General features: G+C 37.3%; 2 protein-coding genes across 6 annotated transcripts; one reads left to right on the top strand and one right to left on the bottom strand.

Annotated features, from left to right (window-relative positions):
- Positions 1-4,629: 4,629 nt before the first annotated feature.
- LOC105444488 (NADH-quinone oxidoreductase chain 1-like) lies at positions 4,630-22,273 on the bottom strand. 5 transcript variants are annotated; one of them, XM_030998216.1, is made up of 11 exons: positions 21,852-22,017; positions 20,892-20,957; positions 20,590-20,613; positions 18,626-18,775; positions 7,404-7,637; positions 6,938-7,170; positions 6,472-6,704; positions 6,008-6,240; positions 5,543-5,776; positions 5,078-5,311; positions 4,630-4,778 (listed from the first exon to the last, which is right to left on the bottom strand). In XM_030998216.1, the coding sequence occupies exons 8-11, from the start codon at positions 6,019-6,021 to the stop codon at positions 4,754-4,756; spliced, it is 507 nt and encodes a 168-aa protein (XP_030854076.1). In that variant the 5' UTR covers positions 6,022-6,240; positions 6,472-6,704; positions 6,938-7,170; positions 7,404-7,637; positions 18,626-18,775; positions 20,590-20,613; positions 20,892-20,957; positions 21,852-22,017; the 3' UTR covers positions 4,630-4,753. The 5 variants fall into 5 exon arrangements, with proteins under 5 accessions (XP_030854076.1, XP_030854080.1, XP_030854079.1 ...); XM_030998220.1 differs by lacking the exons at positions 18,626-18,775; positions 20,590-20,613; positions 21,852-22,017 and adding an exon at positions 22,157-22,273; XM_030998219.1 differs by lacking the exons at positions 18,626-18,775; positions 20,590-20,613.
- Positions 22,274-73,601: 51,328 nt separating this feature from the next.
- LOC753340 (ras-specific guanine nucleotide-releasing factor RalGPS1) lies at positions 73,602-110,630 on the top strand. The gene is given in 20 exon segments (XM_030997473.1): positions 73,602-74,031; positions 79,922-80,032; positions 84,065-84,115; positions 86,333-86,416; positions 90,121-90,210; positions 90,787-90,883; positions 91,402-91,524; positions 94,573-94,655; positions 95,209-95,348; positions 95,765-95,826; positions 97,619-97,678; positions 103,252-103,369; positions 103,895-103,930; positions 105,268-105,389; positions 106,374-106,428; positions 107,035-107,108; positions 107,599-107,738; positions 108,861-108,963; positions 109,420-109,514; positions 110,522-110,630. Coding segments are annotated over 20 exon segments (1,893 nt in total). The 5' UTR covers positions 73,602-73,812; the 3' UTR covers positions 110,552-110,630.
- Positions 110,631-144,179: the final 33,549 nt, after the last annotated feature.

Here is a 144,179-nt window from a genome sequence, read left to right as displayed (position 1 = left end):
CACCTCTACCTTACCCCGTCTTTCTACTTCCCTCTCTGCCCTCTCCCTCTCTCTCTCTCTCTCTCTCCTTCTCTCTCCCTCCTTTACGTGATTACATTTCCCAGACATGTTTTGACAGTTCTTATCTAAGAAATATGACACGCCCCAGCCAGCTGAAACTGAAAGGGCTTGTATAGTCTGCCAATTCAGACGTCATACCATAAATGACAACTGAAAACAAGCAAATATTTGCTTTAAAAAATAAACTTGCAAATTATTATTTAGCCAATGAGAAGAGCTAACTTGTCATCTGAAAATCAGCATTTCGAGATAGAACGAGATTGTACGAATCGTTGTTGTAGTGGTTTTAAAATGGAATTCTTGTGTCCGAAACTAGACTTATAGCTTCTATACCATTGATGGTTCCAACGACGTGTGTAAGGGAATTAATCTTTCGGATAACTTTCATCTGATTTTCGGATTTATCGTTAAACATGGATATTCTAAAAGTGGGATCCCGTCATAGAATCAGGTAAGTATGCAATACTTTATCAATCTGTAGCTTAAAAATCTGCAGCTGCTTGTTTATTCTTAGTTGGGTCGTTTGTATTTTCAAACCAGAATGAGCAAAGCGGTATGGGAATATTTTGACAACTCATGTCCTATGTAATTATCAAACTTGCGTGCCTCGCGTATCGATGAATGAACTTGCTTGCTTTTGTTTTGTCTTCGGGTTACTAGGTTACACGCTGGGGTAGTTTAAGTTTATCAGACCATTATAATGTTCAATGTATTTGTGGCTGCTTTTACCTCTTGAAATAAAGGCTCTTCGTTATTCAAATATTCAACAATTATTCTGAAATAATGATGGTATTGTGAAATCCAACCCAAACTCGTTATTTCTCATTATCAAAGAACATTTTTTTCAGCTAATTACAAACAATGCCTGGTTGGCTAAGCATATGTAGATGTACGCGCTACCTTTCCCTTTCTAGTCTGGTGAACGACCATCATGTGCAGTACGTCCGAACTTGTGGAATCAAGTCAGTCAATCGGCAATGTCCATTCATACAGATCAAAAAATAGAAATCCCCATACATGACTCACTCACAATAACACACACATTTTTATTTATGTTTTGAGGAATCAAGAAAATAATAATTTTCGTATCAATGTCTAGCCAATGAAATCAACTAAGTAATCATTTTCGTATCATTCTGTCGCCAATGAAATCAACTAAGTAATCATTTTCGTATCATTCTGTCGGCAATGACATCAATTAAATAATCATTTTCGTATCATTCTGTCGGCATTGACATCATTTAATTAATCACTTTCGTATCATTCTGTCGGCAATGGAATCAAGTAAACATTCATTTTCGTATCAATGTCTAGCCAATGAAATCAACTAATTAATCATTTTGTCGTCAAGGAAATCAAGTAAATAATAATTTTTGTATCATTCTCTCGACAATGACATCAAGTAATTAATCATTTTTGATTCTGTCGGCAAAAAAATAACTAAGTAATTATTTTTGTATCATTCTGTCGGCAATGAAATCAAGTAAATAATCATTTTCGTATCATTGTCTTGGCAATGAAATCAACTTTATTGCAATGACGACCTTCGTCATTGCCTTGTTTTCGTTCACATTCTGCCCCATTAATATTCTCCTTTTCCTCCTTTTCCTTTTCCTTATCGTCAGGAAATCGCATTCGTTTTGCACGTAATGTTTGTTATTCCTAGTTAGGTGCTTTTCTCATGTCCTTTTCCTTTCACATTTCATAGGCATAGTCTCTAACATCCCTTCAAGGTCACTACATTCTTCGATTTTCGAAATCACTCATGCATAACCGTCCAGGCGCCATTTTGTCCGTTTCTGGTCCATTTTAAGGCCTTTCTTTCTTCCTTCCTATCTCCACTATCCTAGATCCTACACATTTCTAACAAATTCCTCTAGATAGTCCAAGAGATGTTCTTTTATCTGCGACGTATAACCTGCCCTTCAAAATGCCATCTTCATACTCAAAATTCAAATCTGAAACCGACTCCGTCAACTATCTCTCAAATTCTTGAAAAATTGACACCTAAATAATCTAAAACTGCCATAACTTTCTCATATAAATTCCGTTTTGTATTTAAGTCTCACAGTATCCTTATCTCATAATTGCACATAGCCATGCCAAATTTCACGCTCCGATGACTTTGCACAACATAAATAGCGCCCTCTAAAGTTCTGGGAATTGGCTTTCTCTCTGTGGCCGTATCTCCATAATGGCTTGGCAAACCCGTACCCTTTTTTGGATTTAGATACTTGAAGATATGCCCTTTCCAGCCATATACAAAATTATATACCCTATCACTGACCAAATTTGAGAAAATTGCCCTCCAAATTCGCCATTTTCAAGAAAATTCCAAAATAACTTCAACTTGCTCTAAAATTACGATCCTTTGACCTACGTCAATAAAACTTGGCACACACATGTATTTATATACGTGACAACTGTCCGCAAAGTTTGGTAAAATTTGATTATGTCAGCGCAAAGTTATCTCAAAAAATGATGTATTTACTATGCATTGCGTGATAGCGCGTTAAATGCGTGCAATACATTGCGCGAAGATAACAATGGTGTCAAACTGACCGCAATGAAGTGCCCTTTCGAATGATACCAAGTATAGTATATGTTCACACAGAAAATTGTGAATAAATCGCATTTGAACAAAGATCACTACACGAATTCCGCCGAGTTTCCGCCCGAATCTAACACGTATCGGCTATGACGTCATTTTTTCAGACTGCTTTTCGCCCCTTAAACGTCCTTTTTTTTCCTTGAAAATTTGCAGTGACATGCCGAGTTCCAATACGCAGGGCACCTCTTGGCCGGATTTTTAAAATTGGTCAAGGGGGCCATTTAAGACGCCATTTTGTCCTATAAATCTATTTTACATCATGTGTTTCGATAGGATTATCATAGAAAAAAAAAGAGTGGTTTGCAATAACAACCATGAAATTTTCTTTCTAATGATACCAAATACGGCCCATAAAGAGACATAAAGAGAGAGAGAAAAAACAATTTAACTCCGGTCATAATACAGATCCTGTACGTTTTCCGCCCATGCATTACACGCATTGTCTATGGGGCATATCGGGTTCAGGCTTTTGGCCCCCAGAACGATCTTGATTGCAATGACGAACATGCACCAAATCCCATTGGTTTTTGCACGCAGTGCTTGCGAGCCCTCTCTAGGTTCTTTCCCCTATCCCAATTTCTTTCAAACTCCGTAGGCATAGCCACTACCATCCCATCCAGGTCACTGTAATCTTCGTTCTCCGGAATCACTCATGCACACCCGTCCATCCAGGCGCCATTTTGTCCGTTTCGAGCCGTTGTGCATTGTGTATAAAGATGTGTGTTGTCGCGTATCAATAGTAACATAGGCCTACATGTAACAAAGATATCACTCACAGCTCCCATTCATTTTCCAATAAGAGCGTTGTATTGCCATCTTTCTTCATGTCATTATTTACTCAATCTGTTTAGTGTTTCAAGGTTTGTTTTCTCTTACTACCTTTCTAATGGTATTGTTTGGTTTAATCGATCAATTTATCTTGTTTATTTTAATATTTCATTATCATTAGGGCCTATGTTTTCCTATCATATCATTTCTTATTATTATATTTGCTCATACTATTTTTTGCTTTCATCCTTGCGATTTTGTCTTTCTATCTTTTTCTATATATATGTCTATGTTTCAGTATCTTTCAGGATGTTATTTTTGTTGTCATCATATAAACAAAAAAAGAGGGTTTTGATGCTCATAATTCAGCAAAGGGGTTTGTATATTATGAATAGTGACTAACGGTGACCCTTATGAATATTGTTTTTTAATCTAAACTATGAATAGTCATTGTTATGTCCCTTTCCCGAATAGTGACCCTTGTGGATAGTGGTCCTTATGTATATTCTAAATAGCAACCTATTTGTATGATATGAATAGCAGTTTGCTAGTATATGGTAGAAGTGCATTATGAATAATGACATTGATGAATAATGATCCTTATTGATAGCGAGGTTATCCCGTTTAAATTGCCATTGTCATCCCTTCCCCCTCCACATACACACTCTATCGCTCATTTACTCTCGTTATTTTCCCTCTCATTCCGTCATCTATCTTCTTTTCTATATAATTCCATTTAAATATTCTTTCTTTTTCATATTCACATCTTTCTTTCATAAATGTTTCTCTCATTTCCATGCCATTCTACTACTTCTATTCTTTTATAAATATTTTTCTCATTTCCATATCACAATTACTACAAAAATAGAAATAAACAATTACCACAATAATAATAATTTTAATAAAAGCAATAATAATGATATTTAGTCTCCAACAAATGAAAAAAATACTGCAATTACATCACAGTTGAATGGCTAATTTGCCAATTTGAGATTCCCATATGTCTTTTGACAAATTACTAGGATGTAACTTTTCATGTGCATAATTATGGTCCTAATCAAATATCTAAACCACAAAAGGGATAGTCAATATTGTATACCTTTTAGCGGTTTTTAAATCATGCAAATTTAACTTACTTATAACAAGTATTACAGAAAAGAATGCATACAAATAAATTAGTCACAGTGCCATTATCAGTTGTGTAAGGTTGTTTTATTCCAATCATGTCCATTGCTGGAGATAATATCAAATCACCGGTGCTTGATGGATGAAATACAGATAAGCTCATTGGTCAAAGTGCAAAGAGCCATCCATCTACCAAAGATGTAAAATGAGGAACCTGCAGTAGAAGAAAAGAAAAAAAGGTGTGTGCTATGAATTTTCACTTCATTATTTTTTTGCATTTCATTTTTGCTTTCATTTTCTACAACCATGTATGTGTATGATCTAAAAGTAAATTCAATTTGCAATAACAAGTTGTTCTGAAGAACAGCAAAATATTTGAAATACAATTTTCTCTCAACTTCCTTTAACTGCACCATGATAGATATTGGCACAAGATAACCACCTGTCAGTGACCACACTAATCCCTCTAATCCCTCCTCGCCCGATCTAGTGCAGAGGGGCATTAATACTCACTCTTTAGGGATCATAGAAGTAGATGAACCCCCTGGGTTGACAGTTAAGAAATCATTCCAACCCCCCTCTACACCACCAGCGTGCTTCTCAATGAAGAACTTGAGGGGAGTAGACTTGGACTCCTCCACGGTACAGGGAGTGTTCACATTGCCTGAGATGTTGAAGAGTTTGGTGGCCTGGTTGCGTTCACATCTGAAGCCAGCGAAACCACAGAGCTCCCCTTCTGCAGATGATCTAAAAGTTAGCATAATGGGGAAGAAACAGAGATTGAAAATTCTCAAAGTTCCTGCAAAGATGCTTGTTGACAGGATTATACATACCTAAGCGGTGCCCATTGGTCCCTCATGATCCTCTTTTTCTAATGTTAATAAAGAGCTGAGTTGATGAGATAACCACCTATCAGTGACCACATTAATCCCTCTAATCCCTCCTGGCCATCTAGTGCAGAGGGGCATTAATACTCACTCTTTAGGGATCATAGAAGTAGATGAACCCCCTGGGTTGACAGTTAAGAGGTCATTCCAACCCCCCTCTACACCACCAGCGTGCTTCTCAATGAAGAACTTGAGGGGAGTAGACTTGGACTCCTCCACGGTACAGGGAGTGTTCACATTGCCTGAGAAGTTGAAGAGTTTGGTGGCCTGGTTGCGTTCACATCTGAAGCCAGCGAAACCACAGAGCTCCCCTTCTGCAGATGATCTGAAAGTTAGCATAATGGGGAAGAAACAGAGATTGAAAATTCTCAAAGTTCCTGCAAAGATGCTTGTTGACAGGATTATGCATACCTAAGCGGTGCCCATTGGTCCCTCATGATCCTCTTTTTCTAATGTTAATAAAGAGCTGAGTTGATGAGATAACCACCTATCAGTGACCACATTAATCCCTCTAATCCCTCCTGGCCATCTAGTGCAGAGGGGCATTAATACTCACTCTTTAGGGATCATAGAAGTAGATGAACCCCCTGGGTTGACAGTTAAGAGGTCATTCCAACCCCCCTCTACACCACCAGCGTGCTTCTCAATGAAGAACTTGAGGGGAGTAGACTTGGACTCCTCCACGGTACAGGGAGTGTTCACATTGCCTGAGTTGTTGAAGAGTTTGGTGGCCTGGTTGCGTTCACATCTGAAGCCAGCGAACCACAGAGCTCCCCTTCTGCAGATGATCTGAAAGTTAGCATAATGGGGAAGAAACAGAGATTGAAAATTCTCAAAGTTCCTGCAAAGATGCTTGTTGACAGGATTATGCATACCTAAGCGGTGCCCATTGGTCCCTCATGATCCTCTTTTTCTAATGTTAATAAAGAGCTGAGTTGATGAGATAACCACCTATCAGTGACCACATTAATCCCTCTAATCCCTCCTGGCCATCTAGTGCAGAGGGGCATTAATACTCACTCTTTAGGGATCATAGAAGTAGATGAACCCCCTGGGTTGACAGTTAAGAGGTCATTCCAACCCCCCTCTACACCACCAGCGTGCTTCTCAATGAAGAACTTGAGGGGAGTAGACTTGGACTCCTCCACGGTACAGGGAGTGTTCACATTGCCTGAGAAGTTGAAGAGTTTGGTGGCCTGGTTGCGTTCACATCTGAAGCCAGCGAACCACAGAGCTCCCCTTCTGCAGATGATCTGAAAGTTAGCATAATGGGGAAGAAACAGAGATTGAAAATTCTCAAAGTTCCTGCAAAGATGCTTGTTGACAGGATTATGCATACCTAAGCGGTGCCCATTGGTCCCTCATGATCCTCTTTTTCTAATGTTAATAAAGAGCTGAGTTGATGAGATAACCACCTATCAGTGACCACACTAATCCCTCTAATCCCTCCTCGCCCGATCTAGTGCAGAGGGGCATTAATACTCACTCTTTAGGGATCATAGAAGTAGATGAACCCCCTGGGTTGACAGATAAGAGGTCATTCCAACCCCCCTCTACACCACCAGCGTGCTTCTCAATGAAGAACTTGAGGGGAGTAGACTTGGACTCCTCCACGGTACAGGGAGTGTTCACATTGCCTGAGTTGTTGAAGAGTTAGGTGGCCTGGTTGCGTTCACATCTGAAGCCAGCGAACCACAGAGCTCCCCTTCTGCAGATGATCTGAAAGTTACCATAATGGGGAAGAAACAGAGATTGAAAATTCTCAAAGTTCCTGCAAAGATGCTTGTTGACAGGATTATGCATACCTAAGCGGTGCCCATTGGTCCCTCATGATCCTCTTTTTGTTATGTTAATTAAGAGCTGAGTTGATGAGATAACCACCTGTCAGTGACCACACTAATCCCTCTAATCCCTCCTCGCCCGATCTAGTGCAGAGGGGCATTAATACTCACCCTTTAGGGATCATAGAAGTAGATGAACCCCCTGGGTTGACAGTTAAGAGGTCATTCCAACCCCCCTCTACACCACCAGCGTGCTTCTCAATGAAGAACTTGAGGGGAGTAGACTTGGATTCCTCCACGGTACAGGGAGTGTTCACATTGCCTGAGATGTTGAAGAGTTTGGTGGCCTGGTTGCGTTCACATCTGAAGCCAGCAAAACCACAGAGCTCCCCTTCTGCAGATGATCTGAAAGTTAGCATGGGGAAGATACAAAGATTGAAAATTCTCAAAGTTCCTGCAATGATGCTTGTTGACAGGATTACGCATACCTAAGCGGTGCCCATTGGTCTCTCATGATCCTCTTTTTCTTATGTTAATTAAGAGCTGAGTTGATGAGATAACCACCTGTCAGTGACCACACTAATCCCTCTAATCCCTCCTGGCCATCTAGTGCAGAGGGGCATTAATACTCACTCTTTAGGGATCATAGAAGTAGAAGAACCCCCTGAGTTGACAGTTAAGAGGTTATCCCAACCGCCCTCTACACCACCAGCGTGCTTCTCAATCAAGAACTTGAGGGGGGTAGACTTGGACTCCTCCACGGTACAGGGAGTGTTCACATTGCCTGATACAATTTAGCACTAAAAATAAAGCTTGTATTACTTTCCTTGTTGACAAATATGCAGTAATGCTAAACTAGGATCTTAATACATTCATGATAACTATAGTAAGTTGGTACAATACAAATATCTTGCAAATCAAACCCTCTTATGTAAACATGGTCTATTATAGTTCCTCTTTCTGTTGTTGAATTGGTTACAAATTGCTTATATCCATAACCAATGAAAAACTTTACTAAACAAGAACTTTGTGTATAATTTTCATTAAAATCTCCCATAATGATAACTTTTTGACTATGATTATGAGCTGTTTCTACCAAATTCTTCAAATGCATAAGAAACACAGACATTTTGTATGAGGCTGGTCTATATATTACAACAAGTAGGACTGAAAACTTTGAAACTATGTGAATAGCAATATTTTCAATGTTATTTGTTAAATGTAATCTAGAAAATGATTTGGTAATTTTGCCGTAACATGACACTCCACCATGTGATTGTTGCCCAAGTTTGGTAGTTATTTCACTTGAATTATTATAAGCCATGTATCTTGGTTGATGGTAACTTTTGTAATCTGATAATTCTACATCCAAAGGAAAATACTCATCTTTCAGCCAGGTTTCTGTGAGGCAAATAAAGTCTGCATTCATATTTTGAATCTGTTTACAAAGGTCTTCAAAGTGTAATCTTAAACCTTGAACATTATGTAATATTATCATGTGCTCATAAGATAAGCTTGGTGTACATTGTGTCTCCAAAAAGTGAGGCATTTGTGCAATGGACTCAGAAATACTCTCATTACAATATATGTATTTAATATCAAACTCTTTCAAAGTCAGTCCTTTTAAAGATGTTAAACGGCTCAATCCCACATAAGCTTGGCCAGCACAAAAGATACCTTTCATATTAAATAAACACTTTTCCAAACTTAAACCTTGAACTTTGTGAATTGTTGAAGCATAGGCTAGCTTTAATGGAAATTGCAAGCGTTTAAAATTATCATGAACCTCCTCTACTTTTGCAATACGAACAGAATTTTCATAATCTTTAAATATCTTATTAGTCTTTCTAAATTTGGCACCAACTTTATCATTATCAAACTGCACATATATATACTTTAGTGTAAATGGTTCAGTTCCTTCAATAAATGCCTTTACAGTTCCAATTTGGCCATTACTTAAACCATCTGATGTATCTATGTTTCGTGTAAGGATAACCCTCACCCCAACTGCAATGGATAATTTTTCAGGTAATGTTACTTTTTCTTTTTTGTTTTTCTTTATAGAATTAGATTTAGGGTTGGAATCGACTGCTTTAGTAACTTTGATTTCTTTGAAATTTTTAGACAGCATATGTATATTGTGTGCATCAACATCTTTATTTTTAGGATAGATATGTAAAACATCATCTGTATATTCATGAGCCTCACAACTTCTTAAAAGTGATAGATCATGTTCATCTACATCTTCATTTCTTTTTCTTATGCGTAGTTTGTTCAGTAAATTTGCAAACTCAGCATCATCTTTCTGACGCATTATCTCGTCTAGTTCTATTATCTTGAAATTGTCATGCCATAACCTTGAATTAACAGATTCATTATACAAAGGTGTGCCTCCCACTGGAGCCAATTGATAAAAGTCTCCCACAGCAATAACACTTACATGACCAAAGTCACTAGACTTTCCTTTTATTTGTTGAAGACGTCCATGAATATAACCAAAGATATTCTGATCCACCATAGAAATTTCATCAATTATAACAATTTGAACTTGAGATAAGGTGTTTCGCAATGAACTAAGTCTCTCTTCAGTCAGTGGCACATAAGGTAAACGCATTCTAAGGGGGAGTGAGAAAGCACTATGGATTGTTAGACCTTGAATGTTAAAGGCTGCAACCCCAGTTGGTGCAACTTTCAAAACTACAATGGAATCAGGGTTTTCAGAAGTTTTTGCTAATATCCGTGTTGCTTCTGTATATATACATCGTACAAGATGTGATTTTCCAACACCAGCTCCTCCAGTAAGGAACACAAAAAAAGGGTCAATATTAGAGTCTAAAGTCTTATTAATACACCATTCTCTCACTTTGTAAAAGACTTCACATTGTTTAGTGTTCATGGATCTAAATAACGACATTTTATCTTGCTCTGACAATTTAGGTTCACGTAATTCAATCCTATGGTGTGAATCACTACTATCCTTCGTACATAAGTCAGGTACCGCAAACTCGCTATCACTCTCATATGTAACAGAGTCTTTGTCATTCTCTTCCTCAAGCCTACTTTTCTCTGATTCTGGACACAAGGTTGACCAAGCATCAATATCTTCTGGCATATTCTCAAGAAATTCCTTTGCTTTATCAAATGATTCTGCATCTTTTTCATAGAAAGCTTTATTTCTGGTAACTATTGTCCGAACCTTTTTAACTTTCAAATTAAGTTGCACACTTCCAAGAAAAAAGAACTGTTGATAACACTTAAACTCTGATGGCTTTAGTTCATCATTTGTTCTATAAGGTAAAAAAAGTTGAAGCATACTTTGATAAAACCTTTCAGTATTTGTCTCAACGTTAAATCTTGGATATCTAATGATAGCATTTTTCTTTGTTCTTTTCTGCACAAAACCATGTCCATTCAACAATTTATGAATATTCTCCTGTTGTTTTACTTGCTTGCCATACAAAACCCTGTAATCAGAACAGAAAGTTGCTAAACACATGAATTCAAACACTTCATTATGAGGACGATTCTTGTACCTGTCTACCTTGTTCTTGGCCCAAATATTATCATCATCATCTGATTTTGACTTAATGACTGACAATGGTAAACTTAATCTTGTTGGATTTTCACCCACCGGTATGAATTCTACTTTTCGTGAAAATTCCTTTAAACTGAGACCACACACTCTATACACAGCTTCTTGAGCGGAAACTTCTCTATTTTTAATAAAAGCATGGCCAAGTTCCTTCATACATGTTTTAGTATCGTTACCACCAGTTGATATTTCATCATGAACAGCTTGCAAAACCTTGCCCAATTCACGTTCTGATTTAGAAATGTAGGCTACTATATACTGAACACAAGCATATACATCACATACAAACTGTATATCACAATTAGCATTCCAAGCTCGCAATACATGTTTATTATATTGATTTACCCATACAGATTTTAAATTTCGACTATGTACAATAGATACCCTTTCTGCAACCATACAATATGCCTTTTCAAATTCCTCCTGTGATGTATTAAGCTCTTCAAACAATTCTTCTATACTATTGTATTCACTTGTAGCATCCCTCAATTTGTCTTTCACTGATGATACTAGATCCCTAGCTTTAGCCATAACAAATGGGTCTTTATCAGGTTTGGGTCTAACCACAAATGTTCTTTGTGAAGGAGGTCTAGGAAAATTAAAGCGACATTCTTTGCGCCCCTTTTTACAAGATTTAGAATGTTTTTTGCTATGCATTTGCACATGTTCTAGTATATCCTTCAACTCTTCATCCTCTTCTATTGTTGGTAAATGGCATGTAATGTATTTATCAACAAATTCTTTAACTCTTTCATCACTATCTGTGTCTAGTTTAGGAGCATTATCAATCCACACAAGCCCATGAATATGAGGACTTCCACGTAATTGAAATTCCACTCTAAAAAAAGAGTCTACTACTTTACCTATTGGTTTTGCTTTAGATTTAATAACATTTGTAACAAACAGATGAAATCTTTTGTCAAACATTCGAGCAGCAGTGACAGGATTACTTCTTAATACAGCACATTTCTCATTCCAATCCATCGTTTCCGCAGTCCTTGTAGTATCACCTTGTTGTTTTAAAATTGTATTTACTACCTCTGGCCATCTTAAATCAGCGCTTGAAAAGCTGACAAAAAAAGTTGGTATTCCCAGCTGACGAATCATTGCTAGTAAGTCTTTTTGAACTCTTTGCCAATATGGAGGTGTTCCTCTTACAGATGATAGGAATCTATAACCTCTATCAGACTTCAAAATTTTACTCAGTTCTTTATCATTTTTTAGCATAGAGGCTGTCACTTCATTATCGTCACTGGTCTTTTGACCACCTGTTCGTAAAGCTATAGATATACTAGACATTACATTTTCAATTTCACTAATGTATTGTGCATAAAATATATAGTCTGTATTTTGTGCAAATCTGTTATCTACATTCATTAATCGATTATGGAAATACCTTTTTAGTGAAATTTTCTGTTCACGTTTTTCATGATATGTATTAAGTCCTTGTGGAAAAAGGGTAGGAAATGTTTGAGCTTCAGTCCATAGATTAAATAAAATGCGTAAAGGAGTTGATCCTTCACATGGAGCAATACATAAAATATCAGCAAATTCTTCATCCAGTAATTGTTGTCCAATATTCACAGGTTGGAAACAAGAGTCAAGTGGTAATCCTCGTAACTTATCATCATCATCATCATCATCATCATCAATGACTTCTTCTTCATTTGATTCATTTTGTGTTTTCAGTTCGTCTGTTCCCTTTTTTTCATGTTTTTCATTATCTAATTCGACATTACAATTATCTTTCATGTTATTCTCATGAATATAATCATGTGCAACATGTATAGTTTCTTCTTGGAGACAAGAGTCAAGTGGTAATCCTCTTAGCTTATCATTATCCTCATGAATGGCTTCTTTATTTGTTTCATTTTGTGCTGTTTTATTCAAGACAAGTTTTTCTTCTTTAGCAATATCTAATTCTTCACCACATTCATCATTTTTTACAGCTTCAGAATTATCATCATTTACAACAGTTTCGCTTTCTTCAATATGTTCAATAGTCCACATAGCATCAATATCTATTGTATGATACCATTTATTATATTTTTTCAAATACTGCAAAGCATCCATGACATTTTTGGTATTGACATTACGATATTCATAATACCCTTTATACGACAGCTTTCTTTTGAGCTTGACACGTACTAATTGATCATCGCAAGGTTGTCTTGGAAGTACACTAACTCCTTTTGACATATTTGATGGTACACTGACTACAGGACCTTTTACAGAAAACTGTCCTCCCTTTGGTAAACAAACAATTTTCATGAAAGAAATATTTTGTGAAATCAAATGACATTCAAGGCTATTCAATTTCAGTAAAGTGTCCGGTATGTCATTCAATTGTAGATTATTAGTCCACGCTTCTGATGACACTATATTTTGTTTCAATTTTCGATGACATGTGTAACAAATCCACAATTTGCCTCGGCACAGTTTAATCATACAGTCTTTAGAACAAGAACTTGTACAAATGTGAAGGTACTTTTCAGATATGCATCTACTTATTTTATATTTCAATTTATGACATTGCAAAACTTGAGTACGAAACAATAATTTCAAACATACTGAACAAACGTATTCTGGTCCATTACAATGAAAGTTTTGGAACTTACTTATAACATCACTGATACTTTTCTTCTTATGATAACTTATTTTCTGTTTTCGCCGCAGTGCTGCAGAATAAGTGTGATCTAATCGATACTTTAGTCTTAGTGCACACAATTTTTTTGCTCTGAACAATACATTCCTAAGGTATTTCTCTTTGCAACCTTGGTAAAATCTCAAATTCTTCTTTTGTCTAACCTGCAATTGTGATTTTTGTAGCATATAATTTCTATGCAAAGCATTGCATTTATACTTGATACGATGATACATATTATGACTTAGTCTAAAATTTGCATCAGTGTTATACTTCAAAAATATTGCTCTCTTCTTCCTTGATTGATATATATCATTAGTTTTATATTTGGTCTTTTTAGCAGATATTATTTTAGATCGATACAAGTCGTCTGTCTTATATTTGGTCTTTTCAGCCAATATTCTTTTAGATCGATACAAGTCGTCTGTCTTATATTTCGTCTTTTTAGCAGATATTATTTTAGATCGATGCAAGTCGTCTGTTTTATATTTCGTCTTTTTAGCAGATATTATTTTAGATCGATGCAAGTCGTCTGTCTTATATTTGGTCTTTTCAGCCAATACTCTTTTAGATCGATACAAGTCATCTGTCTTATATTTCGTCTTTTTAGCAGATATTATTTTAGATCGATGCAAGTCGTCTGTCTTATATTTGGTCTTTTCAGCCAATATTCTTTTAGATCGATACAAGTCGTCTTTCTTATATTTCGTCTTTTTAGCAGATATTATTTTAGATCGATACAAGTCGTCTGTCTTATATTTGATCTTTTCAGCAGATTTTATTTTAGATCGATACAAATCATCTGTCTTATATTTATTCTTTTTGGCGGCTTTTTGTTTTTTCTTGTACAATTCATCCGTCTTGTATTTACTTTCTTTAAGGATTGGTTTTACCCTAGATAACCTCATTTTCATTTTCTGTTCTTTAAGTTTCGTTTTGAATCCAGTTTTCCTTGTTTTACCCCTGAATCTTGGAGTCACTCTTCTAGGTTCAATAGATACATCCTTGCATGATTTATTACCTTCTTGATCAAAAGTGTATAAAGCACTATTTATTCTTACTTTTTTGCTGGGAGGCTCTTCAATTTTTTTGTCAATTTCAACCTCATTAATATACTCAACATCTTCATAACTTTTATGAAAATCTTCAGTTTCAGCAAGTTCAACAACATTCTCAATAACTCCATTATTTTGGACAGATAACACAACATCATAATGTATTCCACCTGTATGGTTTATATATATACCTCTGTTTGTTGTAACCTCTCCCATTTTGGCTTTATTTCCACAAAATATATGCCAACATTTCAATTCTTCATCATAAATGTAAATATCAGTTTCCAGCAAATTCGCAGTTACTAATATTTCTATCTCTAATGCCCATATACCATATTCCATTATTCTTTGGCTTTTTGCATATTGTAAAACAGAAGAAAAAGTTCTTCCCAAATAACCAACAAAAATATCAGAATTTGTTGTGAGAAAATCTACTACCGCAACTCTTATGTCCATATGATTATCTTCAAAATTACAGATTGCATAGGAAATACTACGATAAAAGCAATTACCATCACCAATGATTGTTTTCAGTTCAAGTGGACACCCTAAACATTGATTTGAAATAACAGCATTAGCAGAACGAAGTAGATGTTTATGTGAGATACTCAATTTTGTACATAGCTTTAACTTATCTTGTTGTACAATGGGTTGAAAAAAAAGATTTTTTCTTGTATAACACCTAATACAACAACATCATCATTTTCATGTTCAAGTGATGAATCTTTGCTAGCAACTTCACAACCAATTTTTTCATCTTTGTCATTAATCATAATATTGTTCTGGCAAAAATTTGTTTTTTTATCTTTACAAGTAGAATGTACTTCATTAGAAAATTGCTGAGATTTACTTTTAGTCATTTTACCAGTGAAAGTAGGTATTTTATGCAGCTCCAGTTTCATTTTTTTAATTTGCACAACCTCTCCTTCATAGATCAAATTGGTATTACATGTACCTTCTATTCCTTCAGAATTTTGCATACCAGTATTACTGCCAACTTTACTACTATTATTTTGTATACTGTTTTTTCCGTTCATCTTATTATTTACTATACAACAGGTTTCTTCATTGGTGGATTTGTCAAGCTTCAACATAGTGTTTTTCTGAGAAATTACTTTACTTTCAACATGTGACATCAAATTTTCAGTGCAAAACATATCATTATATTTTTGCTTAGGAGACTTTTCATAACCAATCGTATAACTATCTTTGGTTTCACATTTCTGGGTATTAAGTATCTCAGATGTACACTCAAAATTATTTTCTTCAATCACTTCAAATGCAATATTTCTTTGTTTACATTCATTATCAGGTTCTTTATTACCCTCAACATGTATTGTATTTATAGTGCTTTCAATGCTTGCAATTTGAGTTTCTGTTTCAGGTTCACTTGTTAATAACTTCGGCAATTTTTCATTTAATGTTTGAGAGTCGCCTGTACTTCTATGAAGATCTACACCAGTCAATTCGTAACATGCATTAAGAAGACCAACATTCATAGACCTAGCTAAGGTTGTAATATGCTTGTAAACACCTTGCCATGATGATGTAAACATAAGAATGCTCTTGCCATCTTGAACTTGGAGGCCAGTCTTGGATCTCGAATGTGAATCAAAAATGCAATAACCATCGAGTGTGGATATGACAATGAGTGTGCTTCCATTGAAAGTGAAAAAACAAGCATCATGTTGACAAAGTTCTTGGGCAAGGGCTCGTTTCAAAATAATCCATTTATATTCAGGCATTTCTTTTCCAATAATGTAACCTTTGACTGGTTCTTTGTAATTCATTGTAAATACATCATCAAAACCTTCTAGAACTTCAGGCAGATTTGATATCAACAAAAAGTCCTGACTATTTTTATTGATCTTTCGAATGAGGCCATACAACTCATTGCCATGAACTAGAATATTATCTAAATCCTTACTGCACCAGTATTGTATATTCTTGATTCTGCTAAACATCACAGCTGACAAACAATTGGCCACACATTGCTTTCCACTATTTTCACCAAATCTATAATTTCCTTGATTGAAGTTTCCATGAACTAGTAATGCGGTAGAACTATCAACATTGGTGTTAGTTATGCCACCTTTACATTTGTCTTTTGTTATGCCTAAACCAGTAGATGTAGAAGCCATACAAGTATCATCTTGTTGCAAGCTTAACTTAGAATTTTCATATCCACACTCCTTTAAAAGAGATGCACACATACTGCTAGTACTGTTACAAGCCTGAACAACTTCACTTCCATTTACTTTCTTGGTAGTTTTATCCTGGACAAATACCTTGCCTTTTGTTTGTGGCACAGATTGCATTTGTTGATGTAAGCTTCTTTCATGAATGTTAGCGCACTCTTCCTGTGTGTTTACAGCATTTAAAGATATGGGGAAAGTACATGTATTACGTTGCTGCATATCTGATGTGCAACTTTCAAATGTAAACTCCTTCACGTGGGATAAACATGTAGGCTGAATACCACCAATATCACTATTACACTCTTTTTGGCAAGATGTTTGCTTCATTCTAGTACTGCTACTCTCCAACATAAATGCTTGATCTCTGTTTACATTCTCAGGCTTTCCACTATGTACATGTAGATCTACATGTACATGTATGTCATCCATGTCTTGTGACACAAACTGCATAGGGTAATCTAAGCATTCATCCTTGTTCTCAACTTTCTCTTCAATTCTTTGATTATCTTTCAAAGATGTAGGAACAGTACTTGTACTATACTGCTGCATGTCTGATATGCAGTATTCAAGGTCATACGTCTTTGTGCGGGCTGTGTCTGTCAGCTTTATTACATCACTGTCACTTTGCACACAACTTTCCTTATCACAATTGACTACATCTGTATTTACACTATTCTTCTGAACTCTGTCTTCCTTGTGCGAAACACAAAGCATATCTTCAATTGAATACTTTGGATCATGCTGTTCATTTACTGGAGACACACAGTTCTCAGATTTTCCTGTCGCAGTTGCACCCATTACTTCAAAGACGCCATTACACTGATAATTCATCGACAATGCAAGTTGAATGATGTACTTATGAACACCTTGGTATGACTTCGCATGCATCAAAATACTTGTCCCATTTCCTACATCGATTCCTGAATGATTACGAGAATGCGGATCAAAAATGTAGTAACCATCACACAAAGACATGACTGATAATGTTTCGTTTCCAAAATTAACAAAAGTTACATCACTTTTGTCAAGAGTATCTTCTAAAGCAGCAGTAAGAGGTAAACACTTTGCATCCTTCTGTTCATCTTCATGTTCAGTTACATATCCATTCACAGTTTCAGCATAGTGCACAGTGTACTCGTGCTTACCATCTTCTATATTGCATGGCAAATCTGATGTTTGTAACAAGTCATGGTTGCAAGCAGAAATGTCTGTAATAGACTCATAAAGGCGATTTCCTCTCAGAAGTATACCATCAAGATCATCTCTATTCCATGTACTTGGACTTTTTGTTTTCGAATATATCATTGACATTAAACCATTACATTTACACTGTTTTCCACTACTTGATCCAAATTGTTTGTCACTCTGATGAAAGTGCCCAGAAGCAACAAGACTAGTATCAAACAGGTTGCATCTTGTTTCAATGTCAGAACTTTCACATTTAGTATTAATATCACTTTGACATTTTGTTTCACTAGTTCCAAACAAGCTATTGGTTTGTTTCATTCCTTTATCATTAACTCCTTTTCTAATCTGTCTTTTTCTTACATGGTCTTTCCTCAAAATAACTGTACCATCTTCAGACACTTCAACAGTTCCCATCTTTCTTTTTCGATTGACCTTTGGACGATCCATCAAGGCATCATCAGTGTGAACGAAATTAGCTGACCTTTGACTTTGAATTTGTCTGCCTTTTTGATTTCTTCTCCTGTTTTTGACTCTAACCCAATCACATCCTTCAACATCATTTTCTATGTCACTTTTCTTATTGCCCTCCTGAATTCCAATTTCACTGTCTTTATTTATGCTACTACATTGATCAATCTCTACATTTTTCTCAACATTTTTCCTTCTTTTATCACCAGAAAATGTAGAACCTTTCAACTTTGTCATATATGATTTACCTTTCTTGTGTGGTTTCTTTGATTTTCTTGATCCTCCTCCAGACATTTCTTTGAGACATGTTCCAGGCGTTCTTTCCTGTCCACTCTGCACTGTGTACTCATCATGGTCAATAATGCATTCATCAATCAAGGAATCATAGTATCCATCATCTGAAAAAATACCGAAATTGTCAATGATACTACATGAGTAATTTGAGTACCCACAAATGCATATCCATACCACATTCAAATAATCTGTTTTTCCTTTACATATACCAGAGTTTATGAAGCAATCATGGTACCATCTCTTACACTCTTCACATTGCGTTTGACCAAATGTTTTCCTGTCAAATGTACGGCTTTCACATTGGCTTTTACAAATACTGTCTGCTTGTTTTATTCTGCATTCAATTTCTCTAGCTTTTACAAAAATACACAATACCTCAATTTCATCTATCAATTCTTTACATTCCGATGTCAAAAAAGCCATGGCTAAAGTTCAGGTCATTTGTTTGATCTGGATTCCAATATGAACAAGATTAAAGGTACTAGATATCAACTTTCAGGTATTAAATATCAACTTTCAGGTAGTAATTATCAACTTTCAGGTAGTAGATATCAACTTTCAAGTATCAAATATGAACTTTCAGGTATTAAATAGCAACTTTCAGGTAGTAAATATCAACTTTTAGGGACTAAATATCATCTTTCAGGTATTAGATATCAACTTTCAGGTATTATATAATTTCAGATTCAGATATAAAATCAACTTTCAGGTACTACATTGTATATCAACTTTCAGGTAGTAGATATTAACTTTCAGGTATAGAAATCAACTTTCAAGTATTGGATGTCGACTTTAAACTAAAGAAGTTCATTGAAGCTTTTCCAAAAATGCTGTATATTAAATTCAAATTATCTGCAAATGCTCTCCTCTTCCTGCTTTCCTTTCTTTTTAATTGGTTTGACTTATTTTTAGATGTTTATTTGTCCTCTCACATACTACAACCTTGATTTTTCTTACTCTCTCCTCAGTTTATTTCTAAAGTTTCTCTTTGCTTCCTTTTCAGTTCTCTTAATTTCAAAATTCTCTTTGGGTGTTTCTTAGTTTGTTTCACTTTTTGAGACTTGTTTTTGTTTTCTGTTGCTATCTTTTTAGTTACTTTAAATTCCTCTATACTTTAATTAGCAATTACTCTCAGTCTGTCTTTGCTTTAGTTGAATTAACAACCTTTGTCATAGTTCCTCAACGTTTCTCTTTGGTTTTTTCTTGCTCTTTATTTACTTCTTTTAACTTCACTTTTTATTGCTTTCTATTCAATTTCTCTTAATTTCTGGAATACCTCTTTGATTCAAAAATTGATCTCTCTATGATTGCTTTTTCTATAATCTTTTGTTTCAGTGAATGTATGACAAAATTTCAGTTTAAAGAATACATTCAGCGTAGAGAAATTCAGTCAATGTAAAGAAGAACATTCAGCATAAAGAAATACCATCAGTGTCAAAAATTCAATCAGTGTAAAGAAATTCAATCAGTGTAAAGAATTTGTTCAGCGTAAAGAAATTCAGTCATTGCTTCAGGCAAGTACAAGGGTACAGGCCAAGTTACTAAGCTCAAACATGAAATGTCTTAAACATTAAACAATTGCTTTTGCCTATAGCAACCTGTACTTGGCACACCAACTGCGTAGCTCAAATCAGTGGATTACTGCCGATTGCCAGACAAGAAAAAAACAAGGATAGAAAGTTACGAACACATAACAAACACACGACACAAGACAATAAAAAAGACACAAGACAACTCAAAGAATAATAGTAAAGCTTCAACACAAAACAATTGCTTTTGTCTATAGCAACTTTCACTTGGCACACCAACTGCGTAGCTCAAATCAGTGGATTACTGCCAGTTGCCAGACATGAAAACACAAATGACACAAAAAATACAAACAAAACAAAAGACAAAACTCCACGTAGCTATTACACACCTCAGAGAAATGGTCAGATCCAACCTAAAGGGAAAAAAAAGATAAAAACAGATGTAAAAGATACACTATTTATTAAAAAAATGCTATTCATTTAACCAGCATTATGAATAGCAACCTTATAAAAAGTGGTCTTTATGAATAGGGGGGGTTAATTTGTCAATGGTTTACTCGCTATACTGTCGTTGAAATTTAACCTTTTTATTTTTTATTTTTTGGCCTGCATATAATGGGACATAGACTACTGACTAGTACCTTTAAAGTCAATACTAATACTATAGTCTTTCTACTCCAACCATACTTACAATTACGTGTTGATGTTCTACGAAAAGTGTGTACCGGTAAGCTCAAAATTGAGTGAATATCAGCAACTGAAAGATAAATTCAAAATAACAAACATTGTAATAAACAAAACGATAACATTTACTTTCATCAACATTACTGGCTGTAACTGCCAATTTTGATAAACAAAACATGCAACATAGACTCTAGACTAGACGTATAATAAATGTTTGTCAAAATATTGACAATTTAAAGGAAAAAAGTCTTATTTTAGTAGATGTTATGCGATGTAACCATGGTTTGGACTGGGCTGAGCGCACACATCCCTTAGCCGATCCAACAAATAGGGGGAAGGGTATTTTTAAATTTTAAACTGTTTGTTGGGGCGAGTGATCTCTTGCCCGTCTTGGGGCTAGCAAAAAAATAAGTGCATAGATATTTTGCTTACGTCTAGCCAGATATAAGCCCGGGGAGGAGCGCGGTTCAGGAAAGTGGCAAATTTTGGAGCTAGGACTCAGTAGGCCTAGGAGTGTATCTAGATCTAGTAGGAATAGATTCTAGATCTAGATTCTACTTCTAGTTCTACTCTAGGATGCAAACAACATTTCAATCGCTGTTTTGACCAAGAAATGTTTAGAATTTTGGGGGTAGCCCCCTAATATGGGGAATATGGAGAGTAACCTGCTCTTTCATATGACACCTCATCCATTGAGTTTCACCTTCAAGATCACGAGGAATAAAGCCAGGTTTCAAATTCAATTTATATAAAATCATCGACCAATTTTCATGGTCGCGCAATGCACGTAGACTGCATAGCGATAGGCTACGTGCGATCTCTACGGGACGGATTTTAGACACGGTACGGGTGCGCGATCAGACACCCTATATACCCCTATATATTGTACGGTACATAGAGTCTAAGTATATCTTAAATAAAAACATTAGTTAATTGTGTGTTTATTGTAAGTAAAGAGAAAACTTACCGCTAAGAAAATGAAGTAAACTAAGTAGAATCTAGGTCTAAGACACGTACGTCTGGGCTCAAGCTGACAGAACCTAATCGTGAAAATTAGCCCCCAAAATAGAATTGATCTTTTGCTCTTCTTCTTCTGTTTTGACTCAATTGCAATTTCAGTTGTGACTATTGTCGCCAAAATACTCGACGTCACATGATTATATGTCTCAATTTTTAATTTGTTAAAACATTTTATTCTAGATCTAGATCTATATTCATCTATCTTTTAGGATATATCGAAAAAAAAGTATCGTACAGTTTTGTGCAACTCACCAAATTGACCATACTCCCCCACTCAAATTTCAAGTAAGATTTCGTTGGCCCTGCAGCCACTGAATTGGGTAGATCAGTGCCTGCAGCGCGCCCTTGTCTAGACACTATGGTATCGCACAATGAACAAAATACATTTATAAATCGCCGGTAACCCAACATTTTTCTCTTTCTTTAAATAAAATATTCCACTTACTGTCTTTCCATATGTTATTCTTTGTTTCTTTCCTCTTTCATCTCCTCTTATGTTAGTCTTTGTTCTTCCTTCGTTCACTTCTGATGTTATTCTTTGTATTATATTTTTTCTTTTTTTTCTTTCTATCTTCCGTCATGTTAATTTTAACTTTCCTTCTATCGTTTTTCTTTCTGTTTTTGTTTATGTTATTCTTTGTTTTTCTATTTTTCATCTTCTTTTCTATCTGTCCATTATATATTCCTTATCATGTTCTCTTTCTTTCTCTAATTATGATGTTCTTTTTTCTCCTTCTATTATCCCTAATAGCGTTGTTATCATTCTATCACTTTTCTTTCTATCTAATTTCCCCATGTCAAATAGGGTATCTGCATATGATATAAATATTCCTTAGTCAAATTAGGTACAATTACCCTTTCAAATGATATTGGTCCTTTATTCAAACTATAAATAGCTAACAAAGATGTCAAAAAAACAAATAACCACAACAATATCATCTTGTCAAAAGCAAAACAAAATGTTCAATGTTCGTGCACAAATGTAAATATCTGCTATAGCTTTAACATTTCTATTCATTATAGATTTAACATTTCAAGATGCAAATAGCTTAAATATGCCCACATCTCTGCTAAAACTTTATCCCTAAAAAAACATGAGAGTCATTGCACGCACATCGTTCCGACACGATTGCATTTCTAGTATTCTCCTTTTCCTTTTCCTTATCCTTATCCTTATCGTCAGGAAATCGCATTCGTTTTGCACGTAGTGTTTGTGATTCCTAGTTAGGTGCTTTCCTCATGTCCTTTTCCTTTCAAATTTCATAGGCATAGTCTCTAACATCTCATCAAGGTCACTACATTCTTCGATTTTGGAAATCACTCATGCATGACCGTCCAGGCGCCATTTTGTCCGTTTCTGGTCCATTTTAAGGCCTTTATATCTTCCTTCCTATCTCCACTATCCTAGATCCTACAAACTTCTAACAAATTCCTCTAGATAGTCTGAGAGATGTTCTTTCATCTGCGACATATGACTTGACCTTCAAAATGCCATCTTCATACTCGAAATTCAAATCTAAAACCGACTCCGTCAAAAATCTCTCAAGTTCTTGAAAAATGGACCCCTAAATAATCTAAAACTGCCATAACTTTCTCATATAAATTCCGTTTTGTATTTAAATCTCACAGTATCTTTATCTCATAATTGCACATAGCCATGCTAAATTTCACGCTCCAATGGCTTTGCACAACATAAATAGCGCCCTCTAAAGTTCTGGGAATTGGCTTTCTCTCTGTGGCCGTATCTCCATAATGGCTTGGAAAACCCGTACCCTTTTTTGGATTTAGATACTTGAAGATATGCCCTTTCCAGCCATATACAAAATTATATACCCTATCACTGACCAAATTTGAGAAAATTGCCCTCTAAATTCGCCATTTTCAAGAAAATTCCGAAATAACTTCAACTTGCTCTAAAATGGCGATCTTTATACCTACATCAATGAAACTTATCAGACATATGTATCCATATACGTGACAACTTTTTGCCAAGTTTGGTAGAATTCAAATATGTCAGCGCAAAGTTATCGCCCAAAATGATGAATTTACTTGTCTATGGGGCATATCGGGTTCACGCTTTTGGCCCCCACAACGAACTTGATTGCAATGTCAAACATGCACCAAATCCCATTGGTTTGTGCACGCAGTGCTTGCGAGCCCTTTCTAGGTTCTTTCCCCTATCCCAATTTCTTTCAAACTTCGTAGGCATAGTACCATCCCATCAAGGTCACTGTTGATGCCTTTCTTTCGCCCTACCTATCTCCAATATCACAGAAGCTACAGACTTCATGCAAATTGCTCTGGATAGTCCGAGAGAAGCTCTTTCGTTTGACACGTAGACACACGGCGTCATTGCACGCACATCGTTCTGACACGATTGCATTTCTAGTAATCATTTTCGTATCATTCTGTCGGGAATGACATCAAGTAAATAATCATTTTCGTATCATTATGGAATGAAAAGAGTATTCTTTTACACTATTGTGATGTAATAATAAACTGATTGTGACGTCATGGCAAGCGCGCATCGGTATGATAAAATAAAACAAATAACTTGACTTTCCGCGTACGCGTGTGCAACTTTTGAGAGTTCTTTGGATACGCGCTCGCAGACTTAGCGCGCACATTTCTTTTTGTTATTAACCACAATTCCTCGGTTAGCAAACGGTGAGCGTACGGTGAGCAAACGGTGAGCAAACGGTGAGGAACCGAAGTTGGGCGTACGGTGAACGGATCCTCGCCGTTCACCGTACACAGTTCGGTGCGGTTTACGGAGCGGAACCGATGCCAAAACCTTTGAGCGGTAGTGTATATGAATTTTGAAGAGAAAAAAAGAAGATTTTTTGGAACCCTCTCTTCAAATTGTTTTTAATCACTTATGCAGGAAATATACATCATATGAGTTGCATCAAATGAAAGAGGAGGATCTAAGCTTTAATCGTGATTAAGTTATGATAAAACATCGATAATTCTCAGTTTCGTTTTTATGGGACGCACTGTATATTAAAGTTAACGCCCTTCTGGCTGTCAATAAATGATACATATAATTATTATCGATATCAATCTGTGAGTATTCAAGCCCAAAGTATTATATTTGTCATACAGGAATAAATAGCATCAATCGATATTACATACATTTACACTGTATCATATATTGAGAGTGTAGTATGTACATGTATATGTACATGTACATGTATGTGTGGTAGCCTATTCTTCAGTGACGTATTTTACCATCTGAGTAGAAGTCAAGGATAAATTTGCCTCGTTCTCCATGTATTGTAGCCTTTATTGATGCAGTGGGTTGGAAGCTAAATAAATGTAGCGCGTTAGAGAATAGAAGAATCATATTTTGTAGTGATGGGTGAAATCTGAAGGAAGTTGCAAAAACATATGAAATAAAGGAATGTATACCGTACATACCAATCAGAAAAAGTCTGTGTGTAAATAAATAAAATTGGTTTGCAGCAAATTGTTCACAAAATATTGGTGCTACCATGCTTTGTTTTACTTTTTTACTTACCTTACAGGCGCGTAGCAGGGGGGGGGGGGGGGGGATGGGGGTTGACCCCCCCCCCCTTTAACTTGTTTTAAAGTGTGTGTTTTTTATGAAAACCTCCCCCCCCCCCCCCTTGGTTTGGTGAAGCTGAATATGTAATGGCATCTGTATCATAGTTGTAATGCTTTTCTACTGCTTCAGTCTGAAATGGGAAGAACCGTACAAGTAAAAACTGTGATGGTATTCATGGATTAGAATCATTAGACTGAATTCTACAGAATACCCCTATATTGTATGGCTTCGCATCGTTAGTGGTTTATAATTATAGCGCTTTGGGATTATTTGTGGTACAGACACATTTTATATACATGTAGATGTACATTGTACATGTACATGCAGACATTTTGTTTGTACAGTAGGCGCACATCTAACTGTTCAATGTACATGTATGTATGTATACAAAAAAGGACAAAAATACACACATACACAAAAACATTCACTTCTTGATCATAGCCTGGAGTTACATCATATTCTGAAGAGAATTATTGTTTGATGCTACATGTAAAATTTCATATGTTTGGAATTAGAAGGGCATTAAATCTAAAGTGTTAGAGCCCTTATCGCTCTCAGCGGACGATTGATAAAGGTTGGTGTCTGATCAAATGAAATTTAGGCATATATACCGGTAGGCATCTCCCTTTTTGACAGTTGAGTCTGAAGTCAAGGAGAAATTTTAATCAGTACATCGAGATCAGAAATCATTTGAAAATAGGAAATATATGCAATGCTTACATGTGTTTTGGTCAAGAAAAGTATCTCATATGCCTACATGTACATGTACCTGCATATAGTGTACAGACGAAAAATTATCTCAAATGGAGTATTTTGATACATGTGTACATGTTGACCTACATGTATAGTACATGTGTGTTTTCATCTATTTTTTGTAGCTTGCTTCTCCTCCATCGCCATGCCTGTTTACATGTACATTATATCTCAATCGTCCATTGATCTTACGTATCGTATCGGCATGGCAGGCGTCGTGGTCATGTGATCGGCGTGACTGATTGATTGGCGTGATGAATCTCTCCTCGGGCGATGGCTTTCTCATATGGAGGCTTGCTCTCCTGAGGTGGCTGCCTAACTAATGAAAATCTGTTGGCCGCCATAAACAGCTGTGCGGCGTGTACATGTACCGGTATGTCCGTGGTGGCCACTTTAAAAACAGATAATTTGCATTTGTATGAGGACTATTTTATGGGTGGGATGCATATTGCCTGCAGTATGTAAAGTCTTTCTACATGTAAATGTGTTATTTACTGTACATTCCTAAAAAATAAAGAAATGCATGATCATATTTTTCTCGTTGCAAAAGTTCATGACCCCAATAATTGAAAATAGAGGTGCTACAGCAATGGTATGCGCTATTTAAGAGCACTGTAGTACTATTATTATTGTTGTTGTTGTTATTGATTATTATTGTTATTGCTAGTTATCATTATAATTGTTATTGTTTTTATTACTATTATTATTATTGTTATTATTATATTCATTAACCAATAATGTGCAAAGCCTCTTCATATGGAGGATGAACTTTGCAGGCACAAACCTTTGTCACTCGCTGTGTCTGCACTGCGAGACTAGTCAGACTACTGAGTAGTATTGTAAAACTGTATTGTTTTACTAAGTCTGAAGTAGGTAGACTAAATATGTCTTTTTGTTCTGCTTCTGATCACCATGTACCTCGAGATGTCAGGGGGAGATTGGTCTTTTACACGAATGCCAGACCTTGCACAAAATACATGTAGTTTCATTTATAAATTGGAGCAGCGAACACCCACTCTGCCTGGAACTCAGCCTAGAAAAATTAATGGTGCTGTGTAGTCAAAATTTTAGTCTAGACTCAGTTTTTTTTTGTACATTTTTTCTTCTTCAGTCATCTTTGTCCTCTCCCTTTGGTCTCAATGAATGTTTTTGGAAGTCCTGGGCCCCATTTACAGGCATCCCACACAGCGGGATGCCTCCACTGATCGTGCGATCCCCCAAAAATACAGCCGTCAAAAAAGAATGAAAGGACCGTCTCGGTTGCAGCTTTGAGGCTGTGTTATTTTCTCAGCTGATTGGGCACGCGACGACGCAGAAACAGACTGTATCAACATTTATGTTGTTGATTTGGCTACTGGTAGTTCATCAATCATTTCTGTACAATATATCATTCTTTACAACAGGTACATGTCGGACCAAAACATTGTTTCTCTATTTAAAACATATTTTCATACCCTGGAAGACATTCCCCAGTCTTTAAAGCCTATCTGCACTAGTTGAGCAAAGAGGGATTAGACCTCCCTGCAAGGTCACTGACAGGTGGTCATCTCATCAAATACGCTCTCAATTAACGTAAGAAAAAGGGGATCATCGGGGACCAACAGGTACAGCTTATAGGCATTGTTTGCTATATAGAGGGCGCAAGTAGAGCAGCGCAGTGGGACTTTAAGGGGAGATTTAATTCTACTACCGGTAAATTATTATGTAGCATGTAATGTATTTACTTGTTATAATGTGTGCCAATAACCCCCAAAATGATGTGACGTGACTTATGAAACCTTAATGACTTAACATGGATCTTGTGAGAATCCTAACAGGAAAATGAGGAAATACCAAAGTACATGTACATGTAGGTCTTCAGTTCAACTCTTGGTACATGTACAGGTGTATTAATCAATTTTGAAACCGAGACATTATTCTATCTTTATGATCTGCTTCCTCTCAAACAGACATTTATAGGAGCTATATTTCCACGGGACTGAGGCAATTTTAAATTCAAGTTTGCCAACCATTGAAGCCTTTATAAACAAGAAGCAATTATGCAGGTTCACATGGGAACCGAAAGTACAAGGGGTACTAAGTTTTAAACTACTGTATACACATACAAGCCGCGTAAAAGGCTTGTGAAACTTTTAAGTTGATCGCATCTGCAAGGCAAATATTACATGAACATGTAGTTTTTACTTTTGAGTGAGGACCTCTCCGTGGATTGTAGTTTTTATTTTTGAATTGAATGGTGTGTTAGAAATACTGAAAATAGCATCCCCTAGATCTGAATTACATTCGGTTTACAATAAAAGCCCATGAAATACATAGCAATGTTTTAAAAAAATTACATAAAACTTACGAGAAAAAATTCAAAGATAGAATTTTAGAAGCTGTGTTTCCACGGGACGGTGTAATTTTTAAATTTAAGTTTGCCCAACCTCGAAGCCTTAAACAACACAATGAAATTATTACAAAAACTAAACACAACTATTCTAAAAGTTAACACATGTACATGTACAGCTGTGTAATAACCATACTTATATGGCTTAAAACATCGACTTATTCCTGAAGTTAAAAAAACATGTACCGCAGCACTGTCTCTTACTTCAAGAAAACCTTCAAGTTTTAATAAAACCACAAGCTCAACTTTAATTTTACAGACTCTCATGCGAACCTGTCTACGGTTTCATGAACTCTCGAACGAGCTTTATCGGATTAGCGCCTGCCCTTTGAACTACCCGTCAGTGTTGTTTATGTGTCGGTCGTCAGCAGCAAGGGATGGAAAGAGATATGGCAATATCAATATTTGCAGTGTGTCCGTAATGGGAGGTATAAATGTCATTGGTAATAAGTTTGCTTCGATTTTGTCTATTGACATTCTGAAGAAGGCTATTGTCTGTCAATCTGGCATTGAAGACTGGATGATCAGGGCCGAATGAAGTCTATTGGCTTGTTCTACCCCTATACAAATTTAAGTTCGTCGCGAACTCGTATTATGCTCGTGGTAAGCTTAATAAGATCGTTTTTTAGGCTTTAAGCTCGTAACACGCTCCCAGGACGCTTGTAACGATCTTACAAAATCTTGGCGAGCTCGTGCACGAGTTCGCCACGAGCTCGTGGCGAACTCGCGGGTAAACTGGGGAGCTCGTGGCGAGCTCGTGGATAAAAGAGGGAGCTCGTGGCGAGCTCGTTGGTAAAAGGGGGAGCTCGTGGCGAGCTCGTGGGTAAAAGGGGGAGCTCGTGGCGAGCTCGGGCGTAAACTGGGGAGCTCGTGGGCGAGCTCGGGGGTAAACTGGGGAGCTCGTGGCGAGCTTGTGGGTAAAAGGGGGAGTTCGTGGCGAGCTCGGGGTTAAACTGGGGAGCTCGTGGCGAGCTCGGGGGTAAACTCGGGAGCTCGTGGGGAGCTCGTGGGTAAAAGGGGGAGCTCGTGGCGAGCTCGTGGGTAAAAGGGGGAGTTCGTGGCGAGCTCGGGGTTACACTGAGGAGCTCGTGGCGAGCTCCTCAGAGCTCCCCAGAGCTCGCCACGATCTCGCTGGTAAACAGGTGATCCAGCTCCCAGGAAAACAGTTAGGTATACAGTGTGAGTCCCAAAAAAATTTACACCTAGAAAATTGCTAATTATTTTAAAAATTATCTGTGAATAGTAAATTATTATACATTCTATGAAAGAGTGTTTTATCTTGAATCATTTAGTATCATTTTTGTGTGGTATGTTTGGATGAACAGGAGGCATTGTATGCTAGAGTGCAAAAATTGACTTGCGCCAAAGTTGCTAATGTGATGTTTGAATAAAACAATTGCGATATGGGTATTATTTCAGTCATTACAGATCAACATAACATCCCAAACAAAATTAATCATGCCACACATATCAAAAATTGAATATAAAATATCAACGAACATTGTTAGTGTGTTTGCTTGTGACTTTGCTTCTGCAAAAAACATATGCAATGCATTTCATTTGTAATCTATTTTAAAGTTCCCTTCAGGATGCCAATTTCTTTAATTTATTCTATTAATATATGTACATGTATTTTTAAAATGTCTTGGGCCAAGGAAAATGAGTTCCTACTTTCTAGTTTCTTGTCTCCACCAGCATCCTTTTTATGTAATTTTTTTTTAAATAAAAAAATATTGATCTGAAGATATCTCTCACCTGAAATAATTAAGGTAAACAAATGCATACTTTATTATTTTGATACATTTTTGAGCCTCTTTGTCAGAACATAAATTGTATATGCAATTACATTGAAAGTTCAGAAAATTTGTGTTGAAATTGAAACAATAGCTTTTTCATGCTGAAGTAACCTGTCAAATTACTTGTAAATTTAATTAAATTCTTTTGAAACTTTGAAACATTTATTTGCAGCATACCAGATTGGGAAGGGGGGGGTTGCCATTTATTCTGACTGTATCATATATTTAACACCTTGAAATGTCACTATCAGGTATTACATAAGAGCACACACCCAGACCTTGATTCGAGGTCAACTCCCTGTTTCTAACTTGCTCTCTCCTTATGTACATAGGATTCCCCAGTGCTAAGACACAAATCTCTATTCCTCTCTTCTCTCCACTCTCACTTTCTTGTTTACTCTCTCTTGTGGAATTACCACTGGTAGCATTCCTGATAAGAATGAATTGATGTGTTAGTTATAGGCCACTTTGGGCAAGTCTTTCTCCATCTTGCTTTTGTAGAGAGCAGACATGGGTTTTGAATGGTATTGCAGCTCCTTTGTTTTAGGTAAGAGAAAAACTAATTCCTCACACCTTATAACTAAATGTTCTACTTGTGTATTTATAGGCCAACAGTTAGGCCTACCTCTCTTATACATTTATGAAAGAGAAGTGTAGAGTAATGATTAATGAGATAAAGTATTTATTCTCTTTCTAGTGAGATATCTTTTCATATATTGGGAAGTTTGTTTCTCTATCTATATAGCACACAGTATATACACTTCATTAAAGTAACATTAGATATAATCTATGTGATAAGGTTATACTCATGTAAATATTCCTGTATCTTGACTGACAAACCCTATCATTTAGGCAACATGAGAGCACATTAATGCATTTTGTCTGAATACTGAAAACTAGTTTGCTAGCGGATATAAAGAAGGGATTGTTCTAGAGATCCTATAGTATATGTACATGTATCATTACTTGGTACCCTGGGTTGGTGAATACACTGACAAGAAGGGGGATGCTATATAGTTATTGTATGAATACCGCTTTATTAGTTTGGATCTTTGTAATATTATGAGTGATTAGAATGATGGAATAATTACCAAAATGGATAATAATATTTCTTCAAAGGCAGAGTATTATACAGTGTATTACTCACATATTTAATTTCATTATACAGTGTAATTATATAATTTGGAAATCATTTATTCATTCATATCGTTGTGTGAAGTTGTGAACCCTGCATACAGGTAACATGTATTTTACAGGGTTTGTATTGACTCTAATAAAAAGATACTTGTTTTAAGTTATATTTTATGTTATATCTTTTCTTTCTGTATACTTTGATATATTAGTGTTTTCATTGATTGATATCCCAGAAGTAATGAGCTTTTAACTTTCCCTTATTCTAAAGAGGATCACTGTATTCTTCACCAGCTTGCCAACTGAATTGTCCCTGCACAGCCAGCCTGCATATGTTAACAGGATATTGAAAGGTTGATAAGTTAGATAAATATATATGCATGCCAATAGCTCAACAGGATCATCAAGTTCACCTCTATATGTAGACACAAATTAGTTCTCAATAGGGACTTTTAGATTTGCACGAAGACAATGTGGATTGCTACGGTCGACGTCCTTTTTATGCACTGCCTTCAATGGACGTCACAGGTTTCAGTCCACGCAAATCTAAAAGTCCCTATTGCCAACATGCTGTTGAGCACGCCATTAAGCTCGCAGCCATTTTTTTTTCCACAAGATTGTCGACGAACTCGTTGACGAGCTTGTCGACGAACTCGTACGAACTCGTTGACGAATTCGTACGAACTCGTTGACGAGCTTGTCGACGAACTCGTACGAACTCGCCAACGAGCACGCCAACGAGCTCGCCAACAAGCTCGCCAACGAGCTTATCGGCCAGTGACGAGCTGCATATTTGGAGCACGCCAACGAGCTCGCCAACGAGCTCGTCAACGAGCTCGCGTGCATGCTCGTAGCTAATTTGCATATTTGGAACGAAACGAGTTCGTCTGCGAGTTCGTCTGCGAGTTCGTCGACGAACTCGTGGGCGAGCACGCTGACGAGCTCGCGTGTTAGCGTACTGAAATTTGTATAGGGGTAATGAAAGATATTTAAGGTGTAATTGATGAACCACTTGAACAGAGTTCTTGATTACAAAGAAGGGTGCAATTACTAAATTTAATCAAGTTTGATCTCAATAATTACATGAATGACACCTTAGACAGGTACGCTGAGTGTAGGTGAATTCCCTCAAATGTACCCAATCCATTGTACACTGTACATAACAGAGAACAAAGTGATTTAGGTTACTAATTTTTTATTTTATGTACATGTATTCATAATGCTTATGACTGCCTGAAACCTCAAAAAGAAATTAGAATTATTGAAATGCTCATATCTAATCCCATAGCAATTTCTTTTTCTAAAATCTCATCATATCATAGTGGATTTGTGTTGTGTACTGAGTCTCTAACACTCTCTACAGATCATATGAAAAAAATAACGGGGGCTCAGGGCGAATTTGCCCCCGAAATGCCCAAAAGAGCCCAAGTAAATTTGCATAGAGTTCAATGCAATTTTTTGTTTGGAGTATTATTTTTATGCAGGCAAGCTTGAAAAGTAGCCCCCCAAAAATAAATATAATTTTTTTCCCTGCTACAGATACATGCCTTTCACTTCAGCTTTTCAACCAATCCATTTGAATAGGTGCAGGGCTGTAAATGTACTTGTACAATACGGAAGTGGTACAATGCGCGACCCTAGGCATTTTTATTTGACAAGAAAAAGAGATAGGAAGGAGTTGATTGATGATTCGAGTACATCCCTTGGTGAATATATAACCCAGAGCCCTGAAGTAGTTCGTAGGTCGTCGGCATGCTCTGGCGTTTGTTAGGAGCATGGGGGAAAGTGCGTTGGTCAGGCTTTTTTAGTTTTGTGGTGTACAGTGTACAAAAGTAAAAAGCCCGAAAGGGAGAGAGAAGTGAAAGGGTTGTTAAATACGTCTACATGTACAGTATGTTGTATCTGTCTCTATCTCTCTTTCTCACTCAGCCATGCATGCATCCTCTATAATCTCTATTTCTCTCTGTATCAGTGTACAGTATTTCACTGCACATGTACATGTATGTCTCTCTGTTTCTCTATCTCTCTGTCGCTCTCTCTCTGTCTCTCTCTCTCTCTCTCTCTGTATCTCTGTGTCTCTGTATTTCTCTCTTCCCCCTTCTCTCTTTCTCTCTCAGCCTCTCTGTTAATTCTCTCTTTGTATCTTCTGTCTCTATCTCTGTATATCTCTCTCTCCCTTTCTCTCTCTGCCTCTCTCTCTGTCTTTCTCTCTTTGTATCTTCTCTCTCTCTCTCTCTCTCTCTCTCTCTCTCTTTCTCCATATATCTGTCTCTCTCTTTCTCTAGAAATATCCCATTAAGAGGGGTCACAAAAGGATATAGCATATCATGAAGCAGTCTATTTTTCATATAGGTATGTCCCTATCATTTAAAAAAAAAAAAACTTCCTAGGACTGTTTGACTTCTTGTTTTAGTATTCCTTTCCTGTTCGTCTCTTGTACCATGAGTCTGTGGAAATCAAACTTTTCAAATTTACTGTTATCATTATTTAGCAGGACTTTGTTTAAAAAACAATATCCTTACAATTTCCTGAAAGAAATATATGGCCCTCATGTAATTGATTGTCATCTTTCAAAAGAGGATGTACATACATGTAGTTGTTGAAATTGTTTGCATTATACAGTATGTCTCAGTACTAATCTCCTGTGGCCTACATGAACAGTATAGCACTGTAGAAGAGGATTTTTGTTTAAAACATAATATTTACGAGCTACAAGCAGGTGACTGCTTCATGCTTTTGTGTTTTCATCCAGGATTTTTAAACAAAATGGAAATTTGTTGTGAGCGCTTCTTTAATGGATGCAGCCAACCACCGCTTTGGCTTGGAGTATTGTGTTCATTCTTTGGTGGCTTTGTGCATTGCGCTTTGACAGAAATGTCTTTATTCCTTTTGTGGGGCTCTTTTCAGAGTTTTTAAGGCAAATGTAGCTCACCAGCCATCACTATTTATATATCCTTCTGCTTTACGTAAGGTTGGTATTCACTTGGTTCAAACCCGAATAGAACTACAGCTCTTGAACAATGTAGCAAAATATTTGGTACTAGGGCCCTCATTAGATGATGTAACTTTTGTAACCAAGTGCTCATATTTTGCCAAATACATTCTATACATTATGCACCAGAAAGGCAGGGCAATACACAACCTGTTATTTTGTAACTTGTGGGTCCAGATTGAAATTTTTAGGGTCTGTTTGAATGAGATTTACTGAGGATCATCCTTAAATTCCTTAACTTATTCCAGTACCAACCCCCCCCCCCCCCCCAGAATCAGATACTTGATATGAATTTCAATCCAACTACCAAGTGAACTTCCAACTATCAAGCCCACTTCTCTTTGTTGATATTCATAGAAGTACAAGTAATTTTCTTTCAAGTCACTGAGGGATGCACTCTTGACAATCAAGGTCAAGTTTAAAGAGTATTTTGAGGACTCATGCACCGTGAGATATCAAAGTACAATATCAGGCTCATTTACACTGTTTTTTAAAACTATCATTCACACTTCTAAAATAACCTGTGTTTGCTAATTCTGTATTTTGGGGGTGAATTATGTGCATTGTGCATGCTCTGCTAATCGCTACTTTAATAGTTCACTGTCTGAACTGTTTCCGTGTGGCGTGCCCAATCAGCTGAGAAAATAACACTCCCTCAACGCTAAAACCGGAGACGGTACTTGACTCTCATTTCGGGGCAGGGGCTCGCGCGATCTGTGTGGGATGCGTGTGAGAGAGGCCGAGGACTTTAACATGATTGAAGAATAAAAAATATATAAAAACGGACAGAATCTGGACTAGTTGCTGCTCCTGCATGCAATAGTGCAGAAGTGAGGAAAGTTAGCAACAACAACAATAAGAGAAAGCAAGCAATTTACACCTACGCTGTAAAATCAGCAGAATTAAAACAAACCCACAATTCCATTCAGGTATTTTTGTCATGTTTATGGGTGGTTGCCTAGCGACTCCTAGTGAAACTCTAGAATGTGAGAAAAACCTAGAGTTTTAGCTTGCAGTGTGAATGCCCTTATCCATGAAGTTGAGTTATTTGACCTTTCACCTTACTCCTGAGGTGTCCAAAAAGTTGCCGAATATACAGCGTGTCCACACACAAAACAATTTATCCTGAAACTCTACAGCGAAATGTTGTATAGGTGCGCAGTTTGCTACTGCGGTCATGAAATGGAAGCGGAAATGAGAGGTCAGGTCTCCTTTTGCACGAGGTCACGTTAAGCCCCGCCCAGTTAGTTACACTAGTTACACTGTCTAGTTACGTCCACACACAACACCTTCCGTGATTAGGCGTGATTCTTTATTTGAGTGTCAGTTCGAAACGATGCCCAAACCTGTGTTTCGTTAGACTAGTTTCGTTATATGACGTATCGTTAGTGAGCATCCACACACACAATTTCATCGTAAAACTATTGCGAAACGGTATCCCTATCGCGAAACGGTATAACTAATCGTGCCTAATCACAGAAAATGTTGTGTGTGGACAGGGGGATAGATGTACATACTGTACATGTACAGTATGTATGACACTTTATTTGCTCATGTTCACCTCTTCATTCTCTGTAGGAGGTCAGGTTCAACAATTTCATGATTTTAAAGAAATTAAATGCTTCTAAGAAGTATGCAGTCTAGTTATTAGTACCTTCTGGGTTACTGTCTTGTTATTAACTTGTTATCCAAAGTCTATGATTTCACTCACTTTTAGATACATGTAGATATAACATCTACATGTATATGTTCATGTACTTGTGAAGAATGAGATATTGTGTTGACTTATGCAGCCATGGCTCTGTCTTATAAAAAGACTTGCATTGATCCGAATCAATTGCAAGTCCTCTAATCAATCACAATTTTGCAGTCCCCTATCTCTTATGTATATAGTTGCGATTTAAAATATCAATCGCAAATAAGTTGCGATTAATCACAACTATTTATAAGACGGGGGCCCAGGTTGATAACCAAATGAGCAAAATACCTTCTAATTTACTTAAATATTCCTCAAATTTGCTTTAAAAAAAGAAAGAAAAAAAAAGTGCCTGGTCACCCTACAGTGTATGTATGATGTTTAAAGCAATAGATGCAGTTAATAGTTCATGCAGACGTATTTAGTGCAAGGTCCGACCTCAAAAAGTTTGCCCTTTTGACTTGCTCTTTAGAGGTTAAATATTTGTCCTTTTTTAAATCTATAGATTTTTATCTTTATTTTTTACTTAAAGGTTCCATTTCGTTTTCCAATGAAAACGGCATTGATTACCGGTATTTTCAATTTTCAAAATTGCATTCTCTATTTTTCACTGATACATTTTGAGAATTTAGTCCATTTGTGCAAAATTTGTGAAATCAATACCTTGATTTTTTTCCTTTTACGGATCAAAAAAAAAAAGTGAGATGCATATTGTGTCTCACTTTTTATTTTGCTTGTGAATTGAATAAATTCTGATACTTCAATACCTTAAAAAATAAGTTTTTTTCTATGGATACAAATAAAATATAGGGATGCGTATTGTAACTCACTTTTATTTTGTTGTGATATTGAATCAATTCTCTCAATCAATCATATTTGAGTGTAATTCTCATTTGATAGGCCCCGACGCCACTTTCATTTCTCTTCATTTATTTCTGCCCCCAGATGGAAATAGAAATGCTGTATACATGTACATGAAGCCTGTTTTTGATCTTGTCTGTGTATTTTGAAGTCTTCAAATAAATCTTGTCAAGATGGGGATTATATGTACAAGCATGTTGTTGCGTTTTTAGCTTTTGTCCAAATAAATACCAGTAGTCGGTATCAAAGCACTGTTCGTTTAATTTGCTTTAAAAAAAACACCTAGTAATATGAAGTACATTTCAGAGAGCAGAATATCTATAGGAGTGACTTTGTTATGTAATATCATAAGAAATTCAGATCGTATTATATACAGATCACATCCTTTATTATCAAATCATTTGCCCTTTTTGCGACAATCTTTCCACATTTTGATGTTTGGCTCAATAGCTTTTGATTCAGAGCCTTAAAAAATATGCCAGATGCATGAGTAGAACGGGCAAAGTTTTCCACATCAACTGCATCCATTTTTGTTCCATAAAAATCTTGCGATTGATGTCAGGAACTTCGAAAAAGAAAATTAGCTTTAAGGTCTTTAAATTGGCAACAGTTTCAGAAATTCAAAACCATTATTTTCCAACCAAAACTGCACATATATCAAATTTAGATGTAATAACTCACATCAGACAGGAAGAGGACTTTGTATTGTATATCGGCCCTTCCCAGAATGGCTCCTACATGTACGTGTATATTTAGCTTCTAAGAGTGCGTTTATGCTCAATTTTGAAGGCAGAATGAGCGATTTGAAACACTCATCGTAAACGCTCATCGTAATCGCAGTTCCACTGTGTAATGTTTATGCTCACTTCTCTGGCTCCTCCAGGCGTGATTCTGGCTCTGCACTCTGCAGCTGGGTTCGCTTCCCCAGAAGCTGTCTTTTTGCAGAATCGCCGATCCAAAATGCACCTTTTTGTGAGTTTACGATCAGCGATTACGGTTGCCGTGTTTCAATGATTCTACAAAAATGAGAAAGGACGCAACCGTGTTTTGAACTAAACGCGTAACAAATGCCTCATTCTGGCCAGAAAAAGTTGAGCATAAACGTACCCTTAGACTGCACAGTCATGTTGATAGAGCCGCTTGTCTGTGTGAGCACTCAGCAGAAACGTGCTGCTTACATGTACTTCGGCCCATTCTTGGGATGTTTCAGTATGTGAATCACAGGTTGAAGGTTCCCGCCGAAGTGAGATCGGTTTCTGGTCTAGATATTAAGAGCAAGCATTCTGAAAGAGGGATGAAGGAAGAAGGTTCGCGGATTGGGGGTGAATAGGAGGGGGGGGGGGGGGGAGTTGACATGAGGACAGAGTGGGATACAGTGAAACATAGGAGGATAGAGAGATACCCATAGATACAGCAAGAATGGGAGACAGTGGATATGTGGATGATTATTGAGAGTAAAATATTGCTCTCTAAAACTATTTAATCAGGATAAATAGTCTGTTTGGACTTGTATACTTTAACACAGAGTTAATGCCCTTTTGGCTCTGAAACAGACACAATTTTGCCCAAGAGAGTAGTGGTCCTAGCATCTCAAATGTAGGTTTTGTCTAGCAACATTCAGTTACTTCATCTATTTGGAGCCAGAAGGGTGTTAACTTGTCTACTTTAAAGGTAAAGACCAGTATTGGAAACGCCCCAATTTCAAAAAATTAAATGGAAGCTCTCATTACCAATCATGTGAAAGAATATGTTTTGACTAATACATAATTTGCCGGGAAACCGCCTACTAATTCATATATTTGGTAAATTTGTTTCTCTAATGGTCTGTGAGAGATATAGGGTAGTCCGATATACAATGTACATCTTTCTGTGTATAGTGCTTGTAACTTTACGAAGAATGGGCCAAATTTCTTATCATTTTGATGATTCCAGAACCTTGCAGATGCTAGGTGCTAGATGATCAACCTTTTCTGATCGATTCCACAACGTTTCTTTCACAATGCAATCGCATGACCATAACTGGTCTTTACCTTTAACACAAAGTTAACGCCCTTTCTGCTCTAAATTTACAAATTTTTCTCTATTCCCGAAATGATATTGATTATTCAAAGCCAGAAGGTTGTTGACTTGTAAACTTAGAGTTAAGGTCCTTCTGACCCTAAACAGATGATGTATTGACTATCAGGGTGCTCATTTTATGTGCACCCCCTCCCCCTCCCCCTTTGTCTCCTCTATACAAGATGCCTTCCTAGATGCCTGCCCGAATCTGTTAATCCCTTCCTTGGATGCAGGTTAGATCATGTCTCTGTCACGCAAGGTATCACATGATGAGCAGAGCCGATGTGCATGAATGGGTCGTGAGGGCGGAGGTTCGCCTAGCGAAACGATGTGGAATTCCTGGAAATCCAATGATAATGGATCGTACATGAAACAACAGTTCATGTACATTTATGACTCATTACATACATACATTACTTACCTAATAGTTGTACATGGACATTGTTCATGAAGGCTATCATCTTTTGCGACAATAATTCCACATTTTGTTGTTTGACTCGATACATTTTATTTTGGAGCCCTACAAAATATGCCAGATGCATGATTAGGAAGAGAAAAATACCTGCATGCACTTTATCTATTTTTTGTTTGATGCTAGGAATTTTTTTAAAGAAATTCAGCTTTAGAATTTCTAGATTGCCAACACAGTCAGAGATTCACAATTATTGTTTTTCTACCAAAATCTCACCCATGTACTGTATATTGTTTTCGGAGACAGCACATTATATTTTAACAATGTAGCAACAAATGATAAATATGACTATTTCCAATTTGACTAAAAATATGTGATCAATGTAGCCCTAAAAATAATTCATGTCTTGAAAGGGTTGATGCCTTTCTGAATGGCTCTAGTCTCAGCAGACTTTTTGCAGTGTCTGTTGTAATTAGATTGCTTTTAATTTTAGGAGGAAGTACATTTATTAATGAGCCTTTTCATGACTCGTTACTCATTATATGCATGATTTGATTACTGTTTGCTTTTACAACATACTGACAATCTGAAATGTTTTTAATGTCGGTTAATTATTGACTCCAATTGTGTAGTGCACCTTCGCATTGTTGTTTTATTAAGGAAGTCGTCTCTCTTTCTTATGAACATTACAATTTAAAGTGAAAACACCATTATAATTTTTTCTTTCTTTTTTTACTATTTTTGGAGTGTTACATGGTTGTTGGCCTATTATTCTTGTGAGCAATCATTATTAAGGTTTGTGAAGCAAAAATTATTTTAAAAACTCAGTGCAGATTCGTGAGCATAAAATAAGTTTCCCTTTTCCTTTCCCTTTCCCTTTCCCTTACACACGTTTTCCTCTTCTCTCTCTTCCTCATCTCTCTCTCTCTCTCTCTCACTCTCTCTCTGTCTGTCTCCTCTCTCTTTCTCTTTCTCTTTCTCTCAACATCTGTCGAGCTCTCCTTTTTCCTATTATCTTTCCTTTGTAGTAATTATTTCAATCTGAGATTACAATTAATCCAACTAATGAGGTACCTCTCAAACTTTCATTCAAATTTGAAAGAACGGGTCATTGCTCTCATGGGCGAAAGCGTGTTGTGAATTTTGCTGCTCTAAAACAGTAGCTAATAGCCAGCGCAGACGGTGTGACAGATGAAATTAGATTTATCCCGGGTTTGGTGTTTCAATCTAAACAAGGATTTGCAGCTCAGTCTTCGTGTAAAGGTTAAGATAGTAACACTCAACTACTAAGGTTTAGATAGGGAGTGTGGATATACACCAGAAGGCATCATTGGCTTCATGCTGTATCTTCTGCTTAACGCCAGAAGGGTGTTGTTTCATTTGGTTTAAAGGGAGTGGGTCGTCAGTATCCATGTGTAGAAGGCCATAATTCGCAGACACCAGACTTGGTGGAAATACCATTAATGGGTGTACAAGTCTGGTACAAGTCTGCCCACAGCGAACCCGTAGGCCAACCAAGAAATACCCCCCTCATCTCTAGGAGAGTATTCAGGGAGTCTTCGGGAGATGAAAATGTCAGATAATAAATACCGGTATACCATAGGGGGAAAGGTAGAGCATGTAATACATAAGGCCTGTTGGTCATAAATCTGAAGGCTAATCCAGGTGTTTGACAACACCTGCTATTGGGTAAACACCCAAACAGTGTCATGTTCCCCATGAGAGCCCACTTCTATGTGTCTTTAACACAGGGTTAACACCTTTCTGGCTTTCAACATTCAGTATATTGAATAGTGTTAAAGAGAAGGGGGTGTTCTGCTCTGACTGCTTGGACTTGAAGGAGTGTTAGTTTCTCTGTAAATGCATACAGGGACTTTTCCAATTTTCCTGAATGCAGGGAATCAAATAGGCTGTATATCCAGGCTTCTTTACTGATTCATGGGGGAAATGATCTGCGTTTCTGAGTGAACTGATTTTTCCTCATCAAATTGGCAACCTTTACATCTCATTTTACTCGTTCATCCATTGTTTTTTGTTTTGTTTTCATGGGAGATCTTTGAAAAATTGCCAAATTTTGTAAAGATGAAACTTCCTCTCACTGAGTTACCTATTTGTATACTTTTCTTCAGAAGTTTTTGGGGTTGTATGTTTTATTTTGTTATGTTTCTTGGAACTGTTAAAGAGATTGAGAAGTAAACTGTCTTTGATTTGTTCTTGTATCAGTTATCCACCGTGTTCATGTAAATCTGATCTTCTGATATTGTTTCCTTGACTGAAAATTTTGCAAGAAGAGTCTGAAACTGTAGACTGTTTCCAAGTGTCATCCACTGGGAAGAAGTGTAAGCCAAACAGTACTTTTATCCCGTCTTCAATTTTCTGAGTGGCACTAATACGCAGTGTACATTTACCTCGTCCTATCGCTCGCATCTGCGTAGAGTCTTCAGAACTCCTAATCCAAGTTTAATCTGCAGCTCAAACATTCAAGTGCAGGCATTGTCCATCTAGAGGAGGGCTGTTCATGTTTGGTTAAAACTTCCACATGTCCAAGGAATAGAAAATCGAAAAAAAAGTTGTATGGTTTCACATCTATAACCATAGTACGTTTATGAGAAAAATTGATCTATTTTAGTGAGGCTCTATTGGATATTATAGAAAATGAGGTTTCCTTGCTGGTCATTTTCATATTACGTGTCCAATTTGTAGCAGAGCATTTTCTGTATTATCCAGGGCTTCTTTGTTAGCTTTCTTATAAGGCTAAATCTCTGTCTAATTGATGAAACATTATTTACAATGTTATTTGAATCTAGATGTCTCCATGAACCATATACATGTAAAGCAATGGTTAAACCCGCTCATATTCAGAAATTTCACTGTTCCATAAAATATACATGTACACACCCACCATCTACAGCATACTAAGAGGCCTGCGACTTTGTTTCCCAATCTTGCCACCGGGGAAAAAAACATTGAATATGCGCATCCACATTCTTAATTTCAAAGTTATCCAGCTACAGATTAAGTACGGTAAGATACAAAGCTGCCTAGAAAAAAGATTCTGAAAGATTTGTGCATCTTAAAGCCTTGTTCTCACATCAAGTTTAGGATTGCCTCTAAAAAATAAACCTGGGAATATGCTGCATCAAAATTAAATGACGTAAACAAAGCATAATACATGGTTGAATAAGGACGCTGATGTGCCCTTGTTGTGCACATCAAGGTTTTTAACCTTTTTTTTCTTTAATTTGCGTTTGAAAATGCTTTTATTTTTGCTGCGGCGGTTGTTTTGACCCGGTTTACAGCATTGAGTATGAACAAGGTTCTATATTTTTTTGATTGGCCCTACACCACACATGCCAAGCAGTAATCCGATACCGTTGCAATCAAACGTGGCTTGTTTTCGATCAGAAGCTGCTGGGAGGCAAAAAGATAGCCATGAGCAATAGATACGCAGATAATGAAGATTGAAAACGCAGCTAAAAATGTACCTGTTTTTTAACAATCGTTTACATGCCTGGGTTCATTTCCCATGGTGCTGCCAGCCATGTTGAAAAGATAATATTTTCATGTGGCGTGTCAAGTAGTATCAGATAGTGTCTGCAGAGAGCCATAAAGGCATTAACTATGTAATAGAAAATCAGGATTATAGCCTTTTGGCTAGCAAAAGGTGATATCTAAAGTAGATATGGAGACATCGAGCTAGAAGTATTTTGAGCCATCAAAAACAAGAAATAACTGAGAAAAAAAAAATTAATGAAAATAAAAGTGAATGTCATTATTCTCTGAATACAGTAAGGGCATCAAAGCATCAAAGACATTTATTCTGATTGACTTGGGAATGGCATGTAGAGAAAAGGTAGATTTTTGCAGCTGCCTTGATAATTGGATGGATTTTTTTCTTCAAAATTCTGAATTTCTCCCTGTGCATCACCAGCCTTGGATAAAGGGAGGTATCATAACAAGGGGATAGACATTCTAGAATGCATTGTAAAGAGAGAAAAATTTAGGTGGAGGGGGAGTATGAAAGGTGAATAGCCTTAGCAGTAATCCATGGTATAGCTAGCTATGGTGAAGAAAACGTGTTGTTGTTTTTTTACAAGGGAGAGAGAGAAAAATAGAGATTTGGTAAATAGCTTAAGCAGTGATCTACTGAAGATCTAAATATAGGTAACAAATCTTAGTTATTATAGGGAGAGGATGGGAGGGAGAGAGAGAGATAGAAAGAAGAGAGGGAAAACAGAGAGCTATTTGGTAAATACCTTAAACAGTGATCTACTGAAGATCTGAATACAGGTAACAAATCTTAGTTATTGGGAGAGGGAGAGTATGAGAGAGAGAGAGAGAGAGAGAGGGAGAGAGAGAAAGAAAGCAGGACGAAGAAGAAAAACAGCTAAAGATTTGGTAAACAGCTTGAGTAGTGATCTTCTGAAGATCTGAACATGGGTAACAAATCCTAGTTATAGGGAAATGGAGAGAATGAGAGGGAGAGGGGGTGAATGAGAGAGATGTAGAGAGGGAGGGGATTCAGAGAGAGAGAGAGAGAGAGGGGGGGGGGGACAGATAGAGATTTGGTAAATAGCTTAAGCAGTGATCAACTGAAGATCTGAAAATAGGTAACAAATCTTAGTTGTAGGGAGAGGGGAGAGAGAAAGAAAGAAAACAGCTAAAGATTTGGTAAACAGCTTAAGCAGTGATCTACTGAAGATCTTAATGTACAATGTAGGTTAAAAAAAATCTTAGTTACAGGTATAGGGAGAGAATGAGAGGGATAGAGAGGAAGAGAATCAGTGGAGAAAATAAAATAGATGATGGAGAGAGATGTAGAGAGGGAGAGGGTGGAGTAGAGCTTTTCAGTTTATCTACTGAAGATATGAACATAGGGAATGGTTAGTAGTTAAATGGGAAAGAGGGAGAGAGTGAGGGAGTGAGATAGAGAGAGGGAGGGGGTTGAGAGGGAGGGAGAGAGAGAGAGGGGGAGGGGAAGAGATGGGGAAGAGGGGGAGAATGGGACAGAGGTCAACAGATTCGGTACCAATCTACCCAAGATGTGAATATATGGACATGCAACAGTGTATGAGCTTTTTATCTTATGTTAAGCCCCTTTACTAATGAATTATTGTTGGTATTATTATTATAAATGATACTGTTGTGAGAGATAGATGGGGAGATGGAAGAGGATCATGTGGGGCGGGGGGGGGGGGGGGGGGGGGGCAGGTAGCTCCTCTGGAAATCTACCTTAGATCTGAATGCAGAGAGAAGAAAATGACATAAAGTGATGGAAGAAATACAGTGTAAATTCTACATTTATATGTATATGAAGAGGAATAGTTAATAGCGTCTGTTTCAAGCCAGAAGGGCATTAACTCTGTGTGAAACAATATGACTTAGAGCCTCCTGGCCCCAAAACAGATGTTCCTGTTAGGAGCCAGAAGGGCGTTTAGTCATATTGTCCTTGTTTTCACGAAGTGACGGTAGTGAGGAAAATCGTAACGCAAAGTGAATGCAATTTTTTTTCACTACCGTCACTTCGTGAAAACAGCGACGATATGTTAATACAGAGTTAATTCCATTCTGGCTCCAAACATATGATATGATATAAACACGTAAGAATTCCAAACAGGCAGGAAAAAGAACAAAGAAGTATTATTGATTTTTAAAAAGTACATTTTTGTCTGTTAAGTGCCAGAAGGGCATTATTTCTGTCTTAAAGTATAACACGCTAATGTTCTCTGGCTTCAAGCAGACAATTTATAGAAAAACAAAGGAGGACACCAAGAGCAAACCATTGAGTTCCTGTTGTTGTTGTTAAGGATAGTGGAGAAAATTAGAAAGAGAGATATTTGTAAACAAAAACAGATTGTCAGTCAGCCCACTTGATAAGGAAGCACAGGGGAAGAATGTGGGAGGAAAAATGGGCCAGAAAATAGAAGCTGACGTGTGCTGTCTGGATTATCCATGGAAGCCCCTTATACCTCCGTCACACCGCCGAACCGATTCTGCACCGATCGTTTCTTGGCCGTATGGGGCTAATGTAACTGTCTGCTCGGTCTGGTGTTGGGTTCGTTGGTGTGACAGGAGTTTTAGATGGTTGGAATGGTTCAATCTGAGATTGTTGGGAAGATGGGAGGCACATGTGTCAGGTCAACAAACAAATACCTTGATCGTCTTAAGTCTTAACAAGGATGAAAGATGATCACTGCCTGGTCTGTCATAGGGCCATTTATCGTTTTTTGTCATATTTTGTTGATTCTAGACTTGCATTTTGTGTGAAGATGATAAAAGATACTAACTTGCTCCATTTTTTCTTTTCTTCTTTGGTATTGGTGTGATATTCTTTTCTCTTCCTTGTATTCTGCTCACATCTTTTGAATTGTGATGGGCTACAACATGCTTTATATAGGGAACACTTCAAATTTGTCTTTCTTTATTAAAGGAGGTCTTACACCACACTATACAGTAAGTAATATAACAGGCACCACCGCACCAGTGTTTCCTACCATATGTCCAGCATGACTCTACGTCATTTCTGTTAGATTCAGGCATAAAAGAAGTTACGTTAATTCATATATTTTTTGCTTTAACAAACTTTTCTAGCATCTCTCTAGAATATACATGTAAAGGTGTCGTAGTTGAGTGATGTAAGCACTTGAATTGGAAAGGTTATGGGTTTGATCCCTGACATGGAACTAATGTCCTTTGGCAAGGCATTAATCCTCATTTGCCACTCCATTCCCAGGAGTGAAATGGGGACCTGGTAGGACGACGAAAGCAAAATTTATTAGTAATTGTCATATGCCCTCACGGTGGCCGATAGGAATACTCCCCAGGGAGTGGAGATGGTGCACATTGTGCGTGAATGAATCTGATGATGAGGAATGATATCTGTAAAGCTCTTAGAGAAAGTATTTCATATCAAGCGCTATATAAATCCAGACTATTTTTATTATTCAATATTCTTGTGATATTCTTGTTTTCTTCCTTACTATTCCGTTCACATTTCCCCCAAACCCTTGAGGCATCTTGAAATCAGTTGAGTGGTTGTTATCTGAATGAGAGGGGAGATATCTACCCCATCTTCAGGGAGACTTCCATTTACACGCAATCAATAAGAGAGGCGAGAAGGGATACATTTCAATAACACCCTTCTCAGTCTCACACGCAAGCACTGGTCAACCAATGATAGCATTTTTATTTTGTTGACATCAGCAATTGGCTGGAAGATGTTAGGCATGCTAAGCGTGCTGTTTCCTCCTTTTTAAAGACACTTGTGAATATCTGTTTGGTTGAATGCTCAAGGCTTATACACTTCCAGGATTTAATCTAGGAGTAACGTGACTAACGTCATCACGCTTGGAAACAAAATATTAGATACATGTACGTAGTCTAGGAATAAATGCTGATTTTCTTTAAAAAAAAATTTTTGTAACGATGCCATGGGCCCTGTTTCATAAAACTTGTTATCAATAACAAGTTAGGATAATCGCGGTAGAGGTTTACGGTACACCATGTGTAAAGTCCTAGAAGGACTAAGGAAAGTAGATAGAAAATAGAAGTGAAATAGAAAGGCGAGAAAGTGGAGGTTGGAAGGAAGAGTATCTTTCGGAAGTGAGTATAGTCCTGAAAAGGACTGTAAACCAGAAAGTTGTAGATAGGATGAGAGGTTTGAGTAGAAGACTGGATTGAGTTGGAGAGTTGAGTAGAGTTGCAGAGCAGGAGCAGGAGAGTAGACTCGACGTTTCGGACAGGTTGACTGTCCGTCTATCTATCCACTTTCCTTAGTCCTTCTAGGACTTTACACATGGTGTACCGTAAACCTCTACCGCGATTATTCATACCACCATGCAAACCTTCAAACATCATCTGAAGTTAGGATAAATTTGATGAGCCACTGAAATCTGTTGCATTTGATTGGCTGCGAGCAGATTTGTATAGATCTTTGGCAGTTGTTTTATTGATAACAAGTTTAATGAAACAGGGTTCAGGAATAACTGTTGGGTTGAAATGTGACAAAGCAAGAAATCTAAATAATGAATGTGGTGAAGACGAACTTCTTGTTGTGAAATGAAATGTAATTGACTTTATTTACTTGGTTTTTGTACAATGTATGTGTGCCATTGGTAAAGTTGCCCGACAAGTCATCAAAATACAAGTTGTATTCCTTTACAAAAACACATGATTTAATGTTTTCTACATAATATAAAAATACAAAGTGTCGTACACAGATGAAACTGTTATATTTATACATGTACATACTCATGGTTTCATCTGTCAAAAATGATTACAATTTACATCTATGCAAAAATGTGAATGTTGCCAGTGAGAAAAAGACAAGTTTTTCATACAGTCCTGCCTAAAAATTACTGTCTGTGATGTGTCAGATTAACCGAAGAGATTATTTTTACACCCTCAAACAAATATTATGAGCACATTACAAGCAAGTAAAAGATACAGTTAACTGTGGATAAGTCAAATTCGCACTAGATATTTTCCTAAATTAAATCATTTAAAAAATATAAAAAACACTGTACAGTACATACTGTACATGTACAGGTAAGTAGGAGGGCTAATAACATAAATATAACATACATGTAAATCATCAGCTCATTAGTGTTTGTTGTGGCCATGACCTATTAATGATATATTGCCCCTGACAAATTGTCAGACCTCCAAATTTTCCCCCTTAATAGACCAGCTCCTTCCCCATGTACAACATTCCAATCAGTGCTTTACAACCATGCAGGCCTGCTTACAACTCCCAGTATATTAACAATTACACGACCCTCCCCTGCTGCTAGTCAATTTCCTACAGCCCCACATGATACGCAACGGTGTCGTGTGCGAGGTGATTTCAAAAATTGGAGTTGACACTGATATAGCCGTGCTAGGCTGCCAAGTCACTGTACTTTCACGATAAGATTGCGGCCCTCAAGTTTCTTGTATCGGTTACGCTTGGTATCGGATAGCAAGAATGTTAGAACGGGAAGGGTATAATGTGTCCCTGCCATGAATCTAAACATTGCAAGTATAACATTGTGGATGCTGTAGATGTTATTGTAACATACTGTGAAAGAGTTAACCTTGTAAAGGAGTATTCAAATGAAATATAACAATTTTGTCCCATATTTTTATTTCAAGATAGTCTTAGTACAAAATGGATCATTTTGAATTATTAAAAAAAAAACTGTACACACAGTGATGAGATTTAAATCTGTTCAGTCTAATTGAAGAACCATTTTCATTTAAGCTTAAAAGACATTCATTCTTTGAGTTTGTATAGATATTGTAAAAAGTACATCAGGGGCACTGCTCTGTTTCAAGTGTAATATTACATAAAAATAGGGGAAAAGACAATACCATTGTTATTAGCCCAACTTTTATTTTGTTATGAGTTATTGTTCTACATGTAGTTTAATAATATTGTCTTTTATTTTGTTATGACTTATTCTACAAAAGCCTTGTATGACTGTTTGGAGCCAGAATTGCATAAACTCACATATCATTCTTTGAGTTTGTATTGATATTTAAAAAGTACATCAGGGGCACTGCACTGTTTAAAGTGTGATATTACATAACAATAGGGGAAGGGACAATACCATTGTTTTTGGCCATAACTTTTATTTTGTTGTGAGTTATTCTACAAAAGCTTTGTATTGTTCTACCTGTAGTTTTATAATATTGTATGTTTGGAGCCAGAATTGCATAAACTCAATATCATTTTACACATGACACAATGACCTTGGGGCTACAAACAGATGTGTATTACATGTAGTTATGGTAATTGGGGCGTGAGATCATTTTAGCCCAGGTACCAACTTAAAATACAATATGGTTTATGGACCACCTTCTTGTGTGAGAATTCAGCTAAATAACAATGGATTTTATGTGTCAATCTTAGAATTAAATTTTACTTCCTTATCGATGTTTGTGTGGAAGAAAAATGCAATGCATGTCAGGTTTGGAACTCATGCTTTTTGTTTTGATTTGAGGCACACAATATTATGATATCTATGCTTTACCCCAGGTACTGTAGTTCAAAACCATTAAACAGATTGTGAAATTGAAACAAGGTTTCTTTTCCTTGTGATACGGGTCATGTGATATAGCATTTAGAAACAGGAAACATGAGTGAAATTGATCAGAACTTTGATCAGATTTTCTTTTTATTGCTGACCTATTAATCTATCAAGAACCACATACCGGTAAGTACTTTTGCTTGTGCAATGTACCTTTTTGTTTCTCTTTTATTTTTATTGATTTCCTTTTATTTTTATTGTTTTTATTTGCAAGTTAACTATATATTTTATATGCTAAAAATTATTATTTCAAATGTTAAACTAAAAATTAAAAATAAATTCTGTAAACTTTTTGTGGGTTCATGGATATGGAAAGCAAAGATAATAACTAAAGCATACATCATTTTCATTTATTTTTTAGTTGTCAAATTTGTAGATTTTTAAATTGTTTATATACAGACATGAAATACAGACAAATTATATAATGTAGGCATAATACACTTTTATCATAATTATTATTGAATTAATATATTTATGTTTTTTAAAGTACTTTTTAGTAATCATGAGTATTTCAAGGTGAATTTAAACACAAAGAATTTCTTTTCATTTGAAATTATTCAAGGGTGATAAGAAACTTGCCAGTCTGTCATACTCCCTTTTCTTTTAATATTATACAGAGACAGACCAAATCGATATTAACTTTTGATATTTCTACAAGTGTTGGGGCATGTACATGTAAGTGTGTTGCCATTCTACTAAAAAGGACGATGACAAACGCCCACGCAGGAGAAACCTTGAGTGCGAAGAAGCGTGTATTCCACGTTTTATATATGGGAGAATGCCATTATTTCACCCAGATAAGTTGGTGACACCTTAGCAACTGCACGTAAATCGATATGTAATTGTCTTCCTCAGCACATGGGCAGTTAAAGAGAAGGTTGAGTTCTGGGAAGAGGTGAAAAATACTTTGTGAGCGTTATCATTGCATTTTGCAAGTGTGGGAGAACATCAGATAAAAAATGTTCCCTAAAAAGCATGGCTCATTGAATGCCTTGATATTCTAAATATGGCATGTAACATCATACAAATTGGGACAGATTTTGCGCTACATGTTTGTGTAGTCCCATATACATCTTTCTGTGTACAGTGCTTGTAACTGAAAATACTAAGACTGGGCCAAATTCCTTATCATTTTGATGACTCCAGAACCTTGCAGAACACACCAATACTTATATGCTAGACGATCAGCCTTTTCTGATCGATTCCACACCATTTCTTTCACATGCAATCGCATTTAATACGATTTACCAGAACACAACTTTATCTTTAACTTGACGTTGAGTACAAGCCTTGAAGTATTGAGTTTATGACATGCATCTACTGCACATGTAAAAAGTGATAGTTCTGTGATGACATGTTTCAAATTAAACATTAAAGCAGGAGTACTCATAACCAAAGACTTTAGGAAGCACATAGAGCTGTCACATCATTAACAAGGACAGATTTGTGTTTGTAGTAGCAGCAATCGTGGTTGTACAGTATCAGAAACATTGATGATTTTGCAATTGAGTGGGTCTACAAGAGAGAGAGGGAGAGGGAGAGAGAGAGAGAGAGGTGAGTTGGAGAAGGAGTGGGATGTTATCAATTGTGAAACACTAAAACCTTGCCCTTTTTTCTTATTTCTGCATGTGTTTACAAAGAACCATTTTGTTCAAATGATTATTTATTAAAATTTTAAGTATATAAATGAAAGTGATGTTTTCTAGAGGTGATCCTCAAACATTTTAAAGGAGTTTTCCAGAGCTCATCTGTTTGATCCAGTCAAAGCTAAATTGACCTGTGCAAGAAACTGCTCTATTTCACACCTACCCGAGCTAGCTGACTTGCCCTTTAAAGAATTAAAACGTCTCAAATGACTGAGCAGTCAATGCCAATTTGCCAGCGGACTGCGCTCAAGTTCAACTCGTAAAGGTTCAGTTACTTTCAGAATTGGATTTGGTCATGGAGAAGCCTGTGGACCATATTATTATTATTATTATTATTGGTAGTAGTAGTTGTGGTGGTAGAAGTAGTAGTAGTAGTAGTGGTGGTAGTAGTAGTGGAAGTGGTAGTAGTAGTAGTGGTGGGGGTTGTAGAAGTGGTAGTAATAGTAGTAGCAGCAGCAAATCTGATTGTATAGGTAAAGGTTCAGTTACTTTCAGAATTGGATTTGGTCATGGAGAAGCCTGTGGACCATATCATTATTATTATTATTATTATTGGTAGTAGTAGTTGTGGTGGTAGAAGTAGTAGTGGTGGTAGTAGTAGTGGAAGTGGTAGAAATAGTAGTAGCGGTGGTAATAGAAGTAGTAGTAGTAGTGGTAGAAGTAGTAGTAGTAGTAGTAGTGGTGGTAGTAGTAGTGGAACTAGTAGAAATAGTAGTAGCGGTGGTAATATAAGTAGTAGTAGTAGTGCTAGTGGTAGAAGTAGTAGTAGTGGAAGTGGTGGTAGTAGTAGTGGAAGTGGTAGTGGTAGTAGTGGTGGTGGTTGTAGAAGTGGTAGTAGTAGTAGTAGCAGCAGCAAATCTGATTGTATAGGATAGCCCCATCAGTGACATGCACTCTTCACCCAGGGAGCCCTGGTTAAAAGAAGGATATCAGATACAATACTAACAAAAAAGAAACAAAGAGACAACATTTACAAATACACTAAGTTGTTGGTCCTGATATATTGTAAACTTGAAATTCATGGTCTATGCATTCACCAGAATGAAGAAATTTAGGACTGGGCTCTTGTTGAAGGAAGGAATTAGTATGTATGTCATTCCCATTGCCTGAGTGCATATTGAATTTTTCTTGCTAAGGTGACTCCAAGCTAAGTGCATTTCATAATAGAAAATTGAGAAAATTAAAAATGTATGTGCATTGAGTGATATTCAGGGGCACTGCAGCTTTCAAGTTTCATGAAAAATCAAATACACAAACTACCGTATTTGAGAAGAGCACTAAAACAGAGACTCATCAAAAATATTTCCCCCTTATAGCCAGTATATGACATAATTCATTTACCAAAGCTCTTTTCTTTTCATATCACTCATTGTAATAGTGATAGTCCCCTTGGTGTGATATGTACAATTTTATGCAAGTCATTTATTTTTAACCAGAATCCTTTTTCCAGAGCTAAGGCTCTTTCTCTGCTCTGGTGTGTTTTGGCAAAGATAGTAGTTGTAGTGACTGCCATTTTCAAACATCCATGAATTCTCATTATTCATCAAAGTTTTTTCAAAGTTATACCGAACCAACCCATGCCCTGTTTCATAAAACTTTTTAGCTGTTACAAGTGTCACATTTCTGCCAATCAAAGTCAACGATTTCAGTAGCTTATATTTTAACTTATACGATACTTGTGCATTAAGTAATGTGTACAAGTATGCTTGTAAGCTATATTTATTTGTGAATGTACTTTGTAATTCGATCCTTTTAGAATTAGAACTTGCCTGTAGGATTCTATACACGTGTATTTCTAAAATAATGAAAACTATTTCATTTATCATAGATTGTTGTAAAATACTGCTGATTACTCCCCCCCCCCCCCCCAAAGGTTTTAACTTGCCTTAGTCTGGTTTTCTTGAGACAAATCAGTGATTAATTTGCAGAAAAATCACAATGTAGTTGACTTGGGGGTTATTGGGGGGTAAGAAGCTATCACTTTACCAATACAGGAAATGTTTGATGGAGTATCACTTACCGATCAATCGCAGGAAATAATTGATTTTCAGCCCTTCTCACATGCCCATAGTATTGGTTTCAGTTACAAGGCAACTGTCACAGTGATCCCCAATCGCCTTCCAGACTTTATGCATTAATAATACGGTAGCCCTTTTCACACAAGAGCAGACCTTGTATACAATAACCTTGTACTGTATACTAAAGGGCCGACATTGATGGTATTGTAAAAGTGGCATATACATGAGATATACATGTACAGTGGAACATCAGTATAAAGTGCTCTTGAGTTATCTGTTATAACAAGGTGATTTTGCTGGTCCTAGCTCCTTATATGCTTATGTTTTTTTACCCCGATATGAAAAAGTAATTTCCTTGGTCCCAATGACCTTGTTATAACGAGTTTCCATTGTACACTGTGTTTTACAAGCTACTGTGGTATCAAAATATTTGTTGGGGTCTGGGGAGAGAGAAAGAGACAAAAAAGAGATTATTTAAAATTCCTTTACAAATGTGCCTATTATTAGTAGTAATATTATTACACATATCTCATGTAGATAAATTTGAAGAAATACAGTCAAGGCTGATGTAGGAATAGTGCTTGATAACAGTTCTTGACATGTAAATCCAGTAAAAAACAATATTTTCACTGTTTGTCTATAAACAGAATGAGCTTCTCCCACAAGCCACTGAGGCAAATAAATACATTCAAAACCGAAGTGAGACTGATGCTCGTTACTAGTTCTTGAAATTGCAATTAGTACTGATATTATTCTATTATTTTGACTTTTCACTGTCTGTCTAACAGAATAACCTTATCTCACAAGCCACTGAAGCAAAGTAATACATTCAAGACTGAAGTGAGACTAATGCTTGTTAATGTTCATATCAATATTCTTAAATGAATGATACACGCCATTAAACTAATACAACAACAACACATTCTTGAAATATAAATGCAATAATTATTATATTATTAATTTGTTTGTCTTTTCACTTTCTCCCTAACAGAATGAGCTTATCTCACAAGCCACTGAGGCAACTCTCGGTGTCCAACGAAGACTTGCACAATGGGGCCACCAACGGCAAGGCCAGTGGCCCGAGGGATAAGGCAGGTGGCCCCAACAACACAAACTCCAAAGGAAGAGGGTCGAGCCAATCAGAGTCGCATACCGGTACATTCACGGGGACAAGCTCAAGTTCTAGTGTAAGTAGTAAAACTATTTCTGAATCACAGATCTCGAAGTCATGAAAAGGCACTTAATATCAACAAACATGGTCTAGAACTTCAACAACTCCAAATGACAAAATAATCCCAGCTATGAATGTTTTTTTTAGCATTTGATAGCCCAAAACTTGCAAATTTTCAGCACTAAAAAATAAATAAAACAAATTTGCCTATACCGATCAAAGGTACAACGGTGTCGCTCCGATCTTCCGATTCGATCAGAGCCCCAACTTACAATGTTAGGCATAAGCATGTAGCTAAAGCCGAAGTAGGCTCACAGTTGGGGTCATACTCCAAAATCAGAGTTTGTTTTAACTGTTCACTGAGAGTGTATTTAAATTGCAATATCTCTTTGGTGAACTAATATTTGAAGCTCATATTTTGAAGTATAGCCCTTATGTCATTGCCTTACGTCAAGAGAAAAACATTTTTTTGTGATTACTGATTAGTACACTTTATTTCTTTGATTTAGGGTTGATAAAGCAAAATACTTGCATTTCTCTAAGTCTAAAAGCTGCAATGTTTACATGAAGTAATAAACAGATAAGGAAGGCAAATAATGTTGATGTACATGTCGATGTCATCTGGCTATGAGTATATGATATTCATGCAAGTTGGCTTTTATTAGACTTTTCTCAACCCCGGTGAAATCTTTACATATTCAAGTCACATTCTATAAGTTTTTTATGTAAAACATACAAGTTATCTCTTAGTATTTTCTCTTCAATGTAATGTTTGACGTTACTCTTTAGAATGTAATTGTATTTGACCTTTGGTATTTTAAGTAAAATATTTAAAAATTCAGCTTGGCCTTCTCCTTGGCTCTAGATGTGTATTTAGGAGGTGAGACATTTCTCTCGCAACGTGATGGACGGCTTTGCAACTGTCTCCGTTAGGGATTTATTACATGTTTAATAGTGTGCTCAGGATTAGAGCTTGGTCGTACGCATCATTGGCAGTTATTGCTTCTATCCATCACAGTTTACATCTGGGGGTTTGTGGGAGTTCAATATTTATTGGATGTGAGCTGGAGAGAGACCGGCGGCGAGGTGTGGGATGATGTATGATTACATCCTCTGGATTTGCTCTGCTTACTATGACTCTACTACCCCTCCCCCCAATTCTTCTATTTTACCTTCCCTCCCCCTCCCATGTTGTGCTTTATTCTGTAATGTTCTCTTCACTTCACTTCTCTTAAATTTATACGACCCCCTTCCATTCTCATCTCCACTTGTGATGATGTATTAAATACATCCTGTGAATTTGCTCAGTCTTCTGTGAGGAGCCACTCTGCCCCCCCCTTTCATTCCATCATTTACTATTCTCCTCCCCTTTTCGTGCTTATTTTTGTAATGTTCTCTTCTAGGCCTATTCTCTTCTCTACTTCTAACTCCCCATGTTATACAACCCCTTCCCTTTCCATCTCCATTTGTGATCAACAGATGATGTCCATGTGTCATAACATCCATTTTGTATGGTGGCCCTGAAGGGACATCGCGAATAGACTAAATCGTGAAAAATATGCGATAAAATTCACGATATCGTCAATTTTATCGCATATTTTTCACGAAGAAATTCACGAAATTGACGATATCGTGAACTTTATCGTGAACTTTTCACGATGAAATTGACGATATCGTGAATTTTATCGTGAAAAGTTCACGATATAAAGTTCACGATATCGTCAATTTTATCGTGTACTCTATCGTGTACTCTATCGTGTACTCTCCTGACGGGCGCTTCGTAAACAAAACCAGCCCTAGCTGGGGGAGACAGAGAGAAGGAAAAAAGGGAAAGGGAAAGAGAAGATAAAAGGAAAGAAAGAAGAGGAAGAAGAAAAAAAGAGGAAAACGGGGGAAGGGCGAAGGACTCTTGCCCCCCCCCCTCCCCCCCCCCCCCCCCGCCAAAAAATAAATCAGTAAGAAAGAGAGAGAAGGGAAAGGGAAAGGGAAAGAGAAGATAAAAGGAAAGAAAGAAGAGGAAGAAGAAGAAAAGAGGGAAACGGGGGCAAAGGGCTTTTGCCTCGTCCCCCCGCCCCCCGCCAAAAAATAAATAAGAGAGAGAGAGAGAGAAGGAAAGGGAAAGAGAAGAAAGAAAGAGAAAAACGAAAAAGAGGGAGAATAGGAAAGAAAGGAAAAGAAAGAAAAGAAAGGAGGCAAGAGCCCTTCGCCCCTGTTTCCCTCTTTTCTTTTTCTTTTTCCTCTTCTTTCTTTCCTTTTATATTTTCTTTTCCTCTCCCTTCTCTTTCCCTTTATGGCGGGAGGGGGGAGGGGGAGGTAAGAGCCTTTCGCCCTTCCCCCGTTTCCCTCTTTCCGTCTTCTTCTTCTTTCTTTCCTTTTATATTTTCTTTCCCTTTCCCTTTCCCTTCTCTCTATATCTCTCTCTCTCTCCTATTTATTTGTTGGCGCGGGAGGGGGGGAGGAGGCAAGAGCCCCTCTTTTCTTCTTATTCTTCCTTTCCTTTTTTATTCTCTTTCCCTTTCCCTTCTCTCTCTCTCTCTTATTTATTTTTTGGGTGGGGGGATGCAAGAGCCCTTCGCCCCCGTTTCCCTCTTTTCTTCTTCTTCTTCCTCTTCTTTCTTTCCTTTTATCTTCTCTTTCCCTTTCCCTCTCCCTTCTCTCTCTATCTCTTATTTATTTTTTTGGCGGGGGTGGGGAGGGAGGAGGCAAGAGCCCTTCGCCCTTCCCCCGTTTCCCTCTTTCCTTCTTATTCCTCTTCTTTCTTTCCTTTTATATTTTCTTTCCCTTTCCCTTCTCTCTCTTATTTATTTTTGGCGGGGGGGGGGGGGAGGAGGCAAGAGCCCTTCGCCCTTTCCCTGTTTCCCTCTTATTCCTCTTCTTTCTTTTCCTTTCCCTTCTCTCTCTCTCTCTCTCTTATTTATTTTTTTGGCGGGGGGGGGGGGGGGGAGGTAAGAGCCTTTCGCCCTTCCCCCGTTTCCCTCTTTCCTTCTTCCTCTTCTTTCTTTCCTTTTATATTTTCTTTCCCTTTCCCTTTCCCTTCTCTCTCTCCTTATTTATTTTTTGGCGGGGGGGGGGGGGGGAGTGAGGAGGAGGCAAGAGCCCTTCGCCCCCCCCTCGTTTCCCTCTTTTCTTCTTATTATTCTTTCTTTCCTTTTATCTTCTCTTTCCCTTTCCCTTTTTTCCTTCTCTCTGTCTCCCCCAGCTAGGGCTGGTTTTGTTTACGAAGCGCCCGTCAGGAGAGTACACGATAGAGTACACGATAGAGTACACGATAAAATTGACGATATCGTGAACTTTATATCGTGAACTTTTCACGATAAAATTCACGATATCGTCAATTTCATCGTGAAAAGTTCACGATAAAGTTCACGATATCGTCAATTTCGTGAATTTCTTCGTGAAAAATATGCGATAAAATTGACGATATCGTGAATTTTATCGCATATTTTTCACGATTTAGTCTATTCGCGATGTCCCTTCAGGGCCACCATAATTTTGTGGACTTAGTCTGTCTACTATGACTCTACCACCTTCTACCACATTTTATACATCCATCATGAAGCCCCCCCCCCCTCCCTTCCCTCTTCTCAAAATTGAAATTTGTAGGGCAAGATGAGTTACATGGTAATCCTGCCAATACCTCCTTGGTGCTATCGGTGAGTGGTGCTTTCAGCAAGTGGTACTATCAGCGCGTAGTGCTATTGCCTAATATAGTGCAACTACAAACAGATTCAGATTGTGATTGTTATCGTTTATGAATTTGATGAGTCATCTACATCCACAACCCCCCCCCCCCCCCCAAAAAAAAAAAAAAAAAAAAAATGAAATACACAAGACCCTAAATGTAACATTAGGTTCATGACTCACCAGTTTATGAACCGAATTTCCTTCCTCTCAATATAAGACTGTATTCTCAATCCAAATTCTGCATATGCTATTTATCCATGTTAACAAAGTCTTTGTTTCCAAGTCATTACCACCCCCACCCCCCCCCCCCTTCACCTCATCTATATTTTCTAGTTCAGTATCCTCATCCCTCTGCCATTACCACCACAGCTTTCTCTTTTGACAGACATAAATTATTGTCAAAAAATATATCTTTCTGGAGGCAAGGATGATGGGCAAAAGTAACACTTTGAGATGTGAGAAGGATGATCCCCTTGATTGGTCAAGTAGCCGAGAGCTGCATTCACACTGCAACCAAAAACCATAGATTTTTCTCACATTCCACAAACGCGACAAAAAATTGAAATAAAAAATCCACCTCTGGAGTGTGGTTTTGTTAAATGCCTTCCGAAGTTTCACCAATTTTTAGCAGTGTAAATGCAAACTTTGATATGATACCAGTTTTTGCTCACGTGACTCTCCTCGCTTCCCTGCTAATGCATGTAGGGCACCGACAAGTCGCGCATGCGGTATGAGTAAACTTTAACGATTTTTAATGGTTTTTCCAGTAATGGTAGACCAAAAATCAATGATTTTTCGAATTTGTGTTTGGGATGTGTAAATGGGCTTGTGGTGTATACCCCCCTGTGATCCCCAGGGGCTCGTTTCCTATTATCTCACCAGGGATCGTCTTTCTTTTCCGATGACAAGCCAGAGAGCAAAAAAATGTGGGTCAAAACAAATAGGGAGCTCTCTCCCAGATCCCCGTGGTGCCATGAGCGCCGCTTGGGTTACAGTGTGTGAAAAAGGAGTAAAAAGAAACGATGGAAGACCCATTTTTTATATGAAAAGTCGTGATGGTGCATTTTGCCTACTCAAGGTCGATACTAGCACGTTTGATTCTGATGCGATGGCTTTTTGTTTACCTGTGCTACAGTTTTGCATGCCAAAAATACCCTGAAGGATTTGTTTAGGATGAATTTAACACAACAGATAACATTTTACAACAAATACATATGGGGGCAGGATGTAGGCACGAAAAAATACTGTTTTAGCTCTTCACCCCCCCCCCCCCCCCCCCCTCCTAGTCCATAAATTCTCCTCTACAATATAATAGTATAAAATCAGAAGGGAAAAAACAAAATGACACAAGCTGTCAACATTGACCTTTTGGGTTCTCACACCAAGAAACTGTTAAATTTCAGTGTTGTATTATTAAATTACAATATATTTCAGGGCAACAAAACATTTGTGAGTCTACTCGTGGAATTGGCAAATGTTTCTTGTACACAAAAGTTTCTGGTTTGACAGTATGCAAGCATTTTATTTGAGATGCCACTCCACAACACGAACACGCACATGTGGGTTCTAATGCAGCGATTGTCTGGGTGATACAGTGAAAGGTATATTTTACGAGTTTGAGAAAAAAAAGATCCAGTATCAAAATCTACCACCAGCATATCTTAGGCCTCGTCACAAGCAATAGAATGAGGGTCGAAAGTGGTCAGGATAAGGTCAAGGATCTTTGTTTATCATAACAATACACTTTCCACTGTATAGGCTACATTTGCATTGTTGTTGCTTTATTCTCTGTATTGAGATATGCATATCATTTACATGCAGTCTATGGTTTGAGTGCTCTCCTACAATTGTTTTATTTTCAACATTTTTTTCCATCATCAGGACAAATATAAAAGATGGAATATCGTAACAGATTTATCAAAATTATATATAAATTGACAAAATAACAATCAAAATACCTTTGGTATAAAGAAAATTTGCAAGTCTAAACCATAGTACATAGTGTAATTTAAGCCAATAAGGCTTGACTATTGAATGCACATTTAAAACGCTGACTCAGCAAATCAAAGCTAAATCAGATGAGATTGCCCGCACTGTCTCTAGACAGGTCGACTTCACGACGAAAGAAGATATTTGTTGAGTGCGGAGTCGATAGACGTACACGTACATCTAAATTGACCTGAGTCATTCATGAACATGTATGCTGACTGTCCAATTTAAGTGCTAATAGGGGTTTGTTTGCGCTTTCATCAAGTTCCATTTGCGACCTGATGCTTTGATTTTCCAAACAGCGATGTTGGGATTTCAAAACAGTGACACTTTGAGTTGAAAACAGAGTACAGGGTACATGACCAAGTGTTAGAATGTTCTGTTATTTTCTTCTTCCAATTAATTTGTTATCCACCTGTAGGCCCACAAGGTTGGTTATTTCAATATAATAGTTTGATTTTATGGGAACAATCTTAAAAATCCCAATTAGTTATATTGGGAGGAGAGACCCAGTTTTTTTGCAGAAAATGAGATACTTGATACTCGTTGGTCATGCAATTTGGATCTTTTTTTCTTTAAAATTTTTTTTATTTGATACAGTTAAATTGTGAACTTAATTGGGTTCATTAATGTTTAACCGTGGACACAAAAATTTGGTTTCATTTTCAGACAATTTATACTCTCTTTTGATAGAGATGTGAGTCCCTACATCGTGTGGACCATCCGGTATGGTGAACCTTTTGAAATGAAAAATTATTATCTGTTCTGTACTTCCTTAAGTTGCTTTTGCCAGATGGTTTTCATGGATATTTTCTTAATCCTGATTTGCAACTTAAAAACAAATAGATGGGTCCTGCATTCTTGAATTTGACAAATGTATTCCTTGAATAGACAGAGCATCATACCTGCATAGCAAGTTCACTTATTTCATAGACCTATTACTTGGGATGTACATGTATTTGGTTCATGTATTTTCTACATATACATAGGAAATGCATACAGTGGTAAACAGGGACTGGATCCAGACATATCCAGTTTGTGGTCTGCCTCCCTCTATTGACTATAGTATGTCCAACCTTTGTTCATGCATGTAGATTTTGGCAGATTTCTCTTTTGAGAAGACATGTACAAGGAGGATATCACTGCATTGCATCCATTATGCAAAATTGATGTTATGAACAGTTTAATATGAAAAATAGATAAGATAATGACTCTTGCTATGTGTGCCTTTTATTTCATGAATGCACATATATTGCAGTATATAATGGGTTTTTTTGATAAAAAGCTTAGGCAGTTAAAGATCTCTTATCAAAACTTTGACCAGATGAATTTCAGTTTGGTATAAAATCAAATCAGTTTCAGCTGAAAAATGAATACATATAGAAGTAACAGGCCCATGATAGTGGTGTATTAAATATTATTACCCGTATCAGACATCTGAGCTGGTCATTTACAAAACCGTATTGCCCTAGTTTTCACTAGCAGTGGGAACGAAGGGGTATATTCTTTGTATTTTCCTTGGTCTCCCTGCTCGTATAGACTTTGCGTGTAGAGACGAGTGAAAATATACCTTTGTATTTTCCACGGTCTCGCATCCGCGCCATATTTTGTCATTTTCATTGCGCATCTATTATGCGTACGAGAACCTGCGCACTTTGCGCGCACTCTATTGTGACGTAATAATCACACCAAATGCACACTGTTTGCAGTGTATCGAAAATTTCGTCAAGCACTGGATGCACAGTGCTGGTTTGACAAAGCTTGTTCAGTTCTTTGAGATTGTCATGGTGGATTTCTGTATTTGCTCTAGATGTCTGATTTGGATAACAATAAAAATATTGACTGGCTTTACTTTCGGGGGATATCAGAAATATTTACCGCGCTAAGACCATATTGCCCTCGTCTTTCGACTCGGGGCAATATGATCTGAGCTTGGTCAATATTTCTGATATACCCCTCAAGGCCAGTCAATATTATATAAATATTTTATCCATGAATCAAGTCCAGTGAAATATATATTTCAGCGTAATCATTAATCAGTTATTTATCTATTGTGGAGACAAAGTTCATGTATTTGTCAACACAGATTGCCTAGCTCTCCAAGGACAATTTAGCATTTCAAGGTGGAAACAAAATTACCAAGCACTAATTCAAAGTCCATTCTGCATGAAAAAGATAGCATTCCCAAGAAAAGAGAAAAAAAATCAAAAGATTCCACAGGAAAGATTGTTGATCCGAATGTTTAACGATCCCAAATTAACCATTTCCTTATTTGCTTGTATTTGTTTTACGTCAGAGTCTCGCTGACTCAAATTCCAGCTAATTCCCTCCCTTTTATTTGCTGTGTCCTCTTGAAACCTTGATTACAAAAACAGTTTATATGGCCTCTACAATCACTGCCGAATACGTGAGGAACATCTCATAAAAACCTCTCCGGTTGTTGGAGAGAGGATGTACGTCGTGTGCCATGCGGGATCGCAGCTTCGAACTTTAATCCGGATCCCCCTACGATTAATAGCAACGTTTCCTGGTTCGCGACACCTAATTAAGATACAGCGAGGGAACTTTAACGAGGGAATAAAATAGAGAAGACCTTCATCGTCCTGTGAATCACTCCTACAATAATAAGTCACCTGACTTTTCTCCCAGAGAAAAGAGAAACATTTCACACTCAGATCTTCTTCTATCTATAGATTCGATTGCCCCCCTCCCCTGACTCCTACTGAGGTGACACACTGCAACTGCACTCGCTAATTAGTTCATTCATTGAGGGGAAGGTATCAGTACGGCATTCATGTGCAGTAAATCGAGACTGATTAGAACGATTCCGAGAGCTATCCTGGAAAGTATTTTTGTTAGGGTGTGTGATAGCATATTAGGCTTCTGTCTTAAATGACGATACTACAGAGGAATCACAGAGTACTCTTGATTTCGGACGAGGAAAGAAACTGATGCAGCAGAAAGACCTTTTGTTGAAGTTTTGCATAAAGTTGGACAATTTGTGATACTTATACAAGCAGATAGTATGGTGTTCCGGTAACATATACAGACAGGAAGAGCACTGTGTCATATATGCCACAGTTTCACATGCTTGTGACTGTATATTCTGGTCGATGCACGTGTTTGTTTGAAAGACCTCATTTTCATACGAACTGCACCATTGTCATGGAAACCTGGAGAGCGGCCAACTGAATAGTTGCATCACGTGTTGGAGAATCGCTCCTGGCCTGGCTGCTGTACTCTTTTTTGCAACCAATTATTCTTTAATAATGAGGATTAAACCTGTATGGACATTTGATGTAGCTTCTGTTAGATGACCATTTCCTGGGATTTAGTGAGGAATAATTAGCAAACTTGTCCAGGTTGGATATAGCACTTACTGCCAATACTTGTTCAGGAAAGGCTGCACATGTTGCTTGGAAACTTTTTTTTGGAGTGCCGTCATGTTACTCGAGAGACAGATGTATTGACTAATGTCGGACTTCTTAAATGAATGAGATATTTGAGAGCTTTTTGGACATTGCTTATTTATAGTACACAAGTTTTTGTAAATGTGGCTAACTCTTTTCATGACTGGTCTGCTGTGTTGCTCATGCAAGTACTGACGGGGGTCATCATCATTCCCAATTATGGTGTAATATAAACATAGGTGCTTGCCAGTAGACTTTTATATTTAGATATTTCATTTTGGCTGAGGGTCCAAATTGGCCTACATGGCTTTTCCGAGCTTTATTCATCTCTCCAGCACAGTAAATCATTCCCTCAGAATCATGTTTGGATGAAGCCCACACGTATGTATTACTATTTTCAGCAGTCAGCACCTATTAGACATCCGTAGCATATTTTGTGAAACAAGAATTATCTGCAAGATTTTTAAGACTTTTTTTCCCTTTCAAATGCTAGTGGTGAAAAACTCCCACAAAATATTAGCACTTCTTTGTCAAATACATATGGGGATTGTTTCTCGGTATATCTTATTCAGTGCATTTGCATACTTGCGTATTTTTACGGTGGTGTTTGCATAAAGTTGCATCTTGTTACATGCACAAGGGAATACACAAAGACAAGTCAAGGATTCCGGATATAGGGAGGTAAAGGATATTCCCAAAGCTTATTGAAAGTCATTACTCAGTCACTGACATCTGAATATACAGGGGAGGTCGCAAATTAGAGGTTTGGACTACATGAATGTGCCAGTCTGGACTGCTCATCGGAGGGAATAAATCTGAAATAGATGTGGACCAAAACTGATCTAAATCTGAAATAAATAGTTGGACCATGTAATAACTAAGATCTGGACTTTACATCTGCGTGGGACTAAGGATCAAACCTGAACTGAACCTGGACTTAACGTGGACTATATCTGGACTTAATCTGGACTACATCTGCAGGAGATTGAGGATCAAACCTGAACTGAACCTGGACTTAACGTGGACTATATCTGGACTTAATCTGGACTACATCTGCGGGAGACTGAGGATCGAACCTGAACTGAACCTGGACTTAACGTGGACTATATCTGGCCTATATCTTGAATAAATCTGGACTAGATCTGGAGTACCGGTAGTTCTGGACTAGATCTGGAGTAGATCTGAACTAATCCGGAGTAGACCCGAACCGAGTTTGGACTAGATGTTGGAGACTCTGTTTCAGAAATGGCTCACTTGTGGGAGCGAGGAGAAAAGGAATACCATGATGGGGCTCTGGTATGAGGTAAGATACACCTGCTTAAAAGGGCCAACTGTGGAGAAAGGCCATAACTATTTTGTTTTCTTCTTTTGTATTTCATGTTTTATCGATCCTTTTCATTTCAAATTAAACATCACAAATAATTAACATAAATTTTGATGGATCTTGTACATAATAAAATGTAACTGACTCGAACTGTACACATGTCTATTAAACATACATAAAATACATAATAAAATGACTTGTTTTCAATTGCATTATCATGAGCTTGAATGGAGTCAAGCTCAACAGGGTCTTCTTTCCCTGCTGATTCTGCCAAGCCTACTCCCTTGGCTGTGGTTGGAGAGATTGTTCATATTGATTGTTTTTACTCTCTCCTTCGTTGAACAAGGCATTCCCCATAGTCTTATAGGTTTTCCTGTATATGTTTGGTTAAAATGGAATTAACGGTACATGTTTTGTTTTTAATTCTATCTAGTCAGTCACCAAAGAGACTCTGCCAACATCTTCCCTAATATTGGCCCAGGTATTACATTAAACAGCCGTAACCCTGCCCCAGGCTTATCAAACATAGCAACAAATGGCAGGACACAGCCTGCATTCTGTTTTTATAAATTCAGCAGTAAATTCATGGATAAAAGGAACAGTTGTAAACTGGTCTATTCCCCTACATGCAATTTCATGTCATGTTTTTGCAAAGTGAACATGAAAGTAAGGCAAGGACTTGTCTATCACACATTCACATGAATCATTCTGGGAGGGAGAGAACATCCCCACCGAACAGAGGGAGTGCAAGAGACTCGAGGGGAACACAAGAAGTCTGTCACCACCGTGACTTGTTACACCGAGGTCTGCGGCTCGGGAAGGAAGGGAGGCTTGGTCCCAATTTCCCCACAGCCTCCCCGATCCGATGTTCCTTCGGCATCGATGCTCCCTCAGTTCGGGCTAATCCCGTCACGTCTACGAAGACGCTACTGTTGGCGTGAGATTAAACGTGAAGGGATAAAGCCAGGTGGAGATGGAATTATCTCGACGTGTATGATCGTAAAAGTAGTCCGTCAAGAGCTGAAAGGGCGTTAGGTCATATCCTGCAACACGGAGCTGACGACCTTCTGACTCTCAGCAGACTGAGCAACGATCTTTTGTTGAGATGAGATTGAATCATAAGGGATTAGACAACATCTCAGTCAAGGACATAATTTTCAACTGAAAATAATCATAGTAGCAAGAATTAGATACGGTTTAAGGCACTTGGGAATCGTAATTCAAAGATGCAACAATCATCAGAGGATACATTTATGACTTTGAATAGTGCAGTTACGTGTAGGTGTAGCTCGTAATACTCTCAAATACAAAGAATGAATGAGAATACATAAATTAGAGTATTCTCATTTTACAGATGCCTCTGCAGAAGCATTGATACAGGGTAAATAAAGAATTAAAATCATCAAATCATCCATTTTGAGCCAGAAAGGCATTAACTCCTACGTATACTTTTTACAAAAACTGAATGTGTTTCTATCTCTCAAGGATGAACTTACATGAAGAAGAAAAAAAAAATAAGATGAGTAATTGAACTTTGTATCAGAAGGGGACAAGGGCATTCAATACTCCTTCACCCTGTTTACTGCAGTCGTTGTGTCAGGATAATCATAATGTCCTGTGGCAAGATGTTAATCTACATTTGCCACTCTCCACACAGGTGTAGTAATGGGTATACCGGTGCTGACCGGTACCCAGTAGGAAGAAATTCCTGGAATGCATGAGTGTCTTATCATGGTACAGTAGCTCGGCAAAAGCTGGGGTAAAAATATGATGCAGGTCCCTCAGGGTGAACAGCATTAATTCTTATGAGGGTAGCTACCTTATACAGTGTACCTTGGTTAAACAAGACATATTATTGTTGCTGTTATTATTGTTATCATGCAGTAGCAGCAGCAGCAGCAGCAGTAGTTTTTTTGTAATACTTGTTTTCAATTATTATTATTATTATTGCTGTTGTTGTTGTTTGTTGTTTTTTTGTTTGTTTTTTTTGCTGTTGAATTCTGAGTCTTCCAGAACTTTTCATAGGTTAGGATAATGCATTTATTTCCTGGTAGTTCCTTATCCTGATAGAATAGTTCTAGCAGATTTTGACTCTGTATGGCGGATGTGTTCTACGTAATCACACTCCTGTTACTTTGAGACACGCTTCTATACTTCAGTATCTTGGACTGGTTTCAATCTCAAACTCCACAATCTACACTGTACGTTACTCTTTGTTATGATAAATCGCTCTGAAATTCCAAACAGAAACATCAAAAGCGCAGCTGGATGAACAGTACAGGCCTTGACCCGTTGTTGTTATGACGTAAGAACGAGGAACTCGACAAGAAAACAAGACAAAAGGAAGAAATGTTACGGCAAGTTGCATCCTGCATACTTCCCAAGACAAAATTCAATTAGTTGTTTTGGCAGTGAGTCTATTTATTTCTTTATTTGCTGTATTCATAGTCATACGTTTGAAACGTCTTTTGCCGTGTTGTGGAAATATGTCAACCTGGTTTGATTTAGAAGAGGAAATGGGAGATTTAACGTCAGTGGTCATCTCTTGACCACTCATATGATCGCTGGTCATTCTGCCCCAGACTTCTGACACCGGTGTCATACATGTTGCAACAGGGGGGGGGGGGGGGGGATGAGGGGGAGCAGGGGCATATATGCCCCTAATCAAATGGTGAGAAAGGGGGAAAAGACAAGATGAGGGGGAGGCATGTAGAGGTGTTGTGGTCTAGAGGTTACATCACTGGACTGTGCATCTTATGGTTCACGGTTCAAGTCCCGCTGCGGCATCAATGTTGTTTGGCAAGACATTAGTCTACATTTGCCACTTTCACCCACAGGGGTACTCAGCGTAGCTCAGCTAATGCTGGTTTAATGATATTACATTACTTAGAAACATTAGTATTAAGCGCCATAATATTTTTTACTATTATAAGTATTATTATGTAATCGGTTGATGATTGTACCCCCTTCCACATGTGCCCATACCCCATTTGACACAAATCCCCCCCTCCCCAATGGCTCGACCCATGCCATGCCACTGTATAGAACCCCTCTTGTGTTATAGAGCAACTTCATTTGCCTTTTCACATATTACAAAAGAAAGAAAAAAATAATAAAATGGGTGTTTGTTCTTTGATGTTCTGTTTTGAATAAACAAACATTTCGAAATGAGAAGCAAAAACATGTTTAAAAATGGGCTTGAAAGTAAACTCAGACTCATTAAGTCATTAACTTTGATGATTATTAAAGCAAAACATTTCTTGAAATTGCCAGGGAAGCAATCGATCATGCATGTTTACTTTGCAATGTTGCTGCGTGACCATATTAAAGTGAATACAGGAAATAGGTATTATTCTAAGGATGCATATGACTTATTTTAGACCTGAACTTATTTTGGTCAAGTTTTTTCAAGCTTAACTAGAGCACTCTAAGTTCATGGCTTTAAGGTTTTGGAATTTCAAGCAGATTTATATGTTTCATGGTCAGATTGGCATATGAGTTTGTCACTTATAATCTTTCCCGTCGCTCTTTTTCTTTATTTATGCTCTGTCTCTTTCTCAGTCAGTATGCGTGCATTGGGGGGGGGGGGGCAGAGGTGCATGTGTGTGTGTGTCTCTCTCTTTCTCTCACCCTTCCTCTCTCCTCTCCTCTCTCTCTCTCTCTCTCTCTCTCTCTCTCTCTGTCTTTCAAACAATTAGATGCACTAAGAAAAACAAATTTTCGCCAAATTGTCTACCTTGACCAGTGCTGTGTATATTGTCCAATTCAGATAATTAGTATTGATAGCCATAAACACACAAATTAATTTGTTAAAATTACAAAAAACCAAATCATGTAGTCAGTTATACATGTATATAAAAGTACTGTCAAAGATGATTATGGCACGCACCACTGTCTTTTATAGTTGGAAAGGAGGTATTCCTGGTTACATACTACATAAAGTATTGTGTAGTCTCTGTTTTTGCTCGAGCCGACCGAAAATAACATGTTCATGCGGTGTACCCGTTTCTCCTTTGAGAGAAAACTGTGTTGAAGGATTACAGCCTGGCTGCATTGTGACATACAGATGTCACAACTTGTTTTTCTTTCCATCCGATTCTCAACTGTTTTGACAGATTTGTAGAAAATAAAAGATCTTCTGGCTGACAGAGGGGGGAAGACGAAAATCATTTTAAACATCGTCCGATCACAGGAAGGGGTGCAGAAAATCTTCAAATTATGTGGGTCAAATGTGTGACGAGTTTTACCAGACGAAATTCAGAAACTTGATTTTTGGCACAAAAACAGTATAACCTTTAGAAGCAAGCTTGCCATTCCATATATATTTGGGTGTGTTATAACCTGGTTAGTTGTCAGGAGTAGATGAGCCATACCCACAGGCCATCAAAGTGTAGGTTTGGTCTGTGAAACGGTATAGTCTTGGCAATGTGAACAGTATTTACAAATCATTTTAAGGAACCCCTCTTTAGACTAGCCTGGTATAGGGGAACTTATACACTGTCTATATCCAAAAGAAAGTGCACGGTTGCAATGGTGGTTTAGCATATTTCCAATTACCGGTTCATGTACCATTTTTTCTATAAAATAGTGAATACATCCCAGAGGTCTCATAATTTATTTCATATCTATTATCAATAAAGCCCCAAACTACAGGTAGGAGTTGATGGGGGACGAAGGGTTGGGGTGGGAGAAAAAGGGGTAGTTGAACATAACTTTCCAGTACATGGAACATGAAAGCAAAGCACTTAAAGACCGTCAATACTAGTGGGCCAGAAGGGATTAGACCACACAGCGAGGTCACTGACAGGTGGCTATCTCATTAACTCAGCTCTCAACTAACATAAGAAAAAGAGGATCATGGGGGACCAACAGGCACCGATTGGGGAATTTTTCTATATAGAGGGAGCCAGTAGCTACAAGTAGGACCAGTGACAAAAATACACAGGGGCTCGGGCGATTTAGCCCTTGAAATGCCAAAAAGAGCCCCCGAAAGTCATAAAAGAGCCCCCAAAAATGTGCATAGAGTTTAATGCAAAACAAATTAATTCATGCAAGCAAGCTTGAAAAGTAGCCCCCATATTTTTTTCCCTGAGTAGGACAGTGGGGCTTTAAGTCAATTCCTCATTTGAAATGTTGTTGGTGATAGGTTTAATAGCACATAGATCTCTATGTTAGATATCATTTCCTTCCCCTTTGATTACATAATACATTTGAAAAATGTAACCCCCAAAGTCATATTTGCACCCCTCTACCATGTACACTCAAAATACATCTTGTCTTTTAATATCTAAATAAGATGTGAACTAAAGATTTTACTTTTTTTTTTTTTATAATTAATTTTCAAATTTTTCCTATACTACTGTCTTTTCTTTTTTCCTGTAACCATGTGGTTTAATTCTTTGACATGATTTTTTTTTAAAGGCTTAGTATTGTTAATGATAAGCAATTTCATCACGATCAATTTTTTTGTATAAATAAAGTCCTTCCACTCGTTCATTCATTCTTGAACAAATCTTGGTAGTATAGGTCTTTGTTTAATGTATTCATTTATCCATCCACTCACTCGATCATTGATGGAATATATAATATATCGTATTCAAATATTTGTTTATCATGAAGTACATGTAGGTTATGTGCAGCTGTAACACCTTTACCGTTATAAGATTTAAAGTTAAACCTATTGGAGCATTTTTATTTTAACATGAAATAAAATAAAATGAATTGAATCGAATCGAGAGAAAAAAGTAGGTTATGTGGAGTTGCAACATCTTTACCATAATATGGTTTACAAGTTTGAAATATAAAAACATAATATAGACCCAACTGACATTTCTGTATGCTTTCTTTCCATGTTTAAAACAATCCTCTATTTTTCATGTAAGATGCCAGGTTTCATTAAATTTCATGGATTGGAGAAAGGCCTGACAAATCTTTTAGTCTTCGATAAAGACAGGAATTAATCGATCATAGAAGGGGCCCCCTTAAAATTAACAGCCATGGGTCTCTTTTCCTTTGTCATCAGCTTATGAGCTAATTAGTCTAAAAATTCTCACCCTTTGTCAGGAAAGGTCTTTGGTGAACGGAGCATGTTCGACTCCATGAATGTGTTGGACTCTGAGTAACCTTTAGAAAAGTCTTGATGAGTCATTTCAGATTGCTCCCATGCAGACCCGATGACATAACCCTAATTTACTCATGTATGCGCCAAAATGACAAAGTTAATTATTTTTGATGAAAAAGGGAAGAAAAAAAAGAAAACTAGCTTTGAACATCAATCAGTATGATGCAGTTATTTCATCAGGATATCGCATTTTAATAGTGTTTTACCATTTGTTGTAAATTGGGAAACCATATGTTGCCTGATGTAGAAGAACCAATATTTTTTAAATTTTCTTGTGCAGTCAAACCTGTCTAAAGCGACCGTCCAAGGGAAACACAAATAGTGGTCTTTGTATACAGGTTTCTTTAGTGCATATTTCAATGAGAAACCTTTTTCATAGGAAACAAAAAAATGTGGTCTTTGTAGACAGTTGGTCCCTTAATAAGCAGGTTTGACTGTATATACAGTGTACACAAACTTTTGGGGATGGAATAGAAAATAGGTCTGCAAGAAAAGACTGTGCGATGTCTACGTGTATGAGTCCCTATGTACCCCTACCTTTAATGATGTACTTCCTGGCCGTGTCAAACACATGGAATGGGGAGTGCTAATAATAAAAGCACGACACTCTTCCCTTCATCAACACCCCCCTCCCTACCCCCCTCTTTTACCCCTCTCCCTTACTACAGACTGTCTTCTTATGTGGTAGTCTTAGGGAATCATAATGTTAGAGTCACCTCAATTAGAATATTCCATCAGTCACAAATCTGCTTTCTCGTAAATAGGTCACCAAGTAATCTACGTATTAAGAAGTCAATAGCGTTAACTATTACATTACAAAATCAAAACTATGTTCATTCCTATAATCCTGGAATTAAAATGAATGGCCCAAATAACTTAATCATTAATTTAAATTATTTTGTGATTAAATAATTTTCATTCATTCCTTTGGTTTACAAGGTATTTTGACCGAATTAGAAAATCACCATTCTTTCAAGGATAATGGCCAAAGTTGCCAAGTTTCTAACAGAGTCTAACCATTTAGATTGTGTGTAAACATGATGTATGTCCATTGTATTTTATTGTGTTGTAGTGTGTGTGGGGGGGGGGGGGAGGGGGTGGCTTTTCTTTACACTTGGCTCATATTGTAATGTATGAAGCAAATATTGATATATATTTATGTTATATATACATTTTAAGTAGGAAAAGCAATAACGCTTGTCCTACCTAGCAACAATTAATGTATGCAATACGCATTCTGCCGTTGAAATACAATTACTCATAGCAGATGAACGAAATGATTTTTAATAGGCACTTAACATAGATTTGTGCATTAAATTTGATTACATTATGACAATGCCCTGTTTGATTGTGTTTGCTACAAATACAATGCACATATTAGATTTGGATTTGGCAGCTTACTTGTTGACTATTTTCACATATCATTTTACAAGTGTGTTTACAAACAAATAGTATAATTATTTAATGACAAATCATGATGATTATCTGACATATGATTCCATGCTAGGTCGTATGAGAGGGCAAGAAAGTGTTGAGTCATTGTGTATAATTGCCATTGTTAATCAGAGAGCTATTCGTCAAATCATTTTGAAATTTGAATTATGTAAATAAGAAATGTTTTCATAATTTATTTCATCGGTCTTACGTACAATGTGATATGTTTCATTGATGGATCAGTGTTTTGTCCATTAAAGAGAGAGAGAGAGTGATACATCAGTGTGATAAATAAATGGAAAACATGCTGTAAAAACTTGAATATTTACCATAGGAAAAATTGTAAAAGTTTGGCAAAGAGAGAACCAATTTTGTGCAATCACGACAAAGACTGACACCAATACTCAAAAATGTTCATCGATAACATTAATTTAGGTACACACCTGTACATTATTTCTGATAATTAAAAAGAACAAAACATCACCAAATTATTCACAAGTGGTTAATAAATGATAAAGGAGAATCATCATGGGTACAAAAGACTTGTTTAATTCCTTCCTTCACACTGATGTTCTATCCTTTTCACCATTTTCAATGTGTAATACTAGAATATAAGAATATGCTATGTTGTCCATCTTTTATTTTGATGGTTCTTCTATGATTATAAACACAACAATATAGTTTTTCATATATCTTACGTATTTGTACAATGTGTGGCCAAAACAAATTTCCATGTATTCTTGTGAATTTGGATGAATAAAAAGAATTGAATTGAATTGAATTGAAAATTCTCTCTCATAATCATAGAAGGCATACAATTCATACTTTTATTGATACAGTGTATTCCTGTCTATAAAGACTGGCCAAGGGAGACAAGAAAAGTTGTCTTTATAGGCAGGTGGTCTTTATGTACATGTTTCAATGAGAAACCACTTACAAGGGAAACAAAAAATGTGGTCTTTGTACACAGGTGGTCACTAAAGCAGGTTTGACTGTATAGTTGTTGAATTTACCCTAAAAAGGCTGTATTAAATTAAATTTTGTGACTTTAGATGGGCTCAAAGCCAAGGGTCAATAATTAGGAATAGCCTGATGGGTACTTCCACAGTTCCAATTGTAGGGAGCCACTGAGCCAGGAAGTTGATTAAGAAAGAAGAAAATGCTTGGTTAATTTATCTATTCAGCAAAACTTCCTGAAGAATGTCCATGGAGTCTCTTTGTGATATGAGTAATGAACTTAACCATGATGTTAACATAGAAACCAGTGACTGGTTCAACCAGACTAGAAGTTCTATTTATAACTATATAGTTTCCCCCCTCGCCTTCCAGTGTCGGCCAAAACCTTTTTTTATCTTAACCATACCCTCTGCTCGACGAATCGCTGTATGATTCAGCAAGCGTCAAATACTTTGTTCTTGCCTTTCACCCATCCATGCTTGCCTGACTTAAACCTATATGATCCTGGACCATTTACCTTAATTTTGGAATTAAGTTACGGACGACCGGTCCGCCTATTGGGATTGTTTTGGTTTGTTTTCTTGCTGTTAAACGACTCATCTCGCTCCGTCCCGATGTATTTCTTATTTACGGACTGCTTCTCGGTGGTAAGTAATGACAAGCTTATTGCTGTAACTCCTGTAAGTGCTTTGTTGTATGGCATGGCGGGTCAGAAAGTGTCTTCTTTTAAAAACGCTTAGGCCGGTCGGATTTAGACTGTGCCTAGTGCAAGGTATTATCAGCTTTAGGTTACATGTGGACCCCAAAGAGAATCAAGGACGTTTCCGATGATTCATGTACACACTGTAGACACACGTGAAAGGCCAAAACAGAGCGTGCATTTCCAGAAATAAAATGATTGCGAAGGATTGATGAGATTGGAGATTAATTGATGCTGTTCTTTTCTAAACATAGCATGTAGTCTTTAAAGGGGGACATCATGTCACCCAAAATTATTTGGTCTGTTTGTGTAAGACTCCTTGCCATTTTACTATTTTTTCAAAATATTTGCTTCAGATGTATTATTTCTTCAAAGAGTTACTAACACAATCACAAAGACTCAAAAATCAACTCTAGGACAATTTCTGTACCTAGAAATCATGTCCAGATTATGTTATAGTGTTATAGTATAGTTTAAGTAGTGATGTGTTGGGTATTTTAATTGCCCTTCAGTGTATTTCTTTAAAGTCTTTATGATCGTGTGTATGTACTGTATGTCTTCTCTTTAGGAAAAATATACATTTCTGAATTTTTCTACTACAGAGCAAATGGAAGGGGACCTTGCAAGATCCATCACAGAGTTTCATTTTTGTTTGATCACAACTTCAATAATTCACAACTTTCTTCCTTTTAATCAGATTCTAATCAAACTTTCACTGACAGTTGTTCTGATTTTTGTGTTTCTACTAAAACCAACTTAATATCAGGGTGGCATCCCCTTTTAACAAAAGATATGTTTCAAGAAGGTTCATTTAAATATTTTGGCCTTTGACTAGATCTGTAAAACACATATTAGTCTTTACTCTGTATATCATCTAAATTCCTAACTGTGATTCTATATGTACATTTGTAGGTTAAAGAAAAAAATTAGTAACATAATTATAGGGGAGCTTTTTGGAGGCTACTTTTACAATGTGTTAACAAAAATATGGGGCAATCCTTTTAGTTCGAAATATTATAGCCTTTCTTTGACTACATGTAGATCTGCAAAACACATATTAGTCTGTTTTTATCCTCTAAATTCCTAACTATGATTATAGGTTAAAGAAAAAGTTAAGTTACAAATAGAGGGGATCTTTTTGTAGGTTATTGTTAGAATCTGTAAAAAACATCAACAACACATGCTTCTATCCTTTCAGTTCAAAATTTAAAGATTGAAAAAGTTGACCAAAATATGTGTTAACACCCTTCTTCTATTCTTCTGGGTACAAATATTTGTTATTTAAGTAATAACATGTAACATAGAACTGTCAGAGGATTGGTACCCTTTCTCAGACCCAACCTATGAAATCAATCAGCACTAAGCTCTCCACACCTAAGCTCCAAAATACGATACAAATCTCCCCAACCTTAGACTTAACCGATGGATATCGCGGCAGAACAACGCGATTATGCTTTTAGGCAGGATTTCGTCAAAGGTCAGAGATAGTTTTTAAGCTTTTAAATCTCTGCCGTCTGTTGCCCTGGCCTCTTCAGTTTCTATGAGTTTGTTTGTGTACCTTGAATTGAATCCACCCACGGTTAATAATTTGAGACATTCCACCTTATAGGTAGTCCCGCCTAGTCGTAGAAATTGTTTATTTTCATCAAATTCTGCTGAAATGACAAAGCATATATTCACAGAGATTGTTTTGTAAGGTCTAGCAAATGTTCAAAAACACGTCAAGGTTTTAAGTTGATTTTGTTAATTACAAATACAGTTCTGTGTCATATTGTTTATTACAGAACATAATAATAATTTACATTAAAAGAATATCCTTTTTAATCTCTGTAGATACTAGATATATTTTCCTACCCACAATTAACAAACCCAATGAAACAACATCAAACAAAAATTATAAAGCTGATAGTTGATCAAATGGGTGAATTTAAAATGTTAAATTTGATACCCTTTATTTCCTCGTTTCAAAATAGTCAAGTGGCTGCCAATTTTTAGTGACAGATTACTAGTGACATCTGAATAAGAATCTGTGCTGTGGTTTGCTTGATATAGAATCATGTGAAAAGGATTAAAATAGCAAATTAGTTTCCAATAACTACCGTAATGATGCATATTTAATGTATAAATCTTTAAGTGTAAGAGAGGTAGCATAATAAGTGTAGGGAGTATCAAATGGCAATGATTATAATCAGCCCATATACAGTGTAATGCAGTACTTCAGTTTTAATAGTTTCAATAATATCTCTCCATTTGTAGGCACAGTTGCATATTCTAACACTCCTCTAGCTCTGAACAGACTATATTAACAATGGAATAATTTGTTATACCCCGTCACGGTCACTATTTATGAGTATCAGATATTCATAAAAACAAGAATTATTCATAAATCAATGAAATTTTATATAACTTTACAACATATAAATTTGTATGATATTCAATTAATGAATGAAATTAATCATAAGTATCCATATGCATTGAATACTACTACCACTGCTACTACTACTGCTACTACTACTGCTACTACTACTGCTCTACTGCTACATGTACTACTACAGTCAAACCTGTCTATAGAGACCGGCCAAGGGAAACACAAAAAGTGGTCTTTGTAGACAGGTGGTCTTTGTAGACGGGTTTCTTTAGTACTTGTTACAATGAGAAACCATTTTCAAGGGAGACAACAAATGTGGTCTTTGTAGACAGGTGGTCACTAGAGCAGGTTTGACTGTACTACTACTACTACTACTACTAGAATATACAGTATACATTACATCTTGTACTTATGCAATTTACTACTTTCTGTCACTTAAGTCTGTCTTAAAGTATATGAGATAACGCCCTTCTGGCTCCAAGCTGACAAAATTAATAGTTATTACTTTTACAATACCCTTTTTCCACTTCTATTGACTAATTTTGGTCAATTTCAATTCTTGATTGGAAAATGAGGACAACTTTATACATGCAGTTTCCTTTATTCATTGGCATTTGGCAATGAGCCTGAAAGCATACAAGCATTCCCATTCATAACAATTTCAATCCCAGCACAATTAAACATCTCATTTCATGCAGGTTTATTCATTAATTTCATTCCAAAGGATTAGGATTTTTATTCTGTAAAATGTTATACTTCTGATCCATTCATTTTAGTACTTGGCATATATTTGATTTTTTAAATTCAACCGATTACTTGATCTTATAAATAGGGGACTTGGGTGAAAAAGTCCTGCCAAATGACAGTATCCAATCCCACTAGTTTTAATGTTGCCAAACATATCAATTTCCAATTGTCATATCATTTTTCCCTGATGGGTAACAATTAAGGGAATCATATTACAAACTGTACACCTAGTAACACATTGTAAGTCAGAGCCTATGAAAGAGAATCAGATGTCCTTTTTAATAACAAATGGTGTGGATAATATGTTTGTAATTCATACAATTTAATTTTTTCCTCTTCTACTTGTATTCTTCAATATCCGATTTAGAAGATTTGTGTGCACGGTACATGTAGGTCACTAGTTGTGCATTACAAATACAGTTAACAAAAATTATTCATATCCATGGAAATTTGATGTATTTTGTGTTTTTTGTAACTTAAGAATGAAATGCAAACTGGTTGAACTGGGGCCTTCTTTGATAATTTTAGATGTTACCTTTAATAATATCTCACATTCTCAACAACAATAATGGGGACAAATCAATTTTTCACATACATGTACATGTACATACAAACTTACAAAACTGGTAATGGTATGAATAATCTAGTTGTTAACTGTACATTAAACGCTAGGTTAATGCTCTATTCTTCCTGAGAAGTTCATTTGATTGCAGCAGTTACAAATTGAAGTGATGACTCGTTATTTTTCACTTTTTTATTAATGTGTAATACTTTGCTCTCTGTTTCGTACGTACCTTTAACAGTATTTAAAGTTGTTAAAAGGATTTTTGTTAGATATGTACATGAACCTCTACAGAGTTTTTCATAACTCAAGAACGAAAGTTGGACAGGTTGAATTAGGACCTTTGTTGACTACTTTGGTCACATTCTCAAGTAATGTAAACCGGGACAAATACATTTTTCACATACATGTACATGTACTTAGAAAAATTAAAAAATTGGCAAGGTTATGACTAATTCAGTTGTTAACTATATTATATGTTTGAGCTAGGCGAGCATTGTCTGTATATACAATGCTATGAGTTATACGCCCTTCTGGCTCATAACAGAGGACATCTTCTAAATGCCAGAAGGGAATAAGGACATGCAGTATTGAGAGTTTACACCTATTTTTAGCTCTCCAGAAAATGATTTGATTTGATCAATTTTCAATCCACAAGAGAACACTAATTAAGCCATTTTAACACACGTAACAAGCACCCACGCCTACCTAGATACCAGCAGGATTGAAAAACAATCACAAGCCGCATATAGTTGAGTCATAGTCACTTTGGTATAATATAATCACTCACTACGGATGTTATATGATATACCGTATCATACGGCAGAGCCAGAAGGGTATTCCCCTTCCCAAAACAATTTAGTAATGTACATCAATGACCATCTGGCTCTTAACAGCAAACAATATGAAATAACTTATAATACAGGGCCAGCGGCCAACATGTGTGAGTCAGATTCCCCTTATCAACGGGTTTGGTGATGTGAATCATTTTCCCGTACGTACGTACGTCAGTATATTTCTTGTTTTCCTGCATCCAGTATTTTGGGATATGTTTGGATTCGATTGCGTGTTCATTGAGGCGAAGGCAGGTTTCAAGATGGGAGCTGTTGTGTGTTTGTTGTGTAGAGAGTTGGAAAAGGTGCATCGTACCAAAAATGGCGCCAGGAGGATTAGGGTAATGATTGAATAATTATGTTTCATAGTAATTTGATGATTTGCATGTACACATGTACCTGAGGAATCATATATAGCTTGTTTCATGTTTATGTTGTATTCATATGAGATGTCTCACTCTGCCATACTTGTAGGTCGATATCTCTTTCAGCATAATTCACATCACACGTCATGTGTTTTGAGAACTGTGTTATCTGTACATTGTATATCCATGTATGTGGTGTAGCATTGCCAGTGTTCTGATTTTGTGTGTACAGATGTGCATGTACAGATGAAGAGTATCGTAATGAAAATTTAGGAGTATGTATAGTGTTTACAATGGACTAATTGACCATGCTATTATTTCATCGTAATTATTACAGACAGCCAAACCTTTCACCATCTTCTGCAACACTTGATGAATGTTCCTGATTTTTCTCTTTGATGCCCATCTAATTTGGCTGCATGTACACTTGTTCAGTTTATGCTTTTTTTTCTCCTCAAGTTCTTTCATATACATAGTCATCTGTGTTCATGATTCTGTCATTTATTTTTCTCTGTCTCTCTTAATAATTTTGAATTTTAAATGTAGTTTGACCCCTTGACCTTATCATTTATCTCTGTCTGCCATTCTCTCCTCTTTCTTCCTCCTGTCTGTCTCCTTTTCATCACTGTTCCGCCCATCTTTTAATAATACACACATACCAAAATGGGGTAAATTGTCATATACATATACAGTGAAACCTGTCTATAAAGACTACCCAAGGAAGACAAGAAAAGTGGTCTTCATAGGCAGGTGGTCTTTATGTACAGGTTCCTTTTGTACATGTTTCAATGAGAAACCATTTTTTTAAAGGGAAACAAAAAATGTGGTCTTTGTAGACAGGTGGTCTTTCTGTACAGGTAGTCACTATAGCAGGTTTGACTTGCAGGTTTGACTGTATTTGATGTTGAGAAGTAGTATAAATAACTGATTTTTTATTTGTTTTTATTTTTGTCTCTATACAGAACCACAGTGAGAAAGACCCAGCCATAGACAGTAGATGGACGTTACCTCGGATGAAGAGCTATGACAGAGCCGTCTTTGACATGCTCAGAGTCCAACCTGAGGAGTTTGCGGTGAGTTCTGTCAGCTGTCATTTTTTTTAAAGCCCCACTGCACTACTTATAGCTACTTGTGCCCTCTATATAGCAAACAATGCCTATACTCGGTGACCATTGGTCCCCATGGTCCCCTTTTTCTTATGTTAAATTGAGAGCTGATTTGATGAGATAACCACCTGTCAGTGACCTTGCAGGGAGGTCTAATCCCTCCTGGCCAAACTTGTGCAGTGGGGTTTAATAGAAGGGGAGGGGGTGTTCTCAATAGGTTCATTTACACATAGAGCATTTATAATGATGAATAGATTTTTGAACTGCAATCAAACCTAAAAATTTTCTTTGTGAAGAAAATATTGGCGATAGTAAACAAATATACCATGCGCTGAGAGGCTCTAGTATAGTATTAATGACTGCTTTGAGAGAAATAGTTGTTTTTATATGCTCAAGGGAAGGTTAGAATTGTGCTATTGCCCCGAGGCGTGCCGAGGGCAATAGCCCAATTGTAACCTTCCCGAGAGCGTATAAAAACAACTATTTCTCGAATATTAAAGCAGTCATTAATACTTTTATATGCCGAAAAAAAATAGACTAAAAAATAAAAAATAAAAAAACTTTTGTCGAAGATGGGATTCGATCTCTTGCGTACAAAAGGTGATGTAACTAAAATCAGCGCCTTAAACCGCTCGGCTATCGCGCTCTGTTACCATACTTAACAGTTTTCTCTAATTTATACATTAAAATGGATTGAAAACGGCTTCGCGTGATTGGTGATTCGCGGCTGCTCCATTAATCGGGCCCTTCTTTTACTTTTGCAATGCATATTGGCACGAACTTAGATCAAGATCTATCGGCAGATGTTGTTTTTTTGTTTTTGGAAGTTTATTTTCGTCTTCATGTCAACAATGCAAGATAAAATTGTCGGTAAGATCGATCGAGATTCAATTGTATTGAAATTACCGACCAATTCTTCGCACACGTACGGTATCCTCGATCGCTCAAACCATTTTTTAACATGTAAACCAATGGGGTAACCATGGAGACTGACCTATTTTCCCAATAACCATGGTTATTTGGAAAATAGGTCTGTTTTTACAGGAACAGTTAAAGTTTATGAATGCAATTTCGACCAATCAGATGGCTGGATTACTTAAGTGAGGTATATAATTGAAATTATGGATCGAGGTGGCAGGAATAGCACTATTTTCTGAGGTTGGCTGGAAATAGTGCATGATATATTTTTCAAACCACCCTTCATAAAAATAATAATGATAATAATAATAATAATAATAATAATATCACTGAAGTAGTGGAGAGTACCGCGACTGATAGCACATTGATCTTGATCGATCACATATATATACATATGACGTCATCCATGGTATAGTGCTATGGTATAGTATAGTATTAATGACTGCTTTGAGAGAAATAGTTGTTTTTATACGCTCAAGGGAAGGTTAGAATTGTGCTATTACCCGAGGCGTGCCGAGGGGAATAGCCCAATTGTAACCTTCCCGAGAGCGTATAAAAACAACTATTTCTCGAATATTAAAGCAGTCATTAATACTTTTATATGCCGAAAAAAAATAGACTAAAAAATAAAAAATAAAAAATACTTTTTTTTTTGGTCGAAGATGAGATTCGAACTCTTGCGTACAAAAGGTGATGTAATTAAAGTCAGCGCCTCAGACCTCTCGGCCATCGCGCGCTATCAACATGCTTGGCAGTTTTGTACTATATATACATTAAAATGGATTGAAACCGCGGCTTCGCGTGTGATGAATGCTTCGCAAAAGCTCCATATACGGACTCTTCTTTTACTTTTGCAATGCATATTGGCACGAACTTAGATCAAGATCTATCGGCAGATGTTGTTTTTTTGTTTTTGGAAGTTTATTTTCGTCTTCATGTCAACAATGCAAGATAAAATTGTCGGTAAGATCGATCGAGATTCAATTGTATTGAAATTACCGACCAATTATTCGCACACATACGGTATCCTCCATCGCTCAAACCATTTTTTAACATGTAAACCTATGGGGTAACCATGGAGACTGACCTATTTTTTTAATAACCATGGTTATTAAAAATATTAAATGTTTTAAGCATGGTTACCGGGAATTTTACAGGAACAGTTGAAGTTTATGAATGCAATTTCGACCAATCAGATGGCTGGATTACTTAAGTGAGGTATATAATGCACTATACCATGGATGACGTCACGGTTACATCATAGCATTGTTATGTTTGGTATCATGATGCCTTGTTGACCAATTACTAAACAGGATTTCATTGATCAAAAATATAACAAGGGTTAGTGATATCCTGAAGGCAGTTCAAATGGTGCATTTCTTTGAATGACCAAGATTATTGGCTGTGCTCTCTGTGTTTAGTATTGCCAAGGTCACCAAAATCGAGATTCACAGAAGGATATTAGTTTTATATATCATCCATGTGCACATGGTCCCAAGAAAGGTTGATTTGGCTTGCTTTACAAAATTGTTTTCTTTTCTTTTTTTACGTTCAAGCAATTCATGATCAAGCTTTGGTATGGGAACCGTATGTTGAGAAAAAATTGCTATGATTTATTCTGGATTGTTTTTTTATTAGAATGGCAATTGCATTCAACAAAGGTCTTACACATTGTCACTTTAATACTTTGTTATATGATACAGAAATGTCAAGTTTATTACACTTATGTCACTATAACAAAATGAAATGAAAAAAAGAAGAAAACAAAACGCTGCGGTGTAATGCATCATTTCTGAATGACGCTTTATACAGTATGTCTCTCGCACCACCAAACTGACTCAAATTCTTGGCCATTCGGGGTAATGTAAAATTTTGTTTAGTCTGTCGTCAGTCTTCTGTCAGTTTTTGTCTGAGTGATTGTGATGCTACTGAGGCTGAGCAATTTATAGCATTCTCTACAGTATGTCAAACCAGATGTACCTTGTCTTGATCAAGGAACTTGATGGCCCAGCCAACTTTGATAAGCACAGGAACCAGCAATAAAATCTTGTGACTAATAATAACCGTCACACTCACAGGCAGCAGATGAGCCATGTCTGCTAGGGTTTTCCCCCTTTCTCTGGTAGATCAAATTGATATGATACGAAAGGGAGGCAGATGGGAATGGGAGGCAGATGGATATGGGAGGGAGGCCAGAGGGGGGGGGGGGGGGGGGGGGGGGAGGGGAGAGGGAGGAGGGAGGGAGGGAGGGAGAGGGAGGGAAGGAGGGAGGGAGAGGGAGATAGATAGATGGATTGATAGATAGGGAAGGAGGGAGGGAGGGAGAGAGGGGGGTAGAGTGAGGGAGGAAGGGATAGAGAGGAAGAGACAGAGAGACCGAGACAGACTGACAGAGAGAAATTAATTCTCACATTTTTGATGTACTTTGTCATGATATTGTATGTTGTTAAAGGTAAAAAATAATAATAATAATGTTTAAAGTTCACTCCAAATTTTATTAAGTTAAACCGAAAATGGAAATTCTTTTTGCCCAATTGATCGTGAGCCCGGCAGCCTCTGAGCAGCGCGAGATCGACGTTGCTCTATTCCTTAACACCAAACAAGGTAGCAGCAACTCCCGTCTTTTAACGCCAACACACCGGTACAATTTTAAAGACCAGTTTTGGAAACGCCCCCCCCTCCCTCTCAACAAATGAAATGGAAGCTCTTATTACGTATCATGTGAAAGAATATGTTTTGACTAATACGTGATCATACAAATTCTGCCGAGAAACTGCCTACTAATTGATATATTTGGTAAATTATTATATCTATTTGGACCTGATAGATATAACGCACATGTCGCGCACATGTCACAGTAGTCCCAATGCATCTTTCTGTGTACAGTGCTTGTAACTTTACCAAGACTGGGCCAAATTTCTTATCATTTTGATGATTGTAGAACCTTGCAGTACACACCAATACTTATATGCTAGATGATCAACCTTTCTGATCGATTCTACAACGTTTCTTTCACAATGCAATCACATGACCATAACTGGTCTTTATCTTTCATTTTTTTTTTTCCATTTTAATTTCCAGACTCAAATCACTTTGTTGGATATACCAGCATTCAAAGCAATCACATCAGAGGTGAGTACATAATTGATTTTATATGATTTGAAATGGTTAATTGATTAAAAAAACGTGCATGTACATTCAAAACTGCAGTGAAATGCTTAAACAAGATGAATTTACAAAAGATAAAAATATTACATTAAATACAATACATTAAAAATTGATACATTAAAAATTGATAAAGTAAATTCAAAATAGCATTAAAATAAAAACATGGAAATGAAAAAGACAGGGAAATGAAGGACAGAAGAGATAAAGATTGAATTAGAAGAAGAGGTAGAAAGTTAGATGAAGTATGAATGCAGGTACGAGAGAGTACATTGTAACAATTAGTCAGGTGTTCAAAATTCAGAATAGTTAATTTACAATAATCAGATTTTGAAAACTGAAACTGAAACATGCCTATTGAAGTTTATAATAGTGATTTAATTTCAACCAATGATGACAAATATTAATTGAAATACCAAAACCATCCAATGTATTAAATATGAAACTTTTTTTTTTTGGGGGGGGGGGGGGGAGCTAGTGGAGTGCTGTGACTGAAACATTACAGTAGATTTTGCATTTTCAAAGTACTTGGAATGGAAAAGTTGGATGTGGGTAGATTAAGAAGACAGACAGTAGCTTTGCGCAAATTATTTAAGCCGGTACCTCAGGAACACACTGTGATGCAGGGTTAATGAGACAAGTCTGACGACCAATTTGGATCCAATTATTTAATTTCCCTTCCCAATGTAACGATCCAAATTGGCCATGGACAAAGAAATGAGCCAAGCATTCCCCCTCCACATGCTCAGATACACCCTCCCCACGCTCAGATACACCCCCCCCTCTATCTCTCTCTCTCTCTCTCCCCCTCTCTCTCTCCTCTCTCTCTCTCTCTCTCTCTCTCTCTTTCTCTCTTTTGTCCCTTCTGTCTCTCCCCTTCTCTTCTCCTCTCTTCCTCTCTCTCACTCTTTTCCCCTCTCACTCTCCCTTTCTCTACATGTGATTGTCTCTGTCTTCCCCTCCCCTACACACACACACACATACATCATCCACCTCTCTCTCTCTCTCTCTCTCCCTCCTCTCTCTCTCTCTTTTGTCCCTTCTGTCTCTCCCCCTCCCTCTTTTTCTCTCTTCCTCTCTCTCACTCTTTTCCCCTCTCACTCTCCCTTTCTCTACATGTGATTGTCTCTGTCTTCCCCTCCCCTACACACACACACACATACATCATCCACCTCTCTCTCTCTCTCTCTCTCTCCCTCTCTCTCTCTCTCTTTTGTCCCTTCTGTCTCTCCCCCTCCCTCTTTTTTCTCTCTTCCTCTCTCTCACTCTTTTCCCCTCTCACTCTCCCTTTCTCTACATGTGATTGTCTCTGTCTTTCCCTCCCCTACACACACACACACATACATCATCCACCTCTCTCTCTCTCTCTCTCTCTCTTTCTCTCTCTTGTCCCTTCTGTCTCTCCCCTTCTCTTCTCCTCTCTTCCTCTCTCTCACTCTTTTCCCCTCTCACTCTCCCTTTCTCTACAATTGTCTCTGTCTTTCCCTCCCCTACACACACACACACACACACATACAGCCTCCCCCTCTCTCTCTTTCTCTCTTTCTCTCCCTTTCTTCAATCCCTTCGCAGTTCTGTCCTCCCTCTTCTCCTGCCCTCCCTCCCTCTATGCCCCCTCCTCTCTCACCCTCCCTCTCTCTATATTTACATTTACATGTGATTGTCTCTGTCATCCCCTCCCCTAAATCCCCCCCCCCCCCCCCCCCAGCCCAAGCTCTCAGCTCAGATCTCAGAAGTCGTGTATTCTATCTTGGCTGGATTTTATGTGTCATTGGCACAAGCCTTGCATGAGGAGCGGTGATAATTGAATCCTCACTCAGCCGTCTGTTTGCTCATTAAGTAAATGCTGGAGTTGTTTAAAGACGCCATCAATCGATGAAGACTTTGAAAGGAAAAGACCGGATGAATGGAAAATAAACATGTGATACATATATAGAGACTGATGACTTTCAATTAATACACGTAGTTCTATTCAAGAATGAACCGGCATGGTTTCCATTATCCCTATGAAGATATACTATTGACTTTATCTGGTGGTAAAAATGCATTATAACATAATCATTAGAAGAAATTCAAGGAATGTGCCACCATAGATATATAAGGATTCATACTGAAATCATTTGTGAAACAGATACTTAATGATATATATATCTTTCTCCATCTCTTCTTATGTGTATTTTTCAGGAGCTTAGTAGCTGCGCATGGTCAGGAAAGTCCAAGAATACCCTTTGTCCAAACATTGTTGCCTTCTCAAAAAGATTTAATCAGGTGAGTTTCGTCACTTTATTACCATTTTTAACATGGATATATTTTGTAAACTTAAGGGAGATACAGTGAACAACTAACTGTAAATTATTCGTACCCTTACCAAGTTTGGTCATTTTCTGAGTATGTACAAAATTGGTTTTGTCCAGATTTCTGTTTCTTAAGAATGTGACATATTAAAGGACCCATGACATTGAAATACAAGTGTATACCTGTTGGTGTGCAGTCCTGCATACATCTCATATTTTGATATGTAAACTTCTGAATTTGTTTCATAGATTTTTGAATATTTTTTTGAAATATTTGTTTTTTTTAAACTTGCTATAAAGCCCCACCCCAAAAACCTCCAGATCTCATTCCCCTTGTGACATCATCTGTCAGTCATCAATGAGCTAACTTGAGAAAGTGGCATGGGCCCTTTAAGTTTACATCTAGAAGTATTCAACAAAGGCCTTTATTCGAACAGTCCACCTTTCATTATTGAGTTTCCAAAAACACAAAAACAACATCAAATTAACAAGGGGTGTGAATAATTTAGTTATTAACTGTCTTTGTTCTTGCAAAACTCAGAGTCGATGCTTGAATCCATTTACTTGTAGAAGGTAAATCCCAGAATAAACGTATATAAATGTACAATGACATCATCATTAAATCCTTATGTGCTTGTACTCTGGGTGAAAGACCCGTCACAATATTTCAAAGCAGCTTGTAAACATGTTTTCATATTTGCCACGATGGATGCATGCGTGATTAGCATGTGATGGATTCGCCTTCAAAAATTTACGGCGCTCCGTTTCCGACGGCCCCTCGACAACAAACCGAGGGCAGCTTCAAGGTGTCATGCCCTGGGAGGATGCTTGCTTGCATCATCTTGAAGACAGTTTAAACCCATTGCTTCTGGTAACCACGTAAACTGTTGCTGCCATAGTTAAAGCCTATAGAATGATTGAATTCGGTAGTAAATGGATTAAAGGGAAATCCAACCCAAATAGACAACTACTCTAAAAGAAAGCAGAAGAATCAGAGAAGCAAACTGATGAAAGTTTCAATTAAATCTGACTAAATATAAGAAAGTTATGATGATTAGAAAGATTTTTGTTGCTGCTAATGTTGGTGCTTATTTCTAACACCTGGCTGTTAATTTTGCTTGTAGTTTAAAAAAGCCAGTGGACCTCCATATATGGTTTTACATCCTATACGAGGGACTTGCTAATTTAGGATAGGTTACTGTACCAACTACCAAATGGCAATTTAACAGTGCATTGACAAGTTCGACTTTGAACACTACATCAGGGTCCTGTTTCACAAAATTTGTTATGAATGACAAGTTCTAAACTTCTACACCAAATGTGCTCTCAACCAATCAGATGCCACGATTTCAGTAGCTTTTAACAATTATTGAAACTTGCTATTGGTAACAAGTTTTTATGAAACTGGGCCCAGAACAAGGAGAACAGAACCCTGTTTCAATTTTTTTCTTAAATAAATAACAAATTCTAAACTTATATGACAAATTTGCTCTCAACCAATCAGATGCAACTATTTCTTTAGCTTATAACAGTTATTGAAACTTGCTATTGGTAACAAGTTTTATGAAATGGGGTCCAGACCAGTGAGCGTGAAAAAATGTTTGGGCCAAAATAAAACTTCAGAGGTGCCTTACCCCCCCCCCCCCCAAAAAAAAGTATCACTCATGGTTTTGCCAAACTCTGGAATTAGTCACTATGACCTTTTCTGCCCAGATTCTTTTTCACATTTTTTTTCCCAGTTTAGGATGTAAGCACAGCCACTAGAGCAGGTGTCATTGTAGTGTTACGTACCCCCAAATCCGTCTTTAGTCGTGATATTTAAAAAAAAATAGAAAAGGGCTGAAGGGTGACGCATTGTATCAGGTTTTTGCTTTAATTAATGAGTGACGTCAAGGAGGAGGTTTGATGGATGTGAGGTTGTTTTTCATGCAAGCCGGGGTATTTTTTTTGTTTTAAAATGCAACTAGACTTCGCTATGCAAAGGAACATCAACTATCCTTGAATCCAATGTGTTTCCTTCTCCTGATTTTATATTGTAATACATGTATGATCCCCTAAGTTTTAGTAAAATCGTTTTTTTAAAGAAATTCAAGGTCTGACATTTGATTGTGAAAATTATGTGTTAGATGCTGCTTGTAAGTGTCGGTTTCACCCAAAGTTAGGTAGAACAAGCCATAATGTTTTTCGCACCTAGTAACAATTAATTTATGTAATTTGCATAGTTAAATTTCATTCTGACTATTGAATTCAATTATTCATACCAATGAACATAATAATTTGTAACGTGGCACTTAACATAGATTTATGCATTCAATTTCATTACATTAATGGTAATACAAAGTTTTGGTATGGGGTCATGAATTTGGTTTAAATGAACAAATTTGAAGCATATGCGATCCTACAATATTCAGTGATCGTTGTCACGGTTGAAATTGAGTCTGAAGTTATGAAATTGTAAATAATACACTCTTTATGTTGTATAGCTCCCTCTCAAGGTCAAGATATTAATTAAGTTATAAAACAATGTTTCTTGACTAATATCGACCGATTAGCTATTACCGTTTGGAAATTATATATCACAACTACATATTCTGAGATTGTCATGGTCGCAGCTACCATCGTACGGCCGTAGGCGCTATTAGAAATTTATCAAAATTTACTGGGAGCACCGGTAAATTTTTATATTCAATATTTCTCGAAAGCCAAAGTGTTTTAGGGGCTGAATTTTCTAGTGATTATAATACATCCACATGGGCATCCAAATATATCAAAATTGTAAAGAATCTCTTCCAGCCAATTTTCAAAATTTCCCAAAACTTTGTATTACCTTTAATGACGATGATTTATTGATATGAGTATTAGTACATGTGAAAACTCAAGGGAATCGAGTACATTGTGCAAAAAAGAGGGAGTGGCTCTTTTTTGATTTTTTTCCCTGAATCTTTCCTTTGATAGTACCATATTGAGACTTTGGGTGAAACTGAAGGATTTTTTTCTAATTTTAATGGATGAATCACAATTTGTTTGCTAATATCTGAAAATAGCCAAGTTGTAATGATCAGTTGGGTATGAAAAAAAGAATTGCTGGTCTGTAAGAAAGAATCAGACATGAGTGTCTGGTGCTCACGTAGAACCTTACCGTACACCTGTTTCGTAACCATGCCAATCAAACATTTAAAAATAGGGTTGAGGCGTAGGTATTTTCACGTCATTGTGACTAAGCCTTGTCGTAACACATTACTCAACAATTGATTGATTTTTTTTTTTGTAACTAAAGAATAAAAGGTTGACTGGTTGAATAAAAGCCTTTATTGAATCATTTCAAATGTCTCATTCTCAAGAAACATAAATCAAAACAAATCAATTGTTCCCATACTTAAAATTACAAAACTTGATAAGGATATACAGTAGGCTTGCGGTTGCACCATGTGAGAGAGGGGGAGGATTGGGGAGTCCTGAAAGGACTCTCTGTAATTTTTCTTTCTTGAGTGTGTGTAGTCCTGAAAAGGACTGTTGGTTATCTTTCTTAGCTTATAGTTCTAAGGAGAACTATAGTGCCGGTAAGGATAGTTTTTTTTTTTTTTTTATTTATGTAAGGATAGTTGTTAACTGTATGTATGTTATTCAAAATGAAATGTAATCTTTATTGTTTTCCCTTTTTTTCATGTAACGATGTAGGTGAGTTTCTGGGTCGTCCATGAAGTCCTCATCACACAGATGACCAAGGCCAGAGCAGAGGTCATAGGTCATTTCATCAAAGTAGCAAAGGTAAGATAGTGATTTATGCAATTATAATTTATTTAAAAAAATTGTATTTGCTTTATTTGTGTTATTGAGTAAGAAAGAATGTAAAAAGTATTTTTTTTTTAATATACAGTCAAACCTGTTTTAGTGACCACCTGTATAGAGAGATAACCTGTCTTCAAAGATTACATTTTTTGTTTCCCTTAAAAATGGTTTCTTGTTGAAACATGTACTATTAAAAGGAACCTGTACATAAAGACCACCTGCCTATAAAGACCACTTTTTCTTGTCTATTCTGTGGTCTATATAGACAGGTTTCACTGTACTGTATATTTCAATACATGTAAGCACACTTCTCTGAAGTAAAAATTACAAGAGACTGATAAAGTAATCCAAGATCGAATGTGAATTACTTACAGATGATGTTCTCTTACCATAGATATATTAGTTTTGACCAAAATAGTCACAAAATGATAATTTTTGCACTGTAAATAGTTTTACTCAGTTTTTACTCAGAGAATATTTGGACTGTATGAAATCATTTTGTTGATGTAAATTTTGAATTAAATCATGTTTTTCACCTTTTCTTTTTCCTCCTAGAAACTGTTTGATATCAACAACCTTCATGCGACGATGGCGATCATCTCAGCGTTACACAGTGCATCAATCTTTAGGTTAACCAAAACATGGAATGTAAGTTTCATACAGGGAAACCTGGACTACCTGTTTTTAAAGACCACCTGTCTATGAAGAACACTTTTTTTCCCCCCTTGAATATGATTTCTCATCGGAACTTGTATTAAAGGAACCTGTACATAAAGACCACCTGCCTGTAGAGACCACTTTGTATGTTTCCCTTGAGAGGTCTTTATAGACAGGTTTGAAATTATGGGTTCCGGTGTTTATTAGAAGTTGAATTGATTTTAATGTTCAGAAAATCCTTTAATACAAACAAACAACATTGACGTGACGAAGACAGCTCATTTATGTCGCAAGTTATCGCATTTTACTTGTGTAAAAACATGTGGAATTACCATCATCATTGCCAAGACATGAAATTTCATAAATGAATGTCTAAATCAATTGTTGGATGGATAGATTGATTGATAGGTGGATAATTTGGTGCATTATTGAGTGAATGAGTTCATGGGTGAATGAATGTATAATTTCAAGTCAGACCCTTTAACATCCTTTACTCTCTTTTTGTCATTTCAGCTGGTTCATAAAAAGAAAGAGCAACGTGTGAGAAGCTCTCTGAGCTGATGACAGAAGATGATAACAGACAGAGGTTAAGAGAATACATGGATGTAGTCAGGTTACCTTGTATACCATACCTTGGTAAGTTATCAGGACTTGCTTCCTCTCCCCTTATCACTCCCCCACCATCTTCCCCTCATCCCAACCCTTCCCCCTCCTCTCCCCTCCTCTCCCCTCCTCCTCTCCCCCTACTTCTACTCCTACCCCTTCCCCCTCATCTCACCTCCTCCTCTCCCTCCTCCTCCTCCTCTCCCCTCCTCCTCTCCCCTACTCCTCTCCCCACCTCTTGACCCCTCCTCTTCTCCCCTCCTCCTCTCCCCTCCTCCTCTCCCCTCCTCCTCTCCCCTCCTCCTTTCCCTCCTCCTCTCCCCTCCTCCTCTCCCCTCCTCCTCTCCCCTCCTCCTCTCCCCTCCTCCTCTCCCTCTCCTCTCCTCCTCCTCCTCTCCCCTCCTCCTCTCCCCTCCTCCTCTCCCCACCTCTTGACCCCTCCTCTTTCTCCCCTCCTCCTCTCCCCTCCTCCTCTCCCCCTCCTCTCTCCTCTCTCCTCCTCCTCTCCCCTCCTCTCTCTCCCCTCCTCCTCTCTCCTCCTCCTCTCCCCTCCTCTCTCCTCCTCCTCTCCCCTCCTCCTCTCCCCTCCTCCTCTCCCCTCCTCCTCTCCCCTCCTCCTCTCCCCTCCTCCTCTCCCCTCCTCCTCTCCCCTCCTCCTCTCCCCTCCTCCTCTCCCCTCCTCCTCTCCCCTCCTCTCCTCCTCTCTCTCCTCCTCCTCTCCCCTCCTCTTCTCCCCTCCTCCTCTCTCCTCCTCCTCTTCCCCTCCTCCTCTCCCCTCCTCCTCTCCCCTCCTCCTCTCCCCCTCCTCCTCTCCCCTCCTCCTCTCCCCTCCTCCTCTCCCCTCCTCCTCACCACCCCTCCTCCTCTCCCCACCTCTTGACCCCTCCTCTTCTCCCCTCCTCCTCTCCCCTCCTCCTCCCCTCCTCTCTCCTCCTCCTCTCCCCTCCTCTTCTCCCCTCCTCCTCTCTCCTCCCCTCCTCTCCCCTCCTCTCTCCTCCTCCTCTCCCTCCTCCTCTCCCCTCCTCCTCTCCCCTCCTCCTCTCCCCTCCTCCTCTCCCCTCCTCCTCTCCCCTCCTCCTCTCCCCTCCTCCTCTCCCCTCCTCCTCTCCCCTCCTTCTCTCCCTCCTCTCTCCTCCTCTCTCTCCCCTCCTCTTCTCCCCTCCTCCTTTCTCCTCCTCCTCTCCCCTCCTCCTCTCCCCTCCTCCTCTCCCCCCTCCTCTCCCCTCCTCCTCTCCCCTCCTCCTCTCCCCTCCTCCTCCTCTCCCTCCTCCTCACCCCTCCTCCTCTCCCCACCTCTTGACCCCTCCTCTTCTCCCCTCCTCCTCTCCCCTCCTCCTCTCCCCCTCCTCTCTCCTCCTCCTCTCCCCTCCTCTTCTTCCCCTCCTCTCTCCTCCTCCTCCCCCTCCTCCTCTCCCTCCTCCTCTCCCCTCCTCCTCCCCCTCCTCCTCTCCCTCCTCCTCTCCCCCCTCCTCCCCCTCCTCCTCTCCCCTCCTCTCTCCCCTCCTCTCTCCTCCTCTCTCCTCCTCCTCTCCCCTCCTCTTCTCCCCTCCTCCTCTCTCCTCCTCCTCTCCCCTCCTCCTCTCCCCTCCTCCTCTCCCCTCCTCCTCTCCCCTCCTCCTCTCCCCTCCTCCTCTCCCCTCCTCTCCCCTCCTCCTCTCCCCTCCTCCTCACCCCTCCTCCTCTCCCCTCCTCCTCTCCCCTCTTCCTCTCCCCTCCTCCTCTCCCCTCCTCCTCTCCCCTCCTCCTCTCTCCCTCTCCTCCTCCTCCTCTCTCCTCCTCCTCTCCCCTCCTCCTCTCCCCTCCTCCTCTCCCCTCCTCCTCTCCCTCTCCCTCTCCTCCTCTCCCCTCCTCCTCTCCCCTCCTCCTCTCCCCTCCTCCTCTCCCTCCTCTCCCCCCTCCTCTCTCCCTCCTCCTCTCCCCTCCTCCTCTCCCCCTCCTCCTCCTCCTCTCTCCTCCTCCTCTCCCCTCCTCCTCTCCCCTCCTCCTCTCCCCTCCTCCTCTCCCCTCCTCCTCTCCCCTCCTCCTCTCCCCTCCTCCTCTCCCCTCCTCTCCCCTCTCGTCCTCCCCCTCCTCCCCCTCTCCCCTACTTTTACTCCCACCCCTTCCCCCTCATCTCACCTCCTCCTCTCCCCTCCTCCTCTTCCCTCCTCTTCCCTCCTCTTGACCCCTCCTCTTCCCTCCCTCCTCCTCTCCCCTCCTCTTAGAAATTACATGGACATACAGGTTACCTTTTATACCATAACTTTGAAAGTTGTTATGTCTTGCTAATGACTCTTAACCCCCCCCCCCCCTCCCTCTTCCCTCTCCCCCTATTTCCCTCTCCTCCACCCCCTCTCTTTCATCAATTCCCCAATCCCCTTGGAGAATACATGAATATCATCTGGTTATCTTGTACATCCTTTGCGAGTTCATATGAGGTGTGATGGCTCGGTGGTAGAGCAGTGGTCTTGTAGCAGGGAGGTCCTAGGTTAAAAAAACCCAGTCAATGCACCCGAGCCCTTTAGGTAAGGCAGTAATCCTCATTACCAAGTCCCTCAGAGGAGACCTTTAGCTGTTGGTCCCCTGGTTGCTTACTTACAAGCATACACATGCTATCTTAGCTGTTAGGTAAAACAAACATACAAACATACAAACACTTTGTACATTTTGCTTAGTATTTGTATTATTTATTCGGCACTTTCAAGAAATATAACAACGAAACAATATGAACATGATAAATACAAAATTGGAATGACAAAAACTGTGCAAATACAAATTTTTTAGCAATGTTCTGAGTGCAAAAGATGGCGGCCAGGGAAGAAGAGAGCTTGTACATTTCAATTTTAAAACAAACTAGGTCACTGAAACACCAACATGCTTGACCTTTAAATAGTATGCCTTTCCAGCATGCAACATCTTATGACTCTACTCCTAAACCATTGATTCAGAATAACAGCCTGATTTTTAACAGGTGATGGTTTCGTTGGATATTATGTCGATAACCTTCTCAAAACATTCCATTCTCCTCCTTTACTGTGGTATTAAAAAAATATTGTTAATGACCATGTTTTTCTACATTTTCTTGTTACATTTTAACCACAGGAATGTATCTACAAGATCTGATCTACATCGATGTCGCGCATCCGAGTACAGGGGGCATTGAAAGTAATAGTAGATCGACAAAAGTGAGTCAAATTTCATAATCCACTTGATGTGGAGGTCAGAAAATTTCACCATGTCTCGGAGCCAGAGAACATGACCTTCATTAAAAATTATATAAGCATAAGAATTAATTTATTCAAGGGCAACATTGAGGGAAAACTATCTGCACTTGTCCTCCCCTTGCACAATCACCCCATTTGTGCTATAACTACTTTAAATTCTAAACTTGTATTTGTCAACGGGGCAGTTTCTTTTTGGGGGGAGGGCATGCTGGGAAGGTAGTTCTCTGGCATGAATGTTTCGGTCTTGGCACCAGATACATAATTTGTTGATTAACAACAGGTATGTACATGTAGTTTCTTAATGGCACATCATGTACCGGTAAAGGGAAATTACATGATAATACTTTGTATTTAACTCAAATGAATTTGAAACCATCTTTGACTTTTATTTTTGAATTTTCTTTCATGAATATCCCCCCTCCTTCTCTCTCTCTCTCTCTCTCTCTCTTTCTCTCTCTCTCTCTCTCTCTCTCTCTCTCTCTCTCTGTGTCTTCCTCTCTTCTGCTCTCCTCAGATGAACAACATCTTGAGAGCAATATCCGAGTTCCAACAGTCACAGTACGACTTAGAAAACTTGCCATACGTCCAGAAGTACCTTCTCTCAGTGAGGTATATTGAAGAGCTGCAGAAGTTTGTGGAGGAAGACAACTACAAGTAAGTATTATTTCAATAAAAGACTCACCTATCGCAAGCACAGTGGGCATATGGCCCCTCATGTTTGTCTTAAAATCATTGTTTGGTATTATAGAACTCAGCAATTAATTTGTGTGTAATTTCAATCTTGATGCATATTCTGTATGTACTTAAAGGGCCCTTTTTTAAACCAGACATTTAACAGACAATGTCACCCTGTATAAATAAAAATAAAAATGAATAATTGGAAATAAATCAAATTCACAATAACTCTTTAAAATTCGCAGTTTAAGTAGATAGCCTGCCTTTGACTTAATTTTACACTAATTATTTGTTTGTGAATATATTAAATTTTTTGGTCGTACTCTTGATGTTCGTATAGCTGATATACTTGTAAATCAATTTATCTTAACAATTATTTTGTGATCACTTGGTAGACTTTCATTACAACTGGAACCTACAGTGCTATCAAAGTCAAAAGACGACCTTGACCAAACAGGTAAGAAACTTAAACAACAACAATATTCAGAACAACTACAATCAAATATGTATTGAAATATACTGTAAGCATACATAACTTTATTTTGGTGTATTGAAATTAGACCAGGAATGGTAGATCATTTGATTGAAAATATATGAAAGATTGTTATAACTCGTATTTGAATGACCATGCATATTGTGCTTGTATTGTTTGACCTTTTCTGCTTGCACTATGTGTATTTAGACTTTGTTATTGTTAATGTTTATATGTTTTGAATGTACCATTACGTGTATGTTATAACGAATGGGAATGTTGTTGATTATATTGAAAAATTTATGTATCCTATATCTTTCTAACACAATATAGTACATTTCTCAAAAGATAAAACGATGGCAAAATGTTACTAAAATTCTGAAAGTCCTTATCTTGGCAATGATATACAATTAATATTTACTCAATGCTATACAGCAATTGCCTTCTTATCAAATTAATGATAGCTAGCTTCATGGTGAAGGGAAATAATGCTTTCTAGAGATTTTAATATAACTTATTGTAATTTTATAGAACAATCTAATTAAGTTTATTGACACTCCATCTTAATTATATCATACATTTTGTTAATTCTTAGTTCCAGCCAACTTCATAAAGAAGGCTTCTGCTTTTTTTAAATAAATACAAAGAAAAGTTAAATAAAAGTTAATCTTTGCATTCTTTTCTGAACCTATTTTCTAAGAAATTATAGTTTTGTTAGCGTAATATGTTTTATATTAGCCAATTTTCTGTCCATTATGTCTCTAGGATTTCAGGGTGTTTTTTTTGTGGGGGGGGGGTCTCCCTTCTCTAGCAACTTGTCTCGCCTGTTCATACTTCTTATTCTATCGTCAGTAAATATTGAAAATAAGGAAAAAGAAAACAAATGAACTTTGTATACAAACTTTAATGGTGTGCTAAAAATTTTACCTTGCACTATACTCACAAATTTTCAAAACCTAACTTCCTGTCATGTATTATTCACTATTTCAGTTGATCTTGACAAATATTTACATGCTGGGTTATTCATCAGTTTATTTACATGTATTTTGTCAATAAATCCTGATGAAATACAAGTGATATTTCATCAAAGATACATTATACATGCAGTTCAAAGTAAAAAGAAATATTAAGAAAGACATCACTTTATTTATTTTTAAAATCCCCTGTCCCACATTGAAGTCTTTGGTATGTATTCAATTGATTTTCAAAAACCGTTATTAATATTAAAACAAACAATCACAAATACTTTGTTTGATTTTCATACCAATTTACATGTAATTTTCTGATTTTTCTTTGGTACTGTACATGTATGTATTTGCCTTTTCAGATTTATTTTAATAATAATAAGCCTTTAACCTCTTTATAATTTTTGTATTAGTTTTGATTATATCACCTTTTTCCCCAATTCAACCTTGCATGAGTTGATTTCAAATTAATTTGTCCTGTTAATGTTTGATTAATTGTGAAATTAATAAAGTAGAGATGATTTCCAGAGAATGCACGGACCATATAATAGATAATACAGTGAAACCTGTCTATAAAGACCACCCAAGGGAGACAAGAAAAGTGGTCTTTATAGGCAGGTGGTGTTTAAGTCCAGGTTCCTTTAGAACATGTTTCAATGAGAAACCATTTTCAAGGGAAACAAAAAATGTAGTCTTCGTAGACAGGTGGTCACTAACGCATACAATACAGTGTATAGTACTTTATGTCATGTGTGGTCTATATCCTTTTATTATTTCTTCACCTTTCCATGAAATTGCCTTTTTACTATTAGAAGTCCAGACGGTATCCCTTTTTTGTACTCCTCCTGTTCTCAATCTATCTAATTCATCAGGTATGTAGTGGAATTTAGAGAAGATTTTTGTCATTTCACACATTTTATTTCATCCTTTAAATTCCAGCATTCAATTCCAATCATTTCATCCTGTACTAGCTTCATAGCAATTTTTCAAAAACTTCATTTTTCCATAGATTTAGTCCAAGTTCCATCGTAAAAGTTCGAAGCAGTTTTCATTCAAAAATTACATCATTGTAGATCATAATGTAGCCATCATATTTTTTTCATCAATTAACACAGACTGTTTTTCATACAAATTGATTATGCCATTTTAAAATTCAGTCACTTCTTAGCTTCAAACGCTGCAATTGTATCCGCTTTCTAAAACTGACATTCTTTCATCATCTTTTTCTTCCAAATTTTGGGGTGGTTGGTTGGTCTTTAAAATATTATTCTGTGCTCTTCACTTTGCCACTCTTTGTTCCCTTGATCACAACATTATAACAAAAAAATATGTATCCTTCCTTTCTCACCACCTTTTAAAGGTACTATGTCCCATTTGCAGGGCAAAAAAATGAAAAAGTTAAATTCCAACTGCATTTGAAAAATAATACTAATTTAGAACTTCCCTAAAAAAGGTAGGGCTTGAAAATATCTTCAAGTGGGAAAATAACAACTATTAGTTGTCAAATCGACTTTAGGGCTATAGAGCCCAAAAGTAATAGTCTTGATTTTCAGACAATTGTACCGAATGGTCATACGTTTTATGCTGCGCAAAGATTCAATCAGCATCACAAGAAGTGGGTTATTGATGTAGACAAATGCTCATGTACCCTTTACAACTCTTTTCATGTATGTTATTACCAAAGAAGAAAAAAAAAGCCAGTCAGTCACTCAATAGTGTCTGACAGTGAAATCTAGCAAGTAAACGGGTTTCCTTGCATAATTTGAATATGAGGACACTGCTAACGTTTAAATTTCACAGATAGGACACACATGACATATTCATAATTCCTGCAAAGTTCTACAGAATTTGAGGTTGCCTGCAAAAGGGACATAGTACCTTTAATACCAAACTTATGCAAATTTCCCTTTCTTTTCCTCTCTTTCTATCAACTTTCAAAGTCTATGAATGCATTTATTGTCCATACCTAATACGTGAAACTTATTTTGTTTTCATAATATCACTTTCATTGAAAGCAATATTTTACAAAATGGATGAAACTTTCATTTATTCTCTCATCCATCAAATACATACATGTACATGCAGAGCTGCCAACCATTCCGTTTTTTGCCGGAATTACTCCGTTTTTTCCTCCCAATTTTACGTTTTTTTATTAATTTTTTTTAATTTTTTTTTTTTTTTTTTTTTTTTTTTTACATACCGTATGTCAAACAACTGCCCTAAAATGGTGATTCGACCACAAATTCAATAGAAAACTTATTTTATAAAATTTATATAAATAAAATGCCGATAATACCAAAATAACCACCAAAAAAAATTCCTGCTTGTATGGAAAAAACAGCATGATGAATAAACATTTCTTCATTGGAAGTTTGTCGCGCATGGTTATAAGTTTTGTTTTTATGAATTCCTTTTTTTGGTCGCACAAGGTTGGCAGCTCTGTACATGTACATGTACATACAGGCTGTATATGGATTAACTCAAATCATGTGCAGTGTTAGTTAAAGTGTGTTAATACTTTGCTAATCCATATCCTTAATCTGCATTTACTTTTAAATCCAACTTCTATTCATAGAAAAGTTTGAAATGTATTATCAGACAGGGTGGAGCAAAGAATTATATAAGTAGCACTGCAGTCTAACCAACAGACAAAAATAGCATATGCATTACAATTAAAGAAGGCCACAAAAAGACACCCTAAAAATAACTGAGAATTCTTTCGTTAGAGCATCATTAGCCCTTGTGCAATTAATCCTTAGGATTGCTAAAATACGTTTACTGTTCACAGCTGCAAATGAATATAGAGAGTTGCTGAAATGAAGTATTACAAAATTGTGGTCATATATGATAACTTCTCCTTAAAGGTAATACAAAGTTTTGGGAAATTTTGAAAATTGGGTGGATAGTGAGTCTTTACAATTTTGATATATTTGGATGCCCCTGTGGATGTATTATAAGCACTAAAAAAATTAGCCCGTAAAACACTTCTGTTTTCGAGAAAAATTGAATATAAAAATTTACCGGTGCTCCCAGTAAATTTTGATAAATTTCAAATAGCGCCTATGGCCGTACAATGGTAGCTGCGACCATGAAAATCTCAGAATATGTAGTTGTGATATATAATTTCCAAATGGGAATAGCTAATTGGTCGATTTTAGTCAAGAAACATTGTTTCTCAGAATATGTAGTTGTGATATATAATTTCCAAATGGGAATAGCTAATCGGTCGATTTTAGTCAAGAAACATTGTTTCATAGCTTAATTAATATCTTGACCTTGAGAGGGAGCTATACAACATAAAGTGTTTATTATTTATAATTTCATAACTTTAGACTCGATTTCAACCGCGACAACAATCAATGAATATTGTAGGATCGCAAATGCTTCCAATATGTTAATTTGAACAAAATTCATGACCCCATACCAAAACTTTGTAATACCTTTAAGGCTTGTTTAGATATGACGTGGCAAAACTGCAGCGTTTTTTTTTTCTTCTTCAATAATGATGTAAAGTGTAAAATGCTCCACATTTTTGTATCTTATACCACAAAGCTCAATGAATATGCGCTAATCCTTTGCTGCCCGCTGTTGCCATTCATTTACATGTAAAAGACGTGGCAGCGTTTTTGCGGCCGTATACTGTGCATGTCTGAACAATCCTTTAGGGTCTTCAATATCTGTCTATGTCATTAAAAGCATTTTTTTAATGTAATATATATGAATAACAATGCCTATTTTCTATGTTTTGCAATGATTATCCAATAAAAAAGGGAATTTTAAAATCTTAGTTTCTTCTGAATGTTTGCTTGACTGTCGATTAGTGCGGCAGACATTTTGATGATCCTTCTAATCTCATTACATAATGTAAATCTAACTCTCATGACTCGTGGATTGCATTCATTACCACTCTACATCCTCTGCTAATAGTCACAAGGAAGCTATTCATTTAAACACAGAGTTAACACCCTGCCTGTTCTCAGCAGAACAAAACGTTGAATCATTCTTCAAATGCAAAAAGAAATTAAACATTACATAACCCAGAACCATTTTACCGTCCCAATGTCTGTATGCCTCAGTTCTGCCTGTCTAACAACTGCTCATGCGTGGCATTCATCACATTATCTCGATAGCTAGAACTTTAGAAGCACGGTATTGATTATAACCATGGACTACTGAAATCTCTAATCTCCATAGTTTTAATACAGGGACAACCCGTTTCCAGTAGACAGTGGGTTAATACATAGTACAGTTAAACCTGTCTATAAAGAGCACCCAAGGGAGACAAGAAAAGTGGTCTTTACAGGCAGGTTGTCTTTATGTACAGGTTCCTCTTGGTACATGTTTCAATGAAAAACCATTTTCAAGGGATACACAAAATATGGTCTTTGTAGAGAGGTCACTAAAGCAGGTTTGACTGTAATTGACTCTCAGGTAACATTTTTATTTCATTTGTATTTTTTTCAGTTCTGAATACCGGTACATAATAAAATCAGTATACATTAAAACATACATGGAAAAATATAAACTTATAAACTTTAATAGTTTAAACAGAACCGGCCAGGGCTCCAAGATAAGCGTAGCTTGATGCCTTGTGAGCCCTGACAATTAAGCACACATGTATAAATCAAAATACATAAATAAGGCATTGGGTTTGTGAACTGGTGTACATGTAATTAATCATTATTCCTGTCAAATGCAAAGAAATTCATCAACGCTTTATTCAGCCTCATGTCACTATCTCAACGCCTGTATACATCTGCCCTTATTCTTTCCGCCTGACTCAACCGCTTCCCATCATCACGCTTCCGAAATAACCCTTGTTTTCAAAACGAACCCATGAGGGGGTGTGGCGATGTGATTAATCTGTTGCCTAAAATTACCCTGTGACCTAATAATAGCTTGCATATATTAAGCCTCATTGAGCTCAATTCACTCAAGGGGATTGTGTGATGCCTTGCATGCGGGGTGTGAATGAAAGAAATGTTCCATTTTATGCCTTTGCTTTAAAGTGTACCTATCACCTAAAAACATTAGTTTGTGTACCGCTAGAATGAATGAAATCAGTTTCAAACTCAGTGTTCACATTTAGGAAGCATGAAGAATAGAAAGAATAACATAATATTTTGTGCACGGAATACAAATTGGCCTTGTGTTCTGTACAAGCCTTATTCTATACAAGTGCATTGACTATCTATTTACCGTAACAATTCTTCTTTTTTTTTGTTAGTTGAGAGTGTACAAATCTTGCAATTCTTCTTAATGGAATTAACATTTGGCACTCATATTTATTCACAAGTTGTTTTAATGTTAATTAAGAGTGGAAAAGTTATCTAAACTTTGTTTTTTCTTTATAGAAGTAATGTTTTGAGCTCATATTTATTCACAAATTGTTTTTATATTAATTGAGAGTGTACAACTTGCATTATTTGTTATAGAAGTAATATTCAGAGCTCATACAAATTTAGCGGCATGAAACCCCTAAAATACAGAGCTAATATCTTGTTTAAGTGCTTGGTACACTTTAAAGGTGAGGTCTGGTAATGCTGCATAAACTTATCTCATGACCTAATATTAATAGCATCAGTGAGCTTGATTCACCCAATGGGATTGTGATGCCTTGCATGAGTGGGTGAATGCAGGAAATCATATATATTTGAATGTGCTTTGCTTCAAGTTTATATAACTTGGATTGTTTTGTATACCATATGCATGTACCACCTCTAACATTAATTGCTTTTAAATGATACATCTGTACATATTATGAAAATACAACAACAAATGCAAATCATATAAAGTCACGTTTGTTTTTTAGGATATGAAGTTATTTTGATATAATTACCGTAATGATTGTGTTTTGAAAATAATAATAACTTAATAAAACAAATTTAATATTATTCTCTTGTAGCTTCAACAGTGTACCGGTAATTTCAGTTCAACTGCTAAATGGAAACATATTTGTGGATAAAATATCAAATTCTTTAGTTTTCAAAAGTATTGTTTTATACATGTTTCTCAAATATACAATTTGTGTCATTGTAGTAAGTTATTTTGATGATAATTTTGATATCCATAAGTTTTTGCAAAATCCATACGTAAGCTTTTCTTTATGTAACCATTTCATCAACATGATATGGTGTTGATGACGGAGATTGTTTTGCGCCAGAAAAAAAAAGAAATCCAAAGTTTGATGCTACAACAAAAGAATGAAATATATATCATGTTAATGTGAAAAATGAATATTCATATTCATATTAAAATCAGTATAAATAAAAAGTTTTAAAAGATATTTTTTTTAATTAAAAAAAAATATATAAATATTCATTCTGACACTGTTATATTAATTTGAATAACTATCAATATGTGTATCATCTCCCCTTTTCTCTGTCTCTTACGATTTGTATGAAGTATTTAAAATTCTCTTTATTTGTGCTTCTGCCCTCTGTAGACAGCGGAGGAGGAGGAGGTGTGAAGACGAGTTCGATAGGCAAGTCAACCCCATCCACGCCAGTCATCTCATCAAAGTTTGTACCCGGCCATCGGAAAACAAAAAGCTTAGGCGCAAAGTAAGCAGTAACTAATTTAGAACTATGTTTTGTCGCAGTGCTCCATTTAAACAGAAACATCCAAGTATGTGTACATGAGGAAGAATATTTCAAACTTTTCCTTTTGATCTGTACATTCTCAGACATTCCAACTATAATTGTGTGACAGTAAACACAGTATTATTTGGAAGCCTATTGATGTTAAGGTTGACATGATGAATTGACCTTCATGTACATGTAAATTTATTATACAAATAATGTATATTTGATACTTCTTTCATGTTTAATTATGTTTAATTTCAGAGAAGTAGCTCTTGTTATAACAAGGTATACATATGCATGTAGATATTTTAACAAATGTTTCTTTTTGTGAATATAATGTGTATGTCCATTTCTTCCACAGGATTGGATTTTTAAATCGTAATCGTATGATTTTTTTTAATCTTACGGAAGGTATCATGAACCTCATAACTGCAGATTTCTAGCAATTTATTTTCTTCTTAAATCTGTTATTTAACATGTTTGTGTTCATTTTATTTTACCCAGTGTTCCGAACCACTTAGCACCTGCAGAACCTCTTAGGTAAGTTTCTGTGTTCATATGTTTCTTGTAGTGAACATTAAGCCCACACACAGACATACATGTGTCTTCTTGAATAGAAATAAACACTCAGTCATAATAAAGTAGTAGATTCAATTTTCAATGAAGATCTGTAAAAATAAAATGAATTAATTGTGGTATTAGCAACTTTCTGTGAGGAGTTTTGTAAAATGAACCAATACAAAATATAGTACCGGTACGTCTCCCTTTTTGTTATGATTAACCATAGTATCGTCGAACACTACCTAAGGTTATTTCTATAGGAATCTTCTTTTTACATGTAAAGATAATATAAACCAAGTGTGTTATTTGGCTCTTAGCATACAATATCATGTTTATGCCTATCTGTATATTGTATGTCACACTAAAGGGATACAAATTTCTTTATTATTATGGTCATTAAAACTATACCATAAATCTCTGTGAATAAGACACACTTTTTTGCCGCCGAAAAAAATTGAAAGTCATGGGTGCGTCTTTTTTTTTAAGTTTCGATTTATGCCCCTCCACCTGTTGCTCTGCCTGGCAATGTCTCCCAGCTCAGTAATCTGTGTGTTGACTCACCACTCGGAAACTAGAACAACACTCAAATTTGTCTGTCATCTTGGTTTGAAAGTAATCTTTCTAATAGATCTTAATATGTAGTAGTTTATAACAATAATTCCTCAAATGTTTCTTCTATTACACACGGCATACCACAAGGGTCTATCCTAGGTACTCTACTGTTTTTATTTTACATTAATGATCTTACACATTCCTCTAAAAACGACATTGTTACTATTATTTGTGACAAGTTCACAAGCACGAATCCCCCCCCCCCAAAAAAAAAAAAAAAAAAAAATAGGGGTGAGCCTTATACACAGGTGCGTCTTATGCTATGGTCACATTACCCAAAAGTAGACTGCTCAGCGGCCGAGCGGCGAGTTTTTAACCAATTCTGCCCGGCGGCTGCCGTCCAGGCACCGCTCGTTTTTAGGGCATCGCTCGGTCGCCGCTGAAGTTTTAGCGCGGAGTTAAAATTTGGGCGGCGCCTGCTCACTTTTCACTCGCCGCCCAAAATAAGCTCGGTGCCTGGGCGGTCGCCGCCCGGGCACCGACCTAATCGCTGGGCGATGCCTAATTCCAGCAGCGACAGAGCAGGCTACTGATCGGTCGGTCGCTGCTCTGATTTGTGACCATAGCTTTATACGCGGAGATTTACGGTAGTTTCATTAAAATGCCAAATTCACTGCTATGAAGGAATGTTTGTCATAATGAGGAGCTTAATTAATTAAGCACATGTCATGAATTTTTCTCTGTGTTATCCCCCCCCCCCCCAGCTTTCCCAACACAAATTTTGGCAATGGTCCCAGACACCTCCTGGACGACAGTCTGCTAGAGGAGACGACGTCATCGATAAGACCCTCCGTATCAAGCTCAATAGAAGGTAAATCAATGGAAGGTAAATTTCACAATCAGTTCAGGGGGGTGTTTCACAAAGATCCCAAGTCAAACTTAACTCTAAGTTGGACTTAAATACTATGGAGAGCCATTTGCAGCCTTAAAATAAAATATATTCAAAAGCGAAAATTAAAGTATTTTAGACTTTTTATTCGTTCCACATCCAGAACATGAAATCTCCTTGATAATAGAAAATATGAAAGATTTGAATCAACATTTTATGCCTTTTAATATAACTTTTACAAAATATTTCATAGATGCTAACGGCTTTCCATAATTTTTAAGTCCAACTTAGAGATAAGTTCAACTTGGGATCTATGTGAAACACCCCCCCCCCCCCCCAGTTCAGTCTTTATTTTTGCTCTCAATAAAAATAACAAAAATATAAACAACGGAGTAACATCAATTGAAAACAATACAGACCAATTAGACTAAAATACTTTATGAGAATGACGGTAACATTAGGGGGAAAAGAAACATGGACACAAGTTGAATAAAAGATTACAGAATATAGGGAAATATTACAATATTCATCATGAGTATAAAGAACAACAAAAAACAGTCTTTGTTAATGCTTTGGTTAGAAGGAATTTTCTTTTGCAAGCACTCATATTTTTTAGTTTATTAATTTCAACTGAGTGCCAAGAAAAGGATTATATCTCTATTTTAGGCACTTGAAGGTTTCTACTCTTTACCCAAGGGACGTTATAATTGACAGACTTTCATGGAATAATAAAGTTCATAATCATGAAGTAAATGATTGAAACCAACAGTCTATATTGCAAATATTCCATTGTTAACATTTGATAAATATTGTTTATGTTTTGTATATGTTTGTAAATATGTATAACATGTAAATATAGTGAGAAAAAAAATACTGATGGAAGAGGCAAAGAGAAAAAAGATATTGCAAATAATTTAATCTGTTTACTCTCTCTCTCTCTTTCCCTCTCTCTCTCTCTCTCTTTAAATTCTACAACCACAGGAAGCAGTGAAGGGTCAGAGTTCAGTGATGACCAGGATGTGTGGTTAAATAACGGGTGAGTAAAACCTCCTAAATAGTCGCAATGGCTTCTCATTGCAAGGCACTCCCGCAGATGTCTACTATCAACATTCAAACGTTAAAAGGGCAAGAATTAATTATCATTACCATAGTCTTTGTACTGACTTTGGGACTTGGGGGGGGGGGGGGTAAATGGGGTATTGAAGGGAAAATGAATGATACCAATCCCATATTAATCCATATGTGAACACAACACCATAAAAGCGTGAAAATGTCACATGGCGTGATTTTATTTTCAATTAGAGCACAATAAAAGTGTATCTGGTCAAAGTTTAGTTTTTAGCATTTCGTGATAGCAGGTACTCCTGCAAAACTCCAATTTAAGTCTTGGAATTTCTGACTTTTGAATTTGATACGCACATAACGGAAATCAAATCATGCATGTGCTTGTCTAAAATTGTAATAACATTCATATATAATATTATACAAATTACAATGCAATAAAATAATGGTCCTTGGAGTAATATGAAATGCTATACAGATCTGCAGTTCTGCCTTTCACAGGATTGTTCTTATCCCCTGTAAAGTTTCTTTTAGAGAAAGGCAATAAAGGCAACTATAATTTCTGTTTATTTTTATAAAGGAGTGTTACGGAGAGCTGTGAGGATCTAGTTTCCAGTATCATCGACATCCCTCAGAACTTATTTACATTAAATGGTGAGTTACAATCATACCAGAAATGTGTAATGAAATTAATATGGAGTACTATCTAGTCAGACACTTTTAAGAGTGTATACACATTTTAAGATAATTTTAATGAAACTGGCTGTATGTAGATGTGTATATTTTTCTCAGGATTCAGGTCTATTTTCCCTCAGTTATTTACAAAATCATTAGTTAGACTTTAGAATTAAGTTATTAAAATTTAATGTACATGTTTCCTAACAAGTTTTGTAGTTGCAAGACATTTTTCATTTTGAAGAATTTGTGTACCTAACTTTTAAAATATAATATACGAAGAAAAATTATCAGATTATATACATTGTAAATATGCTTTCTATACATTTGAAAGTCCCTACCTTTGTTTAGTTTCATGTCAAAAGAAAGAAAAAATATTCCATTGTTGTTGAGTGCTTGTATTATTCATGGACCACATCCTTGGCGTATCTCTCATATCTCTTTGTTGATTTACCTGTCTGACACCCAGCCTGCCTGAAGAGGAAACCGATCAGGAAAGCCGGCCGCAAGCTATCGGTGACGTCTTGGACGAGATTCTGGGTGGGTCTGTGGGGCACCAACCTAGTCCACTACGCAGCCAAGTCCTTCAACTCAATAGAGAGAGCACATGTGAGTGGGGATGGATGGGTTAGAGAATGATTTAGGTAACACTGTGTGATAAAGTATGTGTTGGAGGGGTGGTAAATCTCTAGGAGGTTAAGGGTAGTAGGGAGGAAGGAGGAGGTTCTGGGTGGGTCTATGGGGCACCAACCTGGTCCACTACGCAGCCAAGTCCTTCAACTCAATAGAGAGAGCACACGTGAGTGGGGGATAGGGTTGGGTGTGAGAATGAGTTGGGTAAATCTGTGTGGCCAAGTACATAAAGGACGTTGAGGGAAGGAGGTAGGAACGAGGGAGGGGGAGGAGCAAAAGAGGGAGGTAGTTAGGCAGAGGAGGAGCAAAGGAGGGAGTGAGTGAAGCAGGGATGGGGGCAGGGGAGGAGCAAAGGAGTGAGGGAGGAGCAAAGGAGTGAGGGAGGGAGGAAGGGGAGGAGCAAAGGAGTGAGGGATTGAGGGAAGGAGGCAGGGGAAGAGCAAAGGACGGAGGCAGGGATGGAGGCAGGGGGAGGAGCAAAGGAGGGAGGGAGGGAGTGAGGCAGGGGAGGAGCAAAAGAGTGTGGGAGGGAGTGAGGGAAGAAGGCAGGGATGGAGGCAGGGGAGGAGCAAAGGAGGCAGGGAAGGAGGGATGAAGGCAGGGGAGGAGCAGAGGAGTGTGGGAGGGAGTGAGGGAAGGAGGCAGGGATGGAGGGATGAAGGCAGGGGAGGAGCAGAGGAGTGTGTGAGGGAAGGAGGCAGGGATGGAGGGATGAAGGCAGGGGAGGAGCAGAGGAGTGTGGGAGGGAGTGAGGGAAGGAGGCAGGGATGGAGGCAGGGGGAGGAGCAAAGGAGACAGGGAAGGAGGGATGGAGGAAGGGGAGGAGCAGAGGAGTGTGGGAGGGAGTGAGGGAAGGAGGCAGGGATAGAGGCAGGGGGAGGAGCAAAGGAGACAGGGAAGGAGGGATGGAGGCAGGGGAAAGAGCAAAGGAATGATGGGAGGGAGGGAGGGAGTGAGTGAGTTCCATAAAGAGTCTACTCATCCTGCAAAACTGTTTTGTATTTAAGTTTTCATCCATACTTTTATACATAAACAAAATGAAATTCAGTATACATGTATTTAACTCATCTTTCATTCTTTGCTATTTCTTCTCTCCAGTTCAAATCCAAGCCTTGCAAGGTGTTTTCCATCTCAGACTGGATGGTTTCCATGCCCGAAACCAAACACAGTAACGTCATATTATTAACAGATCCAAATACAGGTATGTAGTCCCACAGGAAGCAATCTTTGTAGGCATTTAGCAATTACCTAGGGTAGTAACATCAGAATGATGATACAGTGAAACGTGTCTATAAAGACCATCGAAGGGAGACAAGAAAAGTGGTCTTTATAGGCAGGTGGTCTTTACATGTATGTACAGGTTCCTTTAGTACATGTTTCAATGAGAAACCATTGTCAAGGGAAACAAAAAATGTGGTCTTTGTAGACAGGTGGTCTTTCCATACAGGTGGTCACTAAAGCAGGTTTGACATTAATTTCAAGGATAAGTTATTGTTTACAGCACATATCATGATATAGTCTTTTTGATGCATTACTAACATAACACAGATATCATTGCCCGAGCTTGGTTTCCTTGCCTGACATGAAACGGGCCAGAAAACAACTTTATCTTTAAACATTCTTTTAATAAAAACTTGTGTCTTCTTTTCTCCCTCAGGTAACAGCTACAAGTACAAAGCACAGAGCTACTCGGTGGCTTGTGCGTGGGTCAGGAATCTTGACGAAGCTACAAAGAAAAAGAGAGGACCAAAGGTATGTCCTTGGGGATACCCGTTTTCAGGTTTTTGCCTTATTTCAAGCCCTACGATCTCTTTGTTTCGGGCTTTATAAGGCGCTTCAGGTTCCATATAGAGAGTAGATTTGAAGTACAACCATGTGGATAGTCCTTAAAGCCCCACTGCACTATTTATCGCTACTTGTGCCCTCTATATAGCAACAATGCCTACGCAGTACCCGTTGGTCCCCCATGATCCCCTTTTTCTTATGTTAATTAAGAGCTGATTTGAAGAGATGACCACCTGTCAGTGACCATGCAGGGAGGTATAATCCCTCCTTGCCATGTTAGTGCAGACAAGCTTTAAGGACTAGTTTTACCTCAAATCTACTCTTAAAGTTATGTTCTCGCCATGCAAACCTGTACTGTCAACAAAAATTAGGCTCCATATTGTAGAACATATGAGCCCTCGACATGTGCGAGTCTCTTTTCATAAAGTTTAAAGTCAGTCCAACTGGTATCCCTGCTTTTTCTTCTTGTTGCCTTATCTTTTATGTAATCTGAATGTTCAAAACAAAACAAAACAAAATCCCCGAAAAAAATTGTAATAGAGAAACTGATAAGATACGTATAAATAGTGCCATGATTCGAGACTCTAGTTTAATATTAGGGAGCCAAGATAGAATTGAGCTGACAAGGTTTATTGATACAAAAGTCACAGCTAAAAGCTGACACATCATTAATTTACAAATAAAACTGTAACGTATAAAATACATGCAAATATTACAATGTAAACTAGGCAAATATAAACTTTACCAGACATTCACTAGTGAGATTGACATGATAAAAGAAATAAAATGCAGAAGAAAACAAAGAAGGAACTGAAGAATAAAGGAAAAAAAGCAGGATAGATGAATTATTTCCCTGAGGGGCATAGGGGATTTTTGTATGCAGTTAGATACTTACCGGTAAGCAGATTTGACTGTATGTGAGTTGTCAATATGTCTAATGAAACTTCCATCATCTTATTTTCTTTTCAACTTAGACGCCTGCTAACCTGATGAGCTTTGAGTGATTCTCTAATCGTGACTGGTCCGTGACGTCAACATGCGACGGCTCGTTTATCGTCATGACAACCAACCTATGGTGCTTCCATTTGTCTGCCATGGTACTATACAGTAGTAGTCTGGAGCAGCTCTCTATATGTGATGTGTGTGTGAGTTCCTAGTCTAAATAGTGTGAAGTTCCTGGTCCGATCTCTTGGACCAGGACTCTTGTACTTCAACCTCATTTATGGTGTGTTTGATAATAGCTCCAGGACCTGAGTAGGAATTGTTATGTCCTAGTCTCGGTCCTGGCCTATATCAGTCTATTTGCATGTTACTTGTGTAAGGTCTTTTTATATTAGTTCTGGTATTTATAATTCTATTGACATACCCTGTATGTTTCAAATAATGTCAGTTTTTGCAGTAGTGCTGGTCCTTATAAGTCAAATTTCCCTACACGTATGTTTCAAGTTTGGTTAGTTTTTGCATTAATTCTGGTCCTTATTAGTCTATTGCATACATTATATGTTTTAGGTTTGGTCAGTTTTTGCAGTAGTACTGGTCCTTCATATTCAAATTTATGTACACCCTGTATGTTTCCATAGCCTTCTTTAATATCTTATTTTCAATCTCATCTTTTATTTGTCACATATTCATATATAATACTTTGCTATAAGACAGTCAAATGGACACTCGTTCATGGAATTGTCATAAGTCATAAGTTCAGTGAAAGTTTTCTAATATCACATTGATCTGCAAGTTTATTTTATAGAATGCATTTTAATGAGGTATCAGCTGGACTTGTACCCAAGACGGTTTTGTGAGAAGCTGCCCTGGCTTTACTTTGTTGAAACTTGCGACTTTTCACGTCTACTTTGGGATGCTTCTTGAGATAGACTGATCTCTTTGGTACCAACTGGAGGGTGTTTCCCAAACTTGTCATCAGTGACAAATGACAGTTGTTGTTATAGGCTACTGAAATCCTTGCTTCTGATTGGTTATCAACAGATTTTTCACTGATATTTGTCATTTGTCATTGAAAAAAGGCTTTGTGAAACGGGTCCCTGGTTGATGGCTTTTGATGGAGCCCAGGCTCCTTAAAAGTAAAATCAAAATGTTCATTGTGAATAGTCGCAAGCTGAAGCAAATTTAGCCTGTTAAAACATGTTTATAAAAATATATTGGTATTAATTCTACAAAATGAATTATGAAGAACATGCAAAGACACACATACATGTGGTTCATAACTTCATGGCACATAGTATCCAATTCCTGGTATCATATAAACTTATTGTAATGTTCTTTAAACCAGTGCTTCAAATTAATTTCTATTATCAATTACTGTATTAAGAATCATTCTCTTTTGGGCCATTTTTAGAATCATTCAGTAAACCTTACAAAATAATCCTTTGTAGTTACCTTTTTGGTTGTTTCTAGTGTATGCAGGGATCAATATTTATTTTCACTTTATCTGCTGTATAAATTTACTTCATTAGACAAAAGTAGCAATGCCTTCCATTTCATGATGGGAGTAAAGATACTTAATTAACTAAATATTTATTTATATTACCATTGGGCCTATTTTTGCTGTACAACTCACACAGTTTTGCTGTGGAAGCGTAAATGTGTTCCTGAAATTACCTACAGTTGATTTTGTTTGGTTAGTAAATCACAAAAATACTTTAAATTGGAAAAGGGAATGTGTATATGGTAATAATGAGTACAGATACTTTATTTCCCTCTTTTTATAAGGTATATCCACTTATGCCACTGTAAACCACCACATTTTTTTGGTCTATTATTGGTGAATAAAAAGGGGAGTGGGGATTGAAAAACGATCCTACATGTACTCACTAAGATTATAAGGTACAAAAATGTGAAGAAGAAGATATGAAAGCATATCGTCTCTTGAAAGGCAGAAGGGCATTACGTTATATCTTTTAACACTGAGTTAATGCCCTTCTGGCTCCACACAGACCCCATGACCTCGCCCAGGCAGTTGCTGAAGACTGGGGGGGGGGGGGGCTTTTCACATAACTTGTCATCAGTGACAAATGACAGTTTTTGTTATAAGCTACTGAAATCCTTGCTTCTGATTGGTTATCAGCAGATTTGTCACTGATTTTTGTCACTTGCATTGAAAAAAAAAGCTTTGTGAAACGCCCCCCAGGAGGCCTGGAGAAGAGCCATTATTAAAAGGAAATGAAACCTCCAACCCCAGAGCTCGGTAAAAACTGACACTAAACAACGATGACGAGTGTGTGTAGAAAAAACCCTGCAGTTTGCCATGGCATATGTAAACAAGACTTCATACACGTAGATGTAAAAATGTAAAACATTTAAAAGTAGGCGTGGTCATGGGGGAGGTTTATAGTTTGTGACGTGGCAGCATGTGCAGTTGACATTGACCAGAGCTGACCCCATGACCATGCCCTTTGACCTCTAACCTATGTGCAATAATATGTACAGTTTGTTTATATTCATTTTTTTGTTTATATATTTTTTTTCTTCTCAAGAGGCTGATAAGATTGTATTATAAGTTTGTAGAAAGTAAAAAGATTGGCCGGTATTCATAAAAGCATGATAGGTTTTGGTCCAGAAATAAACCAGGATTAAGGGGGTCGAGCTAGTTCACGAATTTGCAAAGCACCAATTATCAACCTTTTTCTCCCATACCCAGTGACAATTATTCTGTAAATTCTGTAATCAAAATAGGTTTTAAAATTAATTTTATTAAATTAATTTTTCATTTGATTTTGTGACTGAATCCATTTTGTTTATTCATGTCACTAAGGAATGGACAAGCACTAATGTCCTTTAAGCACGACAGTAATCTACATTTGCCTCTCTTAACCCGGGTGTAGTGAATGGTTACCTGGTATTAAGTTGATGTTCCTTGAATGCTTTCAGCACCATATGACAGCTTGGCCCTGAGCATCCCCTTGAATGGATCTGTTCATAATATACCGTTTATCATTTTCTTATCAGCTCTCAAAAGACCATGCATAAACCAAAGAACCAAGCCATTTCTCTGTCTGCTTTTTATGAATACTGGCCAATGTGTTTAGAGTATAAAGGCAGGGTATTTTACTGACATCGCTTCCACCACTGTGAAGTATTTTCAATTGCGCCATCGTTTGGTGAAGGCGTACATAGTGCGATTTCCGGTTATGTACCCAAGCATCGTGCAAGTGTCATCAGTTGGTGATGCATTGTGGGACATTGCTGTCAACACATCAGGACATTGTGAGCAGAAGATGGCGGTATACCTAAATCTGAATTAAGGTCAGTAGAATACCCTGCCTTTGAATACATTTGAAGTTGTGTAATCTCACCAATGCAGCGTAAGTGGTTTGTCTTCCTATCTAAAGGGTTCTAATGAAATGTCAGTTGACTTGTCTTAACTTTTCAAAAGGTGCATGAATCTAATTTTTGATTTTTCACTTTACTGCATTCAGTGACCAAAATTGTTGATGTTTAATAATAACTTACAGTTTGGAAACTAATGCTGTAAAGATTACTTAATGCACTTTGAATATTAAAGAGGGAGTATATGGAAATGAGTGCCACATTTCCCTTCTAATTATTTTCTCTGATCATACTATTTGTTATCTATGTTCTCTTTCAATTAAAAAAATATATGCTTATTAACTTGAATGCATCCATAGAAAAAGGTGTAAATTTTCTAAAGCTTATGCAAGATTCCAGATTTCTGTTGACATGCTATTCATGCTTGTGGTTTACAAATGTATTACAAAAAAATGCCCCCTTTTTCAGGCAAAGTTTGCTAAAATTGGAATGAAATACCGTGTAACGCTACATCGCAAATTATTGTCTGTTTTAGTGAATTATAAAACTTATGATGTGGCGTGTGCCTGTAATGCAGCTAAAAGTGGAAGTTACAAACTGATTCAGCCGAGGACGCAGGTTCGAAACTGGGTCACGTCTTTCGGATGGTGACGTTTAAAGGTCGGTCCCCAGACGTAAATAATCATATCTGATTGATGCACGTCTGTAAAAACACAATACACACACATGAAAGAATGTTCTCTGTACGTGCACACCTTATAAAAATTTGAACTTTTACCTTTTATTCTAATGATGTCGATAGTTAGATGTTATGTTATTATTTCTCCTTTGTGGTATTTGAAATATGATGTTGATTATTGGAAACATTCAGTTCACCATATTATGGTATCATCTTGCCTTTTTTTCAGATACTATTCCCTTTAAATAAAAAGTATGGTAATACAAGATCATTACATGAACATTACATCATTTGTAGCTATGTCATTCAACTATTTAAAAAAAGCAAAGGTGTCTTATTTGCTTTATATAATCTTTCTCCATCTTTCTTTTTTAAAGGAGAAATGGAAAAAAAGGTCCAAATTACATTTATACATTATGCCATTATTTAAAGTGATAGTACGTATATTGAACTGTTAATTTGCACCTACATGAAGCATATTGTTTGTAGCAAAGATCAGAAGTAAAATCTTTAGAATATTAAGTTAAGAGCTGCAAACTGGATTAGATATTGTCATTTGTAACAGTCCCTTTAAATGTCTGTTGTCTGTAGCACGTTGCAAAATTTAGATTTTTCAACATAAAATGCAGTACTAAATGAGAAAATGAAAAGCTTGTTAAAAGAAAAACCTGTACAGTGTAAGATAGCTCTGTAAATTGTAAATTTGTAATTATGCCCTGTACCAAATGGGGCAAAAATGCATAAGACAATGTACGTTTTGTGCATTTTGACGATTGGTACTTTGTATATCTTAGATATTTGTATTTATTGAGATATCTTGAATTAACAAGCCACCCTTATTTAATGATACAAGATGTCAAATTGTATCAATCTATTAACTTATTAAAGTGACTCAAGTTACCAATCATCTCTGTTTGGACCCAGAAGGCAATTACATTTTAACTCCGGGTAAAATGATATGATTTTAACACCCTTCTGGCTCCAAACAGACCATTTTTTTTTCTTCAAATGCTGTATTTATCATTTTTAAAAGCTTTAGAATTATATATGATGTATGTCATATGTGAGGTATGATTTAAACATGGCGTAGGATGTATTGTGGCATCCTGCAAAGTCATATTTCTTTGTTTCGCACTTGAATTCAGAAGCCTTTGCCGTTATGCAAATTTATCCGACTGCAACGTTCAGATGCTTTCATACTTCTTTTTTTTGCTTTGGGTTTTAAATGCTAATTGGAACCATATGCTCATAATGCTAAGTCATCAGTTTCTAAAATGCATAAACAGTTTGTAGTTGGGACTAAAGGAAAAAAACTTGCACTCAAAATGCTTAGTTCTCTGATTCTTGCCTCGAGACAGATATTTCAGATTTGCATAAAGAATCTGAAATGCCTGCTCTCTATCATGAAAGGATATCACATTTTAGCAATGATGGATGACATTTTGCTCATTTGCATAGGAAAAATCATTCTTTTACTTAAAAGTTTGGTGTGAAGTCATAAATTTAAGTTTTTTTAAGTCTTTTCTCTTAGCCTATGCCATTTCTTTTTTGTTTATCTCTTAATTATCTTCTCCCTCCAGCTGTCTCTTTCTCTCTCACTCACCCTCTCTCTCTCTCTCTTCCTCTCCTTTCCTTCTCACTATCTTTCTTTACTGATTGTAGTATCTTCACTTTTAGCCAATTCTTTCTTTTTCTCATCTTAGTCTTTGACCTTTTTTTTATATATACATTCTCATATTCTCTCCGTCTCTAACTTTCTCTCTTTACACAGTCTCCATCTCACTTCGCTTTCTCCCACTCTCTGTCAATTTATGACTAATTTCTCTGTCTATAAACTAAACCCTTCTCTCCATCTCTATCTTCTCTCCATCTCTGTCTCTTTCTTCTCTCTGTCTCTGTCTTCTCTCTGTCTCTTTCTTCTCTCTGTCTCTATCTTTCCATCTCTGTCTTTCCATCTCTGTCTTCTCTCTGTCTCTATCTTCTCTCCATCTCTGTCTTCTCTGTCTCTTTCTTCTCTCCATCTCTATCTTCTCTCTGTCTCTTTCTTCGCTCTGTCTCTATCTTCTCTCCGTCTCTGTCTTCTCTCTGTCTCTTTCTTCTCTCCATCTCTGTCTTCTCTCCATCTGTCTTCTCTCTGTCTCTCCATCTCTGTCTTCTCTCTGTCTCTTTCTTCTCTCCTTCTCTATCTTCTCTCCATCTGTCTTCTCTCTGTCTCTCCATCTCTGTCTTCTCTCTGTCTCTTTCTTCTGTCTCTTTCTTCTCTCCATCTCTATCTTCTCTGTCTCTTTCTTCGCTCTGTCTCTATCTTCTCTCCGTCTCTGTCTTCTCTCTGTCTCTTTCTTCTCTCCGTCTCTATCTTCTCTCCATCTCTCTGTCTCTATCTTCTCTCTGTCTCTGTCTTCTCTCTGTTCTCTCTGTCTCTTTCTTCTCTCTGTCTCTGTCTTTTCTCTGTCTCTTTCTTCTCTCCGTCTCTTTCTTCTCTCTGTCTCTTTCTTCTCTTTGTCTCTATCTTCTCTCCATCTCTGTCTTCTCTCTGTCTCTGTCTTCTCTCTGTCTCTATCTTTCCTCTGTCTCTATCTTTCCTCTGTCTCTATTGTTTCTCTCTTGAAACGTCACATTATACAGCAATGCAATTTGCATTCTGACATGTAATTCATAAGATTTCTACATAACTACGCTGAAACACCTATATGGAAACATTACAAAATTGTAATAAGTCCTTATGATGTCTTATTTTGCTTTGGGAATGGACAGATGGGACTACATCAGCTCTCCTTTTGGAATGTATTGGAGAGAAAAAATACTTGTAATTTTACCTTATTTCATACGATGTAAAGTGTGATTCTTCACATTAAAGTAACAGTATTTGTAATTTTGCAATGTGTTTCATGTGATTTCTGTCAAGTGAGCTTATGTATCATGTTGCATGGGGGATAGGGGAGGGAGTGGGTTTGGAAGAGAGGTTAAAAAGTAAGACGTGATAGAGAGAATTTTGGTGAAGGGAATTGTGTAAGAACAGTTGAAAAAGAGATAGAAAAACAAGAGACAATGGCTCTCTTTGTTTATTTATTTTATTTTATTTCCAAAGGAGGTGTATGACAATATCTTTTTTTCTTCTGAGTTTTGTTTTAGGAATAAAGCAAGAAAATGTGAAGAAAGTGGAGAAAAAGAAATGGAAGAGAGAATAAGGAGGAGATTTACTACATGTTGTGAGATTGGAAGAGGCTAGTGAATTAGGAAAATGTAGAAGAAAATGAGAACTTGATACATGTAGAAGGGGAATAACAAGAAGATATATTTCGTATAATTATGAACTTTCTCGGGATATCTATCCACGACTTCTGTCCAGTAAATTTTTGCTGTTTCAGGAACTCTCCCTTTTCCTCTTGGCAAATCTGAACCAGTTTCTTCTCCTCGTCATACTAATATTTGACAATAAATAAGAAGAAAAAAAAATACAAAATGCATCTGTGATCAAATAAAAAAGAGAAAAAAGGAAAATTAGAAAACACTGGTTTAATGTCCAGATCCCCACCCCCGCTCTGTGCCATTGGTTAACCGATTATACCATCTCCATATGTGAATTCATTCATTCTTGGATACTTGTTTTTAGCACTCTTCGTTTAATCCAGTCATGATTAAATTGCTTCATGATTTACATTAACAAATTTGAGTTATTTAAATTTGAACAACTTTTAATCGAGTGACAAATTGAAATAACACACACACACACAAAATAGGTGTAAAAATCTGAAATATATATTAAATTGTTCAAGTCCCTGAAAGAAATGCTGCATACTTTAATTACCTGTACCTTCACAGTTACAATCGTAGCCATTGCCAAGATCCAAGCAGGTTGCACCATTGACGCACTGGTTATCGACGCATTCATTGATGTTGGTTTGGCAGATCAGGGACGTGATAGAGAAGGACTGGAATCGAGCCGCTCTCCTTTGACCCCATGCTCCAAGCCGCCGAAAAGTTATGCGCTAATCTGCAACTGTTGACCAGGTGGTGAGATAAAAGAGCGCATGAAATTTCAGGAGTTAGAATTCCTACATCAGAAAATGGTATCACTGCAACTGTTCGCTGTCCCTTCCAATGATTTCTCATCCATTGTTGAATGTGTAAAGAGTAGAACAAGCGAATACAAACTTGTGTACTTTCATCCTTTTTTAAACTTGAAAATACAAAAAACACGCGAAAACACGCATTAGCAAACTTAATGTTATTGAAGATTGTAAACCATGGATCAAATAACGGGACATTAAAGCATGCACAAATTAGCGCATCATCCTAAAATATTGAGTTTTTGACAGGATGTAATTTTTCTTTTACAAACTCTGGCACACAAATTAAAGGAAGGACGGAGTTTTAAATTTGAAAATTTGTTTGATGCACTATTCCCAATAAAATCCCCATATAAAGTTTTTGATTAAAATTTTGCCGGTAATTTAATATTTTGTAATAAATGTAAAACTGGTGCCTGGCTTCCGAAAGTCCCCGCAGTGGAAGCGCGGTTCGGAGCATGGAACTTCAAAGCCAAGTGGAATGTTACACATCCCATTGTTACGCTTTAGAACTCAAGAATGCGTTTGAATAAATTACAAGAGTTTCGCCTCCTTTTCTTTCACCTCCCTGTTCAAGGCTACTTATTATTTCTAATTTATGTATATACAAAGGGCAACAGCTTCAACATTAAACGTAATTAAATCATTGGTCTGGAAAATGTTAATGCCCATTGTTGTATATTATACAACATTTTCCGTAACGATAAATATACATTGTATAATGAAATTTTCAGGAAAACCATACTTGTCATTACTGTTATATTTGTTATATGATACTAAAGCAAATCGTTTCGCTTATCGATAAGATAAATCAATGTGAAGTACGTGTCAAATAATGAAATCATTACGTGCTATTTTTAACCGGACTAGACATTTCAAATGTATAAAAAATGTATACACTATTGACAGCAAGCAAGTTTTTTAAACAAAGAATTCAGAAATTGAACAACATTGTACATTTTAGTCTACACGGCATGCTCTACACCCTTAGTTGGACCAGGGAGGTGAAAGAAAAGGAGGCGAAACTCTTGTAATTTATTCAAACGCATTCTTGAGTTCTAAAGCGTAACAATGGGATGTGTAACATTCCACTTGGCTTTGAAGTTCCATGCTCCGAACCGCGCTTCCACTGCGGGGACTTTCGGAAGCCAGGCACCAGTTTTACATTTATTACAAAATATTAAATTACCGGCAAAATTTTAATCAAAAACTTTATATGGGGATTTTATTGGGAATAGTGCATCAAACAAATTTTCAAATTTAAAACTCCGTCCTTCCTTTAATTTGTGTGCCAGAGTTTGTAAAAGAAAAATTACATCCTGTCAAAAACTCAATATTTTAGAATGATGCGCTAATTTGTGCATGCTTTAATGTCCCGTTATTTGATCCATGGTTTACAATCTTCAATAACATTAAGTTTGCTAATGCGTGTTTTCGCGTGTTTTTTGTATTTTTCAAGTTTAAAAAAGGATGAAAGTACACAAGTTTGTGTTCGCTTGTTCTACTCTTTACACATTCAACAATGGATGAGAAATCATTGGAAGGGACAGCGAACAGTTGCAGTGATACCATTTTCTGATGTAGGAATTCTAACTCCTGAAATTTCATGCGCTCTTTTATCTCACCACCTGGATTAGCGCATAACTTTTCGGCGGCTTGGAGCATGGGGTCAAAGGAGAGCGGCTTGATTCCAGTCCTTCTCTATCACGTCCCTGGTTGGACTGTAAACAGTTGTCTTCTTAAGTCTTCCATATAAATATAAATTTAAAGGAGGTCAATAATCATTATGAAAACACCACTCTCGTTACGTTGACACATCAATATATATATTGTGCACACATGTAACAATGTGATAATTTTTTTTTCTTGGGGGGGGGGGGGCGGGAGGAGGGCAATCCAAAAAGGGACTGATATGTGAACATTAATATTGATAGGTCGCTTCACAAAAGGGGCATACATAGTTCTTTTTTGTGGATAGTTTTTTGAGCAAAACACAAAATAGGTGGAGCCAACGTCCACACAGGTCACATCGCACCCATGGAGGTTTTGGCCCGAATTAACAAAGGAGGTTTGTCGACAAATCTAGGTTTATGTGCTTCATATGACGCGTTTCGATGCGTTTCAAACCAAGGTTTAGACAAACCTTTGTCTGAAACGCGACATATAATTATGACGCACATAAACAGGTTTGTCCACAAACCTCCTTTGTGAATTCGGGCCTTTGTGTCTGTGTCCTTCCCTGGCTTTTCACACAACACATTTTTTCCCCCATGTCTTTTGCGAGATGCCCCACATTCCGAGAATTTATTCTCTTGGACACAGCTAGAGCGTTCTGCAATTAAAAGCGAAATGTGCGAGTCAGGGGCGGCGAACCCGGGGGAAGGACGGGGTACACGTCTTCCCTCAATTTTCTGAGGGCGATCGTCCCCCATGGATAATTTGAAAAAGTGCACACCAACAAAATGTATAGCAAATACTGACTAAAGACTGCAACACGCTTTAAGGCTCTGGTGGGCCCAAGAGTACAGCGTTTAGACTAATAGAAATGCTAAAATCTTCTCGCTCGGTCGCTACGCTCCTTCGCATAATATCCTAAAAATATACAAGTAAATATTGTAGAAAATATGTATCTGTTGGTATCACGTATGTACAGTTTACACTGTATGTTAACAAGATTAAAAGTTATAGAAATAGATCAGTGTTCCAAAAATGAATATTCAGCTTGCTCTTTTAAGAAGTCCCTTCCTGCTCAGTACTTACTAAAATTTACCTAGTAAATATTTACAACCCTTCGGACTGCACACTAGATATCGGCAAAGTAAAAGTGAAGCGTGAAAAAGTATATTGCTTGTTTTTATGCTGTAGGTTTGCTAAAGAATGTAATTTTGTAACACAACAAAACTTCAAAAACCTGTGAGGGGTTTACATATAAGACTTATCATATAGCTTTATGGGGGTAGTCCCTTCCGTCACCCCGCCTCTTTCACTGGCGTACTGATGGGGGGGGGCAGTAACCCCCCCCCCCCCCCCATACAATTTAAACATGGGTTATTTTTAATTTGATACCAGCGATTTACAAGTATTGCTAAAATGGCAGTATTTTTCCATGAGCTCCCGGGGCTCTACCCCCTGGAACCCACCAAGGGCCCTAAGGCGGCCCTGTTTGCTCATCTGGCCGTAATTAAATGCCTAAAGTCCTTGAGCTTTCGGGGGCTCTGCCCTCTGGACTCCACCAAGGGGCCTAAGGCGGGTCCCTAGATGCGTAATTTGGTGCCTAAAAGCCCTGACCTCTTCTCTTCCGTTATGTATTTCTTTGTCTTTCTTTCTCCATATCCTCTGCACTCTTATGTATTTTTTTGTTTTCCCCTTTTCTATTACCTTCCTTTCCCTGGGTATACGTGCTTGCACATGTACTATATATGGCTAAACAGTTGTGTAAAAAAAAAATTTGCGCGAACGGTCAAGGAGTATAAAGAAGAAGGCAAAAAGAGAACAAAGACGGCATCCATGGAACCATGTGAGAGTGTCCACTTTTTTCGCTTTTACTTTCACCCTGCATTCTTTCCTGAATCAGAGTTTTCTCACACCTTGTAGACTCGTGCAGGTTATGATCTTGTGTGTATGTGTGTGGTGTGTGTGCGTGTGTGTGTGTGTGTGCGTTTGCGCGTGTGTGTGCGTGTAACGAAATAACGTATACAATAGCTTGGCAATTCTCATGGTTATGAGATACAATGTAAAAGGAAATGAGAGAACAATGGTCGCGTAGGTTAAATCAAAGTTCCCCATTGCAGTCCTCGCATTTTGTTTTTGTAAGAGGTGTAGCGCCAGAAGAAAGAAGAGGAAGAAGAAAAGAAACGGGTGAAGAAGGAGATCGGGGGGGGGGGCGAGAGGGCCTTGCCTCCCAGGCTGTTGCACCCCCCCCCCCTTTCAATCAAAATATAAGAGAGAAGGAAGGAAAGGGAAAGGGTAAGAGGAGATAAAGGGAAGGAAAAAGAGGAAGAAGAAAAGAAAAGAGAGGGGATATCATTTGCAATTTTCCGCCGGTGGATCGAGGAGGGGCAAAAGGCCCTTACCTCCCCCCGCCCCGCTATAACAAAGAGAGAAAGAAGGAAAAGGGAAAGAGGAGAGCTAAAAGGGAACAAAAAAGAGGAAGAAGAAAAGAAAAGGGTAAAAAGAACGGGAGATCAGTTCCGGTTAATCCCGCCAACAACGTGTGGATCGGGGTGATGGCCGAAAGGCCCCCCCCCCCCCCCCCCCCCCCCCCCTCGGCAAACCTTAAGGAGGAGAGAAAGGGAAAGAAGAAAAAAAGAGAAAGAAGAAAAGGGGTGCACTGGCGTACTGATAGGGGGGGGCTTGGGGGAATTCAATTTCAAACGTGGTTTATTTCTAATTCCATAACGGTGGCTTACAAATAATGCTGAATTCTTTCCGAGATTTTTCCTCAGTTTTTAGTAAATTATACTTTTGTATGCGTTTGTTGGAAAATGACAAATTCCTAAATTTACAGCCAGGCAAGAAATATGATTCTTGAGAAAAGTTAGGGCCCGAGGATCGGCTGGAATCGCAAGCCTCGAGCCCCCCCCCCCCCCCCCTCCCCTTCTCCACTTTTTTTGAAAAGGTACAGTAAAGAGAAATAGAAATAAAGAGAGCAAAAAAGAAGGAATAGTTAACTAGCTGCTCATCTGACCGAAATTAAACGCCTAAAAACCCCTGAGCTTTCGGGGTTCCGTCCCCTTCACCCCGCCTAGGGCCCTAGACTCCCCTGGATGCTAATCTGACGGAAATGTAATGCCTAAAACCCCTGTTTTCTGGGGGCTTCGCCCGCTGGACCTCACGCCAGTTAGTGTCCTGCCAGTGTCACAAATAAGGTATAAAAATATGTTCATCTGACCGTAATCAAATGCCTAAAACCCCTGAGCTTCCCGGGTCGGACAAGGTATCAAAATTTGTTTATCTGACCACAGGCGCGTAGCCAGGGGGGGGATAGAAACAAATAGAGAGAAGAGGAAAGGAAGAGGACGTAGGGAGAAAAAGGAGCAGACAAAAAACATCTTTGAAATTCAGACAAGAATTAAGAGTATAGAGAACGGTACAACGAATCGTCTTCTATCTCTAATAATTTAATCAAACGTCAAAGCTTCCGCGCTTCGCGGAGGGGGGGCTGAATTTAGACAAGGATTAAGAGTCGAGAACGATACAACGAATCGGTTTCTTTCTCCAATGATTTAATGAAACGTAAAAGCTTCCGCGCTTCGCGCAAGAGGTAGGGGGAGGGGGGGACTGAATTAAGACAAGGATTAAGAGTCGAGAACGGTACAACGAATCTTTTTCTTTTGTTAATGATTTAATGAAACGTAAAAGTTTCCGCGCTTCGCGCGGGAGGGGAAAATTGCATTCAAACGAGGATAATTTTCGAGAACGCTATAACGAATCGTCTTCTTTCACTAATAGTTTAATGAAACGTCATATATAGCTTCCGCGCTTTGCGAAGGAGGGAGGGGGAAACTCACCCCTCCCTACATCCCCCTGCATTACGTCACTGCTGGTCACCATTACGTACCAATATTTGGCTCGCATAATTTCAAATTTGGCCCCCCCCCCCCCTAAGAAATCCTTGATCCGCGCCTGGGCAAGCGGACGGAAAAAGAGCAACATTTCCTGAAATATCAATCAAAAATTACTCGACTGGGCATCTGTGGGCACTAATCTGACATATACCATCATAAAGAACTAAACCTGAACAAATTCACTTTTCATTTTCGTGAGCCGGTAACGAACGGAAAAGTGTCATTTTGCAGGTTTTAGGATTGTAAATTTTACTATTTTTTTACAAATTAAAGCTAGTATCATACAATGTAAGCAAATTTCTTGACACTATTAGGCTTTTGTATTCATATTTTATAATCTGTTCGATTTCCCCCTATTAGTTTAAATAAGAAGTGAAATATTAAGGATATTTCTATGTGAACAAGATCACTACTCAAGCTTTCCAATGATATTGGCGGCTTCGAACCTTGGAAATCAAATTTAACAGCCAGGCGCGTACGCAGGGGCGTGGTTTTGGGGTTGAACCCCCCCCCCCCCCCCCCTCGAGTTTTTTTATGTGTATGTTTTTTGTATGTTATTTTGGAAAACCCTCCCCTTTTGATTTTGATTTTGATTTTTTTTTTAAATAAATTTACAACAAAAAAACAAAAAAAATTGCCAATAGGTGACCTTAAAAAAGTGTCCTCTTACCCCCCCCCCCCCCCAGAAAAGAAAAGAGAAAAGAAGAGACGAGAAGAATGAAAAGAAGAGAAGAGGAGAGGAGATATGAAGAGAAGGTATGGGAAGAGAAGAGAAGGGAAGAGAAGAGGGCATAATTAGAGAAGAGAAGAGAAGAGAAGAGACGAGAAGAGAAAGGAAGGGAAGAGAAAAGAAGAGAAGAGAAGAGAAGAGAAGAGATGAGAAGAGAAGAGAAGAGATGAGTAGAGAAGAGAAGAGAAGAGAAGAAATGAGAAGAGAAGAAAAGAGAAGAGAAAAGAAATAGAGAAGAGAAGAGAAGAGAAGAGAAAAAAAAGAAATAGAGAAGAAAAGAGAATTAAGAGAAGAAAAGGAAAGAAGAAAAAAACGTTTCGATATGGGGAAGGGGGCGTAGTGTTCTGATTGATGTTTGTATTATGTGTCACCCTGAATACTACGGGTACAGTCGAGTTAGATGTATAGACAATATTTATTTCACACTGTTTTCTGATTACAAGTCATGGTTGCCTCAATCACTAATTTTATACCTTATTTATGGCACTGGTAGTTCACGAATTGGCCTGGGATCCAGGGGTCAGAGCCCCCGGAAGCTCAGGGGTTTTGGCAATACATTACGGTCAGATGAGCATATTTTGATACCTTATTTGTGACACTGGCAGGACACAAATTGGTGTTGGGTCCAAGGGGCGGGGCACCCAGAAGCTCAGGGTTTTTATACATTAAATTATCGTCGGATGAGCATATTTTTATACCTTATTTGTGACGCTGGCAGGTCACGAATCGGCCTGGGGTCCAGGGGCGGACCCCCCCCCCCCCCCCCTGGATCCGCCACTGCTCATCACAGTAATATATTTACCAACGCTAAAAGATATCCAACATACGGAAATCCAATCTATACTGTATGCTTACAGGTAATGCAGTTACTGCGGCCCAGCTTGAGCGCGCATTTGCTGCGCTGATGCCTAACGGATACAATGCACAAAGCAAATATTGCGAGTGAATCATCAAACTGGCAACTAATCTTTTACACTTCGATTGGGCTACCTTCATCTCCGAATAGGTGTGTGAAGAAAAGCTTCACCCGCTTAGCTCTGTGTGTGTGCAAAAGTCGCGGAGGGGTTAGGAGTACTATCAAAACCTCTGAAGCAATGATAGATCGAAATGCTCCTTGTCATGTGATAGAGTTTTGACCAATCAGTGAATGGCAATCTATGTATGAGGTTTATAATATTCACTGGCGCCTACCTTCGCTCCAAAACATACTTTCGACTCCCCGTATCATCTCATCATTCGTCTTTCGTCAACATGTGGTCCATAAAGCGGATTTTCTTCCGCATGTCTTTAGTGTTTTCTGCATTTATCTTTCTCAATTACTGCAGGAACTTCACAACGCTTTCTGAAGAAAAAAACAAGCTTCATGACGTTAAGATTACTCTGATCAAAGCGCATTCTGAAGAAGAAAAAAAGCTAGATGAAGTAAAGATTACTCTGATCAAAGCGCATTCTGAAGAAGAAAAAAAGCAACATGAAGTAAAGAGTACTCTGACCGAAACGCATTCGGAAGTGAAAAAAAAGCTACATGAAAAAGAGAAGCTGCTTGGTTGGAGACGGAATGTTCAATGGGAGTCCAAATTAGACCAGCATGAGTATCGCTATCTCATCAACCAGGAGAATGGATGCAAGAAATCGGAAAGCATCACCTTGCTTATCTGCGTAATTTCTAAAATGAGTGGTGCAAAACAGAGGAATGTCATCAGAGAAACATACGGCGCGGCAGTGGTTAAGTACAATGTTTCTGCGAAGATTTTTTTCCTTACTGGAATCTCCGGGGACTATAATTCAACTCTGCAAGCTCAGCTACAAAGTGAGGCTGATATTCACGGAGATATTCTACAAGAGGACTTTATTGATAGCTACTACAATCTAACCACTAAACTCATAATGGCCGCCAAATGGGCATCCACATTCTGTAAAAACAGTAATTATGTAATGTCAATAGATGACGATGTCACTCTGGACATCGTTAACCTCGTCAGCGACCTCGAAGCAAATGTCGTTCTTTCAAAGTTTGTGTTAGCCGAGCCTACATTTGGCTGGAAACCTATTCGGAATCCTGGAAACAAGTGGTATACTCCATATGAATTGTATCCGAAGAAGACATGGCCTCCTTTTCCTCGAGGATACGCGTATATCCTCTCCATAGATGTTGCCAATGATATCTATCGTGCCTCTCAGAAATTGGCTGCACCGATACCCTGGGAAGATGTCTATTGTGGTATGCTCTTACAGAAAGTAGGGGTGAAGATGACGGATATAATATCTTGGTTTAAGACTAGACATGGACATGAGAAACAAGTGGCTCCATTGGGAGCTCGAGACCACTATGCGATTTGGGATAAGCCCCTAATACAGAGCTGGAGAGCAATTATTGAACAAAGATACAAGAACATTCACTTGTAGTGAAGTTTGCCTGTCCAGGAAAAATTACTTGTTTTCGAGGGTTTCCTAGAGCTGCTTTGTCCTGTTGCTGGTTAGGAAGTTGGTTCGACATAACGGGTGTCTGTGTGTTGAACTTGTAATATGTCATGCTCAAATAGTTTCAATTAGGTGTAAATATAGGTGAATTAGTTTACTTTGGTTTACTTTCCCCATAAATATGTTCAAATAAGTCATGATTTTAAAGCGCATAGAGAAATTTTCAATTTATTATGCGTTTAATAAATATTCTCTATTATTATTTTTTGAATGTGGCTGGACGAAATACTGCAAATATTCAAAATCAAAATTGAAAATAAGAATTATCCATAAGTTCAAGTAATATATATATGATTACTATAACAACAACTATTATTACAAATAAGGATATGATTACAATTTTAAAAAAGTCAGTAAAAGAACACTTGAAAGTGAAGCAAAATAACCAGCACTAAAGATAAAACTGTTATTTATTCATTGTCAGATAAAATGAAATGAAGCTATGTTATATCATATGGAAATTAAAAAATACCCGAGCAGATGCATAAACAACAAAATAAATTCAAACAACACAAAATGAACACACCGAAAGAATAATAGTTTTCTGATAGCAATACATTTTGTAAAGATTAGTCTTTTGATTTTGTTTCGTATTTATTTTTGTTCAGAGTTTTGAAACGATTGGGGACGTCGTTTCGCAAATAGGTCAAAGTTTTATATACACAAGTAGGCCTAAATAGATGTCAGTTATGAACGGGAGTCATTCACAGGATATACTTTCAAATCCAACGTAGGCTGCAACAACGGGATCCTCTTTCGCCTTATTTATTTCTATGTAGGCTGATGACAGCTAATGCACGCACAGATTACCTGCCTCACACTGTGTACCCTGCCAAACTTGAAAATTTGACTATTTACAACTCAGGAATTATAGGTTTGAAAGCTGGTATACGGGCTTAGTTGTTTTCACACAAAATGTAAGTTAATACTTGTAGCCAGGTATCTGTGAATTTTCAAATCGTAGGTCATAAGGATTTTTATATATTTTTTAATCTGAATTTGTTCTTCCAGTGCAGCGCCTTGTATGTGTTGTAGTTCTATAAAGCAATCTATGCAACAATTTCTGAATTTTAGCGACAATCGTTCGCCTTTGCTGCTCTTTAATACTATTACGACGTGCAGTAACAAATGGAAATTTCAGAACTCATGATAAATTCCTTTAACAGTTGATTCCACTCAAGGTTGATTCTATTGTTCGGGTTATTTAGCAGAACGAGATAGAAATTGATATCTCATGGCTAACGACTTTGCGTTAGTAGTTGTTCATCGTCTCTACAATTATATTTGAACAATATTTGGTGACAAAAGACGGCATTTCTATGTAGCGTCAAAAGCCATCAAGTAACGAAAACATGGCACATAAAAAGATTCACAGTACTGGGTCTGATTTAAAGAAAACTTAATTTGAACCCGGCCATATTCTCTCTCTCTCTCTCTGTCGCTCTCGTTTGCCATTGCCTCCATTTCCCCTCGTTTCCTTCATTCTTACCACGGAATATGTAATGTGTATGCACGTGTATGCCTCAATCATTGAGAATATACTCACTAATATCGCTGAAATGATTCTTCTCCTACCCCTTTTTCTTCATTTACTTCTTCTTAGTAGTTGTAGTTGCAGTAGTAGTAATAGCAGCAGTATCATAATAATCATTATTATTATCATTGTTATATTTATTATTATAGTAAATATCGTAATTATAATCATTATTATAGTAAATATGTGTTATTGTTATTATTCTTATATTTATTTGTATGCTTCTTCTTCTTATCATTATTATCGTATACACAATACGTCATGTGCCAAGAATTTATTGCTATGATACATCCAAGATGTCTACCAAAACTGTCAATTCGTTGCTGAAATATTATCAAGCCAAAAGAAGGAACATTAGAATTTCTATTTTAAAACAATATCATGTGTGTCGATCATAGTTCTATGTAGCTTGATGTCTCATGGTAATTTAAGCAATCTAAGCAACAATTTCTGAATTTTAACGACAATCGTTCGCCTTTGCTGCTCTTTAATACTATTATGACTTGCAGTAACAAATTGAAATTTCAGAACTCATGATAAATTCCTTTAACAGTTGATTCCACTTGGTTGACTCTATTGTTCGGGTTATTTAGCAGAACGAGATAGAAATTGATATTCTCATGGCTAACGACTTTGCGTTGGTAGTTATTAATCGTCTCTACAATTAAATGCTATTTGAACAAAATTTGGTGACAAAAGACGGCATTTCTATGTAGCGTCAAAAGCCATCAAATAACGAAAACATGGCACATAAAAAGATTCACAGTACTGGGTCTGATTTAAAGAAAACTTAATTTGAACCCGGCCATATTCTGTCTCTCTCTCTCTCTGTCGCTCTCGTTTGCCATTAGGGACTTTTAGATTCGCACGAAGACAATAGGTCTATGTTACGATCTACGTCCTTTTAAAGCACTGCCGTGAATGGAAGTACCACGTATCAGTCCACGCAAATCTAAAAGTCCCTATTGCCTCCATTTTCCCTCGTTTCCTTCATTCTTACCACGGAATATGTAATGTGTATGCACGTGTATGCCTCAATCATTGAGAATATACTCACTAATATCGCTGAAATGATTCTTCTCCTACCCCTTTTTCTTCATTTACTTCTTCTTAGTAGTTGTAGTTGTAGTAGTAGTAATAGCAGCAGTATCATAATAATCATTATTATTATCATTGTTATATTTATTATTATAGTAAATATCGTAATTATAATCATTATTATAGTAAGTATGTGTTATTGTTATTATTCTTATATTTATTTGTATGCTTCTTCTTCTTATCATTATTATCGTATACACAATACGTCATGTGCCAAGAATTTATTGCTATGATACATCCAAGATGTCTACCAAAACTGTCAATTCGTTGCTGAAATATTATCAAGCCAAAAGAAGGAACATTGAAATTTCTATTTTAAATTGAACTAAATTATATAGGAGAAATAAATAGAGAATACAATCATGATTTTAGAACTAGGGGATTAACTGTTACACCCCTATGGCGTGTAGGGATGGTTACTGTAAATAACTGGAAATAATCAAAGATGAGGAGAAACAAGTCAGTTGGTATACTCAGTGCTCACTCAAAATGTAGAATGACACATTTATTATCTCCATAATAAATATCAACGAATAACAGAAATCATCATACAATAGCAATATTGTAAGAACAAACATTCTAGAATTATAATGTTTTCCATCTTCTTATCCTAATGGATACATAACCATAACAATTAATATCAAACGTCATGTACATCACACTTCTTAACAATTTCATCCTTAAGCATGTTCCTTTGAAATGGCTAAATACTACCTGTGAATGTATTCTATACGTTAACCAATTACAATATAGCTTGATGTCTCATGGTAATTTAAGCAATCTAAGCAACAATTTCTGAATTTTAGCGACAATCGTTCGCCTTTGCTGCTCTTTAATACTATTATGACGTGCAGTAACAAATTGAAATTTCAGAACTCATGATAAATTCCTTTAACAGTTGATTCCACTTGGTTGACTCTATTGTTCGGGTTATTTAGCAGAACGAGATAGAAATTGATATTCTCATGGCTAACGACTTTGCGTTAGTAGTTATCCATCGTCTCTGGTCAAATTGTCTCAATATATCTTCCATACATCCATAATGATCAAGGCTAAACAGTAGACACTTGACATATGGATAGATCATAATGGGAGAAGCATTTTATATAACAATATGACATCGCGAAAATGCATTCTTCATTATGTAAATCATTAGCATACGTATCACCTAATTCGTCAAAGTGACGAATTAAAGTCTAGTTCCATTTCCGTTTATTATGTTCATAAACAAGTAAATAAAAAAAGTTTCTATCCAACCTATACTCTAAGAGAGAATATTAATGCTGATTAAAACAATTGAAATACAAACCCTGGAAATTAACTTTTTTTACTACGTCCGCGGTTTCATGAAAATAAGATGCTTGCATTTCCATAATTTGATTTAAAAAGTTCGTTTTCACTGGCTGCCTGCCGTAGCAACAAGCAGAATTGACAAAAGACTTTACTCCGTTTCATTGACAATCAGCCATGCATGAAGTCTTTCGTCTATGTCTGATCGTCAACGAAACGGAGTTAAGTCTTTTGTCAATTCCGTTTGTTGCTACGGCAGGGAGCCAGTGAAAACGAATTCCTTTAATCAAATCAAGAAGTTTTAAGAGATGGAGTAATACTAATAGCATTTCCTTTGTACCATCTTCGAAGCCGCCAGGAGAAAATATGTCAGGCATGTGCTTAATTTGATCTTCCTTGCAGATACGTAGACAAAAGATTACTGCCTAGCTGCAAACTAACGGGCCACTTTCAAAGGGAAATATGCTTTTGTAATGATAATTACTTTTCGCTACCACTCGTCTGATAATACGAGCAGTACATAGTGCTTACCTTTACAGGAGGCAAACGCAGGCGCGGATCCAGGGGGGGGGGGGGGGGGGCAAGCGGGCCTTGCCCCCCCCCCCCCCGCAAAAAAAAAAAAAAAAGGAGAGAGAGAGAAGGAAAGAAGGGAAAGGGAAAGAGGAGAGAAAGGGAAAAAAAGAAGAGGAAGAAGAAAAGAAAAGAGGGAAGAAGTAGATCGGGGGGAGGGCAAAAAGACTTGCCTCCCAGGCTGTTGCCCCCCCCCCCCCCCACCAATCAAAAAATAAAAGAGAAGGAAGGAAAGGGACAGAAAAAAGGAAAAGAAGAGAATACAGGGAAGGAAAAAAGAGGAAGAAGAAAAGAAAAAAAAGGGATATCAGTTGCAATTTTCCCGCCAACAACTTGTGGATCGGGGGGGGGGGGTGGGCAAAAGGAAGGAAGAGAACGTAGGAAAAAAAACTGAATTTAGACAAAAATTAAGAGTCGAAAACGACACAACAAATCGTCTTCTTTCTCTAATGATTTAATGAAACGTAAGCTTCCGCTTTAAATAGCGCGGGAGGGGGGAAACTAAATTCAGACGAGGATTATTTTTTGGGAACGGTACAACAAATCGTCTTCTTTCTCTAATAATTTATTGAAATGTCAAAGCTTCCGTGTTTCGCGGAGGAGGGAGGGGGAAACTCGCCCCTCCCTGCACCCACCCACCCCCAATTACGTCACTGCTGGTCACCATTACGAACCATTATTTGGCTCGCATAATTTCAAATTTTGCCCCCCCCCCCCCCCCCCCCCCCCCCTCTAAGAAATCCTGGATCCGCGCCTGATGTATATACAACGGCAACAGTTTCAATATAAAATGTAAGTTCTTCTTAATAAATCATTGGTCTGGAAACAATTGTTTGCCCATTGTTGTGTATTGTATTACATTTTCACTGACAATTAATTCACATTGTAATGCAATTTTCAAGTTTCCCAGGCTTATTTAGGAGAAAAGAAGATTGATATTGTGTAGTTGTACGATAACATCACTCAGTTTGATTTGATTGGAGATATATCTCATTAAAAACAGAGTAAAGGCTATACAGTATCAAACAAACCTACACCATTAAACTTCAAGCTCACTCACACATGATTTATTGCGACACTTTCAAGGCTACTTAATTATTTCAAGTTCATGTATATACAAAGGGCAACAGCTTCAATATTAAACGTAATTAAATCATTGGTCGGGAAAATGTTAATGCCCATTGTTGTATATTATACAACATTTTCCATAACGATAAATATACATTGTATAATGCAATTTTCAGGAAAACCATACTTGTCATTATTGTTATATTAAAGCAAATCGTTTCGCTTATCGATAAGATAAATCAACGTGAAGTACGTGTCAAATAATGAAATCATTACGCACTGGCGTACCTATGGGGGGGGCAGGGGGGGGCAGAGTGCCCCCCTGACGGGCTCCAGGGGGGGGGAAGAAAAAGGGGACAGAAAAGAAAAGAAAGGAAAGGAAAGAAAAAGAAAAAAGGAAAGAAAGAGAAAAAAGGAAAAAAAGGAAAAGGAAAGAAAAAGGAAGAAGAAGAGAAAAGGAAGAAAAAGGGAAAAGAAAAGGAAAGGAAAAAAAATGGGGAAATTAAAAAAAAAAGACCATGGCCGTACGCACCAGGGGGGGGGGGGGCAGTTGACCCCAGATATTTTGAAAACGTACAGTTTTTTTCCTGAAAATGTAGTGTAGGCCTATACCAAATCCTTCAATTCTACTTTTGAAAATGCAAAAGTACCCTCATGACTAGTTCGGTCGCTCGAACTCCCTTCACTCCTTTTGCTTTTGAGATTCTTCGAAAACTTTTAACGCATCTTTCCCCCTCCCCCACCAGAAAAATATTCCGCATACGGCCCTGAAAAATTAAGACAAATGAAAATAAGAAAATATAAGTGATATAACAAATTCGAAACTCTTCGCTGGCGCGAACTGCTTGCTAGCCTATTTTGTATTAAATGTTTTCACTTGCTCGTCCCCCTGAAAAAAGAAAAGGATTAGCATTGCCTAGAATTGTGCCTGCCCCGACGGGCCCCGACCTGCAACCATGGCAACAATAACACACAATGTATATACCAAATGTTACTAAAGGAGACTAATTCATTTTTCTCGCTCGCTACACTCGCTCGCGAATAAAATGAATAGACATTGCTTTGGAAACAATTGTGCCCAACTTTGAACTGCAACAATATAATAAAAAATGGAAGAGTTTCTTCGCCCTCTCGCCAAAAAGGAATTGAATTGCGTTGAACGCGATTGCGTCCATCCTGACCTGCACCAATAAAAACAAGTTTATTTATTAATTTCTATTAAAAGAGAATATATTTTCTTTGCTTGCTCGCTATGCTCGCTCGCCAAAATGGAATTGACACCGCTAACGTGCCCGCCCCAACCTGCAACAACCAGTTAATAATTATGTACCAAACGTTATTCAAAGAAGTTTTGGTGTGCTCGTGCTCGCCAAAACGGAATTAACATCACCTTAGACATGATTGTGTAAGCCCTGCCCTGCAACAAAAAAATCTGAAATTTATGAACCAACTATCATTACAAAAATTTTGCTCGCTCGCTACGCTCGCTCACCAAAATAGAAATAACACCGCTTTTAACAATCACGTCCCTGACATGGAACAATGAACCCAAGTTTATGTACCATATTTTCCCTATAAAAGAGAAGTGATTTTTTTCGCTCGCTAGCTCGTGGAATTATGTGCCCACCACTAACCTCCTACAATATCATTAAAAAGAGAAATGTAGGGGGTTGCCTGCCCGCCAAAATGGGATTGACATTGCCTTAAACACGATTGTGCCCGCCCCCAACCTCCAACAATGAAACAAATTTTATATAGCAATTCATTGAGAGAAAGATGTATTTTCGCTCGCTAGCTGAAATGGGTATAAAATCACCCTAAACACAATATTGTTCCCGCGCCCTGCATGGGACAATTGAACCAAGTTAAGTGGCAATTATTAAAAAAGAAGTGATTTTTTTCTTGCTCGCTACGCTCGTTTGCAAAAAAATGAAATTAACGTCGCTAACAAGTGAATGTTCCCACCCCTAACTTGCAACAATACCGGTTTATATACCAAACGCTCGCTCGCCAGAAGTGAAAATTAGCATCGCCTTTTTTTTGTTTGTTTCGGTCGCATGCCCCCCCCCCCCCCCCCCTGACGGAGTACCCCAGGTACGCCACTGTCATTACGTGCTATTTTTAACCGGACTAGACATTTGAAATGTATAAAAAATGTATACACTATTGACAGCAAGCAAGTTTTTTAAACAAAGAATTCGGAAATTGAACAACATTGCACATTTTAGTCTACACGGCATGCTCTACACCCTTAGTTGGACTGTAAACAGTTGTCTTCTTAAGTCTTCCATATAAATATAAATTTAAAGGAGGTCAATAATCATTATGAAAACACCGCTCTCGTTAGGTTGACACATCAATATATATTGTGCACACATGTAACAATGTGATAATATTTTTTCTTGGGGGGGGGGGACGGGAGGAGGGCAATCCAAAAAGGGACTGATATGTGAACATTAATATTGATAGGTCGCTTCACAAAAGGGGCATACATAGTCCTTTTTTGTGGATAGTTTTTTGAGCAAAACACAAAATAGGTGGAGCCAACGTCCACACAGGTCACATCGCACCCATGGAGGTTTTGGCCCGAATTTACAAAGGAGGTTTGTCGACAAATCTAGGTTTATGTGCTTCATAATTATGACGAGTTTCGATGCGTTTCAAACCAAGGTTTAGACAAACCTTTGTCTGAAACGCGACATATAATTATGACGCACATAAACATAGGTTTGTCCACAAACCTCCTTTGTGAATTCGGGCCTTTGTGAATTCGGGCTATATATATATGTGTGCCAAATTTGAAGGCATTTGATTGAGTCATTTTCAAGTAATCGTGCTTACAAAAAAGTGGTTTGAAATAAGTAAAATAAATAATAAAGGCAATTCTAACGAAATTATAAGGTGGTCTGTACGATATACAGCCCACCTAACAATAAAGAATAATAAAGGCGATTTTAACCAAATTATAAGGTGGTCTGTATGATATAAAGCCCACCTGATAATTACAAAAAAAACATTAGTAACACCACCAACCATAATAATAATTGTTGTCATTATTATTGTGATACTGCTTCTAATACTACTCCTAATACATGTACTAGGAAGGAGGGGAAGAGGAAGAATCTTATTGTTTAGTTTCTGTATTATCGAGGCATACAAATGCACAGGAAGGTAAAAGAGGGAAAAGTAAGGCGACGAAGAGGGAGAGAGAGGGAGAGAGAACGAGAGGGGATAGCCTATGGCCCAGGTTCAAATTCAGTTCTCTTTAATTTATTTGACCCAGTACTGATGATCATAATTTTATCTACCATGTGATTGCCATGTGTACGCCACACCGAATAGCACTAGCTCACATTTTGTTATTGTTGTCAAGAACTTATTGGTATGCAGCCAGTAGATTTTCATCATGTGTTTGATCTTGTATTGAAAAAAAGATCAAACACATCATCATAATCTACAGAGTGCAACCAAAAATTTCTTAACAACAATTGAAATTTCTTTCAGGAAGCCTAACACTAAAAGCTGTTTTTGATTCAAAGAGCATCGTAGAGACGATGAACAAATAATAATAATAATACATTCACTTCTATTTTCCCCGCCAACTAATTTGAACAAAAGAATCAACCGAGGGTAATCAACTGTTAAACGAATTTATCATGAGTCATTGAAAAATTAATTAATACTGCTTGTCAAATATTATTGAAGAACGGCAAAGGCGAACGCGATTGTCGCTACAATTCAGAAATCATTGCTTGCATTGCTTTTCTCTCAAAATTACCGTGAGATATCAAGCTACATAGAACTATGATCGATACAAAAGATATTGTCTTGAAAACAGTCAGAAACATTAGAACTTGAATGAATTAACATAATTAGCAAATGAATAAGACTAGAATGAATAGGACACAAGTTAATTTCTACCATTTAAATCATCCAGTACCAAATACCTGAGCAAAATTCGAACCAGATGCATTTAATGGTAAACTTTAAGACAATGATTCATGACAATTGTCAATTGTCATGAGTTTATCGTCTAGACGTATTGCAAAAGATAATCAGAATAATAATGATCAGAATGATACCTCTATTATAAGGCCTAATTCTACATGTACTATACTACACTACTGCCATTGTAGATTATGCTGATAATACAGATGATAATAATGATATGATAAAAATTATAATAATACTATATACTTATACTAATCGTCATCAAAATCATCATGTTCATATTCATCATAATAATAAAAACAATAATGATTATAATAATTACAATAATAACTTATCTTAACGATAATAATCATGATAAGGATAATAATCACAATAACAAACATAATAATTACAAAAATAACATTAGTAACACCACCAACCATAATAATAACTGTTGTCATTATTATTGAGATACTGCTTCTAGTACTACTCCTACTACATGTACTAGGAAGAAGGAGGGGAAGAGGAAGAATCTATATTGTTTATTTTCTGTATTATCGAGGCATACAAATGCACAGGGAGGTAAAAGAGGGAAAAGTAACGCGACGAAGAGGGAGAGAGGGAGAGAGAACGAGAGGGGATAGCCTATGGCCCAGGTTCAAATTCAGTTCTCTTTAATTTATTTGACCCAGTACTGATGATCATAATTTTATCTACCATGTGATTGCCATGTGTACGCCACACCGAATAGCACTAGCTCACATTTTGTTATTGTTGTCAAGAACTTATTGGTATGCAGCCAGTAGATTTTCATCATGTGTTTGATCTTGTATTGAAAAAAAGATCAAACACATCATCATAATCTACAGAGTGCAACCAAAAATTTCTTAACAACAATTGAAATTTCTTTCAGGAAGCCTAACACTAAAAGCTGTTTTTGATTCAAAGAGCATCGTAGAGACGATGAACAAATAATAATAATAATACATTCACTTCTATTTTCCCCGCCAACTAATTTGAACAAAAGAATCAACCGAGGGTAATCAACTGTTAAACGAATTTATCATGAGTCATTGAAAAATTAATTAATACTGCTTGTCAAATATTATTGAAGAACGGCAAAGGCGAACGCGATTGTCGCTACAATTCAGAAATCATTGCTTGCATTGCTTTTCTCTCAAAATTACCGTGAGATATCAAGCTACATAGAACTATGATCGATACAAAAGATATTGTCTTGAAAACAGTCAGAAACATTAGAACTTGAATGAATTAACATAATTAGCAAATGAATAAGACTAGAATGAATAGGACACAAGTTAATTTCTACCATTTAAATCATCCAGTACCAAATACCTGAGCAAAATTCGAACCAGATGCATTTAATGGTAAACTTTAAGACAATGATTCATGACAATTGTCAATTGTCATGAGTTTATCGTCTAGACGTATTGCAAAAGATAATCAGAATAATAATGATCAGAATGATACCTCTATTATAGGGCCTAATTCTACATGTACTATACTACACTACTGCCATTGTAGATTATGCTGATAATACAGATGATAATAATGATATGATAAAAATTATAATAATACTATATACTTATACTAATCGTCATCAAAATCATCATGTTCATATTCATCATAATAATAACAACAATAATGATTATAATAATTACAATAATAACTTATCTTAACGATAATAATCATGATAAGGATAATAATCACAATAACAAACATAATAATTACAAAAATAACATTAGTAACACCACCAACCATAATAATAATTGTCATTATTATTGTGATACTGCTTCTAATACTACTCCTACTACATGTACTAGGAAGAAGGAGGGGAAGAGGAAGAATCTATATTGTTTATTTTCTGTATTATCGAGGCATACAAATGCACAGGGAGGTAAAAGAGGGAAAAGTAAGGCGACGAAGAGGGAGAGAGGGAGAGAGAACGAGAGGGGATAGCCTATGGCCCAGGTTCAAATTCAGTTCTCTTTAATTTATTTGACCCAGTACTGATGATCATAATTTTATCTACCATGTGATTGCCATGTGTACGCCACACCGAATAGCACTAGCTCACATTTTGTTATTGTTGTCAAGAACTTATTGGTATGCAGCCAGTAGATTTTCATCATTGTGTTTGATCTTGTATTGAAAAAAAGATCAAACCCATCATCATAATCTACAGAGTGCAACCAAAAATTTCTTAACAACAATTGAAATTTCTTTCAGGAAGCCTAACACTAAAAGCTGTTTTTGATTCAAAGAGCATCGTAGAGACGATGAACAAATAAGAATAATAATACATTCACTTCTATTTTCCTCGCCAAATAATCCGAACAAAAGAATCAACCGAGGGTAATCAACTGTTAAACGAATTTATCATGAGTCATTGAAAAATTAATTAATACTGCTTGTCAAATATTATTGAAGAACAGCAAAGGCGAACGCGATTGTCGCTACAATTCAGAAATCATTGCTTGCATTGCTTTTCTCTCAAAATTACCGTGAGATATCAAGCTACATAATGATCGACACAAAAGATATTGTCTTGAAAACAGTCAGAAACATTGAATGAATAAAACATAATGCAAATGAATAAGACTAGAATGAATAGGACACAAGTTAAATTCTACCATTTAAATCATCCAGTACCAAATACCTGAGCAAAATTCGAACCAGATGCATTTAATGGTAAATTAAAGACAATGATTCATGACAATTGTCAATTGTCATGAGTTTATCGTCTAGACGTATTGCAAAAGATAATCAGAATAATAATGATCAGAATGATACCTTACTACTAGGCCTACTTCTACATGACTATACTATACTACTGCCATTGTAGATAATGCTGATAATACAGATAATGAAATGATTAACAATTATAACTAGACTTTAATTCGTCACTTTGACGAATTAGGTGATACGTATGCTATTTTTGTATCATGAAAGTGTGCCGATCATGATCTAATGATAATATTCATAAATACGATAATAAAGATATTGATGATGATGATGTATTGTTTTAAATGACGATGATTAACAATTATAACTAGACTTTAATTCGTCACTTTGACGAATTAGGTGATACGTATGCTATTTTTGTATCATGAAAGTGTGCCGATTATGATCTAATGATAATATTCATAAATACGATAATAAAGATATTGATGATGATGATTTATTGTTTTAAATGACGATGACAATGATTAAAAGTGGTAAAGCGCCCCCTTCAGGTATTCGATAGACAATTGTTATATGATTAATTTACTAAACAAGCTCAAATTTTCGCCTGATTGCAGAGCCTACCAATCATTTAACTGATATTTCGACGCACTACATACGCAACATAATGAACAAGTCTAGACTGGAATGTAGTATCATTCACCTCCCATAGGCATAAGACGCATACTTCCACTACCTTGCAGTGGCGGATCCAGGGGGGGGGAAAGGAGAAGAGAAAAGAAAGGAGAAGAGAAAAGAAAAGAAAAGAGAAAAGAAAGAAGAGAAAAGAAGCAGAAAGAGAGAAAAAAAGGAGAAAAGAAAAAGAAGAAAGCCCCCCCCCCCCCCCCTCCTCCCTCCCTCCCACTCCGGGAATCTCCGATAAAGGGTAACTTTTCACGCAACAAAGTCCGGCCCGTAATACACAAAATCCGGCCCGTACTGACTTTACACACAGCTCTCATTTAACATAAGAAAAAGAGGATCATGGGGGACCAGCAGACGCCGATTGGGGAAGTTTTCTATATAGAGGGAGCAAGTAGCTACAAGTAGGACAGTGTGCCTTTAAGAGTCGAGAATGGAACAACCAATCATCTTCTTCCTCTAACAATATCATTAAACTATGAAAAGTCAAAGCTGCCGCGCTTCGCGCGGGAAGGGGAAAGACTGAATTCAAACAAGGATTAAGAGTCGAGAATGGTACAACGAATGGTCTTCTTTCTCTCATAATTTAATGAAGCGTCTGAAAATTACGCGCTACGCGCGAGCGGGGGAAAACTGAATTCAGACAAGGATTATTTTAGAGTCGAGAATATAACAACGAATCATCTTCTTTCTCTAATAATTTAATTAAACTTTTGTCATGAAAGAGGCTTTAACCCCCCCCCCCCCTCCCCCCCCCCCCCCGATGAAAATGTCAAAAATTGTACCGGTATGGTGCTTCTAATATGACCTTGTCAGTATTGGTATGTTGAGTTGAAAAAATGGTCTTCACACTTTCCAAATTTCCGGCTCCCCTATTGGAAAATCCTAGATCCGCGCCTGCCTTAGGTACTGGTCGTACAATCAAGCTTTGTTTTAAATTGCCGTATAGTTTGGAAATTAAGAGGCAAACATCCGCCTGCAAGATTGTGTCATATTGCCAGGAGAAAAAGACATGATAGATAAGAGTGCGAGAGAGAAAGAGACAGACAGAAAGAAAGAGTCAGAGGGGAGGGTAAGGGCAGGGGAGTGGGATGGGAGTGGGATGGGGAGGGGGAGCTTAAGAAAGATAAAGAGAGAGGGAGAGGGCGAGAAGGCGAGAGGGCGAGAAGAAGAAAGATCGCGGAGACTATTAAAAAAAAAATCAATTTAAGGCACTTTCAAAAGCTTAAAGCATCACAAATTGAAATATAGAAACATTACAATTGCATGATGACCTTCAATACCCCCCTCCCCCTTTGGATCTTCCATCGAGCTAGGTTCTTACGCCGGATTATCTCTATACTAGATAATCCACTGTTTAGAACGGATACATACAGTGTGAGTCAAAAAAAAAAGTTTACACCTAGATAGTTGCTAATTATTTCAAAAATCATCTATGAACAGTATATTATCATACATCTTATGAAAGATTGTTTTATCCCATATCATTTAGTATCATTTTTGTGTGGTATGTGTTCACGCTTGGATGAACAGGAGGCATTGTTTGCGAGAGTGCAAAAATGGACTTAAATGCGCCAAAGTTTCTTATGGGATGTTTGAATAAAACAATTGGGATTTGGGTATTAATTCGTTCTTTGCAGATCCAAATAACACCCGTAAGGGCCGTAACAAAATAAATCATGCCACACAATATCAAATATCAAATGTATGTGTGTGTGACTTTGCTTCTGCAAAAAGCCTATGCAATGCATCTTATTTGATACATTTAATTCATCCTCTATTACTCTAATACATCACATAAGCAACTTTGGCGCAAGTCGATTTTTGCACCCTTGCAAACAATGCCTCCTGTGAACACATACCACACAAAAAGATACCAAATGATTTGGGATATAACACTCTTTCATAAGATGTATAATAATTTACTGTCCATAGATGATCTTTAAAATAATTAGCCATTTTCTAGGTGTAAACTTTTTTTTTGACTCACACGGTTTAGAGCTAAGGTGCTGTGGTCTAGTGGATAAATCACCGGACTATAGATCACAAGCTACAGGGTTCAGGATCGACAAGTGGACATGAATTTTCCTCGCCCTTCCCTCTTTGTTTTCTGCACTTTTTCTCGTAAAGTTGGAATAAGTTTGTCCTTCGCCTTTTCATGAAATGGTTCCGCCAATATGGTTTGTATAAAGTTAATATCTTCTCCGAACTTTATTGATCAATCTAAAAAGGTAAAATATTGATCTATAAGGTTATGAGAAGTCACAAACTTATAAATCATATTGTCGGAGGTTTATTCAGGATGAGAGGTAAGAACATGTATTCCAACTTCATATGCAACTGTATATTGTCAATACTACGGATAAAAATAAAACGTACCAAAAAATTATTCTTGCTGGCTGTATGTCGTTCAAACAATATTGAGTGATTGATTTAAAAAATGAAACGGATTTCATATTTTCTTTGTTTGTCATGAGAAATCATAGTATCACGTGGCACTTATTGATGTATTTTCTTTTAACGTCCTGTTGCATGCATCACATCTACAAAAGGTATTAGAAATGGTACCCTGCATGTCTGCAAATGATGAATTTGATTTTAAAAGTACAGGTACATTCATATCCTGTTTACAGATATTCGTTTGATTTCGTCGATAGATTTACCATATATCTTACATTAAAAGAGGATTATGAATGGGCCTTGGCCTTGGCCTTGGCGGGGGAGACCCGAGGATCTGGCGCGGGCGGGTGGGTTCGCGCGTCTCTGGTTTCTCTGGGAGCGGACATGTGCAGATTTTGATGCACTTTGTTGATGGTCCATTATTTGATTTATACTGGGAATCTCGCTCAACAAACCTAGCTTTTCTGAGGTTCCCCTTTTCCCCCTCTCAGTTAAGTCAAGCAATATAAAATATTTTCTCTTATTCTCAAACTTGAATGTACTCTGTAAACTTATTTGATTACGAACATACTTGTCAGTATTTCGTTACTTCTATAATTCATTTGTTCTATTATATATTGTATTATTGTATGGTTTATATATGTCATTTAATTTGTGGATATTTGAGTGAAAAATAAATCAAATCAAATCCAAAAAAAAAAAATTAAAAAATGATGAAACTTGTAAAACAATCTTCCAACTTGAATCTGTAGATATTTATGTCTTCAACCATATTCAATAACTGTCATTAGAAATTGCCGTCATTACTATTTCGTCTCGTCATTTACACTTTAATAGACGGTGGCTGCGACCTTGTGTAAAATAAACTAATATAGATGGAGACTATGTAGTTTGATTATTGGATAAATAAACGCACTATTAACAAAGAGTTAAATATTAGGGTTCGAACCCCTGCCACAGCGCGAATGTCCTTCGGCAAAACATCAATCTACATTTGCCATCCTTCACCCAGGTGAAATAAATGGGTACCCGGTAGGAAGAGATAGATTGCTTCAATGCTTATCATGGCCGCAGGGCTAAAAGCCGGTGTTATAATGTGATCGAGAGTAGTATACATATTATTGAAAATATCCTGCGTATAAACCTCTTCAAACAAAAACTATTATAGACATCTATCTCATTCGTTTTATTTGTATACGTCAGGAAGATGTGCGTGAAGCCAAGCTCAGACAATATGAGTTGGACAATACATGGGTATGTGGAAATACCCGTACCATTAAGCAGCATATAATAATAATAATAATAATAATAATAATAATAATAATAATAATAATAATAATAATAATAATAATAATAATAATAATAATAATCTTTTATAGTCCATATTTTGTAATCTTTTATTAAGTTAAACCGAAAATGGAAATTCTTTTTGCCCAATTGATCGTGAGCCCGGCAGCCACTGAGCAGCGCCAGATCGACATTGCTCTATCCCTTATTGTTGAACGCCAAACAAGGTCTTTTAACGTCTTTTGATATGACGCGGC

Source organism: Strongylocentrotus purpuratus, unplaced genomic scaffold (assembly GCF_000002235.5).
Source record: "Strongylocentrotus purpuratus isolate Spur 01 unplaced genomic scaffold, Spur_5.0 spur5_scaffold_4, whole genome shotgun sequence".
Lineage (NCBI taxonomy): Eukaryota > Metazoa > Echinodermata > Echinoidea > Camarodonta > Strongylocentrotidae > Strongylocentrotus > Strongylocentrotus purpuratus.
The sequence above is the reverse complement of the archived record's forward strand: the minus strand, read 5'-3'. Positions and strand labels throughout refer to the sequence as shown.

Bases quoted from the DNA above. Each gene is read 5' to 3' on its own strand.
- LOC105444488 (XM_030998220.1), bottom strand. The intron at 5,312-5,542 runs GTGAGTATTAAT...GCTAACTTTTAG, and splicing joins ACTTCTATGATCCCTAAAGA to ATCATCTGCAGAAGGGGAGC. The intron at 4,779-5,077 runs GTGAGTATTAAT...CTTCTACTGCAG, and splicing joins ACTTCTATGATCCCTAAAGA to GTTCCTCATTTTACATCTTT.